Consider the following 144,179-nt stretch of genomic DNA (forward strand, 5'->3'; position numbering starts at 1 on the left):
TGAATTATATATATCTCTCTCTGTCTCTCCATATCTTTCAAATAAATAAACCTTAAAAAAATTAAGAAGTGCAAATTCTCAAGCCATAGCCAAGGAATTTTCTAAGGGTGAAGCTGTAATGTGTATATTTTTGTTATTGTATGGATATGCATGTCTTTGTATATGCTTGTGTACGTGTCTGTGCATGTGTGTATGTTTGTGCATGTGTGTATATGTTTATTACATATCCACATATAATTATTGCAATAAAATTTACTTACTGCATAAATAAAATAGAAGAAAAGGGAGGTAATTCTGAATACAGCTTTTCATCCTTCAGAGCCATCACTCAGAGCTGTGTCCCATGTCCACAGGACAGAGCCATCACACACACATGTCCTGTACCAACATGACAGATCCGTCCCCCAGGCCTTTGTCCTGTGCCCACACGACAGAGCCATCACCCAGGGCTGCGTCCTGTGCCCACATGACAGAATCCTCACCAAGGCCTGTGTCCTGTGCGTATGTGACAGAGCCACCTCCCAAGCCTGCGTCCTGTGCCGATGTGACAGAGCCAAAACCCAAGTCAGTCATGTGTGCATGTGACAGAGCCACCACACAGGCCTGCATCCTATCCCCACTTGACAGAGCCATCACACAGGCCTGTGTCCTGTACCCACATGACAGAGCCACCACCCAGGCCTGTGTCATTTGCCCGTGTGACACAGCCATCTCCCAGGCCTGCCATCCCACGTCCACATGATGGAGCTGTCATCCAGGCCTGTGTCCTGTGACTATGTGAAAGAGCCCCCACCCAGGAATGCATCCTATACCCACGTGACAGAGCCAGCACCCAGGCCTGCCATCCTGTACCCATGTGATACAGACATTACCCAGGCCTTCGCCCTGTGTCCACGTGACAGAGCCATCACCCAGGTCTGCATCCAGTACATATGGGACAGAGCCGTCACCCAGGCCTGTGTCCTTTGCCCACGTGACAGTGCCACCACCCAGGCCTTCATCCTGTACCCATGTGACAGAGCCTTCACCCAGGCCTGTGTCCTGTGCCCACATGACAGAGCCGTCACCCAGGCTTGCTGTCCTGTGCACATGTGAAAGAGCCATAGCCCAGGACTGGGTACTGTGACTATGTGACAGAGTCACCACCCAGACCTGCACTCAAAGCCCACATTACAGAGCCGTCACCCAGGCATGCATTCTTTGCCCACATGACAGAGCTACCACCCAGGCCGGCGTCCTGTTCCCTCTGACTGTGCCACCAACCAGGCCTGTGCCCCATGCCCAGGAAACAGAGCCATTACACAGGCATGTGTCTTGTGCCCACATACTGAGCCATCACCCAGGTCTGTGTCCTCTGTCCACAGGACAGATCCTTCACACAGGTCTGAGACCCTGTGCCCATGTGACTGATCCATCACCCTGGCCTTTGGCCTGTCCTATGTGACAGAGTCACCACCTAGGCCTGCGTCCTTTGCCCATGACAGAGCCAACACCCAGGAATATGTCCTGTGTCCACGGCACAGATCCATCACCCAGGCCTGTGTCCTGTGCCCAAATGACAGAGACATCACCCAGGCCTGTGTTCTGTGCCTAAGTGATAGAGCCATCATGAAGGTCTGCATCCTGTACCCACGTGACAGAGCCTTCAGCCAGACTTGCATCCTGTGCCCACGTAACTGAGCCGTCACCCTGGCCTGTGTCCTGTGCCTATGTGACAGAGCCATCACCCAGGCCTGCATCCTGTGCCCATGTGACAGATTCATCACTCAGGCCTGTGTCCTGTGCCCAAATGACAGAACTGTCACCAGGCCTGTGAACAGTGACTATGTGACAGAGCCACCACCAGGAATGAGACTTGTGTGGATGTGACAGAGCCACCACCCTGGCCTGTGTCCTGCGGTCATGTGACAAAACCATCACCCAGGCCGGCGTCCTCTGTCCACGTGACAGTCATCACCCAGGCTTGCGTCCGGTGCCCAGGTGACAAAAGCATCAACCATGCCTGCATCCAGGGCCCACATGATACAACCATCACCCAGGCTTGCTGTCTGTGCCCACGTGACAGAGTATCTCCCAGGCCTGGGTCCTGTGACTATGTGACAGAGCCACCACCCAGAGATGCGTCCAGGTCCATGTGACAGTGTCACCACCCAGGCCTGTGTTCTGTGACCACATGACAGAGCCGTCAGCCATTCCTGTATCTTAGACAAATGTGACAGGGCCACCACCCAAGTCTGCATCCTGTACCCATGTGACAGAATCATCACCCAGGCCTGTGTCCTTTGCCCACATGATAGTGCCACCACCTAGGCCTTCGTCCCGTACCCACATGACTAAGCATTCACCCAGGATTGTGTTCTGTGCACACATGACAGAGCAACCACCCAGGCCTGCATCCTGGGCCCATGACAGTTCCACAACCCAGGTATGTGTCTTGTACCTGTGTAACAGAGCCATTACACAGGCCTGTGTCTTGTGTCCACGTGACAGTGAAATCACCCTGGCCTGAGTCCTGTAACCACATGACAGAACCTTCACCCAGGCCTGTGTTCTGTGCACACATGACAGAGACACCTCCCAGGCCGGCGTCCTGTTCCCCTCTGACTGCGCCACCAACCAGGCCTGTGTCCTGTCCCAGGAGCCGTCACACAGGCATGTGTCTTGTGCCCACATGACAGAGCCGTCATCCAGGGCTGCATCCCATGCCCACATGACAGAGCCATCACCCAGGCCTTTGACATCTGCATATGTGACAGAGCCACCACCCAGGCCAGATGGTGCCCACATAACATCACACAGGACTGTGTCTTGTGCACACATGACAGAACTGTCACTCAGGCTTCTGTATTGTGCCCACATTACAGAGCCATGATCCAGGCCTGCTAGCCTGTGTCCACGTGACAGAGTCATCACGCAGTCCTGGGTCCTGTGACTATGTGACAAAAGCACCACCCAGGTTTGCATCCTGTACCGATGTGACAGAGCCGTAACCCAGGCCTGCATCTTTTCCCATGATTTCTGCCAGCACCAAGGCCTGTGTCCTGTACCCAGTTAACAGAGCTGTCACCCAGGCCTGCGTCCTGTGCCCATGTGACAGAGCCAACATCCAGGTCAGTCCTGTGTGCATGTGACAGAGCCACCTCCAAGGCCTGTGTCCTGTGCCCACATGACAAAACCGTCAACCAGAAATATGCCCCCTGTCCACGTGACAGTACCGTCACCTAGGCTTGCCTTCCTGTGCCCACATGAAAGAGCATTGCCCAGGTCTGGGTCCTGTGACTATGTGACAGAGCCACCACCCAGACCTGTGTCCAAGGCCCATGTTATAGATCTGTCACCCAAGCCTGCGTCTTGTGCCCACGTGACAGAGCCATCAGCCAGACTTACATCCTGGGCCTAAATGACAGAGCTGTCACCCAGTGCTATGTCCTATACCCACATGACAGAGCCACCAGCCAGGGCTGCGTCCTGTGGCAACATGACAGAGCCATCACCAAGGCCTGTGTCCTGTGACTATCTGACAGAGCCACCACCCAGGCCTGCATCCTGTGCCCATGTGACAGAACCACCACCCAGGCCTGAGTCTATTGACCCCCTGACAGATCCATCACCCAGGCCTGCGTCCTGTGCCCACATGACAGAGCTGTTACCCAGGCCTGTGTCCTGTGCCCACACAATAGAGTCATTACCCAAGCCTGCATCCTGTGCCTATGTGACAGAACACCACCCAGGTTAGTCCGGTGTTCACATAACAGAGCCTTCACCCAGGCCTGTGTCCTGTGCCCTCATGATTGATCCATCACCTAGGCATGTGTCCTCTACCCACATGAAAGAGCTGTCACCCAGGACTGTGTCTCGTGCCAACGTGATATAGCTGTCACACAGGCCTGTGTCCAGTGCCCACATGATACAGTTGTCATTCAAGCCTATGTATGGTGCCCATGTGATACAGTCGTCACCCAGGCCTGTGTCCTGTGAGTAGGTGACAGAGCCACCACCCAGCCTGCCATTCTGTGTACACGTGACAGAGCCGTCAACCAGGCCTGTTTCCTGTGACTATGTGAAAGAGCCCCCACCCAGGAATGTGTCCTGTGCCCACATGACAGAGCCAGCACCCAGGCCGGCGTCCTGTGCCCCTCTAACTGTGCCACCACCCACGCCTTTGTCCTGTACCCACAGGACAGATCCGATACACAGCACTGCATCTTTTGCCCACATGACAGATCCATCACACAGGCCTGTGTTCTATGCTCACATGACTGAGCCATCACCCAGGGTTGCATCCCGTGTTCACATGACAGAGCCGTCACCCAGGCCTGTGTCCTGTGCACTCAGAACAGATCTGTCACCCAGGCCTGTGTCCTGTGCCCACATGACAGAGCTGTCACCCAGGCTTTTGTCTTGTGCATTTGTGACAGAGCCACCATCGAGGGCTGCGTCCTGTGCCCATGTGACAAAACCACCACCCAGTTCAATCTGGTGCCCACGTAACAAAGCCATCATGCAGGCCTGTGTCCTGTGCACACATGACAGAGCTGTCACTCAGGCCTGCGTCCTGTACCCCTGTGACAAAGCCGTGACCCAGGCCTGCCATCCTGATTCCATGTGACAGAGCTGTCACCCAGCCCTGGGTCCTGTGACTATGTGACAGAACTACCACCCTGGTCTACATCCTGCATCGATGTGACAGAGAAATTACCCCGGCCTGCATCCTTTGCCCATGTGACTGAGCCACAACCAAGGCCTGCATCCTGTACCCACATGACAGAGCTGTCACCCAGGCCTGTGTTCTGTGCACACATGACAGAGCCGTCACCCAGGCCTGTGTCCTGTGCCCATGTGACAGAGCCACCACCCAGGTCAGTCCTGTGCCCATATGACAGAGCTGCCACCCAGGTCAGTCTGATGCCCACGTAATAGAGCCGTCACTGAGGCCAGTGTCCTGTGCCCTAATGACAGAGCCAACACCCAGCCCTGGGTCCTGTGACTATGTGACAGAAGAACAACTCAGGCCTGCGTCCTGTGCCTATGTGACAGAGCCATCACCCAAGCCTGCTGTCCTGTGACCACATAAGAGAGCCGACACCCAGCACTGGGTCCTGTGCTCATGTGACAAAGCCGCCACCCAGGTCAGTCATGTACAAATGAGACAGAGCCACCACAGAGGCCTGCGTCCTGTGCCCACATGACAGAGACATTACACAGGACTGTGTCGTGTGCTCACATGACAGATCCATCACACATGCCTGAACCTGTGCCTATGTGAAAGAGTCACCACCCAGTTTAGTCCAGTGCCCACGTAACAGAGCCGTCACACAGGACTGTGTCCTGTGCCCACATGACAGAGCTGTCACTCAGGCCTGCGTCCTGTGACCATGTGACTGATCCTTCACCCAGGCCTGTGTCCTGTGCCCACATGACAAAGGTGTCACCCAGGACTCTGTCCTGTGCTCACATGACAGAGCCGTCACCCAGGCCTGAGTTCTGTGCAACATGACAGAGCCACTACCCAAGAATGCATCCTGTGCCCATGTGACGAAGCCACCACCAGGTCAGACCTGTGCCCATGTAACAGAGCCATCACCCAGGCCTGTGTCCTGTGCCCACATGACAGAGTTGTCACCCTGGCCTGCATCCCGTGCCAACACAACAGAGCCATCACACAGGCCTGTGTCCTGTGCCCACATGATATAGCTGTCATTCAGGCCTGGATCCTGTGCCCACATGACAGTGCCACCACCCAGGCCTGCTTTTTGCCCACATGACAGATCCATCACCAGGCTTGCATCCTGTGCCAATGACAGAGCTTCACTCACCTGAGTCCTGTGCCCACGTGCTAGTGCCACCACCCGGCCTGTGTCTTTTGCCCACATGACAGATCCGTCACCAAGGTCTGCGTACTGTGCCCAAATGACACGTCCGTCACCCAGGCCTGTGTCCTGTGCCTATGTGACAGAACCACCAACCAGGTTAGTCCGGTGCCCAAGTAACAGAGCTGTCACCCAGGCCTGTATCCTGTGCCCACATGACACAGCCATAACAAGGCACTCTCCTGTGACCACATGACAGAGCTGTCACTCAGGCCTGCATCCTGTGCCCACATGACTGATCCATCACCCAGGCCTATGTCTATACCCACATGACTAGCCGTCACCCAGGCGTGTGTCCTCATGACAGAGCCACTACCCAGGCCTGTGTCTTTTGCCCACATGACAGATCCATCACCCAGGCCTGCATTCTGTGTCTATGACAGAGCTGTCAATTAGACCTACATCCCAGTCCCACGTTACAGAACCATCACCCAGGGCTGTGACCTGTACCCACATGACAGAGCCACCACCCAGGAATGTGTCATTTGCCCACATGACTAATCCATCACCCAGGCCTCCATCCGGTGACTATGTGACAGAGACACCACCCAGGAGTGCGTCCTGTGACTACTGAAAGAGCCACAGCCAGGAATGCATCCTGTGCCCACGTGACAGAACCAAAACCCAGGCCTGTGTCCTGTGCCCATGTGACCAAGCCAACACTCAGGCCTGTGTCCGGTACCCATGTAACAGAGCTGTCACACAGGCCAGTGTCTTGTGCCCACATGAGAGAGCTGTCACTCACGCATGTGTCCTGTGCCAACATGAAAGATCCGTCATCCACGCCTGTGTCCTGTGCCGACATGACAGAGCCGTCACTCAGGCCTGTGTCATGTGTCAACAAGACAGAGCTGTCAATCAAACCTGGGTTCTATGTCCACATGACTAATCCATCACCCAGGCCTGTGTCCAGTATCCATGTGACAGAGCCATCACCCAGGCCCGTGTCCTGTGCCCACGTGACAGAGCCACTACCCGGGCCTGCGTATTTTGCCTACGTGACAGTTATATCACCTAGGCCTGCATTCTGTGCCCATGACAGAGCTGTCAGACCTACATCCACAGCCCATATTACAGATACATAATCAAGGCCTGCATCCTGTGTCCACATGACAGAGCAGTGACCCAGGTCTGCATCCTGTACCCACATGACAGAGCCATCACCCAGCCCTGGGTCCTGTGATTATGTGATAGAACTACTACCCAGGCCTACGTCCTGTACCCACATGATACAGCCATTACCCAGGCTTGCATCATGTGCCTATATCACAGAGCCACCTGCCAGGCCTGCGCCCTGGGCCTATGTGACAGAGCCACCACCCAGGCCTGTGTCCTGTGCCCACATGACTGATCCATCACCGTGGCCTACTTTCTGTAGCATGACTGAGCCGTCACCCAGGCCTGTGTCCTGTGCCTATGTGACAGAGCCACCACCCAGGCCTGAGTCTTTTGCCCAAGTGACAAGTCCGTCACCCAGGCCTGCGTCCAGTGCCCAAATGATAGAGCCATCACCCAGGCCTGTGTCCTGTGACTATGTGTCAGAGACACCACCCAGGAGTGCGTCCTGTGCCCACGTGACAGAGCCATCACCCAGGCCTGTGTCCTATGACTATGTGACAAAACCATCAACCAGGCCTGCATCCTCTGTCCATGTGACAGAGCCATCACCCAGGCCTGTGTCCTGAGCCCAAATGACATAGGTGTCACCCAAGCTTGTGTCCTATACCCACGTGACAGAGCAACCACGCAGGCCTGTGTCATTTGCCCACATGACAGCTCAATCACCCAGGCCTGTCATCCTGTGTCCATGTGAAAGAGCTGACACCCAGCCCTGGGTCCTGTGACTATGTGAGAGAACTACCACCCAGGCCTGCGACCTGTATCTACATGATAGAGCTATTACCCAGGCCTGCGTCCTGTGCCTAAGTGATAGAGCCACCACCCAGGTCTGCATCCAGCACCCAAGCACAGAGCCGTCAGAAAGACTTGCGTTCTGTGCCCATGTGACAGAGCCTCCACCCAGGTCAGTCCAGTGCCCACGTAACAGAGCTGTCACCCAGGATTCTGTCCTGTGCCCACATACAGAGTCATCACCCTAGGCCTGTGTCCTGTGACTATGTGACAGAGCTGTCATCCAGGCCTGTGTCCTGTGCCCACATGACAGAGCTGTCACTCAGGCCTGTGTCCTGTGTCTATGTGACAAAACCGTCACCCAGGCCTGCCATCCTGTGTCCACGTGACAGAGCTGTCATCCAGGCCTGCATCCTGTGCCTAAGTGATAGAGCCGCCACCCAGGTCTGCATCATGTACCCACGACACAGAGCCGTCAGATAGACTTGCATCCTAAGGACACATGACAGAGCCACCACCCATACCTGCGTCCTGTGCCTATGTGACAGATCCACCACCCAGGCCTGTGTCCTGTGCCCATGAAAAGCTGTCACTGAGACCTGCATCCAAGGCACAAGTTACAGATTTGTAACCTAGGCCTGCAATCTATGCCCACATGGCAGAGCCACTTCCCAGGTCTACATCTTGTACCCACAACACAGAGCTGTCAGACAGACTTGCGTCCAGTGCCCACATAACAGAGCCATCACCCAGGCCTGTGTCCTGTGACTATGTAACAGAGCCACCACCCAGGCCTGCATCCTGTGCCCATGTGACAGAACCACCACCCAGGCCTGCGTCTATTGGCCATGTGACAGATCAATCACCCAGGCCTGTGTCCTGTGCCCAAATGACAGATACATCAGCCAGACCTGCGTCCTGGCCTAGGTGACAGAGCTACCACCCAGACCTGCATCCTGTGTACCTCTGACTGAGCCAACACCCAGGTCTGTGTCCTGTACCAACATAAAAGAGCCGTCACACAGGTCTGTGTATTAAGCTGATGTGACAGAGCCACCACCCAGGCCTCTGTCGCAGGCCCACATGACAGATCTGTCACCCAGTCCTGCGTCCTGTGCCCATGTAACAGAGCCGTCACCCAGCCCTGTGTCTTGTGCCTATGTGACAGAGCCACCACACAGGCCTGTGTCCTGGGCCCACGTGACAGAGCCATCATCCAGGCCTGTGTCCTGTTCCCACATGAAAGAGCTGTCACCCAGGGTGGCATTCTGTGCCCACATGACAGATCTGTCATCCAGGCCTGAGTCCCGTGCCCACATGAGAGAGCCGTCACACAGGCCCGTGTCCTGTGCCCACATGACAGAGCTGTTACTCAGGCCTGTGTCCTGTGCCCACGTGACAGAGAGTCACCCTGGCTTGCCGTCCTATGCCCACATGAGAGGGCCATTACCTAGTACTTCGTCCTGTGCCTACATGACAGAACCACCACCCAGGCCTGCGTCCCGTGCCTATGTGATAGAGCCACCCAGGCCTGTGTCCATTGCCGACATGACAGAGCCATCACCCAGGATTGCCGTCCTGTGCCCACATGAGAGAGCCAATCCCAGGCCTGGGTCCTGTCTCTATGTGACACAGCCACCACCCAGAGCATGTCCAAGGCCCATGTTACAGAGCCACCAACCAGGCCTGTGTTCTGTGCCCATGTGACAGAGCTGTCAGCCAGACCTGCATTCTGAGCCCATATGACTGAGCCAACACCCAGGCCTGTGTCCTGTACCAACGTAACAGAGCCATACAACAGACCTGTGTTCTCTGCCCTCATGACAGGGCTGTCACCCAGGCTTGTGTCCTGGGCCCGTGTGACAGAGCCACCGCCCAGGTCAGTCCAGTGCCCAAGTAACAGAGCCGTTACCCAAGCCTGTGTCCTGTGCTCACAAGACAGAGCCGTCTCCCAGACCTGTGTCCTGTGCCCACAAGACAGAGCTGTCAATCAAACCTGTCATCTATGCCCACGTGACTGATCCATCACCCAATCCTGCATCCTGCACCCACATGAACGAGCTGTCACTGAGGCATGCATCCTGTGCCCACATGACAGAGCCGTCACACAGGCCTGCGTCTTTTGCCCATGTGACAGATCCATCACCCAGGCCTGCGTTCTGTACCCAAGACAGAGCTGTCACTCAGACCTGTATCCACGGCCCATATTACAGATATGTAACCAAGGCCTTTGTCGTGTGTCCATGTGACAGAGCCGTGGCCCAAGTCTGCATCCTGTGTCCATGTGACAGAGCTGTCACCCAGCCCTGGGTCCTGTGACTATGGGTGACAGAACCACCACCTGAACCTGTGTCCTGTACCCACACGATACAGCCACCACCCAGGCCTGTGTCCTGGCTCACATGACAGATACATCACCCAGGCCTGCATCCTGTACCCTCATGACTGAGCCATCACCCAGGCCTGTGCCCTGTGACTATGTGACAGAGCTGTCACTCAGGCCTACGTCCTGTGCCCACAAAAGAGCTGTCACTCATCCTGCATCCATGGTCCACTTTACAAATTCGTAAGACAGGCCTGCATCCTGTACCCACGACACAGAGCCATTAGATAGACTTGCGTCCTGTGCCCATGTAACAGCCGTCACCCAGGCCTGTGTCCTGTGATTATGTAACAGAGCGAACACCCAGGCCTGCGTCTTGTGCCCATGTGAAAGAGCTACCACCCAGGCCTATGTCCTGTGCCCACAAGACAGAGCTGTCACTCAAACCTGCATCCTGTGCCCACGTGACGGAGCCACCACCCAGGCTTGCGTCTTTTGGCCACGTGATAGATCCATCACCCAGGTCTGCATTCTGGGCCCATGACAAAGCTGTCACTCAGACCTGCATCCAAGGACCACATTAAAGATACGTAACCAAGGCCTGCATCCTGTGCCCATGTGACAGAACCACCACCCAGGTCAGTCTGATGCCAACGGAACAGAGCCTTCACCCAGGCCTGTGTCCTGTGCCCACATGACAGAGTCGATATATACAGGCCTCAGTCTTTTTCCCACATGACAGATCCATCACCCAGGCCTGCTTCCTGTGCCTATGTGACAGAGCCACCATCCAGGCCTGTGTCCTGTGCTCACATGACTGATCCATCACCCAGGCCTGCATCCTGTACCCACGTAACCGAGCCATCACCTAGGCTTGTGTCCTGTGACTATGTGACATAGCCATCACCCAGGCCTGCCATCCTGTGTCCACATGACAGAGCCGAAACCCAGCCCTGTGTCCTGTACCCACGTGACTTATCCATCACCCAGGCTTGCGTCCTGTACCCACATGACAGAGCCACCACCCAGGCCTACGTCTTTTGACCACGTGACAGATCCATCACACAGGCCTGCGTTCTGGGCCCACGACAGCGCTGTCACTAAGACCTGAATCAAAGGCCCACATTAAAGATACGTAACCAAGGACTGCGTCCTGTGCCCATGTAACAAGCCACTACCCAGGTCAGTCCGGTGCCAATGGAACAGAACACACCCAGGCCTGTGTCCTGTGCCCACAAGACAGAGCTATCACTCAAACCTGCGTCTTGTGCCCATGTGGCAGAGCTGTCACTCAGGCCTGTGTCCTGTGCCTATGTGATTGATCCATCACCCAGGCCTGCATCCTGTACCCAAATGACAGAGCTGTCACCCAGGCATGCATCCTGTGCCCATGTGACAGAGCCACCACCCAGGCCTGCGTCTTTTGCCTATATGACAGATCCATCACACAGGCCTGTGTTCTATGCCTACATGACTGAGCCATTACCCAAGGTTGCATCCCGTGTTACCAGGATAGAGCCATCACCCAGGCCTGTATCCTGTGCATTCAGGACAGATTTGTCACACAGAGCTGCGTCCCGTGCCCACATGACAGAGCTGTCACCCAGGCCTTTGTCTTGTGCATTTGTGACAGAGTCACCCTCGAGGCCTGAGTCCTGTGCCCATGTGACAGAGCCGTGCCCAGACCTGCCGTTCTGAGTCCATTTGACAGAGCTGTCACCTAACCCAGGGTCCTCTGACTACGTCACATAACTACCACCCAGGTATGCATCCTGTACTGATATGACAGAGCCGTCAGCCAGGCCTGCGTCCTTGGTCCATTTGACTGAGCCACCACCAAGGCCTGTGTCTGGTACCCACATGACAGAGCCATCACCCAGGACTGCATCCCATGCCAACATGACAGAGCTGTCACCCCGACCTGTGTCCTGTGCCCACAAGACAGAGCTGTTAATCAAACCTGCCATCTATGCCCATGTGACTGATCCATCACCCAATCCTGTGTCCTTTGCCCACAGGAAAGTGCCATTGCCCAGCCGTGGGTACTGTGCCCCTGTGACAGAGCGCCACCCAGGTCAGTGATGACCGCATGTGACAGAGCCACCACACATGCTTGAGTCCTGTGCCCACATGACAGAGCCATCACCCAGCCCTGATCCTGTAACTATGTGACAGAACCCGCACCTAGGCCAGCATCCTGTACCCACGCGATAGAGCCACCACTCATGCCTGCGTCCTTTGCCCATTTCAAAGCCACCATCCAGACCAGTGTCCAGTACCTAAGAAACAGAGCTGTCACCCTTGCCTGTGTCCTGTGCCTTTGTGACAGAGGCACCCATGACTGTGTCCTGTGCCAACATTACAGATCCATCACCAAGGCCTGTGTCCTGTATCCACGTAACAGTGCCATTACCCAGGCCTATGTCCTGTGCTTATGTGACAGAGCCACCACTCAGGCCTGTGTTTGCCCACATGACGGATCCATCACCCTGGCCTGTGTGCTGTGCCCAAATGACAGAGCCATAACCCAGGCCTGTGTCCTGTGCCCACATGACAGAGCCGTCACCCACGGATGTGTCCTGTGCCTATATGACAGAGCCACCAAATAGGCCAGAGTCCTGTGCCTATGTGACAGAGGCACCACCCAGGCCTGCGTCTTTTGCCCACGTGACAGATCCATCACCCAGGCCTGTATCCTATGCCCACATGATACAGCTGTCATTCAGGCCTGCATCCCATTTCCATGTGACAGAGCCATCACCCAGGTCTCCTGTTCTGTGCCCATGTGACAGAACCACAACCCAGGCCTGCATCCTGTACCCCCGTGAACGAGCCATCACCCAGGCCTGCGTCCTGTGTCCACATGACAAAGCCACCAACCAGGCCTGCTTCTTTTGCCCACGTGACAGATCAATCACCAGGCCTGCATCCTGTGCCTATGTGACAGAGCCACCACTCAGGCCTGCGTCATTTGCGCACATGACAGATCTGTCACCCAGGCCTGTGTCCTGTGCCTATGTGACAGAGGCACCACCCAGGTTAGTCTGGTGTCCACATAACAGAGCCGTCAACCAGGCCTGTGTCCTGTTCCCACATGACAGAGCCATTACACAGGCCACTGTCCAGTGACCGAATGACGGAATTGTCACTCAGGTCTGCGTCCTTTGCCCACTTGACTGTTCCATCACCCAGGCCTGTGTCCTATCCCCATGTGACTAGCTGTCACCAGGTATGTGTCCTGTGCTCACGTGACAGAGTCACCACCCAGGCCTGTGTCATGTAACCATGTGACAGAGCCATCACCAAGGCCTGCGTCCTGTATCTCCATGACAGAGCCATAACCCAGGCCTGCGTCCTGTGCCCACGTGACAGTGCCACCACCCAGGCTGGCGTGTTTTGCCCATGTGACAGATCCACCAAGAGGTAAGTCCCATGCCCATATAACAGAGCCATCACCCAAGAGTGTATCCTATGACAATATGACAGATCTGTCACCCAGGCCTGTGTCTGTGTCCACATGACAGAGCCATCACCAAGGCCTGTGCCCTGTGCATATGTGATAGAGCCACCAACCAGGCCTGCATCCTGTGCCAATGTGACAGAGCCACCACCCAGGTCAGTCATGTGCACACGTGACAGAGCCACCACACAGGACTGCATACTGTGCCCCCTAGACAGAGCCGTCACACAGGCCTGTGACCTATGCCCACATGACAGAGCCACCACCCAGGCCTCTGTCCTGTGCCCACATGACAGAGCCAACACCCAGGCATGAGTCATTTGCCCATGTGGCAGATTCATCAGCCAGGCCTGTGTCCTGTGACTATGTGACAGAGCCAACACCCAGGTCAGTCTGGTGCCCTCGTAACAGAGACGTCACCCAGGCCCCTGTCCCATGCACACAGGACAGAGCCATCAACCAGGCCTGTAGCTAGCTGGATGGTGGTTGCTGGCACTCAAGCCAGCACTCCAATATCAGATGTGAGCATCCCAAGCTGCAGCTTAACCTGCTGAGATGAATTATTTTCCACAAGTTACATATCCCTCACAACAAGGAGGTAGGTGCCATTATCATCCAACTTTATCAGAAGTTGTAATGTTTAAACGCATGGCTACATGTCCAGGTTTACACACACATAAATGAGTCCAATCCAGGCATCTAACTCCAGAGCGTACAGACTTAACCATGGCAAAACCCCACACTTTATGAAACGCTGGTAGCACACAAATATGTAGCCAATGAGGAATACTACACAATTCACCCCTAACCTGCTAATTTGTAATTGTCCTAACCATGTTGACTTCCCACAAGAAAGCACGCTTTATGAGCCAAGCAGGCCTGATAGTACTGGAGTGAGGGGTACACTGTACTGTATGTTGTCCAGCTGCTTGGCTTCTTTTGGCCTCAGTTTCCCTACAGATAAAATAAAACCAGTGTCCAACTCACACAGTAGCAGAGAGGATGAAAACCAAATGTGTACAGGATGCTTGGCTCACAGGAAGCACAATAAATTGCTGCTGCTATCAGTATTCTTAAACACAGCACTGCTCCCACAGCTTGTAACCAAAGCTGGGTATACAGTAAGTCACTGAAAAAAATATAGGCTTTTGGGTTTTCTCATATCTTTCAGGTTCCTTGGGTACTACTTCTCAGTCAACAACCATTTGAGCAGTTTCTAGCCCATGTCAGGCTGTTCAAAGAGGAGAACCAAACAGAAATTTGTCTTCAACTCACTACATACTGCTATTGCTGTCAGCCCCAACTTATTTTCCTTCTACTACAAAATTAGAAGGCACACACCCTCTCCAGGCAAATTCACCAACATATTAAACACCTCACCCTAGTGCCACTGGAATTATTTTATCACATTCATGCAAATCCATGCAGTGTGAAGATGACAGAAACACCATAGAAACAGCTGTAGGAAGAGGTCAGTGCCCTGGAAGAGACCCTGCAGCCACATATTTAGAAATCTCGGGGAACCAGGTCCCTGTGGGGAAGGGAGGAGGAACCCACAGCGCCTGCCCCGCATGAACCGCAGAACCGCACACACACACACACAGCGCCCGCATTCTCCCTAGTGACCACCCCAGCCCCACTGCACAACCGGGGAGACGCGGAGCTACCGCCACACAGCTGCCCGCGATGGCTCCGGGGCCGAGAAGTCTCTGCGGGCAGAGAAGGAGCAGGACCTCGGGGGTCCTGGGTGCCGGCAGAGCCCCCAACCCACGGGTCTGGGGGGCCGAGGGAAGCCCTGTGCCAGCGCCAACATGGAGTCTAGGGTGCCAGGCCCGCGTCCTCCCGGCCTGCGGCTCCGTGCTCCCCTCTCAGGACCCCAGGCCCATACACTCACCTTGTCGCGGTGTCCGGCTCCCTAGGTGCCCAGCGTCCCCGAGGAGCGAAGGTGGACAGAGGCAGAGCCCGACTTCACCTGGGAGCCTCACGGCGGCCGAACTGTCTCCCAGACCTCACTCCGCCAGAACGCTAGGACGACTGTGACGTCAAGGCCCGCGTGCTGACGCAGCGTGGAGGGCGCCGTGCCTGATTGGACAGTGTGCCGGCCTGGCATGCACCAACGTCACAGAGGACGGAGCCAATCAGCATCCCCCACAGCAGGCCCCCTGACGTCAGGTGTCCTGGGCGGGAACAGGAGGACAGGCCTGGGCTCAGCTCTGCAGTGGCCGCCCCAGGGTGCGCACCTCTGAGCTCCTGCCGCCCGTGGCCTCACCCTGGTCCCGTCCTTCTCCCTGCGGATCCTGCCTGGCGCTGGCCGGCCCTGCCTCAGTTATTCCAGGTCTGTGTATCCACTTCCAGAGCCTTCGTTTCCTCGTGTTTCTGCTCGTTTTCCTGTTGGGCCATTGGTATTACTATGTAATACTGACTGGAATAATGCTGAAAGAAATCACAATCGTTTTGCTTGTTTGTTTGTTTGTTTATCTTTTCTCCTGTCAATATTCGTTGTCCACTCTGCCTGTTGGCTTCTAATACTGTCTGTCTCTTTCTTTCTGGTACTTGGTAATCTCATGGATTTTATTTTTAACTTTTATTTAGTAAATATAAATTTCCAAAGTACAACTTGGGGATTATAGCCGCTCTTTCCCCCCATAACCTCCCTCCCACCCGCGACCATCCCATCTCCCACTCCTCCTCCCATCGCATTCACATCAAGATTCATTTTCAATTATCTTATATAGAGAAGATCCCACAACCTCATTAAATTCATTTATCAGTTGTATTTGTTTCTAGTTATTATGGATTCTCTATAAAGAATTATCTCGAATATAATGACAATTATTTGTTTAGAAATTGGTTAGAAGTTGGTCTTTACACCCAATTTTTCTTTTTGCTCTCCCGCCCCCACCCCCACCCCACACACTACTCTCCCAGTAAGGAGTTGGAGGTAGTGAGACTTCCTGGTCTAGGCTTACTTCCGAAAAAGCTGTCAATTCTGTATTAGATGTGTGGTTCCTTTCAGGAGCCTTTTAAACAATCTTGATCAGAGTAAGAAAGCCACTGCTTTTTACTATACTGCCAGCAGGTTTTTAATTACCTGTATATTTTTAAATGTTTTTCAACATTAAATTGTCATGTGATTTTCTCCTTGAATTTTTCACCTACCTGGAGAATTTGCATGGCTTGTTTAGAAATGTTAACCACTTCCTGTATTTTTTATTATATGTCACTGGTTATCCATAATATTTTCATATGTGGTTTAATTTACTATAAAAATACTAAGGATTTATACATCTGTATAGAAAAGAGAGGCTCATACTTAATTCATATTTCAAGTTCTGGTCACCTTCATCATAATCAATGTAATGCTGGCTTTCTAAAAGAAATGTGAAAATATTCTACGCTTATTTATATTTGGTACATCTGAGAAATATAGATATGTTTTTTTATTTCTTAAATGTTTGGAATATTTTGTGTTTCAGTAACTGAAGTTTTGACTCTGTAACTGTTTGATTGGGTGGAGGTCTTCAAATTGGGATTCAACTTGCTTGGTTTAATTTGGAGTTTTCCTACTTTACATTCCTTATATTGGATTTTAGGAATTTACATTTGTGTTTGTGAATTTGATTTTCAAAGTATAGTGGGTTTTTATCTCTAGTCTAATTTTTACCCCTAAGAGTTTTACATTTTTTCTAGATCTTGACAAGGCCATCTGCTCTGTAAACATTGTTTTTGTTTTTTTGTTTTTGTTTTTTGGTGTTTTTTTTTTTTTTTTGACAGGCAGGTGTAGGGAACCAGACCGGAGGAACCGTGCCCCTAAGATGGCGCCGACTCCCTGCTTCCGGGTTCTTCCTCATCTCAGGGAGTTCCCGCTCTTGCTCGCTCCTTCCCGCCTTAGATTTCCCGCTCTAGCTCGCTCCTTCCCGCCTTGCCACGAGATTGTCCTATCCCCGCGCTTCTAGCCTATCACCTGATTTGTGACGTGTATTGTGCATATAAACCCTTGCTACGCGGGTGTAAGGGAAGTTCCTGCCCAGAAGAGATCGAAGCTGGATCTCCTGCTTGCCGAGCAATAAAGGAACCCCGTGCAAAGTGTTCGGTCTCTGTCTCTTGCTGGACGAGGACGGCGCCGAGCAGCTGGTGGCCCGTACGGGGAACTTCCTCTACGTTGCCCGGTAAGTAGAAGGTAAGCGAGGTCAGTCTTACCGTCTGGGCCCCGCGAGTGAGGTATATCTCGTGGTTGGAGGGTGGACGCACCCTAAGATAGCGGACGTGTTTCCCCGCTTTAAACTGAAAGAATAGCAGACTTGTTCCCCCGCTTTAAACTGAAAATAAGATAGCGGACGTGTCTTCCCGCTTTAAACTGAAAATGGGAAATTCATCTAGCCATTCAATGTTGCTTAATCCGTTAAAAGCATTATTGCGTAGCAAAGGGATTAAGGTTTCTAAGACCACACTTGTCAGGTTCCTTGGAAGTGTTGATTTCTTTGCGCCGTGGCTCACCCACGAGGGCCAAATAACTCTTGAGTCTTGGGAGAAATTAGGAAAGGATCTCCGGCGCACAGTTAACGATCCCCAGGAACCCGATATTGACCCCGTTGTTCTCCCCTTATGGGAACTACTGCGGGCGTGCCTCCAAGAGGAGAGGTCGGTGGGAGCGGACCGCCCGACTCTTACGGCGGTTCGCGAGGCTCTCGAGGAAGTTCGTTCTCAGAGCTCGGACGGCGCCCGGGACCTCATACAATTTAAGGACACGGGATGCCAGACTTCCTCACTGGCCTCAGGCTCCGAATGTGGCTCCGCCTCCTCTGAGTCTGAGGGGGAAGGGGACGGCGATCCTAAATCCCCGCCTCCTACGTATGCGCAGCTGCGGCAAAAGTTAAAAGATGCCTGTTTACGCCCTCTAGTGCCTACGGCTCCTCCCATCGATGTCGTGCCCGCCCATCAGATTAAAGACGCAGCGCCTCCTACTGGCGGTCATGTAGGCGTGCCTCAGCCCCATCTAACACCCGTGCCGCCATGGCCATTAAACGTCCCAAATGTGCCACCTTTTTCAGGCAGACAGTTTCATCAACAAGCCTGGAAACAGTTGCAAACTGGCGCTCCCGCTGCCCCCGCTCAGGCTTACCCTGTTTTGGCTTTGGGCACGCGAGAGGCCCGGCACGAACCATTGGACATGACAGTATTAAAACAACTTAAGGCTGCGGTCCATGACTATGGACCCACAGCCCCATTCACATTGTCACTCCTTGAATCAGTCGGCCAGTCCATTTTAACACCTAGCGACTGGACCCAATTGGCTCGGGCCTGTTTAAGTCCAGGCGGCTTTCTTTTGTGGCAATCTATGAATACAGAGTGCTGTCATGACCAGGCAGATGAAAATGCTGAGGACGGCCACCCTACGTGGAATGCTGATATGCTTTTAGGGCGTGGACCTTATCAGGCTGACCAGACCCAATTCCCTAGACAAATATACAGGCAAATTTCCAACTGTGCCCAACGTGCGTGGAGGCAGGCGTCCAATCCAAGTGACTCAGCTAGCCACCTCACCAAGATCGTTCAGGGCACGGCCGAACCCTTCGCTGATTTTGTCGCTCGCATACTTGAGGCTGCGTCGCGTATTTTCCCTTCCGAGGTTGACGTTCAGCCACTGGTCAAACAAATTATTTTTGAGCAGGCTAATAAAGAGTGCAAAAACATTCTTCGACAATATAGACATAAATCTCTGGACTCCTGGTTAAAATACTGCAGAGATACCGGTGGGCCACTTACTAATGCGGGCCTAGCTGCGATGCTGGCAAAAGTCAAAGAAAACAGTCCAAAATCTAAATCGACCCGACCCCCCATATCTTCAGGACTTTGCTTCCAATGTCATCAACCGGGTCACAGAAAACGCGATTGCCCCAATCTCAGCCATGGGTATTCCACGGCACAGCCTTCAGGCATAGAGCCTTGTCGCCGTTGCCGCAAGGGCCCTCATAGGGCAGAGGTATGCCGTTCTGCTTTCGATATCGATGGCAACCCACTTACAGGTAGCGCCCAGGGGCCAAAAAACGGCCAGAGGGGGCTCCCCAACCCAGCGAGGAGCCCCCAAAATCAAATCTACTCTCAGGTTCCACCTCCCGTGTCTGCGCTACACCCAGTGCACCCTCAGCCCGTGCCACTCACGGGTCCGCAGGCCTGGACCTCCGCGCCACCTCCCCTCTCCTCTTAACTCCGGAGATGGGGGTACAATTAGTGGAGAGCGACTGCTCCGGTCCTCTGCCCCCGGATTCGGTTGGATTAGTGTTGGGTCGGTCCTCCGCCGCCCTCCGAGGGCTAGCTGTGATCCCCGGGGTAGTTGACTCTGATTTCACTGGTAAAGTAAAGATCATGGTTCAGGCCCCTCAGGGACCTTTAGTAATCAATCCTGGAGACCGTATCGCACAAATGTTATTACTGCCCAGTCTTCACTCTTTAATCCCAGCTAAAAACCACGTTCGCGGCACTGGTAACTTTGGGTCCTCTGGCATTAATTTTACCGGCTTACATATGCTTTTAAATGAACGTCCCACTTTAGTGTTGCAGATTAATGGCAAGGACATTAAGGGACTTTTAGACACAGGAGCCGACAAATCCATTATAGCAACAAAGGACTGGCCTAGTACATGGCCTACAAATGTGGCGGAACAAACCTTGCAAGGACTTGGTTTTGCTCATTTCCCAAAAATCAGTGCAGCCTTGTTGTCATGGCAGGATAGCGAGGGTCATAGAGGACAGTTTTCTCCATTCATTTTACCTCTACCCATTTCCCTTTGGGGGAGAGACGTCCTGGCCGAAATGGATGTTGCTTTGGTCACCACTTCCCCTGCAGTACGATCTATGCTACAAAATATGGGTTACGTCCCAGGCAAGGGACTCGGTGTCCAGCTCCAGGGCCACCCTTCCCCCATTGAACCAAAACAAAGACCAAGTAAAGTTGGCCTGGGTTTTTCCTAGGGGTCACTGTTTCGCCTCCTAAACCAGTGGAGCCTTTACCCATCTCGTGGCTAACGGACGTACCCGTCTGGGTTCCACAGTGGCCCCTATCTCAGGAGAAACTGGAGGCAGTCAACACTCTGGTCTTGGAGCAGGTCAACGCTGGTCATTTGATCCCATCCACCTCTCCATGGAATACGCCTATTTTTGCCATCCGCAAAAAATTAGGTCAATGGAGACTCTTACATGATCTTAGGGCAGTCAACGCACAGATGCAGCCTATGGGCCCTGTGCAACGTGGTCTTCCTCTGCTTTCGGCACTTCCCAACCAATGGCCTGTTATTGTAATAGATCTTAAGGATTGTTTCTTTTCCATTCCATTGGACAAAAAGGATACCCCACGTTTTGCTTTTACTGTCCCCACCCAGAACCAGGAACAACCGGACAAGCGTTGGGAGTGGACAGTCTTGCCTCAGGGTATGACTAATAGCCCCACCATGTGTCAAGTCTATGTAGCCCAAGTACTAAAACCTCTTAGAGACCGATATTCCGACTGCAGGTGCCTACATTATATGGACGACCTACTGTGTGCAGCCCCCACAGCAGAGAGGCTCCTGGCCTTATACAGTACACTCCAACAAGTGCTGGAAGGGGCAGGGCTGCATATTGCACCTAATAAGGTGCAATTGTCGTCTGTAGTTTCTTATCTTGGGGCTATAGTCGCCCCTACTCAAATTAGACCTCAAAAAATTCAAATAAAAATCAATGCTATCTCCACTCTAAATGACTTACAAAAACTTTTAGGGGATATCAATTGGATTAGGCCCTACCTTAACATTCCTAATGCTGCATTGCAGCCCCTCTTTAATATACTTAAAGGAGACCCGGATCTTGCTTCCCCCCGAACCTTCACCTCTGAGGCCAAACAAGCACTGTCAATTGTCAACGATGCCCTTAGTAAAGCTGCCCTAAAACGTTGGGACCCTGCGGGAGACCTTACTCTTTGGGTCCTCGACACCCTTAAACAGCCCACCGCGGTCCTATGGCAGGATGGGCCTCTCCTCTGGATCCATCCCTCAATGTCATCTACTAGATCTATTAGTTACTATCCCGTGGCAGTGGCGGAGATAACTCTCCTAGCCATTCAGAGGGCTATCCAACATTTTGGACGCGAACCATCCACCATTGTTGTCCCCTATTCCATGGAACAGGTACGTGTGCTAATCGCTTGTACTGATGCTTGGGCGGTTTTAGTCTGCTCCACTTCCGCAACTATTACAAACAGAACACCCTCTGATCCTTTGCTAACCTTTGTTCAGTCTCACCCAGTTATTTTTCCAAAGTCCACATCCCAAAAGCCCTTACAGGGAGCCCCAGTAGTGTATACCGACGGTTCTAAAACAGGAGTCGGTGCATATGTTGTTTCAGGATCTGTGCCAAAAACATTCCAATTCGCTACTAACTCCCCCCAGGTAACTGAACTTCTTATAGTTAACCAAGTCTTCTCTGATTTCCCCGGACCTGTCAATATTGTGTCTGATTCACGCTATGTGGTTAATTCTGTGTCTATCCTTGAGGCCGCAGGACTAGTCAATTCTTCATCCTCCGTAGCGACAGTTTTCCTCACCCTGCAAAAATCTATTTGGAATCGGTCTGCTCCTTTCTTTATTACTCATATTAGAGCTCATTCTTCCTTACCTGGACCCATGACCACAGGCAATGCTATAGCTGATCAAGCCACACGCCCCATTTGGATACTCCAATTTTCTTCCCCAGAAGAGCAGGCTATCCAGTTTCATTCAGAGTTCCATGTAAACGCAAAAACCCTTGCCGCCAAATTCGGTCTTTCTCGTGCTGCCGCTCGCGATATTGTTCGCCATTGTGCCGCATGCCCTACTTTAACCCCTGTGCCTTCGGTGGGGGTTAATCCCCGAGGATTACTACCAGGACATATCTGGCAGATGGATGTCACCCACATATCCGAGTTTGGGACCTTAAAGTATGTTCATGTGTCAGTTGACACCTGTTCCCAAGTAATTTTTGCTTCTCTGGAGACGGGTGAGCGTACCACCCATGTCATTAATCACTGCCTTGCTGCATGGGCAGCCTGGGGCAAACCAAAAACTTTAAAAACAGATAATGGTCCTGCATACACAAGTAAATCATTCCAAGATTTCTGCACCCGTATGCAGGTACAACATAAAACTGGAATCCCTTATAACCCTCAGGGACAGGCCATAATTGAAAGGGCTCATCGAACCCTCAAGGCTTTTCTCTTAAAACAAAAGGAGGGAATTGCCACGGGCAAAACCCCTCGAATGCGCCTCTCCCTTGCACTGTTTACTATAAACTTTTTGAATTTGACAGATCATTCTATGTCCCCCGCTGAGAGACACATGTTAAAGGAGCCATCTTCACGAGGCTATGTCCGTTGGAAAGATGTCCTCACGGGAAAGTGGTACGGCCCGGATCCGGTATTATGCTGGAACCGAGGCGCGGTCTGTGTCTTCCCACAGGAATCTGGAAGAGAACCTCTCTGGATACCGGAAAGATTGGTCAGAAAAACAGCCCCGCCGCCACAAGATACACCTCTATCACCTACGGACGACATCTCCCCCGAGATAACCGAGATTACCACGCTCTCACAGGACGACAAATTGCAACAAAACAACGAGACGTGAGATGCACCCCTTCCGCTTCTTCATACTGGCAGCGGCTTTGCTCCCTGGCTCTTATGCGGGCTTTAACTCCAACCCCACTGCTTTACTGCAGAACGTAGGCAACCCTTGCGACTGCAAGGGGGGGACCAGCAACACCGTACTGCAGCGTACTCACATCGCCACAGCTGATTGTGGGGACAAAACTGCATATCTGCCCCTCCAGGGGATCCCCGGCCTACCACGCGGCTACATATGTGTGCCCAAACCCCGCGTTTCTGATCCCCATAGCAAAAACCACTCCTGTCCTTGCTTGACCTTTCAAGAATCCATGCACAGCTCTTGCGATTCCTCATACTTCCAATGCACTTCTGGCGGTCAGTCGTACTATGCCACCCAGTTACAAAGTACTCGCAGGTCCTCTAGTCCTGACCATTTGCCACAGGTAGTCCATTCATCCCCCTACCTCTCAGCCCCCTGTGTTGGTACGCCTGGACAGTGGGCGTGCTGGCGCACTACGGCACCCGTGCATATCTCTGATGGCGGAGGCCCACAGGACCAGCTCCGCCACCAACAGCTAACAAAGCGATTAAAACCCTCGTCCCCCCATCCCTACTCACGCCTCACATATGGACAATGCCTCCATCAGGCACACACCTTCCTCGAGTTGTCTTGTTCCCCCTCTCATTCATTGGGCTGTATCACCCATCCCTGACGGGGAGCGAAAACTGGGTATGCGAGACCAAAGGTACTGCAGCAGGAGTCCACCCGGGGGTTCCGGGGGTCCTGGGAGAGCATATGCATATGCATGCAGGTTCAATTCCCAGCCTGCCCCAGCAAAAGGGAATAAAAACTGATCCCTAACGGAGACATCAGGGGTTGTGGCCAGGCCCTTGAAGTTCCGTAACTAACGGATCACAAGCACGCTGGGTATGCACCTCTACTCTCTGCCTAGTAAATATTCTCCCGGCCCTCATGAGCCAGGGCCGTCGGGGATGTGATTTGTGCAAAAACAAAAGGAGGGAGATGTAGGGAACCAGACCGGAGGAACCGTGCCCCTAAGATGGCGCCGACTCCCTGCTTCCGGGTTCTTCCTCATCTCAGGGAGTTCCCGCTCTTGCTCGCTCCTTCCCGCCTTAGATTTCCCGCTCTAGCTCGCTCCTTCCCGCCTTGCCACGAGATTGTCCTATCCCCGCGCTTCTAGCCTATCACCTGATTTGTGACGTGTATTGTGCATATAAACCCTTGCTACGCGGGTGTAAGGGAAGTTCCTGCCCAGAAGAGATCGAAGCTGGATCTCCTGCTTGCCGAGCAATAAAGGAACCCCGTGCAAAGTGTTCGGTCTCTGTCTCTTGCTGGACGAGGACGGCGCCGAGCAGGCAGGGTAGACAGTGAGAGAGAGCGAGAGAGAAAGATCTTCCTTTGCCGTTGGTTCACCCTCCAATGGCCACTGTGGCCAGTGCGCTGCAGCCGGTGCACTGTGCTGATCTGATGGCAGGAGCCAGGTGCTTCTCCTGGTCTCCCATGGGGTACAGGGCCCAAGCACTTGGGCCAACCTCCACTGCACTCTAGGGCCACAGTAGAGAGCTGGACTGGAAGAGGAGCAACCGGGACTAGAACCCAGGGTGCCGGCGCCGCTAGGTGGAGGATTAGCCTATTGAGCCGCGGTGCTGGCAAACAATTGTTTTAATAACTAAAAATGGACACTAGTATTACTTTTCCCAATGTTTCCTCAGTTACTTTTACTCATACTTTATTAATTTTGTTAACATTAAAAAGTATATCCTGGTGTTGGTGCTATGGCATAGCATGTAAAGCCCCTGTCTGCAGTGCCAGCATGCCATATGGGCAGCAGTTGTTGAACTTGTACCAGGTGGTTTGATCCTAACTTTCCTGTAGGATGTTTTGACAAATGGTATTGTGCTGACACTAGCTTTGATTTCCTTCTGTACAATTGCTGTAGCTATTCAGGGTCTCTGGTCTTCCATATGAATGTTACTGTTTTTATATTTCTAAGAAGAATGTCATTGGTGATTTGATTTGGATTGCTTTGAATATGTAAATTGCTCTGGATAATATGAGCATTTTGACTAAATTAAGTCTTCCGAACCATGAATGTGGAAGATTATTTCATGTTTTTGTGTCTTCTTTGATTTAATATGTTGTCTTATTTACTTTAATACGTTGTAATTTATTGCAGAGATTTATTTTTATATATGTTTTATATTTATTCCAAGTTATTTAAATATTTTGTACCTATTGTGAATGGTACTGATCTTACAAGTCCTTTCTCAGCCATGTCATTTTTTGTGAATACAAAGGAACTAATTTTTGCATGATTATTTTATATCCTGCTACTTTACCAAAATCTGTTAGGACTCTCAATAGTCTCTTACTGGTGTATTTTCGTTTTCCTCTCTATAGGATCATGTCATCTGCAAACAGGGATAACTTGACTTTCTCCCTTCCAGTTTGTATCCCATTGATTTCTTTTGCTTGCCTAGATGCCCTAAAACATGTAGAACTCTATTGAATAGCATTGTGAGATTGGGCATCCTTGTCTGGTTCTAGAACTTAATGGAAATGCTTCTAGCTTTTCCTGATTTAACATAGTGCTGGCTGTATTTTAGTCATATATAGCCTTATTGTGTTAAGGAATGTTTCTTCTATATCTATCTTGGTTAAGGGTTTTATCATGCAAGTATCTTGTATGATATCAAATGCTTTCTCTGCATCTACTTGAGATAATCAAATGATTTTTATTGTTCAATTTGTTAATGTGATTTATCACATTTATTTTTGTGTGTATGTTGAGCCATCCATGCATACCAGGGATAAATTCCACTTGGTCTGGGTGAGTGATCTTTTTGATGTGCTGTTGGATTCAATTAGCAGGTATTTTGTTGAGGGTTTTTGCATCTATGTTCATCAGTGATACTGTTTTATCATCCTATTTCTTTGTTGTATCTTTTCTGGTTTTGGAATTAACACGATGCTGCCTCACAGTAGGAGTTTGGGAGGATTCTGCCCATTTCAGTTGATTTGAATGGTTTGAGAAAGATTGGAATAAATTCTTTTTTAAAAAATCTGGTAGAATTCAGTAGTGAAGTGTTCTGGCTTTAGACTGTTCTTTGTTGGGAAGGTCTGCGTTTCTAATTAAATCTTTGTCTTGGCTATTGGCCCATTCAGGTTTTCTATGTCTTCATGAGTCAATTTTGGTAAATTGAATGTGTCCAGAAATCTATCCATTTCTTTAATATTTTCCAACTTGTTGTCATATCTCTCTTTGTAGCAATTTTTTTTTAATTTTTTGGACAGGCAGAGTGTACAGTGAGAGAGAGAGAGACAGAGAGAAAGGTCTTCCTTTACCATTGGTTCACCCCCCAATGGCCACTGTGGCTTGTGCGCTACTGTTGACGCACCACACTGATCCAAAGCCAGGAACCAGGTGCTTCTCCTGGTCTCCCATGCAGGTGCAGGGCCCAAGCACTTGGGCCATCCTCCACTGCCCTCCTGGGCCATAGCAGAGAGCTGTCCTGGAAGAGGGGCAACCAGGACAGAATCCGGCAACCCAACTGGGACTAGAACCTGGTGTGCTGGCACCACAGGCGGTGGATTAGCCTATTGAGCTACAGCAGCGCCAGCCTCTTTGTAGCAATTTTTAATGATTCTTTTTATATCTGTGGAATTCATTGTAACATCTCCTTTTTCCTCTCTGATTTTTAATGAGTATTCTCCTTTTTTTGGTTAGTTGGGCCAATGGTGTATTTTTTTTTTCTAAAAAGCAGTCTTTCATGGAATTTTTGTATCTTTTTTTTGCCTTTATTTTATTTCTTCTCTAATTTTATTTTTTTTCTTTGTTCCGAGTTTGGGATTGGTCGGTTCCTGTTTTTCTAGTTCCTTGAGATATATTTTTATATAATTTATGTGATATGTTTCAAGTTTCTTGATGTAGGCACTGGTTGCTCTAGACTTCCCTCTTGATGTTCAATTCCTGGGTCTGCAATCTACTATGACTGAGAAAAATAATAATAATAATAAATTTTGTAATCTGAGGCCTTTGAACTTGGTGTTAGAAGACAGCTCCTTGGCCTTATATGGTGAGAAGAAGAAACAGCAACAGTGAATGTCAGGGTGGAAAGAGCCTGAATAGGCAGGAGGGTGATTGTTCTCAAAATTGGAGCTGCTTTTGTCTTCCAGGAAGGCAGCTCACTCTGCATTCTTTGTGTCTTCCCAGTCTCTTGCTTTGATGTGTGGGTGCTGCTCAGCTAACTGAGAGGTCTCAATGACTACAAGTTTCCACAGTCTCCTGACATGATCGGTGATTTCTCCTTGTTCTGCCAGATGCCCCAATTCTCCCTGCACTGCCCTGGAGTGAGGCTGCTTCGACCCAACTGATCCACATGCTGAATTCCAGTGGTATTCCTAATGCTTGCAGGTAAAAATGCATGAATAGAATTCAGCAGTTGTTTGGACTCTAGATTGGTACACCTTGCTATTCAGTACCAATGAATCTTTCCCAGAATGCCATCAATATCTTTATTTTGGTGAATCACATTCTGACATGACAGCTCTCTGCTGTGACCCGAGAGGGCAGTGGAGGATGGCCCAGGTCCTTGGGCCCTTGCACCCACATGGGAGACCAGGAAGAGGCATCTGGTTCCTGGCTTCAGATCAGTGCAGTGCCGGCCATAGCGGCCATTTGGAGAGTAAACCAAGGGAAGGAAGACCTTAAAAAAAAAAGACTATCACTCTATCACTCCTGTCCAATTCTCTGTGCACCTTTGTGAGAAATCAGTTGACATACTCATGGATGTCCACTTCTGCACTCTGCATCGTTTTCTGTTGATTTATACGTCAGTTTTCTTTTTTTTATTCATCAATCCCAATGCATTTCATTACTGTAGCTTTATAGGAAGTCCTGAATCAATAGTGTCTGTATACTGGAGATTTTTCTTTCGTAAAAAATATTTATTTATTTATATTTATGTCGGGCCTGCAACACAGAAACGTTAAAGAAAAGAGCAACAGATTAAAAAGAGAGTCCAGTGTTGAAGCTCCCACAATGCCTGGGATGGGCCAGAACTGAAACCAGCAACTAGCAGCTCAGTCCAGATCATCCATGTGGGTGGCAGAAATCCAATTATTTGAACTATTACCAGAAGGCTCCACATGAACAAGAACCTGGAGTCAGGAGCAGATCTGAGAATTCAACACAGGTACTCTTAGGGGCTTCTGAACTATTATCTTAACCACTAGACTAAATGCCTACCTCTGTTATTTTTTCCTTGCATTTTCAAACATAGCTTTATTGTATTTGTTATCTTTGAATTGACATGTAGTAAGTGTACATTTTAAGGAATACAGTGCAATATTTAAATACGTAAGCATAACACAAACCAGTCATAATAGCAAATAGCCTTTTCATTTTCTGACTTTTTCTTTGTTTGGAATCTACAGGTTCATTTCTTCCAAGTGAATTATAGTCACTGCTCTGTGCTTCAAAGACCAGAATCTCTTACCTTCACTTAAGTGTCTTGAGATACCCATTTTTCACTCTTTTTAAAAAGATTTATTTATTTATTTGAAAGTCAGAGTTACAGAGAGAGGAGAAGCAGAGAAAGAGGTCTTCCATTCCCTGGTTCACTTCCCAATTGGCCACAATGGCTGGAGCTGCTGCCGATCTGAAGCCAGGAGCCAGGAGCTTCCTCCAGTTCTCGCATCACGGGTGCAGGGGCCCAATGACTTGGGGCATCTTCTGCTTCCCCAGGCCATAGAAGAGAGCTGGATTGGAAGTAGAGCAGCCAGCACTCAAACCAGCATCCATATGGGATTCTGGCACTGCAGGTGGTGGCTTTACCTGCTACCCCATAGCACCCACCCCAAGATACCCATTTTTCAAAACTTTCCCTTTTCCCTGATTTCCAAAGCCCTACTAATTACTATTTAACATTCCAATCAATTATAGATGAACTTCCTTATATGAGAAGTATCTGGCTGATTTGCTTATCACAGCAATCTCCAATCTCCAAGTCACCTATGTTTTCTGCAAATGTCAAGATTTCTCTTTCCAAGGCTGAATAACACTACACTGTTTATGCATACCATATTTCTTTATCCATTCATTCATTCACTGATGAACACTAGATTCATACTGTATCTTGGCTCTTGTGAGTGGAGCTACAATGAACCTGCTAGTACAGGTTTATGTTATTGGGCTGATTTCAGTTTCTTCAAATATATCCCCAGAGGTGTGATAACTAGGACCTATGGCAAATCTAGTTTTTCATTTTTTAGGGACCACCAGAGTGTTCTCCATAAAGTCTATATGCAAATTTGTATGCCAGCCAACAATGTGTTGGGATTCCCTTTTCTCCATATCATCACCAGCACTGGTTACTTTTTGTATTTTTACTTATTTATTTTTTATTTGATAGGCAGAGTTAGGCAGTGAGAGAGAGAGACAGAGAAAAAGGTCTTCCTTCTGTTGCTTCACCCTTGATATGGCTGCTACAGCTGGAGCTATGCCGATCCGAAGCCAGGAGCCAGGTGTTTCCTCCTGGTCTCCAATGCAGGTGCAGGGGCCCAAGGACCTGGGCCATCCTCCACTGCCCTCCTGGGCCACAGCAGAGAGCTGCACTGGAAGAGGAGCAGCCGGGACTGGAACCCAGCGCCCATATAGGATGCCAGTGTCGCAGATGTGGCCACTTTTTGTATTTTTGATAAAGGGTATTCTGATTGGAGTGGGATGGGACCTCCTTATGGCTTAAATTTGTATTTCCCTGATGTATAGTACTATTGGGCAATTTTTCATGTATTTGTTGGTCATTTGTACTTCTTCTTTTGAGACATAGCTATTGAGATATTTTGCCTATTTGTAATTGGGTTATTTGTTTTGGTTGTTGAGTTTTTAAAGCTCCTTACATGTTCCAGATATTAATCTATTCAGAACAATGATTTGCCAATATTGTGCCCCATGCTGTTGGTTGGCTTTTCATTGTTGATTGTTCCCTTTGCTATATATAACCTGCTCAGTTTCACATAGTCTCATGTGTCTACTTTTGCTTTTAATCTCTATGCTTTAGGGGTCTTAGTGAAAAAATTGTTGTAATGCCAGTGTCTTTGTGTGTTTCTCCTTACTTTTCACATCCCTAATTAACAGAAATCCAAGGAGTTTTATTCTTTTTACAGCTATTGTGAGTGGGATTGCCTTTATAAGTTCTATTTTAGAGACTTTGTTATTGCATAAAAATAGTATTGTTTTTGTCTGCTGTTTTGTATCCTGCAACTTTACTGAGCTGGTCTATCAATTCTGATGGCACTTTTGTGGAATCTTTAGGCTGCTGTCTCCATGGAATCATGCCAACTGCGAACAGATAATTTAATGTTATTGTTTTATATCTGCATGCCTTACATTGCCTTCCCTTGCCTAATTGCTCCAGCTAAAACTTCTAGTAGTATATTGAAAAACAATAGTGAGTTTGCCCTTGGTCCTCTTTTGTCATCCTTGTCTGGTTAAAGATGTTGGAGTAAATGCTTTTGAATTTGCCCTATTTCATATGGTACAAGTTGTGGGTTTGTCATGTTATTATGTTGAGCATGCTCTTTGTATGCAGTCCTTCAGCTAACACCACTAGAGTGAGAGACCAGAGTGTCAGGAGTGGCACTCTTTCTGCAAGCTGGCCTGGCTGTCTGTGTGGGTGGCCAGGTATACAGCTCACCACACATCACCCACATCGAGCACAAGGACTGCCAGAGTAGCACTGGTGCTGGGAGCTGGAAGCAGGCCACACTGGCCCTGGAACAGGCTGGTTATTTGGCCCCAAGCCATTGCATGAGCACCCAGAGTCCCAGGAGCAGCACTGATGCCCATAGGATGGGGCATGCACCCCTAGTCACCACCTGATAGTGGGGCTGGAGCTGCTGTAGTGGATCTAATTTTGATGGAGTATGGTGTTCCAGGTAGCATCTCAATGCTTGTGCTAAATGTTACCCTTGCCGTGACCCTGTTCCCTGTGTTTTTAATCACCCACTGCATTTCCAGTTAACAGTGAGTGGCCAGAATATGGTGCTGAATTCTTGTTGTGACAAAACACATCAGATAAAGCCACTGGATTCGCAAATGGTTTTCGGCAGAAATGAGTTATCAGTAAGTGATACATCTATGTGGAAAGTCTTATGTCAACTCAATTGGAAAATGTGGTAGGGGTTGACGGTAGAGGGGTCTGTACCTGATATCTGGCTCCAGCAGTCACAGCAAGGAGATCCTGGGCAAGTTACAGACTCCTGGAAAGATAGGAGCCTGTAGATCCTGTTGCTCAGTAGCAAAGCATGGGAATGCAATACTTTCTTCACAAGCTGAGTGTGTGAAATAAACATCCCATAAAGTTCTATGTCAGTAATATCAGTGGGTTCCAAACTGATAACTCCTTTGTTAATATAGGTAACAAGTATTATTTTTATACTTATTTAGTCTTTGTAGAAATCAAAATAGTCCTTTTTTAAAAGACTTATTTTATTTATTTGAAAAACAGTTACAGAGAGATTATGCGAGTGAGAGAGAGAGAGAGAGAGAGAGAGAGAGAGAGAGAAACAGAGAGAGAATCTTTCATCTTCTGGTTCATATCCAAAATGACCACAATGGCCAGAGCTGAGCTGAGCTGAAGCCAGGAGCCAGGAGCTAGGAGCTCAGAGACAGGAGCTTCTTCCAGGTCTCCCACAGAGGTGTAGGGGCCCAAGAACTTTGGCCATCTTCAACTGTCTTCCCAAGGCATAGAAGAGAGCTGGAGCAGAACTGGAGGAGCCAGGACTCAAACTGGTACCCATATGGGATGCTAGCTGTGAAGGCCAGGACTTTAACCCACTGTGCCACAGTGCTGGCACCCAAATCAGAATAATTCTAAGTCTAGGGAAGAAAACCAAAGCCACCACTTCCATTTCATCTTTCTAAGAGTAAAATATTCCCCATTATGCATTTATTGTGGTTCTAAAATGGCCAATGTCTTCATGAGAAGCCTAATATTAAATAGAGGATTCAATTACAGCCAGTCAAATGAAGACTCAAATATGGTGCTTCTCTTGATATCCCCAAAGACCTGTGAATGCCTAGGTCATAGGGTTCATTTCACATAATGTGAAAGAATGCTTGCAGGTGTCTGTGCACTTTGGTCCTGCTGGTCCAAGCAGGCACTCATCTGTCCTTGAAAGTGATGCTGTATTGTGTATTTCTTTGATTCACTAATCACTTTGCAAGAACCAATGGAACATAAAAATGCAAATATGGCTAAATAAGTTACTCACTGTTCCTATTCTTTAGGTTTCATTCCTTCTACGTAATACTGTTATCTCAAGGATTTGGTGAAAATAAAATGCCATAATGTATATAGCACTTAGCCAAGTGTATGGTGTAATCCACTCAAGTAGTGGTCACTCTTATTATGGTTTTTATTAACACTGCCCAAACTCATCCCCATGTGAGATAATTTTAGACATGTAAAACTTTGTGCTGTTTAAGTTTGTAATTTTTACAGTGAAGGATTTGACAATTCTTTTTTCCACTGAATGTCAAGTCCACGAACAACAGAAAAAATTTAGAAAAATCATTCAACTCACAAACTGACACAAACCATCAAGCAGTATCTTTGGAAGATGGTGTGGAGTGGGCTGAGGTAGAGAATCATTCCAAAATGGCTGACCCATTAAACTTCTTTTACTTTGAGAGGAATATCCATGGTCCCATGGTCACAACCCTTGCCTCCTCAACTTAGCCAAGTCCAACAACAGAAGTGTTTTGGAGTCTAGGAGAGTCCCCAAAGTCTCAGGTTCACAAAAACTAAGTGAAGATGGAAGCTAAGAAAGTGAGGAGGTGGCTGCTCTTGCTTCAGTATCGGCTTGTACTGGACATATGCACTGTGGATCACCAGGCACCATACAGTCATTATCTCGGTCTTGATCATGTTAGTGGAATTCAACCATCACTCAATGGGATTTGGCCACAAAATAAATCCATCAGGCAATATTCCATAAGAACTGCCAGTTCTCCCTATTCTGTTCACCATGTGGATGTACAGAAGGAAAACATTAAAAAGGAACATAGGTTTCTAAGTCTTCCAGAAATAGATGGCCACTCCATATATGCAGGGGATTATACATAAAGTATTTCAATCCCGTGATATCTCAAAAAAGAGCTCTTGTGGAGGTAGTACAAAAACTGTGACAAGCATGAAATGTCCTGTTTAGTAAAGTTAAAAGCAAAACAAAACCACTCAAGTCAAGGACTTACGATACAGGGAGGGATGTCTAAGTGGGTTTTGGTGGAATGAAACTGCAACACGCAGCCTGTGTGAGGGAAAGGAAATCAATACAGCACTTGAGTACAGCCAAAGGTATTTTGAGACATGACACAAAATAGTTTGAAAATTTATTTTTCATTCACTTAGTGTTATATTCTGTTTTTTTTTAGTCCTATGCTATTTAACTGATACAGAAAAGTGTAAAGAAACCAGAGAAGAAACTCATGGCAGATTATAATGTGACCTCTCTCCCTGGAGGAAAACCTGGAGATCCATTTGAACCTGACAGCCCTTGAGAAACTAAAACTTGTTTAGAAACTAATTCTGCCTGAATGTTTTCAACCACAGAGAGGGACAGACAGGGGAAATGTGCTTAGATTGTTTTAGGGGAAAAGGCAGGTCATTGGGATCAGCACAAGGGTACACTACTCTTGAGTCTCTCATGACTCAAGGATGAGTGGGGAGTCCCTTCAGTGGTACCTTTAAGAAGATCCAGGTGGTTTGTGTATCTGCCAGGCTTAGGCAAATGGAAGGCAGGAGCTCCTAACATTCCATGACACCCCCCACCTTCTAAGGCTGTTATTGTTACTCCTAGCGGTTATTTGGCAGGCAGGGCCCTTAGTTGCCTTACTTGTGTCAGTGACCAAGTTATGAGAAGTCACTTAAAAGCTGAGTTCTGACTACCTAATGTTGATAGGATTGTGATTGAAGACTTTCGAGTTCTGTGGGGTGTTTCCCAATATTAAGTTTAGAAGTAGAGTTCTTGTCATTGAATTTTATTTCTTGTAACTCATTCTGTGCTTGGGTTTCTTCACCTTAGTCTCTGGATCTACCTCTTCTGCCAGAAACATCAGGATGACAGCACCACTTATTCCTCCATCCTACCCAACCAATGCAGATAACATGGTTGTGAACAACTTCGCATTGCACTACCAACTGGACAGAAATGACGAGAATTGCAAGACCTCAAAGACATTCTGCAGCATCTCTATCTAGTCATCCAACAAGAGAAACATGGTGAGTTCAATAGGTCCTCTCACTAGAACGATGAGTGATTTTCTTTTGTTCCTCTGAGAAATGAAATGCTTTCTGGATTTGATTCTTCTCTTCATTAAAAGAAATGTTATCACGACCATACTCTGAGAAAGGTAGACATTAGTATGTTTTGTTCACTTGCTGAACGTGTAATAACTGAGGCACAAATTCAGCAACTTTTCCAAGTTTTCATTGAACTGTAGGATTGGTTGTCAGTGATTAGCTGCCTCTGTTCCAGTACCAGATGGTGTGGTTTTCATGACTGGGATTAATGAACTTTGACTCAATTGAGGCTACTTTGGGGTTTCCATCGGCAAATCTTTCTGCTGGTCACATATGAAAATATGGTGAAGAGTACACAGAATCTGCCTTCTAGGTGCTACAGGGGTCCACTCTGCACTGAAACTGTGGTGTCTGTGAGTGACGCTGTCAAGACCAGAGACTGCCCTGGTGAGGTTGAAGATCTCTCATGGAGCACAAGCTCTTTCAGGGAGCAAGAAAGCTCTTGAGTGGCATAGAGCAGAGTGTAGAGCAGGGACTTTGGGCCCCTCCCCAGGGCTCTGCTCCAGGTTGCCTTAACTTCCTCATCTGGTCCCCAGTGCTGTTGTAATTCCTATCTCTGTAAATTGTTGCTATGAAATAAAAGACATATTTCTTGTAAAATGCCTAGGATGGTTCCTGGCATGGAGCAGATTCATCATCTTTTGTTAGGTCGCATTTAACAGGAACTTCATTAGTATAAGTGTGTATGTCTTTCAAGGTCTTTGGGTGTTAAGCATTCTGTTTTACACAATTCTCTCTAGCTGGGAATTTTTGTCTTTGGAAACCCCCCAAACATGAAAGCTTGGAATTCTCAGCACAAGGGAACTGTTAGTTCCTAGTACTAGGGTACTTTGCCAACCATACAGGGAATCTCTGCTTCTTACCCCAACTCAGTGTTTGGCTTAACAAGCTGCACAGTGGGTAATGACCTTGCCTCGTGACTCAGTCATAGCTCCGGGGAAGGGAATTGTGGTTCTGTCGGATACCAGTTGAATCACCTGGTCAGGTCACTCTGTCCTTTGGCACTCTGCTCATCTCTAACCTGGGAATTATCAGACATCCCTTTGATGGGAAGTAGAGAAATGAAGATGAGGAAATCCTAAATTAGAGCTGGGTTGTGGAGTTCCTCCTCCTGGAGACAGTGGCCTCAGCAGTATGTCCAGCTGTCCACTAAGGCAGGCATGTCTGTCTTTGTCTCAGGTTGGGTGGAGTACCTAAATATGATTGCATCCATGCTGAGGGAGAAGCCTTGAGATGCTGGTGCCTACTGACTTCAAGTAAGTGAAGCTCCATGCAGGGTAAGTGGGTGAGAAGGCATGTGTGTCTGGGAACTGAGGAAGCTCAGCTGGAAAAACTGAGACTTGGGTCAGGAGTAGGGCAGGAATTGACATGTTGGGAATTCATCTTGTAAGTATTTGTAAAACATGCAGATATCAATGAAAATACTGAATGATGGGCTGTGGTGGTTATTCAGAGCCTCTCTACGTCCTTCAAAAAAGGAATTTCTTGAGTTCAAATTCATGTAAAAACCTGAACAAGGGATAGCGAGTAACGTGGTATACACATGGTGTGTCATCACCATTTCACTCACTTTTCTCACCATCACCTCCCAATTGAGTATGTTGTCTTTGATCAACCCTGCCAACCTTTTGTCCTTTCCTCTTTCTCATGAACCTGAGTCACACATGGCATCTGTGTGTGCCTTTGTGTTCTGTCAGTGCACAGCATGCTCTGTGATTTTACATGGAAATGCCTTGTGGTTGAAGTGGGCAACTGAAGGAGCAGCTCTCTGACCGGGATGAAGGAAGAGTCCTGGTACAGTGGAGAGAACACAAGATGAGGGGATGTCAAGGAATGGTACAGAGTCCCTCTCTCTGATACAGAGGAGGCTCTTGCTTTATCTTCACCACAGGCAGTTGCACCTGTCAGTGCTGCTGTTTGCAGGGATCGGTGAGAACATCCTCAGTGAAACCTCTGTTGAAACACAGAGATGGTAACATGACTCCCTTTCTTTTTTTTAAGATTATTTATTTATTTATTTATTTGACAGGTAGAGTTACAGACAGTGAGACAGAGGGAGAGAGGGAGGGAGGGAGGGAGGGAGAGAGAGAGAGAGAAGGAGAGAGAGAGAGAGAGGGAGAGAGAGAGAGAGAGAGAGAGAGAGAGAGAGAGAGAGAGAGAAAGGTCTTCCTTCCATTGGTTCACTCCCCAAATGGCTGCTACAACCAGCGCTGTGCTGATCCAAAGCCAGGAGCCAGATGCTTCTTCCTGGTATCCCATATGGGTGCAGGGCCCAAGCACTTGGGCCATTCTCCTCTGCCTTCCCAGGCCACAGCAGAGAGCTGGACTGGAAAAGAAGCAACCGGGACAGAACCTGGTGCCCATGTAGGATGTCAGCCCCATAGGTGGAGGATTAACCTACTGTGCCAATGTGCCAGCCCCCATGACTCCCTTTCTACCCTGACATTTTTTTCTCCTATCCCACCTAGGAAATGTCATGTTATACATGAAGCACATATATGGGAACTGAGCCAGTTAGATCAGGAATCAAAAGAAGCCATTCAAATTTGTCCCTTACTCGACCAACATCCCCAAGATCTCCACCCTCAGTTTGAGCCTGACAACTGCTACAGACAGGGCTGCCTAGAGCCACTGATGGTGAGGGAAGAGCATGCCTAGCGCAGGTAAGGGGCCACACTTTTTTAGAAAGTCTCACAGTGACAGGAGAATCCACTTCCCTGCAGGCAACATTTTTCCAGCAGTGCTTTTTCCCAGCCATGACATGATCAGGATTGCCTGGATAGGAGCAAATAGGAAGAAACACAAAGGTTTGAACATCCCAGTACACTACAGACTACTGCTAGACTGAACTGGTAGCCCATAAGGACATCATCCTGGGAGTGTCCTGGGCCTGTGGCTGGGTCCCAGATGCGGGCTTCAAGAGGCTCTTATATTGGGTAAAGGAGGTTGAGGGTGACTTCCACATGGGAAGCTACTGCCAGCTCTCCCTGGCCTCGAGCATTCAGTTAAAAATGCTGCTGTACATGGCACCTTAGCAGCCTTTTAATTGGGTGTATGGGGCTCTCCCAAGGGAGGCCAACAGTGCACTATTTGAGGCCTAGACAGATCAGGGTTCTCTGAGCTGCCCCTCCTGGTAGCCATTGATCACATTTGCCCCAGTGTGCCCAGACACCCTGGTTCTCAGAGTGGTGGCACCCATGTGGCACCAACACCAGTGTCCAAGGCCAAAATAAAATGTGCTTGTCACATGGTGCCAGATGTCCACTGGTAGGATGCATGGGGCAGATGGTGACCAGCTTCAGCCTCCCTCAGGTGACCCCCAGTTGGAACTGTGCTGTGACACTTCTCACCTGTGTTGGGGAGGGAGTCTGCTTGAGTCCTCCTGCCCAACATGTTGGTGGCCATCTTAGACAGAATCCTCCATAGCATGGATTCTATGCAAGATCCATGTGGCTCCTTGATCACCTGTAATAGTTTTTTTTTTTCAAAATTTACTTTATTTATTTGAAAGACAGAGTTACAGAGAGAAACAGAGATAGAGAGAGAGGTCTTCCATCAGCTGGTTCACTCCCCAGATGGCTGCAATGGCCAGAGCTGTGCTGATCTAAAGCCAGGAACCAGGAGCTTCTTTTGGGTTTCCCACATGGGTGCAGGGGCCCAAGGACTTGGGTCATCTTCTACTGCTTTCCAGGCCATAGCAGAGAGCTGGATTGGAAGAAGAGCAGCCAGGACTCAAATTGGTGCCCATATGGGATGCTGGTGCTTCAGGCCATGGCTTTAACCTGTTATGCCACAGCACCAGCCCCAGATCACCCATAATCTTCCTGCATCACTTGAGCCTGTTGTGGAGCCTGCTGGCCGGGCCCAGCACTTATGGCTGTGAGACATCCTAGGGTACAGCAAATGGCTGCAATCATGGCAGTGTTGGAGGGTTTGCCTTTGTTTCCCATGGACTGATGCTCGACCCAGGAACCACTGACAGGCTGGGAAGTGGATTAGTAAACCAGAAGCACGCTCTGTTCCATCTCTGTAATCCTGTTGGGTTGATGTGGCTCTGGCTTATCCATAGCTCTATGATGGTACTTGGGCCTTGTCCAAGCACTGGTAGCTGGCAGTTGTGTCACCTCCCTGCCCCCGACCTTGGCAGGAAACCCTGGGTAGCCAGTGGATGGAGGAGGCCTTGCAGCTTGGGAAAGCTCACCTATTTCTACCCAGCTGGGCCTTGGGTGGTGGGCCCATGGGCTGAAAATTCACCTCCTGCTTGCTTGCACAAGCTTAAGATATCTGGTTTGCTGGGATCTACAATAGGGAGAAAGGGCTCCACTGGTTGGTGAGTCAGACAGCTGGCCAGACAGCAGAGCTTGCTTAGCAAGACATGACTGTCTATCAGCCTTCTTGGGAAAACAATCATAATGGCCTTTCCTCCCAGTTTTATCAATCTATAACAAAATTAACAAAATGCATTCATTAAGTATTAAGCAAAATGAAAATATTAAGTGAAATGAAAACCATTAAATTTTGCCAAAAGAAACATTAAAAAGTATGATTGGCTGGTGCCACAGCTCAATAGGTTAATCTTCTGCCTTGCGGTGCCAGTACACCGGGTTCTAGTCCTGGTCGGGGTGCCGGATTCTGTCTTGGTTGCCTATCTTCCAGGCCAGCTCTCTGCTGTGGCCTGGGAGTGTGGTGGAGGATGGCCCAAGTGCTTGGGCCCTGCACCCCATGGGAGACCAGGAGAAGCACCTGGCTCCTGGCTTCGGATCAGCGTGATGTGCCAGCTACAGTGCAGCGGCCGTGGCAGCCATTGGAGGGTGAACCAACGGCAAAGGAAGACCTTTCTCTCTGTCTCTCTCTCTCTCACTGTCCACTCTGCCTGTCAAAAGAAAAAAAATATGAGGATGGGGCCTGTGCTGTGGCACAGTAGGTTAATCCTCTGCCTGTGGCACTGGCATCCCGTATAGGCGCTGGTTCTAGTCATGACTGCTACTCTTGCAATCCAGCTCTCTGCTGTGGCCTGGGAAAGCAGTAGAAAGTGTCCCAAGTACTTGGACCCCTGTACCCCTGTGGGAGACCTGGAAGAAGCTCCTGACTCCTTGCTTCAGATCAGCACAGCTCTTTCCATTGCAGCCATTTGGGGAGTGCACCATCAGATGGAAGACCTTTCACTCCGTCTCTCCCTCTCACTGTCTATAACTCTAACTCTCAAATAAAATAAATAAAATATTTTTTAAAAAAAGTAAGAGGAGTTGTTAGATGAGCGTGATGTAGGTCCCAAATTTTACACTGTGAATCTGAACCAACTTTCCAAAACAAAAGTTGTCGACATATAATTTCTGTGAATGTTTCCTGCATTAGAAAGATCCAGGCCGGCGCCGCGGCTCACTAGGCTAATCCTCCGCCTTGCGGTGCCGGCACACCGGGTTCTAGTCCCGGTCGGGGCACCGATCCTGTCCCGGTTGCCCCTCTTCCAGGCCAGCTCTCTGCTGTGGCTAGGGAGTGCAGTGGAGGATGGCCCAAGTGTTTGGGTCCTGCACCCCATGGGAGACCAGGATAAACACCTGGCTCCTGCCATCGGATCAGCGCGGTGCGCCGACCGCAGTGCGCTACCGCGGTGGCCATTGGAGGGTGAACCAACGGCAAAAGGAAGACCTTTCTCTCTGTCTCTCTCTCACTATCCACTCTGCCTGTCAAAAAAAAAATCTATTAATTAAAATTAAAAAAAAGAAAGATCCAAAGCAAATATAGTAAGCTCAGCCCTCCCTTGTCACGGGTAAATATTCAGATAAACTGGAAGTCCTATTTACTAAAGTGCATCTGCTGTCCATGCCTGCTATAGCCCTGCAACTTGGAGCTGTCCAGGAAAGTGGCAGTCACATGTGCTTATTTCACTCATTCACTCACTCACTGTCTTGCTAAGAGTCACACACAATTCTGGAGCTCTTAAACCAAATACCTTATAGAGAGAGCTATAGAAAAAACAATGCATAATAAACCTTGAAAATCTTTAGTCTCAAGATGACTTCATTAACTTTACATACAGAAAATGTAAATGGCCCATGCAAGCTAAGAGTTATATTAAGTGCATACTTTCTAGTATTCACTTGCTGTGCTCTTCAAAATCTCTATGCTAGAAGCAGATATCCCCACCCACCCCTACCCAGGTCTTTTGGCATCAGTCTCAAAAGCAAAAGTTGCAGGGCTGTAAAATTTCATGAAACTTGTGCTTTTTTAAAGCTAAATTAGTTGATACATTGCATTATTAGTACACACATATATTGCTTGGAATATATCTACAGCAACTCAGAAATAGTGATTGCAGCAAAAGTAAGGCAAATCGGTCTACAAAGTATTTGATTTCCTCAAATCAAATAACTGCAATTCAAATCGGATCTATATGCTTAACAATGATTTAAACCTTACATAAAAGTACATCTAAGCTTCACTATGATAAATCTGTAAGGAGTCAAAAAGGATTTATAGGTCACAAGACCTTAACTATGGTTTCATTTCACTTTCAAATCAGTCTGAAATAAAATGGCATTTCCCAATATTTAAAAAATAGATTTTATAAATGAGATTCTTTTTTATTTATTTATTTTTTAACTTTTATATAATGAACATAAATTTCCAAAGTACAGCTTATGGATTACAACGGCTTCCCCCTCCCATAAATTCCCTCCCATCCACAACCCTCCTCTCCCACTCCTTCTCTACTTCCATTCACATCAAGATTCATTTTCAACTCTCTTTATATACAGAAGATCAATTTCGTATATATTAAGTAAAGCTTTCAACAATTTGCAGCCACATAGAAACACAAAGTGAAACATACTGTTGGAGTATTAGTTATAGCATTAAATCCCAATTTACAGCACATTAAGGACAGAGATCCCACATGAGGAGCAAGTGCACAGTGACTGCACAGTGACTCCTGTTGTTGACCCAACAAATTGACACTCTAGTTTATGGCTCCAGTAACCACCCTAGGCTCTCGTCATGAGTTACCAAGGCTATGGAAGCCTTCCAAGTTTGCCGACTCTGCTCATATTTAGACAAGGTCATAAAAGACAGGGTGAAGATAGTAACCAATAATCCTAAGAGTGGCATTAACCAGGTTTGAACAATTATACAGCATTAAGTGGGGAAGAGGACCATCAGTACACACAGGTTGGGAGTAGAGCCATTGGTGGTAGAGGTTATGATTACAAAGGAAAGAGGCCCAAGTGCGCTAGACAAGGTCTAGAACAAAGGACAGAGTCATTATTAGAGGAGCTAAGAAAGGTGCTGTCTAAGCTACAATTAAGTTTTCTGATTGAGAGGCAAATAGAACCTGATAGAAGGGGCTTGATAATAATCTGTTGGGCTTTAGGCCTTGTAAGTTAAGAGGCCCAGACCTATCTATCTCTTCACATGGGGTATATCCTAAGGGAGGTGTGAACCTCCTAGGGGAAGGCACTCTGTTGACTTTCATTACTTGGCTGGCCTGGGAGGAGAGCTGGCCAGGTAAAGGCAGGGGGCATCTCTAACAAGAAATTTACAGTTCTGCCTGCAATGTTGCTGACCCTACTTGGCCATACCCTCAGCTGCAGTGGTCACTTTGGAAGTTGGGCTGAGTGAAGGGCTTTTCAGCTTAGAGCCAATAAGATCTGTGGCTCTGACCTGGGCATCCTTCGACTCCAGGGCAGGTCCATTTCCAGTGATCCAACTCTTGGCAGAGCTGCCAGGGCTCTTCACAAGCTGACTTCTGCTGAAGAACAGGCTTACCACATTGAAAGCCACTGCAGTGGACTGGCCTGTTGGGTCTCCTTGAGGGCAGATCCCTGTACAGAACAGCCATTAAAAGGCCTGCCACCCATTGCCTCTGATGCCTAGCTTTCTTTTCCTCCTAGTTTTTGTTAAAACAGACCAGAGGATGCAAGTCAAGGGAGTGCCCAAGTCCCATCTCTAATCTTCGGTGGCCTGAACTACAAGTCTATAGTCACAGGCATGTTCTGTAGTAGTTTTTCTAAGGTAGACAATGCCCATGAGGAAAATTCTATTCTCACTTAAAAACTTTCTTTCCCTTTGGTCTGAAAGGGAGGTTTTTTCTACTTACCGTTTACTTGGCTGATGGCAAAGTAAATCTAGCTATGAGAATATAATTTAGGCTCTTATTTTGGCTATGCTATTACAGAAAAATGTTAGCCATCTCTTTTATATGGTCTAAAGATTAAATAGTGCGTCCTACAGATGCCTTCATAATAGAATTAGTTTCCTAACTTGAAGAGAATAATGAAAGAACAAGTTGGGCTTAGAATAGAGAAATGAGGGAGCAAGTCCTAGATTGCTTGCTGACAATAGCAATAATACATGAATACTAGCAAACAGTTTCAACCATTAGATAACAACTTTAGAAAACATTTATCAGAGGTCCAATGCCTTCTATAAATTTTAAGAATCATGTATTTGAAAATAACTCTTAAATATCTAACATGGCATAGTTTGTTTAAGCAGTAAACTTAAGCACAACCATATAAAATGTGTTTAGTTTCTTTCTATCAACAAGTTTAAAACATATGATACAGAGATTCAGGTCACATGAATTAAAAAGTGTCTTTGATTAATTTTGCTGTGAGTCTAATTGGAGACCCCATAAGAGTAATCTGATGTTTCTCTCTTGCAAATTTTAGGATCTTTTCTTATGTTTCACTGTGGTGAGTTTGATTACAACATGTCGTGGTGAGGATCTCTTTTGGTCATGTTTACTAGAGGTTCTATAAGCTTCCTGTACTAAGATGCCTCTGTCCTTCTCCAAACCTGGGAAATTTTCTGCTAGTATCTCACTGAAAATGCCTTCTAATCCTTTCTCCCTCTCCATGCCTTCAGGAACTCCTAGAACCTGAATGTTAGGTTTTTTAATAGTATCCTGTAGATTCCCGACAATATTTTTTAGATTTCCAATTTCCTCTTTTCTTTGGTCTGCCTGTTTCCTTTCCTGTTCTCTGTTTTCTAAATCTGATATTCTCTCTTCTGCTTTGCCCATTCTGTTTTTAAGGCTCTCTAATGTGTTTGTCATTTGATCTATTGAATTCTTCATTTCATTATGATTTCTCATCACTATCACAGTTTCTTGTTCTACTGGTTGTTTCATTTCGTTTTGATTCCTCCTTAGTATTTCATTTTCGTGAGAGAGATTTTCTATCTTATCCATTAAGGATTTCTGTAGTTCAAGAATTTGTTTTTGAGAACTTCTTAATGTTCTCATCAATTTTTGGAGATCCACTTCTTGCATTTCTTCTATCTCATCATCTTCACAATCTTGAATTGGGGTGTCTTTTTCATTTGGGGGCGTCATAGTGTCTTCCTTGTTCTTGTTACCTCGGTTTTTGCGTTTGTTTTTTGGCATGTTGGAGATATTTGGTTTCTTCACTGTGGTGTTTTTTCTTGTTACACTATGGCTCTATATTAAGGCTTTCAATGGAGCCTTAGAGGCTTGAGATGAGTGTGGCCTGAGAGCTCTGTTTGGTTCCTCAGGGTTGAGGGTGTGTCAAAGGTGACACTCCCAGGTTAGGCATGGTAAATCTTTCTTTCTTTTTGATTCAAAAGGGAAGTAATTCCACACAGCTGAACGTAATTGGAGATAGTTAGCAGGCGAATGATATACCCACAGGAGCCAGAGATCGGAAGCTCTTTCCCAAGGACCACACAGGGAATCTCTGCTGCCCTCGGTGTGGGCTCCAATTCTCCTGCAGTCTTCCACTGGGTTGCCAAGTTAGATGCTAATCTCCTGTTATTTCACCCCCCAGAGTCAGGTTTTTCTGCTAGGCTCAGGGCCAGTGCAGACCTGAGGTCGCCCTGCTTATGACATATGTCCTATATGGCGCCTGCTCTTTGTCTTGCTTGCCTTTGAGAGGTGATCAGAGAGAGAGAAACTCATGTCCGTATCGGTCACTTTTTTTTTCCTCTCTCTCTTCTAGTTAGCCTGGTGAACTTTTCACCAAGGAGTTTCAAGCCTCGTTCCCTCTAGTCTCCTCTTTCCACTTCCCTGCTGGTGTCTCGGGCTATTGAGGTTCGGCTCACGTTGTGTTCCAGCGCTGGTGTATTGAGTCTTCCACTGGTGTCCCGAACTTGGGCTCCCACGCTCTCCATGCAGGTCCACTGTGAATCACTAGTTCTGGAAGAGTTTCCTCTGCTGTTTCTTCCCCTACTCTTCCTTGACCCTGCAGTATCTCCACTTTTATTAAACAGTCTCTTCCTGGACCGTCAGTGTGCTCCCTTCCTATTCTGCCATCTTGCCGCTCTCCCCGGAGAAAGAAATTCTAAGTTCAATGCCTTTCACAATAGCTACAAATATAGTCAAATACCTTGGAATAAATTTAACCAAGGATGTCAAAGATCTCTATGATGAGAATTACAAAACATTGTATAGATTTTGTATAGAATGTAAATTTTGTATAGAATATACAAAAAAAAAAAAAAACAGGAGTCACTGTGTAGTTATTCCTCATGTGGGATCTGTCCTTAATGTGTTGTCCAATGTGAAGTAATTCTATAACTAGTATTGAAACAGTATTTTACACTTTGTGTTTCTGTGTGAGTGCAAACTGATGAAATCTTTACTTAATATATACTAAATCGATCTTCTGTGTATAAAGATAATTGAAAATGAATCTTGATGTGAATGGAATGGGAGAGGGAGTGGGAGATTGCAGGGGTGCGAGTGGGAGAGAAGTTATGGGGGGAAGCCATTGTAATCCATAAACTGTACTTTGGAAATTTATATTTACTAAATGAAAGTTAAAAAAAATAAATAATAAGTAGGGTATGGTGGGAAGAATCACTATGTTCCTAAATCTGCATATATGAAATGCATGAAATTTGTATACCTTTTATAAATTTTTTAAGGTTCATGAAAATTCAAATTATAAAAATTATGCATGGATTTCAAAATTTTTGCACCAAACTAAAAAAAAAAATCAAATCCAGTCATTCGTAACAAGATGATCAATCTAGAAATAATCACACTTAATGAAATAAGCCAGTCCCAAAAGGACAAATACCATATGTTCTCCCTGGTGTGTGAGACTGAATAGAGTACCTGAAATGAAATCTGTAGAGGTGAAATTGACACTTCGAGAAGTAGTGACTTGAGCTTCCCTTGTCTTGACTGTCAAGGAACAGTGTTTTTTGTTTTTTGTTTTTTTGTCTTTCTTCATGCTATTTGTTGAACTCTATACTTAACACAGATTTGATCATGTGTGTGTGGAGTCTATTGAGAATGCAGCTCAATAAAGAGTGAGGGTGGGAATAAGAGGGAGGAGGAAGTTTGTAACTCTAAAGCTGTATAGTTCTGCATACATTCCTCAGACTTACTTTTAAGGGTACAGTTAAAAACTTGTCATGGGATTCCAAATCCCATTAAGCTTGGTGGTAAAAATACCATCTTAATTGTTAAAGGGATCATATTAACCTTTTTTTTTAAAAAAGATTTATTTTATTTGAAAGAGAGTTACAGAGAGAGGTAGAGACAGAGAGGTTCACTCCCCAGATGGCCACAACAGCCGGAGCTGCACCAATCTGAAGCCAGGAGCCAGGGGCTTCTTCCCAGTCTCCCACATGGGTAGAGGGGCCAAAGGACTTGGGCCATCCTCTACTGCTTTCCCAGGCCCTAGCAGAGAGCTGGATCACAAGAGCAGCAGCTGGGACTAGAACCGGCACCCATATGGGATGCCAGCACTTCAGGCCAGGGCTTTAACCTGCTGCATCATAGCGCTGGCCCCCATATTAATTGTTAAAGTGATGATATAAATAGGATCAACTGCCTGTTGACTGCAGAAGAAAAATCATATGATTATCTCAATAGACGCAGAGAAAGCATTTGATAAAATACAACACCCTTTCATGATGAAAACTCTAAGCAAACTGGGTATGGAAGGAACATTCCTCAATACAATCAAAGCAATATATGAAAAACCCATGGCCAGTATCCTATTGAATGGGGAAAAGTCGGAAGCATTTCCACTGAGATCTGGTACAAGACAGGGATGCCCACTCTCAACACTGCTATTCAATATAGTTCTGGAAGTTTTAGCCAAAGCTATTAGGCAAGAAAAAGAAATTAAAGGGATTCAAATTGGGAAGGAAGAACTCAAACTATCCCTCTGTGCAGATGATATGATTCTTTATTTAGGGGACCCAAAGAACTCTACTAAGAGACTATTGGAACTCATAGAAGAGTTTGGCAAATAGCAGGATATAAAATCAATGCACAAAAATCAAGAGCCTCTGTATACACAGGCAATGCCATGGCTGAGAAAGAACTTCTAAGGTCATTCCCATTCACAATAACTACAAAAACAATCAAATACCTTGGAATAAACTTAACCAAGGACATTAAAGATCTCTACGATGAAAATTAAAAAATCTTAAGGAAAGAAATAGAAGAGGATACCAAAAAATGGAAAAATCATCCACGCTCATGGGTTGAAAGAATCAATATCATCAAAATGTCCATTCTACCAAAAACAATTTATAGATTCAATGTGATACCAAACAAAATACCAGACATTCTTCTCAGATCTAGAAAAAATGATGCTGAAATTCATATGGAGACACAGGAGACCTTGAATAGCTAAAGCAATCTTGTACAACAAAAAGCCAAAGGCATCACAATACCAGGTTTCAGGACATACTACAGGGCAGTAGTTATCAAAACAACATGATACTGGTACAGAAATAGATGGAAAGACAAATGGAACAGAATAGAAACACCAGAAATCAATCCAAACATCTACAGCCAACTTATATTTGATCAAGGATCCAATCCCTGGAGTAAGGACAGTCTATTCAATATATGGTGTTGGGAAAATTGCATTTCCAGCCGGTGCCGCGGTTCACTAGGCTAATCCTCCGCCTTGCGGCGCCAGCACACCAGGTTCTAGTCCCGGTCGGGGCACCGATCCTGTCCTGGTTGCCCCTCTTCCAAGCCAGCTCTCTGCTGTGGCCAGAGAGTGCAGTGGAGGATGGCCCAAGTGCTTGGGCCCTGCACCCCATGGGAGATCAGGAGAAGCACCTGGCTCCTGCCATTGGATCAGCACGGTGCGCCGGCCACAGCGTGCTACTGCGGCGGCTATTGGAGGGTGAACCAACGGCAAAAGGAAGACCTTTCACTCTGTCTCTCACTGTCCACTCTGCCTGTCAAAAATTTAAAAAAAAAAGAAAATTGCATTTCCATGTGCAGAAGCATGAAGCCAGACCCCTACCATTCACCTTACACAAAATTCCACTCAACATGGATTAAAGACTTAAATCTATGACCTGAAACCATCTAATTATTAGAGGACATTGGAGAAACCCTGGAAGATATAGGTACTGGCAAAGACTTCTTGGAAAAGACTCCAGAAGCACAGGCAGTCAAAGCCAAAATTAACATTTGGGATTGCATCAAATTGAGAAGTTTCTGTACTGCAAAAGAGACAGTCAGGAAAGTGAAGAGGCAACCGACAGAATGGGAAAAAAATATTTGCAACCTATGCAACAGATAATGGGTTAATAACCAGAATCTACAAAGAAATCAAGAAACTCCACAACATCAAAACAAACAACCCACTTAAGAGATGGGCCAAGTACATCAATAGACATTTTTCGAAAGAGGAAATCCAAATGGCCAACAGACACATGAAAAAATGTTCAGGATCACTAGCAATCAGGGAAATGCAATTCAAAACCACAATGAGGTTTCACCTCACCCCGGTGAGAATGGCTCACATTCAGAAATCTACCAACAACAGATGCAAAAAAGGACACTAACCCACTGTTGGTGGGAATGCAAACTGGTTAAGCCACTATGGAAGTCAGTCTGGAGATTCCTCAGAAACCTGAACATAACCCTACCATACAACCCAGCCATCCCACTCCTTGGAATTTACCCAAAGGAAATTAAATTGGCAAACAAAATGCGGTCTGCACTTTAATGTTTACTGCAGCTCAATTCACATTAGCTAAGACCTGGAATCAACCCAAGTGTCCATCAAGAGTAGACTGGATAAAGAAATTATGGGACATGTACTCTATAGAATACTATACAGCAGTCAAAAACAATGAAATCCGGTCATTTGCAACAAAGTGGCAGAATCTGGAACACATCAGGCTGAGTGAAATAAGCTGGTCCCAAAGGGACAAATATCATATGTTCTCCCTGATCAGTGACAAATAACCAAGCACCAAAAAGGAAACCTATTGAAGTGAAATGGACACTATGAGAAACAGTGACTTGATCAGCCCTTGTCATGACTGTTGATGTACAATTGAATACTTTATCCTTTTTAGTATTTTTTTTTGTTCTAGTTAATACTACTGGTTGAACTCTGTGATTAACACACAATTATTTTTAGGTGTTTAAATTTAACTGAAAAGTGATACCAGTTAACATAAGAGTGGGAATAAGAGAGGGAGGAGATGTACAATTTGGGACATGCTCAATCTGACTTGCCCCAAATGGTGGAGTTAGAAATGTGCCAGGGGATTCCAATACAATCCCATCAAGGTTGCACATACCAATGACATCTCACTTGTCCAAGTGATCAATTTCAGTTCTTAACTGATCATAATGCTAGGTCTAAGAGTCAAAGGGACCACATAAACAAGACTAGTGTCTGATAATACTAACTGATAGAATTAAAAAGGAGAGAACAATCCAACATGGGAAGTGGGATACATAGCAGACTCATAGAATGGCAGACGTCCTAAACAGCACTGTGGCCTCAGAATCAGCCCTTAAGGCATTCGGATCTGGCTCAAGAGCCTATGAGAGCATTTTAGGCATGGAAAGCCAAGATACCATGGGAAAAAAAAAACAACACCTAAATGAAAGATCTCTGTGAGTGAGATCCCAGTGGAAAGAACAGGCCATCAAAGAAGGAGGTACCTTTCTCTGAAGGGAGGAGAGAACTTCCACTTTGACTATGACTTTGTCTAAATAACATCAAAGTTGGCAAACTCAAAAGGCTTCCATGGCCTTGGCAGCTCATGACAAGAGCCTAGGAAGATTACTGATGCCATAGACAAGAGTGACAATTGTTAAGTCAACAACAGGAGTCACTGTGTACTTACTCCTCATGTGGGATCTCTGTCCTTAATGTGTTGTCCAATGTGAATTAATGCTATAACTAGTACTCAAACAGTATTTTACACTTTATGTTCTGTGTGGGTGCAAACTGATGAAATCTTTACTTAATATATACTAAATTGATTTCCTTCTGTGTATAAAGATAATTGAAAATGAATATTGATGGGAATAGAATGGGAGAGGGAGCAGGAGATGTGAGGGGTGTGGGTTGGAGGGTAGTTATGGGGGTGAAAAAGCCATTGTAATCCATAAGCTGTACTTTGGAAATTTATATTTACTAAATAAATGTTTTTTTTAAATTTTTATTTATTTATTTATTTTGACAGGCATAGTGGATAGTGAGAGAGAGAGACAGAGAGAAAGGTCTTCCTTTTTGCCATTTGTTCACCCTCCAATGGCCACTGTAGCTGGCACATCACACTGATCCGAAGCCAGGAGCCAGGTGCTTCCCCTGGTCTCCCATGTGGGTGCAGGGCCCAAGCACTTGGGCCATCCTCCACTGCCTTCCCGGGCCATAGCAGAGAGCTGGCCTGGAAGAGGGGCAACCAGGATAGTATCCGGCACCCCAACCGGGCCTAGAACCCGGTGTGCCAGCGCCGCAAGGCGGAGGATTAGTCTGTTAAGCCATGGTGCCAGCCATAAATAAATGTTTTAAAAAAGTCTTTCTTGGTATAATGGATAAAAAAAACCTACACCATGGCACATCAATGTGAAAATTCAGAACACTAGAGACACAAAAAATATCTTAAAAGCTCTTAGAGGAACCATTCAGGAATGTGACCATCAGAGTAGCATAGGCACAGCAGTGGCAACACTGGAGTTTAGAAGGCAATTTCCTATCTGGAAATCCAGATGCAGTGAAACCATTAACCAGGGGCGAGAGTTAGAACAAGCATGTTTTAAGACAGGCAAGATCTTGAAGTATTTCCTCTGCACCTTTTCTCAACAAAGTAGAGAAGAATGTGCTGTAGCAACATAAAGGGGTTGGCACAGGTTCTTGAAACAGAGGGTATGCTGGAGGCAAAGGCAGAGGAAGCCCTGTCTTCATCACAAATGGATTCTAGATTGCAGACCCACACTGGGCAGAGTGGGCAACCAGTCCAGGTCAGAGCAAGAGGCAGAGGGCTCCAAGGAGACAAACTTAATAGAATATTATGGTCAAGTAAAGATTTAGTTAAAGGAGATTTACACTCTGGAAGAATTTCAAGATGAATTACTGGTCCATTTATAGGAGATTAGGAAAAGGATTAAAAAATAAAACCAAGACAAGGAACCATGGCAGGGAAAATGAAAACTTGAATCAATTTATTAAAAAAAAAGAAACATGGTTCAGTGCTGTTACTGTATTATCAGAATAAGGACAATTCAAAAAGTATGTGGAAAATGAAATTAAAATATAAATTTATTTCAGTGCAAAAACAAATCATGGAAACCCTGGTTTTTCAGCTCAAGTTGTATTGTAATATAACTACACAGAGAAGATAGATGAAAGGGAAGAAGTATATGTGTATATCCTCATCTTCTTTTTAGTAACTTAATACCTAAAACTGGAAAATCAAGAAATGGCATTAATATGATGCTAATATGTATGGAAGGAATCACAAGATAAAGGAAGACTTGAAAAACGATTACCTTTGGCAAGTGGGAGCTGGTGCAGGGCTCGGCACTGTTGTTTCTCATGAGACTAATTTATGAGACTTTTACTTTTGAAACTATGTACATGTATAACTTGGGGAAACATAAACTCTAAGAATGAAAGAAGTAGATAACAGCAATCATATTTTTATTAAGCTCCAAATCTGATTTTTTTTTTTAGGTCAGAAATCTCCCTTTGACCTGGAAGTCGTAACCAAGCAGTTTTATAGCACAGTGATTATTTATTTATTTATTTATTTATTTATTTTTATTTGACAGAGTTAGACAGTGAGAGAGAGAGAGAGAGAGAAAGGTCTTCCTTCCATTGGTTTACCCCCCAAATGGCCGCTACGGCAGAAGCTATGCCAACCCAAAGCCAGGAGCCAGGCGCCACCGCCTGGTCTCCCATGCGGATGGCAGGGGCCCAAGAATCCGGACCATCTTCCACTGTCCTCCCGGGCCACAGCAGAGAGCTGGACTAGAAGAGGAGCAACTGGGACTAGAACCCGACACCCATATGGGATGCCACCACAGCAGGTGGAGGATTAACCAAATGAGCCTTGGCACCGGCCCACAGCACAGTGATTTTAAAAAGTAACAATAAATGGTTCGAATGATACACCTTTACTACCCTATTTTAAACTAGTATTTCTTAGACTGCAGTAAGTGCCTCCAGAAGAGATGAGAAAGTTACTAGCTTGTTAGAGACAGAAAGAATCGCAGACAAGATTCTGCTTCACCCCGTGTGACGACTGTGCGTCTAAACACCCACCTGAACAGAAGAGCGTCGTCGGTCAGGAATTTTGGCAAGTTGGAGTCTCGTAAAGCTCTTATCAACACCACATCTTCACTTAGGTCTGGATTCTCTCTTTTTAAAGACCTAAATTCAAAGGGATCTTTCAGATGCTATCACAAGAACATAAGAACTTCCTAGTAGCCCTAGCCCTGGCATAGCAACTCCGCAAAGAGGAGGCACACTGAATCGGGGGGTAAATCCAATAAAATGGGGTAGAGTGGGCAGAGGCTGGGGCCTGTGCTGAGCCCAGGGATACCGGGGTCAGGCAGAATGGGCCTGGATGTGCTGAACTGGAGCCACAGGGGCTTTTCCTGAGGGGGAGGACTGGAGAGATTCTAGATAGGGCCATTCCAAGAAGTGACAAACAGCAGGGTTGGGACCTGAGTAAGAGGACAGGAGTGAAAGCAGCTCAGACTCAGGACAGAGGCGAAGTTTGTGAGATGAGCATGAACTGAAAACCAGACGGCAGAGTCTCTTAAACCTTGAGGCTTTGTCAGGCCACATGGATTATTCATCTCATCATATACATAGCAGCCTGTGCTGGAGTCCACTCATCCTGTGTTCTGTGTTCCGGCAGGGAAGAATGTCCGTACTCAAACTCGGGCGCATGTGACCGATTCAGGGGAAATGAAATGAGTTCAGAGCTAATTGGATTTGGGTTTAATCCAAGGCCAACTCTGTTGACCTTCACAGGGAAGAGCTGTTGTGGGATGGGGAGAGCTGGCCCATTTCACTGCAACACGCAGGGTGAGGGGAAGAATGCTGACAACAGCAGCTGCGGACACTGATGAATCACTAAGCACCAGCCGTTGTTCTAAGAGCCTATTGTGAATCACCCACTTACTGCATTTGATTACATGGCCCGGGATGCCACTCTTGACCACTTTGGTTTCTTACCTGGCCATGACCAGCACAGACTTCACAGCTCTCATGCCAAAGTCGTAGTGATCCTGCTGAGACAGCTGTTCACTACAAAGCTTATACATCTGAGTCATTTTTCTTGCTAATATTTTACTGGATTCAAATCTTTCAGAATATAAAATGACCTAGAATAGAAAAATTGATTGTGATGGCTTTTGTTTTGCATGAATAACATTGTATTAGTATAACACCAAAGTAGTCAAAATCTACTTTAGACATTATCCCTTTTCATGTTGTTACTTCGTTTAATAAACGTAAGAGGTTTTCTGCATCACAGCAGTGTGGAAGCTTGTGTGGGGAGACCAGGGTACTGATTCTGCTTCTTGTCTGTAGGTGAAAATGTGGCCTGGGTAACATCTGGTTGATGGCGCAGCAACGCCTAATGTTTAAATGTCATCATGGAGATTGACTGGTGTTATAAGACCTGAGTACAAAAGCAGATTGAGCTTCTCCCAGCCGACAAGAAGCCCACCTTGGTGAACAGTCTCAGTGATCACCACCTGCTACCTTTGCATTCCCTGGGAGCAAAGGGACTTATGCAAAGATATGTAGCTTCTCTCCTGCCCTGGAGGCTGTCTTGTTCCTGACAGGTGTTTGCACCCTTGGTTAAATTAATCAGCTGACACCTGCTGTCTCTGACAGTGGACGTGGGAGTGGATCCTTCCTTCTAGCCATAATCTTCCCCCGAACACTGCACTCGACCTCACTAGCAGGATTTGAAATGATGCAGAGTTCTTCCTGGTGTCTACTTGGGATACTTCTCTATTATGATTGATTAATACAATATCCTGCACACAGTGGATGATTTAAAATATTTACTGGTGACTGGGTCCTTACTCATTCAATCTGTAATAGGAAAAGATCTTAGAATATTAGATTTTTAAATCTGTCTAATTTATTGCTGAGCAATATAACAATAAGACAAATGATGAAATGTGAACAAAATGTTAGGCTGGGATCTAAACTCTGTTTTCTCCCTGCCATTTATTGTCCCTGTTCACAGAGATGGTCAGAAGTGAAGACTCCTGAGATTCTTATGCAAACATTATTCACAAAAGAGGGGAAGGGAAGATGCCTTCATTAAGGAACCAACAGGCAGGCCCATCCAGCACAGAACAGGCTTGCTCCTCAGGGGATAAGCTCCTCATCACTACCATGTGGGCCAGGCCACCTGATGACCCCAGGACCTGCAGCTGGGTGGCCTCACTCTTAAGGTTCCTCCAGTTCCCTGATGGCTGCCTAGGAGGTGGTATGCCTGTGTAGCTTTGAGGCATTCAACCAGGCTGTACAGCAGCATGAGGAAAGAGAATTTTCATTTTATTTGTGGGTCCTATAGATGGGGAAGGGAACAGCTGGTGTCCCCACTGCATGCAGGCTGAATCGATCATTCGAGAGGGGCTGAAGCATGCTAGGAAAGGATGTGTGTTCATTTACTGCCAAGTAGGAGACCTTACTGGAGAGATCCAAATAATGACTTCAGGGAAAAACTGAACATAGCTTCAGTGCCCACACTGCTTAAATATGAACACCTGAAAAACTGGTAGACTCCGGGTGTTTCCAGACAAACCACGGGCAGATGCTCTTCTTTGAAAATTAATATTTGATAATGGTAATTCTATCTTGATTCCCTGATTTGCTCTGGTATCAAATAAACTATCTTGAATTCATGTTAGCAATAAATACGAGTAATTGTGTTAAAAAACAGCGAAGACACCACCTGTCTTAAGTGCTCCCCATCTCCCCATGGATTCACAGGTAGAATGAAGTAACAAAACCCAGTTAATATACAAAGACACCCTGAGAGCTGCAGAGAGAATAGACACAAACGTGAATAATTAATTTATTACTATTTTTTTGGCTCAGCTGTTACAGACTCCGACCTCCATCACAGTGTTTAATACAGCATCTATGCAACATCCCCTGATATAAATAAAAATAATTTTCTATATTTTCTAAGAGAAGTGAGAATAATGTAGTATTTTTAGAAATAATCCATATGTTTTAATTCTTAGAGATAATCCAATAAATCCCAATGAACTGGTTAATTAAACTCAGATTTATTTCAGCTTTAGGGGCCAACTATATCCAAAATATCATTCAGAGCCTTATGGATATAGCAGTAAAAAACCAAATAAACATGCAGGATGAATAATCATATCTACACTTAAAAGCAAATCAACAAAGTACAACCATTACTAGTGTGGATTAACAAAGGAAACTTTCAACCTTGATATAAAGTTTCTTATTTGCATGGTAAATAAGAGAAACAAGCTTATCATTTTGCAGCTTATATAATGTGAAGCTCACCTCTGCAATCAAAGCATAGTTTGGAACCATCATAGTGAATGGTCTGAACAGGGCTTTCAGGTTGTCTGGCAGTTCAGTCCTCCCTGCATATTCAGGGTTCATTGTGATGAAGGCTGCACAGGTCATTACCAATTTTATTTCCCACCACTCAAACATGAATCTAGAGAGCTGTTTAAAGAGAAAGTATAAATTAACACTTCTCGAGGCATTTGCAAGTTCTTTCACATAATTATTTCCCCACTACAAGACTATAATAAAGAAGCATTCAGGCAAAGACTACAAAACCCTGGCAAGAGGGAACATTGCTCTCCTGATTCTGTCCTGCTCAATTCCACTCTCTTCTGGGATCAGTGTTTTCTAGGCTCTGTCTCTCTTCCCCTGTCTTACTCAAATTGTCACATCCTTCCTGGGTTATCTTGAAATCTAGGACTCAACACTGCTAAACCTCTTCCATTCAATTTAGGTTTATCGGCAACAAGATCTTCTCCACTTCCACTTTCTAGTATTCCTGAAATATATTCCAGTCTAGTCTTAGTCTTCAGGTGCTGCGGGGTCCATTATCACCATCTTTGGTACCACCCTTCATTTTATTCCACGGTCAAAACTCATTAGTACTTGTTGTATGTGGGACCCAGGATTAGGCACAGATGCACTGAACTGATGGAGACTCATTCTCAATGTCCCAAGAAACTTCCAGGCTTGCTGTGTGCACACAGATGCAGAAACTGTGACCACTCAGAGAGACGGATGCTATGGGGGAGGCGTGTGCAAATCCTAAAGAGGGAGCAGGGGCCTACTTGCGACCTGAGGAATGAAGGGCATCTCAGGGAGACAAGCAGGGGCAACCATTCCTGCCAAATGAGCAGGAGCAAGAAAGAGCACTGGATGTCTAGGGAAAGACCCGAGGTTTACTTTGCTGAAGTTCTAGGTGGGGGGTACAGCTAGACAGGAGCCTGAGCATCGAGAGTTTTGCACACTGAGCCAAGAAATTTAGGTTTCGTCCATTCCTGGGGCAGAGAAGACTTATGCAGAGTGACAGGGTGAAGGATGGCAGTGGAGACATTGGACAAACCATGGACAGGGAGGTCAGTAAGGAATTATCATTGAGGAGATGATGAGAGCTGGAATTTGAGAAATGGAGATGACAGGTATATGGCAGATAAAATTAATAGAATTCAGAATGGTTTGGATTTGGGGGTTGATAGTTACAGGACAGCTCCAAGGTGGATTCCATGTTTCTCGCCAAGCTCCTGGACAGAGGTGCTATAACACACATGGAGACTACAGGGGAAGACCAGGATGCAGTTTTGAGGCTGTGAGTCACAGCCTGCAGGAGAGACTACCAGGAAGGGCAAATGGAGGCCAGCCCTGCTGCCACTAAATGGCTATCCAGACCACTCTATTCCTGTGTGTTCATTTCTGCATCTACCCCAGGGATGTGTCTTTATCTCCTCTAGCCGCTGGCAAAGTGAGGATGAGGTGGGTTAACTTCAGATATCCTCCGACCATCCTTTCATTTCTCCTGGCTATCCTGCAGTTGGCAATGCTTCCCTCCCACCTCTGTTCTCTCTGGTCCCTTCTACCCACTCCCCTTGCTTTGTTTTCATCGGCTTACCCAGCAAGATGATAATGACCCGTAAGTTATGTTCTGCCTGGAGGTCCTGTCCTTGCATTTAACACAGGCCTTTCCAGGGTCTGTGGGAAGCAGGAGGGAGTGTAGTTGAAGGAGATCAGACTTTATGTCACACTGATTTATGTGTGTGTGTTTGGCTCTGTGGTGTCTACAGAATATTTATTTTTTAACTTCTTTGAATCCTTTTACCTTGGGGAAAGTGCCATACACTTTACATAGGTTTGGTGCAAAGACAATGTCACCCGAAATGATTCGTATAATTTAGCAGCTCATTGGAGTTTAATTACTGACTTTATTTTTATTTGTTCTGCAGTTTGATTTTTTGTAGAAGTGATAATGAAAATATTGAATGATTCTTTGGCAGGGCACCTTCCTAGGAAAATGGCCCCTGTGTGTAGAACTCTAGATGAGTGCAAAGGTCCCTTTGTTGTGCCAGGATGAATCCTCACTGATGGACACTGAAAAGGTCTGGGGCTCCCCAAAAACGAGCCAAAGGGGGAGTGGGAGACCCTCATGAGGCTTGGGGCATTGGCAGACCTAGTTTGTTCAGTCTGAACACTAGAGTCTTCTTTTAGTGAATACATCTCAGAAGGTCAGTACAAGTGATAAGGGACTTGGTCCCAATCTTCACGCCCATTAGCTTTCGAATAGAAAAACCTCTATGCCAGCAGCAGGTTCCTAAGGGACTCCAACAGATGTTAAACAAGAGGATCGCTTCAGCACCTTCATCTGACTCCTCCTACCCCTCAACACTCCTTGAATTTGTTCCTCTGGGAACTTTTCCCCACCAGCTCTGAGCTGAGCCCGGAAGCCAGGAGGAAAGCAGTAGGGCCCAGAAAAGGAAGAAACCTAGTAGAAGTAAATGTCAAAGCAAGAACAAGCAAGGAGAGGAGAGCAGGAGGAGGAGGACAGAGAGACATCATGTATGGGTGTGTTTTGGGGTGTGCAGGTGTGGTCTGGGTGGCAAGAAGAGTTGCTTGGGGGCAGGGGCTGAGCCTCAGAGTGTCTGTGTCCTCAGCGGCCAGCACAGTACAATGTCTGTCTCTCTGTCTTGTGTGGATGAGGAATTGAATCACCCAAACATGCCCTGTTGCTGTGATACGCACAGTGACATGGGAAATGTGGACCAGAGAGGCTAAAATTAGCAATAACTTTCCTCCCATGCAACATATTCTGAGTTCACTGCAAGCTTAAGGAATGCTACCCTTGGGGCTGGCATAGTGAGCTAAGCCTCCTCCTGCAGCGCTGGCATCCCATATAACCACCGGTTCATGTCCCAGCTGCTCCTCTTCTGATACAGCTCTCTGCTATCGCCTGGGAAAGCAGTGGAAGAAGGCCTAAGTGCTTGGGCCCTTGTGCCCACGTGGGAGAACCAGAAGAAGCTCCTGGCTCCTGGCTTTGCATTGGTCTAGTTCTGGCCATTGCAGCCATTTAAGGAATGAACCAGCAGATGGAAGACCTTTCTCTCTGTCTCTCTGTCTCTCTCTCTCTGTCTTGGTCTGTACCTCTACCTCTCAGATAAATAAATAAATCTTTAAAAAAATGCTACCCCAATGCCTTACGTTTGCAGTTTTGGCATTCCTGATGGTGATGAGCTGCTGTGCAATGACTGACAGAACTTCTATGTCAATTCGGTTAAATTCATCAAAGTAGCACCAGGTGCCCGACTGTGCCAAGCCACTGAAGAAGCACCCCATCATCTGAAATAAAATAAGCCACTCAACTTTGCATTGCAGAGTTCAGGCCTACAATAGTTAAATTAACAAGTACAAAGTCACTTCCAGAGAAGAATAATTTCTGGTGTGCTGTTACTCGGAAGAGTGATTATAGTTAGCGATGTTGTATAGTATAATCCAAGATAGCTGGAAGAGACACATGTTTGAGATGATGGGTAACCTAAATATCCTGCGTTGATTATTACACAAGGTATACATGTTCCCCTAAAGAAGCATAATTATTATCTGTCAATTAAAAAGTGGTATCAATTAAAAAGAGATGGTATGTGCAAATAAGCAATAGTTTTATATGACTTCTGGGCTATGTCAGAAGCAAGCACTTTTCCATAAGCAATATATTTTTTGCTTCTCTCTTACTGATTTTAATTTAAGCAAAATACATTCTAATCAATTTTTCTTTTTTTCATTAACCTCCACTTGCCTCTACAAATAGTTAAGATTCCCACGGAAGAGACAAATTGAAGAATTTATTTTTTTTCTAAAATGTTGCTAACAGAAGCACTCATTTGCTTTAGAGACACAGAAGAACTACTGAGCAGAAGGCTACTGTGGGGCCCAGTGCCGTGGTGTAGCCAGGAGAGCCACCACCTGTGGTACCAACATCCCATATGGGTGCTGGTTCAGGTCCCAGCTATACCACTTCCAATCCAGCTCACTGTTAATGCACCTGGGAGAGCAGCTGCATTAAAGTACTTGGGCCCCTGCACCCACATGGGAGACCTAGAAGAAGTTCCTGGCTCCTGGTTTTGGATTTGCCTAGGTCCGGTTGTTGTGGCCATTTGGGGAGTGAAACAGCAGATGCAAGATCTTGCTCTTTGTCTCTGTCTCTCTGTTTCTGTCTCTGTAATTCTGCCTTTCAAATAGATAAATCAATCTTAAAATAAAAAAAGAAGGCAGTGACACACAGGTTAAGATAGTAATTTTTCATTTTCTCTACAGCAGAATCCTAGTGGTGGAAGAAAATGAGTATGGATATTGTGACTTGAGTTTTTGGTTAAGTATTTGCTACGGTTTGAATATTTGTCCCCAAAATTTTTAGCTTAATCCCTAAAGTGTTATGTTAATAGTTCCAAGAGAGTGAAAACTCAATCTGATTATGGTGTTAGAGGTGAGGCTCTGGGGAAGTGATTAAATGTATTGGGCTGTTGGGTGGGGGAAATGCCTGTGATTGAATCTTAGTGGCTTTACCAGGGACCACATAGATACAGACCAATATGCGTGTTCCCTCTCTCCTACAATGTGCTCTATAATGCCTCTGCACTTTGCCCTCTGCCTCCTCACCAGATGCTTAAATTAATGGGGCCACTAGATCTTGGACTTGAGTCTCCAAGACTGTGAGCTAAGTAATCCTTTTCTCTCTATAAAATTATTTGCCTAATGGATTTTGCTGTAGTTATGAAATCTGACTAATACAGCATTTATATAACTGTTGCATTACACTGCATATGTATATCTTTAAAAACAGAATAGTTTTTCTGTTTCAGGTTGGTCAGTTGAGCATATACTGCTACCTCTCCTTTCTCCAATTCCCATGAACCATGGAAGAGCAGATAGATTTGTGTGTCTCTCCCTCTCTGTGGCTACAATTATGTCTGTGCCTGCTTAATAAAAACAGAATTGAGGAGAAACCAGCGGCAAGAAGAAAGCTTTAGCAAAAGTGGAAGATGCAGTCCAGGGAACAGAGTGCACAGCTGTGAAGGGAAAATTGCAGCCCCCCAGCAGAGGGATAAAGAACTCTCCCTCAGTGGGGCCTCTAAGAAACTCCAAACCTGAGAGAAGCAGACACAGGCCTCAAGGAGACTACTGCAACCATCCCGGGATCAGTACTTGGCAGGATCAATCAGCAGGTCCCTTCTCCAAGCCAAGAAGTCTAAACAGGGAGATTTTAGTAACTACTTCCCCCACCAGGCTAACATCCAATGAATACCTTGTAGAGAAAGGAGATCTGCTGTGGGGAGATCTTAGGAGATACTGGGAGAAGACATTAAGCTTGGGAGGTAAGTAAGCACACAGAGAGAAAGATGATTACAGACCTTCAGTTCCGTCATGGAGATTCAAAAATGGTAAGAAAAGACTGCTCCATTCAGGAGAGAACCCTGCTGAAAGGTACTGCTTTAGAGGGAAAACTTTTATTATCCAGTGTTTAATGGGGTCTTTCTGACTTCCTGACGTCTCCCTGTGGGAAAGCCTGCTGTGTACACGTCTCCACTCACTCCCACAGAGCTCACAATAGTTCTTTCATTTAAGAAAGGAGCATTTTGGGAAAACAAGCTGACCACACTAATCCCCTTAGTCCTCTGTTCATACTTTTGGACCCAGAAGATCAACAGATATTTGGGAAAAATCAACATTAAGAAAGAGAAGGAATTAGAAGAATGAAATTAATGAACAACCCTGGAGAAAATGGGGATAATTTAGGGAGCAGAAGAGGATTAAAGAAAAAAAATCAAATAGAATCCTCAGATATTGGACAGGAAATTGCATTCCTCTAACAAACAAGAGGTTCTAAAAAAGGAATTAGTCAGAGATGAGAAACAGTCCTTGGAAATTAATAATAATATAGCCAAGACTTAAAAAATGAAATGGATGCACTGAACAATAGAATGGGTGGGATTAAAGACTAAACTGGTATTCCGGATACAAAGCTTAGGAACTCCTCCATACCATAGAACAATGGTATGTGTATTTAGGGTATGCACCCCCTCCCCTAGGGTGTATGAAGACCTACCAAGGCATACTTGTGAATGGACACTTTTAAAGGCATAAACATAAAACTACAGAAATTTATCTTGGATACAGGTCTTTCTCTAGAATTCACTTCCTTGGGAGTGTGCATGTGCTCATGCCGGTTCCTTCCCTTTCGCCCTTCACAAATGACACCGTCTCTCCCACTTTGGATGGTGCAGCCTGTGCATGGCTAGGAAGGGAAGTGGTATTTAAAATTTTTTCCTCACGTGACTGTGTTTGCCAGGTCATATGCCACATGCACAAAGGTCCCACAGATGCTACTACAAGCAGCCGTGCTCTCAATTAAAAAAAAAATCCTCCTATGGTGCTTTGCCCAGGATGCAGAAACCCTGAGGGTATCAGCAAAGGAATGTCCTGAGAGTCCCCAGTGGCACCTGGATTCTAGCGCTAGTGGCCAGTGACTAACAGGAAAGAAAGGGGAGGGTCATGTGGGTGCTTACAGTGTGCCTTTTCCCAGGATGCCTCTTTCACCTGGTGGATGGCATAATGGCTAGTTGTCCCACCCGTGACTGAGGTTGGGGAAGGGGGTGCATCCTTCACATCAGAAACTGGTTTATGCTTGCAAATGTCCCTGTGGTTTGCGCCTGATCCACGTGCAGTTTTGTGCCTGACTGACCACTGCTTTGGTGCTCGGAGCTTACGCTTTTGTTTTTCCCAGTCTCCCGAGGAATTTCGGCCTGGGGTAGCTGCTGAGTTTTCACATGGAAGGTGCAATTTAATGCATTATGAAAACAGAAAATGAGTTTAAGATTGCTACTCTAAAGATCCTGGGCAGAGAGGGGGCATTGAGTTTGGAGGGCAGTCTTCCATCCCTGGGTCATATGAGGCAGACATGAAGAGTCAGGCAAAGAGAATGAAAGAGCAGAATTTATAAGGGTATGGGGTACGGGTCACTCTAAGTTGCTGGGCAAACACCTGAATGGTCCACTTAAAGGAAGTGTTGGGAAAGTGGGGAGCCCCACCTGCTGGGTGGAAAGATGCCTCCAAGTTCTTATCTCTGACCAGCAGCCTGAACATTTGGGTGTGCTGTAGAACTAAAACATTTGTCCAGGGTGACTAAGCCCTGCTCTGGACATGAGCAAGTCAAAGTGGCATTCAACATGGAGGCTAAAGCAACGTAAAATTATAAGAATCCTCTACAAGGAGCAATTCCAAATATTGATCTTGAAGAAAGGAATGCTTCTATAATGACTGACTGGGTAACAAACACTTTTACAAGTCAGGTAGTTTCCAAAATTTGCTTTCAACAAAAGTGAAGGAGAGGTCAATGCCTACGAGCCTGAGATAACCAGGACCACACCGGTAGTCAAACACAATTGGGTTTAGTGTTTGTTCCAGGAAGGGAGACCACACACTATGGGGAATGATCTAGGGAACCACGGCTTGTCTTAGGGACAGGGCATTGGGAAGGCTGTTGCAGGGAAGCTTCACTGAAGGAGACTTTTGCTCTGTTTGCTAGTTTTCCAGGGCTGCTCTCAGAAACTGCCATAAACTGATGACTCAAAGCCACAGATTTATTCTCTCACAGCTTTTAGGCTGGAAGTCTCAACTCAAGGTGTTGGCCAAGCCATGCTCACTCTAAAGGCCCTGGGGGTATTTTTCCTTGTCTCTCTGCAGCTCCTGGTGGTTGCATTTCAGCAGCCCTTGGCACTCCTTTACTGGATGGCATCACTCCAACCTCTATCTCCTGTGTATCCCCACATGGCCTTCTCTCTGTGGGTCTGTATCCACACTTCCCTTTCTTCCAGGACATCAGTCATGGGATCAGTGCCCATCCAACACCAGTATGACCTCATCTGAACTACATTACATCTGTCAAGACTGCAAGACTCTACTTCCAAATCAGGGAACATTCACAGGCATCAGGTGTTAGGACTGGAACTTTCTAGGGGACACAGTTCAACCCCTAGCACTCTGAATCAGCTGCTGGTAGTCAGCGAGGGGGATTCTATGATGGCCATCATAAACAGTGTCTATCCAGCAGACCGCAGGCCGTGTAGCCAAAGTTGCCATTTGTAGACAAGAAGTGACTCTGGTGATGCAGGAGAGGGGGATATTTTGTTGTTTTTGTGATTTGGACAGAGTTCTTGTTTGTGTCTATTCTCATTATGCTGTGGTTTCTGTTGTTTTTTATGGTCTTACTCCATAATAAATGCCTAGTGAGCTGGTCTGATGTTGGTGGTTTGTGAAATTGTATTTAACCGGAGAAATAAATACCCTGTTTGAGCCAGGTCCATTCTCAGCTGAGGCCATTTGGACTATTTTGTTTGTTTTTCAGAAACTTTGTAGCAATTGTCCATTAGAAATGATTTTTGGAGTTATTTCTACCAATTTATTTTGTGATGATTCCTAATTTCAAAAAATTATTTTATTTTATTTTATTTTATTTTATTTTATTTTATTTTATTTTATTTTATTTATTTGAAAGACAGAGTTACAGAGAGAGGTAGGGACAGAAAGAGAGGTCTTCCATCTGCTGGTCAATCCCCAGATGGCTACAATGGCCGGAGCTGCACCAATCTGAAGCTAGGAGCCAGGGGCTTCTTCCAGGTCTCCCACATGGGTGCAGGGGCCCAAGGACTTGGGTCATAGCAGAGAGCTGGATTTGAAGAGGAGCAGCTGGGACTATAACTGGCACCCATTTGGGATGCCAGCACCTCAGGCCAGGGCTTTTAACCCACTGTGCCACAGTGCCAGCCCCCTCAAAAATTTTTTATTTTGGAATATTTCAAACATACAATAGAGGTGAGAGGAAGTATATGTCATCCATTTAACAATTATGACCAATATTTTGCTGTTTTAATGAAAATTGTTGAGGAGTATTTTAAAGCAAACCCTAGACATGGTATTATTTCACCATCAATTCTTCATAACCTAAGAACCTAAAAATTGCCAAAACTAAAACCACCTAACACACTCAAACAAAGACTCAGTAATTCCTTCATGTCATCTCAGACCAGTCCATGTTTGACTTTTCCCCCATGGTGCCCAAACTGTCCTTTTACACTCAATTTGTTTGGAAGGGATGCAAACATGAGGTCCAAACATTGCATTTGGTTACTGTGTCTCTTAAAGCTTTTTAAATTTTTAACAGTTCCCTGCATCGTCCCTCTATTATGAATGTATATTTTGAAGGTCTATAGATAATCTTCCATATTGTCTTTCTCTTATTTCATATTTAACTTTATTAAAATGTTCCTGTATCTCATGTTCTTTATAAAATGGTATTTAAATGCATGACTTAATGAGGTTCATTAGGTTAAGGTATACATTATTTTGAACAGGAATAATTCATAAATTGTGTATCGCAATAGGAGATACAAATTTCCTGGTTGTCCCACTTTAAGAGAACTTATGAGTGATTAGTGGATTACTGGCCTGATTCGTACATTATGAAAGTTGCCAGTTAATTTATTATCTAGTGATTTTAGCAATGAAAGTCATTGATAGATTTATTATTTTCGAGAGGTTACAAACTAGTAATTTCTAATGTTATCATACCTTCATTTATTAATTATAATTCTTCTATAAAGAGGAATTTTCCTCAATTCTTTTGTTGTCCCCAGAAAACAATATACAGGAAAGACAGGACAAATGGCTAATTCATTTTTCTTTTTTTACACAAAATTAATAGCTTTTTAATATATTGAGAAAAGTTAGGAAAATAATGAAAATATCTTATTCACAATTACAACATAAAGAAAAGCAAGTCTAAATAAAGGAGTGAAGACATCTGTTAAAAGCTAGTGAGCTAGTGAGCAGCTTAAAAGAAGACTTGAGTTGACATGCTTTTTATGAATAGTTCAGCTTATTATTATAAAGCTGTTAATGTTTCTAATAAACATGTAAACTCAATGCATTTCCAGCTTCAACCCCAATATGTCTTTTTGGGACCCATATAAATGACTCTAAAGTTTTCTGGAAACCTAATCATGGACTATCAGCCAATTGAGTTATAAAAATAGAGCAATTAATATAGCTAAATTATTGAGCATCACTCAACTAGCAATTGAATTATGTTTTAAGGCTACAGTTGAAATGCTATAGTATTACTGGTATAGGAACAGAAAGATAGGAAATGGAACAGAATATAAAATCAGAAAAATTTCTACACTTATTTGAGATCTTAGTATAAAACAAAGGAAGCATTTAAATTTGTGGAGAAAAGAGGTAATGTTCAATAAACAGTGTTTGGCCAAATTTGGAAATAGTTAAATTTGCCTCATTTCTTATAGAGAAACAAATTCCAGATGGAGTTAAGATGCTTTAATTGTATAATTTAATTACTTTTTAAAATGGGTGATAATAAAAACACTAAGTCTCTAAATGGGAATACAGTGGAAATACTTTCGTCACTTCATGCCACAGCTTAAGTGCCTATCCCAGGGGCAGAAGTTGCTGTTGACATTTTTGTTGTCTCTACTCTGTACTCCCTCTTTTTTATAAATTTTAAAAATTTTTATTGACATAAAGAAACCGATTTCATAGGCACAGTTCTAAGAATAAAAATTACAACCATACTTCCCTCCCTTCAACTCTCCCTCAACCAACCCCCTCCCTCCTTCCTTCCATTTTTTTAAAAACTTTTGCAAAGACATAATTTCAATCTACTCCATAACCGCAGGCTCAATTCTCAACTAACCATAATATTCAACAACTAAAAAGGAAGATCAGAGTTCCACATGAGACTAAACAAGGGCTAGAAATAACAATTATATCACAAGATATGTATTTCACTCATACACTGTTTTTTAATCTATACTAATTGTCACATATTAGAGAAAACATAGGATATTTGTCTTTTTGGAACATGTTTATTTCACTAGGCATAATGATTTCCAGTTGCATCCATTTTATTGCAAAAGACATAATTTTATCTTTTTTTATGGCTGAGTAGTTTTCGGTATGTGTGTATACTACATTTTCTTTATCCGACCATCAGTTGATGGGCATCTGCATTGATTCCATATCTTATGGGTTGAGAATTGACCTGCAAACAACAAGGGGGCACAGATAACTCTTTAATATGCAGATTTCATTTTCTTTGGGTAAATTCTCAGGAGTGGGATGGCTGGGTCATATGGAAGATCTAGTTTCAGCTTTCTGAGTACTCTCCATACTGTTTTCCACAATAGTTATAATAGTTTGCATTCCCACCAACAGTGGATTAAGGTACCTGTTTTCCCACATCATCAGCAGCATTTATTGTTTGTTTATTTTTAGATGATAGCTATTCTAATTGGAGTGGGGGTGAAAACTTACTGTGGTTTTTATTTGGCTAGTGATCTTGAGCATTTCTTCATTTGTCTCTCGGCCACTGGAATCCTTTGAAAAATGCCTGTTTGAGTCCTTTGTCCATTTCTTAACTGGATTGTTTGTTTTGTTGTTGTTGAGTTTCTTGAGCTCAATATAGATTCTGGATGGCAATCCTTTTCAGTTGCATGGTTTCCAAATATTTTCTCCTATTCTGTCAGCTGCCTCTTCACTTTGTTGAACTGTTTCCTTTACAGTGCAAGGAGCTTTTTAGCTATTTTTTCTTTGATTGCCTGTGCTTCTGGCATCTTTCTCAAGAAGTCTTGGCCTATGCCAATGTCTTGCAGAGTTTCCCCAATGTTTTCCTCTGGTAATTTGATAGGATCAGGTCATAGACTTAGATCTTTGATCTATTTTGAATAGATTTTTGTATATGGTGTAAGGTGGTGGTCTTGTTTCATATCTCTGCATGTTTAGATCCAATTCTCTCAGCACAATTTGTTGAAGAGATTGTCCTTTCTCCAGAGATTGATTTTAGCTTCATACAAATTTTGGCATTGTTTTTTCTAGATCTGAGAAGAATGTCACTGGTATTTTCATTGGGATCACATTTAATCTGAAAATTGTTTTTGGTAATATTGACACTTTGCTGATGTTAATTCACCCAATCAAAGGGCATGGAAGATTTTTCCACTTTTTTGTGTCTTCTTCTTTCTTTCTTTAAGTTTTATAATTTTTCATCATAGAGATCTTTCACCTCATTGGTTAAATTTATTCCAAAATATTTAAGTTTTTTATGGCCATTGTGAATGGGACTGATCGCATCAGTTGTTTCTCAACATGACATTGTCTATATATATGAGGGTTAATAATTTCTGTTTGTTAATTTTATTTCTTGCAACTTTGCCAAACTATCTTTTTTTTATTATTTTTGACAGGCAGAGTGGACAGTGAGAGAGAGAGACAGAGAGAAAGGTCTTCCCTTTGCCGTTGGTTCACCCTCCAATGGCCGCCGCGGTAGCGCGCTGAGGCCGGCGCACCGCGCTGTTCCGATGGCAGGAGCCAGGTGCTTCTCCTGGTCTCCCATGGGGTGCAGAGCCCAAACACTTGGGCTATCCTCCACTGCACTCCCTGGCCACAGCAGAGAGCTGGCCTGGAAGAGGGGCAACCGGGACAGGATCGGTGCCCCGACCGGGACTAGAACCCGGTGTGCCGGCGCCGCAAGGCGGAGGATTAGCCTGTTGAGCCACGGCGCCGGCCGGCCAAACTATCTTATGAGTACCAATTGTCTCTTGGTGGAGTCTTTTGGCTTCCATATATGTAAAATCATTTTATCTGCAAACAGGTAACATGATTTCCTCCTTTCTAATTTTTATCATTTTGATTTTTTTTCTTGCTTAATAGCTCTTACTGTATACTTCGCTGATGGCGAAGTGAATCTAGCTATCAGATTACTATTTAAGTTCTTATTTTGGCTATGCTATTACAGAAAAATGTTAGCCATCTCTTTTATAAGGTCTAAAGATTAAATTGTGCATCCTACAGATTCCTTCATAATAGAATTAGTTTCCTACCTTGAAGAGAATAGAGAAATGAAAGAACAAGTTGGGCTTAGAATAGAGAAATGAGGGAGCAAGTCCTAGATAGCTTGCTGACAATAGCAATATCACATGAATACTTAGCAAACAGTTTCAACCATTAGATAACAACTTAAGAAAACATTTACCAGAAGATCCAATGCCTTCTATAAATTTTGAGAATCATGTATTTGAAAATACCTCTTAAATATCTAACATGGTGTAGTTTGTTTAACCAGTAAACTTAAGCACAACCATATAAAATGTTTTTAGTTTCTTTCTACCAACAAGTTTAAAACATATGATACACAGATTCAGGTCACACGAATTAAATGTATCTTTGATTGATTTTAGCAGCTTAAATTTATGGACAATCTTATCTATAAGCCATTTAAAATAAAACTCTTAATAAAATTTTATTAAAAACAGCTCTTGATTTCACTGATCTTTTGTATTTTTTTGTTTCATTCTTGTTTATTCTCTAATTTTAATTATTCCCTTCCTTCTACTAATTTGGAGTTTGGTTTGTTGTTATTATAGGTCTGCAAGATGCATTGATAGTTCACATATTTGATGCCTTTCCAACTTCTTGATGCAGGCAGTAACTGCTATAAACTTCCCTCTTAACACTGCTTTTGCTGTATCCAATAAGTTTTGATACGTTGTATTAGCATCTTCATTCATTTACAGGAATTTTTTATTTCTCTTTTGATTTCTTCCATGACCCACTGTTCATTCAGGAGTGTGTTGTTTAATCTCCACGTGTTTGCATATGTTCTAGAGATTCTTGGTTGTTAATTTATAGTTTCATTCCATTGTTGTTAGATAAGATACATGATATGATTCCAATTTTGTTGAGTTTACTGACAGTAGCTTCATAACCTCGCATGTGATGTATCCTAGTACGTGTTCCATGTACTGATGAAAAGAATGTGTATTCTGCAACTGTGGGATAAAAGGTTATGTAGATATCAGGTTCATTTGGTCCATAGTGTAAATTAGTTATGTTTCTTCTTTGTTGATTTTTTTTTACAGAAGATCAGTTTAGTATATATTAAGTAAAGATTTCAATAGTTTGCACCCACAGAGCAACATTAAGTGAAAAATACTGTTGGAATACTAGTTATAGCATTAAATCACAATGTACAGCACATTAAGGACAGAGATCCTACATGATATTTTTAAAAAATTGATTAATTTTCTATGCAATTTCCAATCTAAAACCAAGTTTTTTTTCAAGATTCTTTGTTGATTTTCTGTCTAGGTGATCTGTTCATTGATGAAAACAGGGTTTTTGATGTTGAAGTTGTGGATGGTGTCTCCACTTGCTGATGTGTGTCTGCACTTTCCACACTGCTCCACGATGTTCCTCTTTTTTCTGTAGAATTTCTACTGAAAATTTCTTTCCAATTCTCCCATGGGAATGCACTTCCTCTGCTTTTTTCTGCTATCTTCCCCTGGTCAGAATCAACACATCTTTTCTCTTTCCAACCATCTTGGAATCTCCTTCTATTTCTTTATTTAATGTTTTAAAATTTTCATTGCAAAAGTCTTTCACATCATTGGTAAAATTTATTCCAAAGCATTTATTTTTTTTTAATGTCATTGTGAGTGGAACTGATCTTATGTGTTCTTTCTCAGCCATTGCATTGTATATAAAAAGGCTACTGATTGTGTGTTGATTTTATATCCTGCAACTTTACCAAACTCTTCTTACGAGTTCCAATTGTCTGTTAGTGGAGTCTTTTGGCTCCTCTCTATATTGGATCATGTCATCTTCAAAAAGGAATAATTTGACTTCCTCCTTTCTAATTTGTATCTATTTGATTTCTTTTCTTTTTTGCCTAATGGCTCTGGCTAAAACTTCCAGAACTATATTGAATAGCAATGGTGAAAGTGAGCATCCTTGTCTGCTTGTATATCTTAGTGGAAACTTTTTCCCTATTCAGTATGATGTTAGCTGGGGTTTTGTCATATATATAATCAATATATACATTGATTATATTGAGGGATGTTCCTTGCATACCCAATTTGTTAATTCTTTTTCTTTGTCAACTTTTAGAATAATTTGTGTTCTACAAACCTCCAAGGTGATCAGTGAGTTTTTTGTTATAATTTTTGGGTGAAAAATATAATTTTTCCATATACTAATGGCTTTAAAAGACTTGATATGTTTGTTGGTATTGTTCTCATGTTAATTTTTGTTCAATTGATGCACCTTTCAGTAATGCTATGGTTATTATTTATATAAAAATAGCAATTTATGTGCATTTTGTTGTTGTTTCAGCCAGAAGTAGATGTTTCAAGTTCATATTATGTATTATCAGCTCCAGGTCTAGAGTCAGTCCTGGTTACTTATGGTAGGAAATGGTACTTAAAACCACAGTTTGAGTAATAGAGATGTTTACTGTCACTAGTCTATCAATGTCCCTTTTCTGAGGACAGAATAATTAGATAATATTTGAAAGAATATTAGTATTAATAACATATTAAGAAACACTACAAATCCTTGGGAAGAGCCAAAAAAGCTATGAGAAAATAGGCAAAATACATGAATAGGTATTTCACAGAAGAGGAAATCCTAGTGATTATAAACACTTGAAAAGATGTTCAACATAGTAAAGTTGTTCCCTAGTCACCTGGGGAATGCAATGAGAGACCCTTCCATACCCTTCACATGGGCAACTATTGATGAGCCTTACAGCATGGGTAAGGATGTGGAACATGGGCAATCAACCATTCCACAGTTTCAGGGGAATATAAATTATCAAAATTACTCTGGAGAAGCTTTGTCCTTATTGAGTCAACAGAAGGATGGACACACTCTGCAGCCCATGCCCATATCCCAAGGTAGAGTAACCATCCATGCATGCATATACTGGGAGTGGGGGTAATATAATTCATACATATATACTCATTTATATATATATATATATGTGTGTGTGTGTGTGTGTGTGTGTGTAGTTATCTCTCTATATATAGTCATATATATTTACTATACATGTAAATATTATATACATATATATTTAAAGGATAGAGAACATTTGACTTGGATCAAAAGACATGTCAGAATTTTGTAGCTATCATTAACTAGTGGTGACCACCGGTATGTTACTTAATTGCTCCAAATCTTCCCCCCATCTATGCAATGGCAATATATTCTCAGAGGGCGTAACTGCAATGACATGCCCAGCGCTGGGTCTACAAAGTCACCACTCAGTGTTTGAATGTTTTGTTTGCAAACAAAGAGTTCTGCAAATAAAGAGGCAAGGAGAGTTCTGAAGGGGAACAATTCTCCAGGGAAACCTCAGGACAAGAGAGAGCCTAGACAATAGGCAAGGCCATCCATCTGAGTAGGGATCTTCAGTTCAACATCCTCCTGCCCAAAGCTCTCCTCTTTCTCATGAAGTTCTCAGGAATCAGCAGGAAAAGATAAGAGAAAATAGGACAAGGAACCTCATTGGGACCCTGGGGGACACCAACACTTAAAGGGGCATTTATGGCTGAAAAGAATAGCCTTTGCTAGATAATCTCTTTGCCTTGTAAATCTTATCTTTCAGAAACTCTTAGAGGATGCCACCATCCTTACTTTGGAAACTGCTTACCATGTCTGCCTTTTAATAGCCACACATGCCCACATGACTCTGACTTTACCCCTTCTTATGGATATAGCCCACAGACCTAGGGGTGGTCATGGGAACCCAACTTTCCAGCTAGAATCCTGGGTCCCAAATGTGAACCTGCTTTTCTCTTGTCAAGGTTCTAGAAAGAAGGCCCTAATGCTTCTGAAGCCAAGGAGGTCCCCAGGGTGCCCTTGTTCTAACTCTGCCTCAGTCATGTTGTTCAACTGTCCTTTGGAATCCACACAATGTCCCATTCTCCCAGTACCTTTTTTAATGAGTTTTTAAATTGTTGCTTAAAATGTAAGAATTTTGTATGTTTAAAAATATGAATATCAAATTACTTTAACGACAGACAAAATAAAATAGGAGAGTATTTAAATGGGGAACAGTTGTAGGAAGTCCAGGTACAAAGAGTAGAAACACAAAGATCCTGCGAATCCTGTGTAAAGGGTGTATGTTTTTGTATTCAATTGCTAGACAAAACAAAGAAGACATAATCCTAGTTTAGAATAACATGTAGATTTCACAGAACAGAAAGTTGGGAGGTTGTGTCTAATAAAATTTTTATCTATTTAATGAGTTAGCAGATAGTATCCAAAGTTGATACATACAAATATAGAAAGAAATGCTTGTGTTTGTAGCTTTAATAGCTACACCAGAATGACTCCACACAATCAAGGATCCCAGATCCTTTGAATCTAAGAGTTTCTTTCTAGGGGCCCATGAGGTCAAAGTAGTTTCATAATATTTTAAAGTGTTATTTATCTCTTTCATTCTCAATCTCTCATGGGTTGTAGAGTATGAAAAGGTTATGAAAATGTTTTCAGTTTTTAACATCACAAATGACCTTTACAAAACTAGCACTTATCAAGTTTTGGCTTCAAAGAACAATATTGACAATTAGCCCAAAAAGTTCTTAAAATATTTCCATTTAGAGTACAATACTTACATGAGGCTAAATTTTCTTTAAACACTAGAGTCAAAAATATATCTTAACAGATGGAATGTAGGACCAAATATGAGAACTGGTTGTTTCTATTATGCCAAACATTAGAGACTCAGAAATATAAAATAATGCCACTAAAATAAAATATATAAATATATAGAAATAAATACATAAAAATAAGCCAAGGAGTTAACCTCTAGGAATAAAAGCTCTTTGGAGGTCTCAATAATTTGTAAGAGTATCAAAGGGTCCCACAATCAACAAGTTTGAGAACTGCTGCACTGAATAAATCTTACCATTAGTTTTCACTTATTACACATTTCATTTTCACCATTCAGTTAAAGTTGCACACTTCCCCTGTATTGCTGTTCCTACTTTATTTATAGCTCATCCCAACTCTTTGCACTTGTTGATTGTACAGATTTTCCTCCCTACCACTGCTTGGCAAATCCTCTTGCTGAGTTTGTACCTGCACTGTCCAGACCACTGCGTTTTCACTCTTCCATGTTTCTCTATTCCATTTTAAGCATTCTTTGCCCCGTTCTTTTGGGCTTTCCACCACCCCATTTTCTCCTCATTACGTTATGCCACAGTACAAGTCAAGAAAGACACAACAAACACTTGATGCTAGTATTCAGAAGCCGGCACTCTACCTTGTAGTCCAAACCATCGGAACAGTTGAAGACTACACACTGGATGGCAAAAGTTTTGGCTAGGTCTTTGGTCGTCTCTGTTTTCCCAGTGCCAGCAGAACCAGCAGGGGCGCCCCCCAGGTCAAGCTGCAATGCTCCCATGAGACAAAGTAGCAGCGATCCTGAAGAAACCAACGAATTGTCATTAATGAAGGGAACTGACCCTAACCACGACTTCATGAGTCCTTCCCCTTTTATGGGACCAGGGCCACTATTTTTCAGAAAAGGTTTTAGAGCATTTGAAATACACCCAAAGATTCATGCATATATGTAAATAATGCAAATGTTTGCTTTACAAAGATGTATTCATAGCAAATCCTTTCAAGAATTAATGTTAAGTGAAACTTTTCAATACTACATTGACAAAAAAAGCAATCATACCAATATAATCGGGGTGATCAGCTACTTACTGTAAGGGGAGTAATAACCAATCTTGGGCATGCACCCAAATATTCATAGCCATAAGTGTACTGAGAAAGTGCCATTCTAGCCACACAGTTATCCACATCTACATCCCAATAATAGCGCAGTTGTCTCTGCCAGTCAAAGGATTCAACTGTGTCTACCTACACAAGAGATATAAATGATACACATATTAGGTACCCTTTTTTTTTCAGAAAGAAGTACATGATTTTATTTAAATAAAACATTTACCTTGGCTTGAACAAGTTCACTGACTATATCTCTTGCATGTACATCAATAGTAATCAGTGCATTTATGATGTTTCTGTGTAATTTAGGAAGACTGCCTTGAAATATTGCAGCCAGGGCATTTAATCTCTACAAATTAAAAGCAAAATTCATAGTGAATTATCAAAATCAGTTTGCATATTTATATTTTTATTGTTATATTTAGAGTAGACATTTGCTAACATCAACTCATTTTAAAAATTTATAATTCTGTGACCAATTAGGATGATACTGCGTGGGAAATATCATTCCCATAAAATTTCTTTGAAGTATGTGCTATTATTATCTTCATTTTACACCTGAGGAAATTGAAGGCCAGAGAGGGTAAGATGCTGGCAGCCACACAATTATGAAGTGGTGAAAATGAGGTAGACATTAGCTTTGAGGAAAGTCCACGCTCTTAACCACTAAGTCATGGTATCTGTAGAGAAGATTGTTTCCTTTCAAAATTAAATGTGGTTAAAGGTGATACTTCTCATTTTCAGACTTAGTTTTCTCACTGATAATCAGAAAACCTGAGTGTTCTAAACAAGCCAATGACATTAAATGAAAACACTCTGCGGAAAGATTTAGCTTGTGGTTTTCTTCTAAGTGGCTAAATTCCGGGCTGGTGTTGTGGTGTGGCAGGTTAAACTGCCACCTGCAATACCAGCATCACATATCAGAGCACCAGTTTGAGTCCCAGCTGCTCCACTTCTGATCTATCTCCTGCTAATGGACCTGGGAAGGCAGCAGAAGATGGTCCAAGTGCTTAGGCTTCTGCAACCGTGTGAGAAAACAGGATGGAGTTCTGGGTTCCTGGATTCAGCCTGGTCCAGCTATAGCCATTGTGGCCTCTATGCCCTTTGGGGAGTGAATGCACAAACAGAAGATCTCTCTCTCTCTCTCTCTCTCTCTCTCTCTCTCTCAATCTCTGCCTTGCTCTCTGTTACTCTGCTTTTCAATAAATAAAATAAATCTTTTAAAAAGTAGGTTCATGGAACTTTCTTTGGAGGAGTTTTTCTCTTTCCTGGCTCTCTGGAGACAAAATTCCACAGAGGACCCTTTTTTTAAAATTATATTTTATGACAAGTCCTTTAAAATGCAATAGTACTTGTAAATAGAATTAAATTTGAATTTGAAGATTAGACCTATATCTTTAGAAGATATATAATTTGAAAGTATTGCCCCCATTCCATAAGTCTCTTTTCTACTCTATTGATTCATTGTTTCCTTTATGGTGCAGATTTTTTTAGCTTGATGCAATCCCACTTTGTTTTTTTGCTTATGCTTTTGGTGTTATGTCCAAGAATCAATGCCAAGGCCAATGTCATGAAGCCTTCCCTCTATGCTGTCTAACAGGATTTTTATAATTTTTGAGCTTACATTTAAATCTTTAATCTAGTTTGAGTTGTTATTTCTGCATAATTTAAGATAATGGTCTAATTTTTCTTACAACTCAATAGCAAAACCCCAAATAACCCAATTAAAAAATAGGCAAAGGACTTGGATAGACATTTCTCCAAAGAGATGGCCAATGACCAATAGTTACATGAAAAGGTACTCAGCATCACTAATCGTAAGGGAAATGCAAATCAAAACATAATGTGATGTAACCTCACACCTGTTAGGATGGCTATTATAAAAAATAAAAATAATAACAAGCATTGGTGTGGATGTGGAGAAAAGGAAACTCTTACATTATGGTGATGGGAATGTAAAATAGTGTAGCCACTGTGGAAAAAGTATGATGGATCATCAAAATATTAATGATGGAACTACTATACAGGTATGATCTAGCAATTCCACTTCTGGGCTCATACACAAGAACTGTCACCCAGATCTCGAGAGGCTATATGTCCATTCCTATTTTCACTGCAGCATTCTTCATAATAGCCAAGTTGTAGAAATGCCGTAAATGTCCATCAATAGATGAATGGATAAACAAAATGTGACATATAGGATATTATTCACCCTTAAAAAGAGGAGACTCTATCATATGTGACAGTACAGATGAACCTGGAAGGCATTAAGGTAACTAAAATAAGCTAGTCACACAAGGACAATGCTGCATGATTCCACTTACATGAGGTGCCTAAAATAGCCAAACACATAGAAACAGAGAAGAAAGGTGGTTATTGGTGGCTGGGGACAAGGTAAAACAGGGTGGTGTTGTTCAATGGGCATAAAGTTTAAGTTATACAAGATGAATAGGTTCTAGAGATCTGTCACACAGCATTGTACACTTAAAAATTTTTTTTGACAGGCAGAGTTAGACAGTGTGAGAGAGAAAGAGTCAGAGAGAAAGGTCTTCCTTCCGTTGGTTCACCCCCAAAATGGGTGCTGCGGCTGGCACGCTGCACCGATCTGAAGCCAGGAGCCAGGTGCTTCTCCTGGTATCCCATGCGGGTGCAGGGCCCAAGCACTTGGGCCATCCTCCACTGCCTTCCCAGGCCACAGCAGAGCACTGGACTGGAAGAGGAGCAACCGGGACAGAACTGGCACCCTAACTGGGACTAGAACCCAAGGTACCAGTGCCACAGGCGGAGGATTAGCCAAGTGAGCCATGGTGCCAGCCTGTGCACTTAAAATTTTAATAGGGTAATTGTGCTTCCTTTAAAACAGCATTTCCCAACTATGACTATGAGTTTATTTTTAAATATTTATTTATTCATTTGAAAGTCAGTGTTATACACACAGAGAGGAGAGACACACAGAGAGAGAGAGAGGGAGGGAGGAAGAAGGAGAGGGAGAGGGAGAGAGGGAGAGAGGGAGAGAAGGAGAGAGGAAGAGAGGGAGAAAGAGAGAGAGGGAGGAAGGGAGAGAGAGAGAGATTGGCTGCAATGGCTGGAGTTGTACCAGTCTGAAGCCAGGAGACGGGCTTCTTCCAGGTCTCCCACATATGTACAGGGGCCCAAGCACTTGGGCCATCTTCTGCTGCTTTCCCAGGCCAGAGCAGGGAGCTGGATCAGAAGTGGAGCAGCCAGGACTTGGACCACTGCCCATATAGGATGCTGGCACTGAAGGTGGCTGCTTTACCCGATATGCCACAGTGCTGACTCCAAGAGTTTTTTGTATTTAAAGAAAATTATTTAGAGGGGCCGGTGCCATGGCTCATTAGGCTAATCCTCTGCCTGTGGTGCTGGCGCCCCAGGTTCTAATCCCAGTTGGGACACTGGATTCTGTCCTGGTTGCTCCTCGTCCAGTCCAGCTCTCTGCTGTGGCCTGGGAGTGCAGTGGAGGATGGCCCAAGTGCTTGGGCCCTGCACCTGCATGGGAGACCAGGAGGAAGCACTTGGCTCTTGGCATCAGATCGGCGCAGCACACCAGCTGTAGTGGCCATTTGGGGGGTGAACCAATGGAAAGAAGACGTATCTCTCTCTCTCTCTCTCTCTTACTGTCTAACTCTGTCATATAAATAAAAAAGAAAAATATTTATATTCACTCAATTCTTTATTATTTCATTGATAATTGACTAATGTTTCTATAATCTTGAAGAAAACATCAGTGCCTAGAAATGCTACAAATACTGAGATTTCTTTACATTAATTAAACTTTTATGAGAAGCTATTAAATTCCATTTCTCCATAAAAGTTGCAAACCATTATAATCCTGGTGTTTGAATTTTCCCCCAGTTTGTACTGTGTGTGTGTATACATGTATATCTATACACAAACACACACACAAACACACACATATATCTCACAAACATCAGGGTGATGTCGCTAGGAAATGGAACAGGGATCATTCTAGTGCTACTCTCAAAGCTCTGTAAATCAATTCTGAGCATGAGCATTTCTGAAATAAAGTGAATTTGTGTTACACATGGTAATAAAAACCACTGAGACAACACATTAAGGACAGAGATCCCACATGGGATGTAAGTACACAGTGACTCCTGTTGCTGACTTAACAATTTGACACTCTTGTTTATGGCGTCAGTAATCTCCCCAGGCTCTAGTCATGAGTTGCCAGGGCTATGGAAGCCTTTAGAGTTCGCTGACTTTGATCTTATTCCGATAGGGTCATAGTCAAAGTGGAAGTTCTCTCCTCCCTTCAGAGAAAGGTACCTCCTTCTTTGATGGCCCCATTCTTTCCACTGGGATCTCACTCACAGAGATCTTTCATTTAGGTCTTCTTTTTTTTTCTTTTCCATGGGATCTTGGCTTTCCATGCCTACAATACTCTCATGGGCTCTTCAGCCAGATCCGAATGCCTTAAGGGCTGATTCTGAGGCCAGAGTGCTATTTAGGACATCTGCCATTCTATGAGTCTGCTGTGTATCCCGCTTCCCATGTTGGATCCTTCTCTCCCTTTTTGTGTTGTCTAATGTATTGTCTAATGTGCAGTGATGCTATAACTAATACTGAAACAGTATTTTTACACTTTGTGTTTCTGTGTGGGTACAAACTGATGAAATCTTTACTAATTATATACGGAATCAATCTTCTGTATATAAAGATAATTGGAAATAAAAAAAAAACCTGGTGTTAAATTGGAAATGGCATAGAAAATTAATTAATTTTTTAAAAAAATATTATGTAGGATCTCTGTCTTTAATGTGCTGTACACTGTTATTTAATGCTATAACTAGTACTCCAACAGTATTTTTTTCACTTTGTGTTGCTATATGGGGGCAAACTGTTGAAATCTTTACCTAATATATACTAAACTGATCTTCTGTATATAAAGAGAATTGAAAATGTATCGATGTGAATGGAAGGAGAGAGGGAGCGGGAAAGGGGAGGGTTGAAGGTTGGAGGGAGGTTATGGGAAGGGGGAAGCCATTGTGGCCCATAAGCTGTACTTTGGAAATTTATATTCATTAAATAAAAGTTTAATAAATGGAAAAAAAACCACTGAGATCATTCTGCATGGCAGTACAAGGGTACTTCAAAAATCTTCGGAAAGATGTAATTAATTTGGTGCAGAATATTTTTGAAATCCACACATAGCTTTCTTCAGAATATGAATTTCCCTTGAACTTTCTAGAGACCTCCTCAGAGGTTCAGTGTTAGCCTGCTGACAATCTCACCTCAAAATTTACTTTTTCAAAAGCTTCCAGGGCCTCTACATGACTAGTGCTTTCTGTTTCCAGACACTCAGTCAAATCCCGACACGACATGATCTGAGAGACAGTTAGGATGACCTGCAAGAAAATGTCTTCTTTAAGAGTGGGGTGGCATCTCAGCAGAGAAGGATTCAGGAATGGAAAGTTAACAAGTGTGAGTTACTTGAGAGGGATGGCCAGCAATCACCCACTCTGTCCTTGGTTTGCCCTGATAGTCAGCAATGGCAGCTTTGCACAAGCGGCGCAGAGACGTGAACATGGCTTCTTCCACTTTACCAAGCCATTCCTCCACATTGCCTCGGGCTTTGAGGCCTTTCCCTAAACCTACCTAGAAGGTAATCAGAACAATGATAAATTGGCTCATGTGAGATTTTGAGCTGTGTAGTCCCTGAGCTTGTAAATACTGAAGTTTTATCACAAGTACCAGAATGTTCTATGGATATTCTACTTTACAACTTTATTGCTTAATTTTAATGCTTCCTCACGGAACTAACTCCTTGAAAGAATAGTTCATAAACACCACATACATTTCTTCACCTGGTTTTGTTTTCCTACTCCCTGACATCTAATTTTTTGCCCTAATACTTCACAAAACCTGTTAAGGATACCCACGTCTCTCTTCAGAAAAGCTAATGGACACTTTTCAGTTCTTTTCTTATTTATTTCTCAGACTTCCAGCCACTTGTGTGTCCGATTTGTCTTTCAGCAGTTCTTCTACTCCACTTTAAAATTTTATGTTTTCCCAAGATTCTATTCTTGGTCATCCCCTTCTCTTCTGCAACCAATAATGACCAAATTCTTTAGTAAGAAGATCAATTTAGGACGAAGAAAATGTTTATGGGTTCCTGCTACTCCTATAAATACACTAGTGTGCTATAATTGGACTAACACCTTGGCATTGTCCTGCATACTCCTTCTGTCTGGAATGCTTATCCTCTAATGCCCATCTTCTTTGACTCCTGTGTGTGTGTGTTTGTGTGTGTGTATGTGAATGTGTGTATGTTTGCGTGAGTGTGTGTGAGACTTTCAACTCTGGAGTTACTTGGCTTCTTACCATCTGCTATTGCATTCACTTTGGTGTTCACCATGAGTGATTAGCTGTGCAGATGCTGCTGCCACTAATTTGCACTTACATAGTACCCACTGCTGGCAGTAATTTACAGGGTAACACCTGTCATCATCTCTTTCATCAAGAACTTTTACTAGTTTCCATTTCACTGACGAGTTTATAGGGTGGGACTTGAGTCTAGGTAGCCTGCAGCAGAACTGGTGCTCTTCACTAGTCTACTATTGTGCCTCTTGTGGGGAGTTGAATAAGATATAGCTCTAGTTTTCTTCACTTTGTTTCCAGAAAACAGAGCTTGTATATCTGTTACTGCATTTACTATGGTGGTTTTAATTGTCTAAGTCCACATAAGACTTTGAGCTCTTTGAAGGCAAGACTTTTATTTTGGTTATCCAGAATATCTCAACCAATGAGCTAACAGAGTGAAAATGAGTAGTCCTCCACCCCCAACTCTAGAAGAGTTCCAAAACTTATTTATAAAGAATTATCAACAAAAAGCACCTCACCCTTTCTCCCTCTGGTGACAGCATGGCTAAAATATCATTAGTATAAATCTTTTCTGGTTCTCCTTCCATGCCAGGAATCTTTCCTTCAGCAGGAGGCATGACAGGAAATTCAAGTTTGGAAATGGAGTCGAAGCATTTCCGTAAGTGCCACTGCACGGCTTGTGGATTTCGTGTCTGGGCCAAAATCTCCAGAAGCTCATCATTTGATAAGAAGTAAAACCTGGAGGAAAGAAAATTCTGAAAATATAACTTGAAACTGAAGGTTAACCTTAGACAGACATAAAAGAGGCTATTTAGCAGCTTCTCTTCCCTATCCAATTTCTTGGCCTCTGATTATATTGGTCCTGGATTCCTTGGGGAGGCAACATATCTCTAAATAGCATTGTTCTAAGGATTAGTGATGATGCATTTCAAAATCTAAATTAGTGCTTAACAATAAAAGATAGGTATTTTTTCATAAAATTATAAATTGCTAGCTCTTGTGATAATACTGACTCAGCTGTGTGTTTGTCTTACTTGGCTTTGAGCACATGTGGTCATGTGCTACATAACAGCATTTCTATCAACAATGCAGCACATTCACAACAGTGCTCCCACAAGATCCTACCTAATGACACTGTGTAAATACACTCTCCGGTTACATAATGATGAAAATTGCTCAATAATGCACTTCTTAGAGAATATCCATATTGTTAAGTCATGTGTGACTTATCTATCTCCCATAGAACCTAGACTCTTACTCTCACATACCTACTATTCAATGCATTATGTGCTGAACAGATAATAGATGCAACAGTAGGTGCAGGAAACTTAATTTGGTTCTGTGAATGTGCACAGGGCCATTCTCCCAACTAAAGATACATGCTATTCCCTGCATCATGTGATACTGTGAAAAGTGGCAGAATATATGATTTTACCAATACCCCATTTCAAACTACATGGAGCTATATCCATGTAGAAATAAAAACAATATATATATATATATATTTTGGTACTATTATCAGCAAGACAAGTAAAGGAAATTGTGTAGATAATAGTTTGCTATAGATCAGGAACCAGCCAGTTACAGCCTACAACCCACAAACCTGGCCTGCCACCTGTTTAGGTAAGTGAAGGTTTACTGTCACATAGCTAAGCAGACATACTTATTGACAGAGTCTCCTTCTGTGCTACAATAGCAGAGTTGAGTAACTGCCAACAGATAATTACTTGAATTGCCTGCAAAGGCTTAAATATTTACTTTGTGGCCTTTTATTAAAAATGCTATTCTAGATAACCAAAAATATTCTTCTAAATGCCAGTTGTCATTTAATATAGTTTCTGCCATATGTTTATTCTCTTTGAATCACACCAAAGGAATTTGATTCATTATCCTAACTATCCTATAACAGGTAACAAACATTTTTTTTTCTAATCAGCAAGGTTCCATTTTAAGAGCTGCATACCTACCCCTAACTGTGTCATGTCTGAAGAATTAAGTGGTCAAACCAGCATTTGGTAACTGCCCTAGATGGTCACTGCTAATTTCACAATGCCCTTGCATTGGAGGGCGTGGAGATGACATCTGTCAGCCAAGCTCAAGATGCGATTCTGCCCACAGATGCTCTTCTATGACACCTTCCAGGGGAAGGGGGAAGCAAAGCAGATGCCAGGACTGAAGGGGGTGGGGTTTCGCCCTTTGTTTTCAGGTGTCCGGATAACCACTCATTTTTTTAAGTGCAAGGAGCTGAGTCTTTGAAGGCACTTTCTGGCGATCCCTGTCTATACTTTCAGATTTCCTCAAAGTGGGCCTCCATTCTTCCCTGTGCCTCTAGTGCCTATGAACAACTCTAATTCCCTGGATATGGAAGTTTTGCTTTAAACACTTAGAGTGGCTTCCGTGTTCCAGACCAGATGTGAAAATGGTCTGCTGCAGTCTCAGCTATGCCTGGAGCTCTAGAATCAGAGCTGCCAATCCATCATATGTTTAAAAATAAGATGGCAAGTCACCTGGGAGACAGGTGCAAAACTCCTTACTCACATGAGGGTATAAAGTGTTAAGGTTGGAGAGGCTGGAGAGAAGCATGTTAGGGGTCCCCTGCACCCCCAGGTGGAAGTCACTCTCCTCAAGTCTGGGCATCTTGGAGAGCATATTATGTCCCCACCAATAAGCCTAGAGAAAATCCCTCCGGTCTCTCTCACTTTCCACATGCACTTCTGTGGACACACGCATACATGAGCACACACACATGTACCTGGCCACTAGGAAACAGCAAAACCATTCTGCAATCAATTTACCCACTTAAATCTTTACCAAATATTGTGGCTTTAACCTTGGAACTTACACTCCCCAACAAGATACCAGCTGGATTTTCATTACTGAAAATCTCTCTTGTTTTCTTCTTTAGTTCTCTGGTGTTTTGAGGTTATAACTGTAACCTCAAGTTGATCGATAGTCTCAACTGCTGAAACATATCTTCGGTTGCTTTATAAACTTACCGTGGGAAGATCACCCTTTTTGATTCTAAATATGCCTCCAGACACTTCTGAATTTGATCAAGTAAAGCATTATTGTTTTGAAAAGTCTCCAAAAGACCTGTTGATTGAAAAACAAAAAAGCACTGGTAAAACCATGCTAAAATACACAATATAATTATTAAATGCTCATTTCCTTTTTTATAATTATTTATTTATTTGAAAGTAAGAGTTACAAGGGAGTATGGGGGTGGGGAGACAGAGAGGGAGATCTTCTGTCTTGTCTGCTGGTTCACTCCATAGGTAGCTGCAATGATAGGTCCTGGGCCAGGCTGAAATCAGGGGCCAGGAGCTTCACTGAGGCCTCCCACATGGGTGTTAGAGGCCCAAGTACTTGAACCATCCTTTGTTGCTTTTCCCAGGCCTTTATCAAGGAACTGGATCAGAAGTGGAGCAGCCAGGACTGTAAATGGTGCCTATTTGGGATGCTGTCATTGCAGGTGGTGGCTTTATCTACTATGCCATAGTCCTGGCCTTGACAATATAATTTTTAATGGAAATAAAATATATTAACTTTTTAAAAAACTTTTGTTTCATCTGATAAAAGATTGGTATAATAAATTAAAATATGGAGGAATTGTGTAAAAATTTTAAATATTACTTTAAATAATAATATTAATGTTAATATTTACCATGTATGAAAAGAATATTTAATTTTTAAAAATATTTTTATTTATTTACTTGAGGGGGTGGAATTACAGAGAGTAAGAGGGAGAGACAGAGAGAAAGGTCTTCCTTCCGCTGATTCACTCCCCAAATGGCCGCAATGTTCAGAGCTGCGCCAATCCGAAGCCAGGATCTAGGAGCTTCTTCTTGGTTTGCCACATGGATGTAGGGGCCCAAGCACTTGAGCCATCTGTTACTGCTTTCCCAGACCATAACAGAGAGCAGGATTGGAAGAGGAGCAGCCTGGACTAGAACCGGCATCCATATGGGATACCAGTACTGCAGGTGTAGGGTTAAGCTACTGCGCCACAGCACCAGCCCCAGGGATTTAATTCTAAGCATTGTTAGCTGGCAGCTTCCAGTTTTGGGGGCTAGGGATACACAAACCAAAGCCAAGCAGTTGCCTTCTCCTTGACCCAACAAAGCTAGTCTCTGTAAGGTTCTTACTCATCCTCTGTCATTTTCTCACTTGGGTCTTTGTCCTGTCCTCTTTCATCTTTAAATGCTGAAATTGTGCCAGCCGGGTACTCTGTCTTCATTACCTAACTACAGCTCCTTAAAGAGCAACATTGATTATCTCTGTGGTGTTGATACCTTCCACAACGGCAGGCTTCCCACCCTCCCTAGAAACAAATCCAAAGAGTTTACTTTGTTTTCACATTGTTTCCTAGGCTGCATGTAATCAATGATCCAATCTAGTGCCCACTTTTCACCCAAACCCAGTCATTTCTCCAGCCACATCTCCTAAGCCTTTCTCCTTGGGAACTGCACTGCAAACCACATGGACTTCCTGGTTCACAGTGTGCATGCTGAGCATGCTCCTTTGGCTTTTGCTCTTCTTTCTGCCTTTAACAATTCCCCCTTAGATTTACATGCACGCCTCACTCCCTTCTTTCCTGCAGATTTCTGCCCAGAAGTCACCTTATCTTCTAACCCAGACAGATTTTCTCTCCCTCTCTTTCACCAATCCCAGCCATAATCTAGCCCTTATATCCTACTTTATTTTTCTTCATAGCTTGATCATCACTTGAAATGACACACATAGAACTATACTTCTTTACTGAAACCCTGAAGAACTGATGTCTCTTGGGATCATGTTTTAAAATAGCTCTAAAGTTTATTTTGTAGCAAATCTAGTAGGGCCTAAGATAACACTCTAATCAAACATAATATCATTTCAGCAAAAGGTTTAAATATGATCATTAGTGGATGGGGCAACAGAATAATGGCCCCTCCTGGACATTTATGTCCTAATCCCCTAAACTTGTGAATATGGAAACCAGAACTTTGCAAATATAATGAAGTTAAGACTCTTAGGAGGGGAAGAACCCCCTAGATCATGTGGTAGACCCAACATAAGCACAGGGCCCTTGTAAAAGGGGTGCTATGAAGACAGAGCCAGGGCTGGCATGACAGGTTTGCTGGCTGTAAGAGGGCCAAGAGCCAAGTATGGTGCGAAACTTCTAGGAGTCCTAAAGAGTTCTAATTCCATCATTTGTTGCACTTTTTCCTTTCTGTTTCTGTCTTATGTTAAGAGTTTTTGAGAAAAACAAAGCATAACTCAGAAATCTACTCCTTCTGGGGCAGGGAACATCAGCTGGAGAGGCCTCGCGCTGCCATTTACTGAGCAGCCAGCAAGCTCGCCCAGACTCTGACACCAGATCTAAGTTTCAATAGCCATGTGTGTGTGCACAGAAAGACTTTCATTCTACCTTCGCAGAACCAGAACTTGCTAAGCCACATCTTAACCTTGAGGATAGAAATGCAGTAAGAGGTAACATTTTAACTGGTTTTAATGAATCAATTAATAGGCAGGTGTGGAGATTTTTGTGGTTCTAGAGCTATGGCAGAGTTTAAATAGCATGGGGCAATTGAACGCAAACATGTCTTCTGAAAATTGTGACACAGGCACATCACCGATACCCTGGGGTAATATCCCCAAATTATAAAAACAGTGAAAAGAAGCAGGCTCTTCTGTGCCAAAACTACAAACCAAGCTCAGAGAGAATCATTATGAGAAAAGTACAGCGTTCAATTGGCATTGCTTCCAAGAGTGCCAAAGGCAAATGTTCTGGGTCACCAGTGCTGACGAGAATCAAGGGACAATGTGCTGCAGGTTAGATTCTTAGAGGTGACAACCATCTTGTATGATTGTAAAGTCTTCCTGCTTTAAAAATTTTGATTTATGCCTGGTTGAGTAGCGGCTCGGAGAGTGTTAGGCAGCTGGTTCACCTTCCGCATAATTTCTTTCCATGACTTATCCACCTGAAGGAACATCTTGGCCTCCACAGGCAATTGCCTCTGAATATCTGGAGCATTGAAAATACTTTCAAGGTAGAGCCAGTTTCTCTGGCAGGTCAGCCACTCTTCCTAGTAGAAAAATATGGACATCACCAAGTGCTAACTTTCAAATTGCAAATGTACCTGTGGTTACACTAAAAATCATTGTGCAGGGGATTGTGTAGCTTTTTACTTGGGGGCTGCTTTATGGTTCCTTATACAGGTCCTTTGAAGCGAAGCTTCCTTAAGGGGTCCAAGACTCACCTTAACCTAAGTCCACTCCACTCTCTACTGAGTGGAATTACAATGATTCTCCTGCGGACCCAGAAAAACATGATCCCCGCATCCAGAGGAGACACCTGATGGGGAGGCAAGGTGCTTACTGAAAGAAATCTGAAGGGCTGGGGAGGTGCTAAATGTAGTGATTATTTCTAAATATATACAGAGTTATCATGGTCAAAGTTTGCTATTCTTTTGTTTCAATTAGGTCTGTGCTCTTTCCTTGCCTGTTTTTAAATAAAGAAAAGTCAAAGAGGTAAAGCCTGCTCATGACAAAGCATATAGGAAATTCAAAGACTGGGAGGAAGAAACAAATCATACATTGCTACTCCTTCTAGGGACAATCACTGTTCTGGAAGATATCCTGGGGCAAGTTTAGCCTAGTGGCTAAACTGCAGCTTGGGATGCCCAGGTCCAGTATCAGAGTGCCTGGCTTTGAGTCCCTGCTTGTTCCCAGCTCCAGCTTCCTGCTAACCCTGGGAGACAGCAGCGGTGGCTCAAATAGTTGGGTCTCTGCTGCCCATTTAGAAGATGTGGATTGACCTCTTGGCTCCTGCCTTGGAGTTGTTGGAAGTATTTGAGGAGTGAGTCAGTGAATAGGAGCTCTATCTGTCTTTCCACATCTCAAATTGAATTAAAAATAAACTAAAATAAAATAGAGTAGTCCTTAAAAAACAAGGAATCAGAAACGCTCAATGAAGAAATTTTTGTAGACCTCTGTGCTCCTGCCATTTCACATGTGGGTCTAAAATCCATGAGAGAGCTTCTCACTTCTCACTCTACTTTGAGTAGTTACGCCTAAGCCCTGGTGTCACAGCACTTCCTGGCTTATCACGTCTTGCACCTTCTAGTCAGATAATTTGGACAGTCCCTACAATTCAGCACAGGATTCTTTTAAGGACCCTCCATGAAAACACAGACTTTAACTATGATCTGTTGAACTTGATCTTCATTCCTAGAGCTCAGCTGTTTGTCCAAGGGACTGGACAGCCATCAGATAACATGTTCATTTAAGAGGATAGATTTGTAAGATAGTACTCTTTGAAACATTAGGGAACAAATGATCTTTTCCTATTCACTGCCTTTGTTAGTTCACAGGTAAATTTTTAGATTAAAATTTATAGAAACTAAATAAAATTAAATCAAGCTAAAAACCTGAAGTATAAGAGAGAGACTGAGTGGGAACATGAGTCATAAGTTGATCCTCTGTGTTACTGTGGGGTAATGTGAGGTACAATGAAATAAAAAGAGGGTGTGTACCACAAGCACGTGTCTCAAGGAGACTTCAAGCAATGGTGAGTATTCTTCCAGTAAGTAGAAGGCTGTGTGGCTTGACGCTCAAGGTGGCCCCAAAATGTATTGATGCCCTTGTGGGGTCCTCTCCCTTGGGTATGGGTATCACCTGTGACTTGCTTATGGCAAAGGTAACAGGACATACAGCATTATGTTTTTGTTATGTAAGACACAATATAGGTTTTTTTTTTCCACCAAGATATTTTCTCTTCCTTGCTAGATTGCTGAAACAAATAGTCATGTTATGGAAGTCCACCCAAAAAAAATCCATGGTCAACATCCAGCCATGGGAGATGACCTCCTGTTGAGAGCCAGCAAAAAATTGAAGCCTTTGGTCCTAAAGTCACAGGTTTTTCTGCCAAAAACCTGAATGAGTTTGAAAATGGGTCTTTATTGAAAATGAATCTTGATGTGAATGGGAGGGGAAAGGGAGTGGGAGAGGGGAGGGTTGCGGGTGGGAGGGGAGTTATGGGGGGGAGCCATTGTAACCCATAAGCTGTACTTTGGAAATTTATATTCATTAAATAAAAGTTTAAAAAAAGAAAAGAAATTGGGTCTTTCTCCAGTTGAAACTCTGATGAGATCCCTGAGTGACTTCTTGATTGAGACCTTATAAGACATTAAGCAGAGGACACAGTTAAATTATGTCTGAACTCCCGACCCACAGAAACTGTGAGATCATAAATGTATCATACTTTAGTCCACTAAAAAACATATATTGTTGGTGATATCTTGTTACATAACAAGGATGATGGTAATAGCATTTAGCTATATAATTATGTAAAGAAGAGCTCAATACATGTGCATTTACCTATATTCAGAACATAATAAAATGTCAACATTAAATCTTGTATTTGTTTTTAAAAAGATTTATTTATTTTATTTGAAAGGCAGAGTTAGAGAGAGAGAGAGAGAGAGAGAGAGAGAGAGAGAGAGAGAGAGAAAGACAGATGTCTTTCATCCACTGGTTCATTCTCCAAATGGCCACACTACCCAGGGCTGGGCCAGTCTGAAGCCAGGAGCCAGGAGCTTCATCTGGGTCTCCCACATGGGTGCCAGTGACTCAAGTACTTGGACTACTTCCCACTGCTTTCCCAGGCACATTAACAGGGGGCTGGATTGGAAGTGGAGCAGCTGGGACATGAACCAGCACCCATATGGGATGCTGGCAGTGCAGGAAGCAGCTTTACCCTCTACACCACAATGTTGGCCCCTTAGATTTCATATTTCTAAACTGTATAAGTACAATATTTAAATGATGGAACAAATTATTTCTAAGGTTCCTACGGTCCTCCATTTTATGAATCCCTGAATTGAAATGATCCTTACTCACCAGGGTTTGATTGAATAACGCAAGCTGTTTTTGCGACTCATCCACTCACAGTTTCAGTGGCCAACATACCGGGATGAGGCAATGGTTGCAATGTTGATAGTGCTGTCATTGAGAAGGACCTTTAAAGAACAAGGAAGTAGACATATGCAGCACCACGTGTCTGTGCTGTCAGTGATATTTCAGATTTTTAATCCCAAGCATACATGTAAACACCAACGTTTTGAACACATAGCTTAGCCCCACCTTCTGTTTCCTACCCCTCCATTCCCATTCCTATTCTCAGCATTGTGTCTTTTTTTTCTGGACAGGCAGAGTGGACAGTGAGAGAGAGACAGAGAGAAAGGTCTTCCTTTTCCATTAGTTCACCCCCAAAATGGCCACTGCGGCTGGTGCGGTGTGCTGATCCAAAGCCAGGAGCCAGGTGCTCCTCCTGGTCTCCCATGCAGGTGCAGGGCCCAAGGACTTGGGCCATTCTCCACTGCACTCCCAGGCCACAGCAGAGAGCTGGACTGGAAGAGGAGCAATCAGGACAGAATCCGGCACCCTGACCGGAACTAGGACCTGGTGTGCCGGCGCCACAGGCAGAGGTTTAGCAAATTGAGCTGCGGCGCTGGCCAGCATTGTGTCTTACAAACCACTCTGATAAATCTTTGCTGTTACATTTGACTGTTAATGGTACAAGCTTCGGTTTGGTTTGACACTCTTCTCTTTTCTCTTCCTGTCATTAGATGGCTGGTAACTTCTTTACCAACTTGGCCACCTAAGCAGGCCTTACTTTTTTCAAAATATCCCACACTTGGAAGATTAGCTGTCTTCTGTCCAACAAATTATCACTTTTCCTTTGTCGTTTCAAGGAAGAGGAAATTGAACTCAGTCATATCGAGCTCTGAATGGTTATAAACAGTTTTCCTTCACTTCCCTCCCTACTGCTCCTCCTTATACAATGGCATCCCTCAGAAAACATGTGAATTCAAAGAAATAATGACTGTCAGTCTGAAGAATTTGTCCGTTTCAGCTGTAAGATACCTGTGAGCAGGAATCTCATCCTCTCACATCATTTGGCTTCCTACTGACTGATCTTCACTTCCAGTCTGCTCTCCTGTCCATTACCCAGAGTGATATCTACTGCTTCTGTTCCAATCTACACCTGGCAAAGCCCGTTTATCTCCAACTTAGGCCTGGTTACACTATAGCAGGCCAAAACTTTGTCTTTTAAATAGGGTTTTAACCCAGAAATATGCCTTTAGATTTCAAGTGTGTAAGAAAATGCCGGAGGTAACGGCAAGATGGCGGAATAGGAAGAGAGCACACTGATAGTCTGAGAAGACACAGTTTAATAAAAGTGGAGATACTGCAGGGTCAAGGAAGAGTAGGGGAAGAAACAGCAGAGGAAGCTCTTCCAGAACTAGTGATTCACAGTGGACCTGCATGGAGAGCGTGGGAGCCCAAGTTCGGAACACCAGTGGCAGAATCAACACACCAGCGCTGGAACATGAGGTGAATCGAACCTCAATAACCCAAGACACCAGCGGGCAAGTGGAAAAAGGAGACTAGAGGGAACGAGGCTTGAAACTCCACGGGAAAATTTCACCAGGCTAACTAGAAGAGAGAGAGGAAAAAAGAAAAAAAGTGACCGATGCGGACACGAGTTTCTCTCTCTCCGCTCACCTCTCAAAGGCAAGCAAGACAAAGAGCAGGTGCCATTTTCGACATACGTCATAAGCAGGGCGACCTCAGGGCTGTACCGGCCCTGAGCCTAGCAGAAAAACCTGACTCTGGGGGGAGGGGTGAAATAACAGGAGAATAGGATCTAACTTGGCAACCCACTAGGAGACTGCAGGAGAATTTGAGCCCACACTGAGGGCAGCACAGATTCCCTGTGTGGTCCATGGGAAAGAGCTTCTGATCTCTGGCTCCTGTGGGTATATCATTCGCCTGCTAACTATCTCCAATTACGTTCAGCTGTGTGGAATTACTTCACTTTTGAATCAAAAAAAAAAGGAAAGAAAGAAAGAAAGAAAGAAAGAAAGAAAGAAAGAAAGAAAGAAAGAAAGAAAGAAAGAAAGAAATTGATTTAGCATGCCTAACCTGGGAGTGTCATCTTTGAAACACCCTCAACCCTGAGGAACCAAACAGAGCTCTCAGGCCACACTCATCTCAAGCCTCTAAGGCTCCACCAAAAGCAGACAGTCCACTTAATATAGAGCCATAGTGTAACAAGAAAAAACAACACAGTGAAGAAACCAAATATCTCCAACATGCCAAACAACAAACGCAAAAACCAAGGTAACAAGAACAAGGAAGACACTATGACGCCCCCAAATGAAAAAGACACCCCAAGATTATGAGGATGATGAGAGAGAAGAAATGCAAGAAGCGGATCTCCAAAAATTGATGAGAACATTAAGAAGTTCTCAAAAACAAATTCTTGAACTACAGAAATCCTTATGGACAAGATAGAAAATTTCTCTCATGAAAATGAAATATTAAGGAGGAATCAAAATGAAATGAAACAACTAGTAGAACAAGAAACGGTGATAGTGATGAGAAATCATAATGAAATGAAGAATTCAATAGATCAAATGACAAACACATTAGAGAGCCTTAAAAACAGAATGGGCGAAGCAGAAGAGAGAATATCAGATTTAGAAAACAGAGAACAGGAAAGGAAACAGGCAGACCAAAGAAAAGAAGAAGAAATTAGAAATCTAAAAAATATTGTCGGGAATCTACAGGATACCACTAAAAAACCTAACATTTGGGTTCTAGGAGTTCCTGAAGGCATGGAGAGGGAGAAAGGATTAGAAGGCATTTTCAGTGAGATACTAGCAGAAAATTTGGAGAAGGACAGGTTTGGAGAAGGACAAAGACATGTTAGTACAGGAAGCTTATAGAACCCCTAATAAACATGACCAAAGAGATCCTCACCACGACACGTCGTAATCAAACTCACCACAATGAAACATAAAGAAAAGATCCTAAAATGTGCAAGAGAGTAACGTCAGATTACTCTCAGAGGATCTCCAATTAGACTCACAGCAGACTTCTCATCAGAAACCTTACAAGCTAGAAGAGAATGGCGAGACATAGCCCAGGTACTAAGAGAGAAAAACTGCCAGCCCAGAATATTATATCCTGCAAAGCTCTCATTTGTGAATGAAGGTGAAATTAAGACTTTTCATTTCAAACAGAAATTGAAAGAATTTGTTGCCACTCGTGCTACCCTGAAAAAGATGCTTAAAGATGTGTTACACACAGAGACACAGAAACATGGTCACCAATAAGAAAGAAGGTAAAGGAAGGAAACCTCACAGCAAAAGATCACAGGAAGCTCTATTTCTCTTTGACATAGAATTAAACTCTGATGCTCTGTTAAAGCAATGTGTTAAAGTAATCTATAATGTTCTCTTGATGTCTGTTGAATTCTAATTGTTCAAAAACAGCTGAATTTTTATTAAGAGCTATGGGTTATTTAAATATGTGCTTATTTTCAAAGATTTGAATAATCACCTTGTAACAATGATCAAATTTGGTCTATGTTATGTCATGATTTTAAGGAATCTTATTTCAACGAGATATTTTGGATTTTGAGCCTTGTTGGCATTCTTGACAGGCATTCAAAAAATCAAAGTTTCAAACAATCTGGACTCTAAAATTTCCCGTAAATCCTGGACTTTGGTTTTTCCAGTTTGGGCCCAAATGAAAAAATCGAAGGACCTATGTCTCTCATCTTATAGAGACACCAACTAATCAGGCTATTTGGATTATATTAGAAGTACTGTCAAGATGTGATGTGGTACCAAACTTTAAGTTTCTATAATGGAAAATGCTATTAATACAAATGTTTGAGAATTAAAAAGTCTAATGATCTTGTGTTACTAGACATGATAGTCATCTTAATGTTAAAGCCCCAGAGGCCTAAAGGGTTAAATACTTGTAAAATCCTACAGGTGCTTTCAAAAATACTGTGAAGTAAGCAAGTGCCTCTTGTTGGTTGATGAGTTTATAGTTTTAAACATGGCAACTTAAAGTCTTTTGTCATCCACAGTTATATATGATTTGCTGGTCATAAAACTAAAGCCTTGTTGGTTCTGTGTTTAGCTCTCCTCCTGTAGGTTCCTGTGTACTTTTTCCAGCCACTTCTATTGTATTCAGTACTTTGGGATGGCTCTGTAAACAGATGAAGCCAATAATGTATTACCAGTACCAACTGAGAGAAAGTATGGTTAACTGAGGTTACTAAAAACAAAAAACAATTCAAATCAATTGGCAATCTACAAAAAGAGTTAAAGATTTTAAAAGCTGGCCGGCGCCGTGGCTCAACAGGCTAATCCTCCGCCTTGCAGCGCCAGCACACCAGGTTCTAGTCCCGGTCGGGGCACCGATCCTGTCCCGGTTGCCCCTCTTCCAGGCCAGCTCTCTGCTGTGGCCAGGGAGTGCAGTGGAGGATGGCCCAAGTGTTTGGGCTCTGCACCCCATGGGAGACCAGGATAAGCACCTGGCTCCTGCCATCGGAACAGCGCAGTGCGCCGGCCGCAGCGCGCTACCGCGGCGGCCATTAGAGGGTGAACCAACGGCAAAGGAAGACCTTTCTCTCTGTCTCTCTCTCTCTCACTGTCCACTCTGCCTGTCAAAAATAAAAAAAAATAAAAAAAAAGATTTTAAAAGCTATTATTAAAATTGCTATATTGGTCTATTATGTTATGTTATATGTGTGTACATATTGTATGCCCACATGGGAAAATTTTATTAAGAGTTTTATTTTAATTGGCTTATAGAGAAGATTGTCCATAAATTTCAGCTGCTAAAATTAATCAAAGATACATTTAATTCGTGTGACCTGAATCTCTGCATCATATGTTTTATACTTGTTGGTAGAAAGAAACTAAAAACATTTTATATGGTTGTGCTTAAATTTACTGGTTAAACAAACTACACCATGTTAGATATTTAAGAGGTATTTCCAAATACATGATTCTTAAAATTTATAGAAGGCATTGGACCTTCTGGTAAATGTTTTCTTAAGTTGTTATCTAATGGTTGAAACGGTTTGCTAAGTATTCATGTGATATTGCTATTGTCAGCAAGCGATCTAGGACTTGCTCCCTCATTTCTCTATTCTAAGCCCAACTTGTTCTTTCATTTCTCTATTCTCCACAAGGTAGGAAACTAATTCTATTATGAAGGAATCTGTAGGATGCACAATTTAATCTTTAGACCTTATAAAAGAGATGGCTAACATTTTTTCTGTGATAGCATAGCCAAAATAAGAACTTAAATAATAATCTCATAGCTAGATTCACTTCGCCATCAGCGAAGTATACAGTAAGTAGGAAAAAACCTCCCTTTCAGACCAAAGGGAAAGAAAGTCTTAAAGTGAGAATATAATTTTCCTCATGGGCATTGTCTACCTTAGAAAAACTACTACAGAACATGCCTGTGACTATAGACTTGTAGTTCAGGCCACCGAAGATTAGAGATGGGACATGGGCACTCCCTTGACTTGCATCCTCTGGTCTGCTTTAACAAAAACCAGGAGGAAAAGAAAGCTAGGCATCAGAAGCAATGGGTGGTAGGCCTATTAATGGCTGTTCTGTACAGGGATCTGCCCTCAAGGAGACCCAACAGGCCAGTCCACTGCAGTGGCTTTCAATGTGGTAAGCCTGGGCTTCAGCAGAAGTCAGCTTGTGAAGAGCCCTGGCAGCTCTGCCAAGAGTTGGATCACTGGAAATGGACCTGCCCTGGAGTCAAAGGATGCCCAGGTCAGAGCCACAGATCTTATTGGCTCTAAGCTGAAAAGCCCTTCACTCAGCCCAACTTCCAAAGTGACCATGGCAGCTGAGGGGACGGCCAAGTAGGGTCAGCAACATTGCAGGCAGAACTGTAAATTTCTTGTTAGAGATGTCACCTGCCTTTACCTGGCCAGCTCTCCTCCCAGGCCAGCCAAATAATGAGAGTCAACAGAGTGCCTTCCCCTAGGAGGTTCACACCTCCCTTAGGATATACCCCATGTGAAGAGATAGATAGGTCTGGGCCTCTTAACTTACAAGGCCTAAAGCCCAACAGATTATTATCAAGCCTCTTCTATCAGGTTCTATTTGCCTCTCAATCAGAAAACTTAATTGTAGCTTAGACAGCACCTTTCTTAGCTCCTCTAATAATGACTCTGTCCTTTGTTCTAGACCTTGTCTAGCGCACTTGGGCCTCTTTCCTTTGTAATCATAACCTCTACCACCAATGGCTCTACTCCCAACCTGTGTGTACTGATGGTCTTCTTCCCCACTTAACGCTGTATAATTGTTCAAACCTGGTAAATACCACTCTTAGGATTATTGGTTACTATCCTCACTCTGTCTTTTATGACATTGTCTAAATTTGATCAGAGTTGGCAAACTTGGAAGGCTTCCATAGCCTTGGCAACTCATGACGAGAGCCTATGGTGGTTACTGGTGTCATAAACTAGAGTGTCAATTTGTTGGGTCAACAACAGGAGTCACTGTGCACTTGCTCCTCATGTGGGATCTATGTCTTTAATGTGCTGTACATTTTTATTTAATGCTATAACTAGTACTCACACAGTATGTTTCACTTTGTGTTTCTATCTGGGTGCAAAGTGTTGAAATCTTTATACTAAATTGATCTTCTGTATATAAAGAGAATTGAAAATGAATCTTGATGTGAATGAAAGGGGAGAGGGAGCGGGAGAGGGGAGGGTTGCGGGTGGGAGGGAAGTTATGGGAGTGGGAAGCCATTGTAATCCATAAGCTGTACACTGGAAATTTATATTCATTAAATAAAAGTTAAAAAAATGAAAAAAAAAAGAAAATGCCAAACATTATAGATAGTGTATGGCATGGGCCAGCCATTCCTAATATCTAAAAATTCAAATGAAGTCAGCTTCTTAATGTGACAAAAACACAAAATACTCCGTTATATTTCTTTTGCCTTGTTTAAATGGTTTGGAATGCTCTTGACTCTATTCTGTCTATCAAGTCCCATCTAGTCTTTAAGGTCTGAATTGTCTTTGTGTAAAAGAATTCTATGATCACTTCATCATAACTGATCCTTCTTTGCTCTTCTGTTTCCCAACAATTATCAGTTATGGGATTAATCTATTACACATTGTATTGCATGTGTAAGCATTCATATCAATTATTCGTATTCTTATCCTGCTTTCCCAATGAGATTTTTTTCTTATTTAGTGATTCTCATATTTAATTTTCTCAAACTAATCTGTCCCAGGACAGCTGTGGTCATGACCTTTGCCATGAGCTCTTAATAATCTAGTTACCCAACTGTATGTCATCTGTCCCTCCCAGGATAAATATATCTTTGGTGTCACGGTGAGGGAGAATCACAAATTCAGTTGTTTTCTAAGAATCCTCCACCTTAGAAATAATCCAAGACTTAGGACCTTTAAATCCATTTATGTTTAACAATCAATGCATACATGTGGAATGAAATAATTCTCCCATTTCCTTCTTACTGCCATTAAAATCTCTAAAACCCTCTTCTTGGTTAGATGACATGGATTTACCTAATTATACCTGATTAATGTTAATATATTTGACTAACATGTGGTACTCAGTGTGTTCTTCCTTTCCTTTTAGGCTTTAACTAAGAGAAAAAAAATCATTTCATGCAGGTGATTTGTTACAGACTTCTCTTGTAGTTTGTAAAATAACACATTTTGGTTTCAAAAGAAAATTTTCCTTGGCATGTGGTTCCTTATGTAAGCACACAGATTTCAATTCTTTTGGTCATCATATTTCTGTTGGGCTATAGGCTAAACACCAGGAATGGATTTACTGAGTGATAATAATAACAATTAATAATAAATATAAGGAAGTGACAGAGGGGTGACTGATAATGAGAGAGTAAAAGCTGTAATTTTGAAAAATCCACCTTGTTAACCAAAAGTTGGTGATCTTCATGTTGAATCTGAAACCCTTTCCATGTTCTGATTTTCAGAATACATGTATATTTTCCCAGATTTACCTTTTTAAGAATTATTTCTAAGGCAGCTTCTCCAGAGGCCTGACCAGAGATGTCCTGGATATCTTGGCCAAATTAAAAAATGCGCAAGTCAGAGTGCCTGTCCAAGGTCAATGGAACTTCTGAGTCCAGCAGAGTGGCATCAACTGCTTGTTCAATGGCTGCCCAATGTCTAAGCTTCAAAGTCAGGTTCCTCAAGTCCATGATAACTGGAAGCTGGAAAACAAACCCTCTGATAGGTACCATACATTTTTATCTTGAAAAACCAGCCCGTAGCTTCTTTTTGCAATTTGCGTGTACAGAGAAGTGGAAAGAGAACTTACTTACTCTCTTACAGCAAAGAAAAATCCAGACAAATTGAAAATTAATAATTATTGAACTCATTGGAAAACTAGTTTATAGGACAGCCAAGTAACCCAAAATTTAGAGAAAGACTAGTAACCACAAGTTTCTTCTTAGGAAGAAAAAAAAAACTGAGAATTTGCCTACCTAAGGCAGATATCTTGAGATCATAAATAAGCTAGCAAGATGGTTGAACTACAATTTTAAAATAAATTCTTAAAGACTAAGTGTGAAGTAGCATGGCAATGTTAAGTTTCCAGGTCTACAATTATATGGATGTTGACAGGGAAAATTGGGAAGAATCCAAAGAAAGCTTCCCTTAAGGTGCTGACTGGGTAAGGGAAACATTAGGCACTATTTCTAGGGTAACATATTGTTTGAACTCTAATCCTAGCTCATCCACTTAACAAAATACTTGATGTCCAGGGAAGAGAGCAACAAACATTGTTATAAGGCATTGGTGATAAGTCACTGGATATATCTGCACTTAACTGGAGAGATGGAGCATGTAAAGAAAGGTCTATCCCTAGAGGAGGGTCAGAAATACATGCTCAGCTCAGTACTATGGCTACAGGGGCGGGGGGTATGAGCACCTCTGAAGATCAGAGTACTGAGAACAAGCAACACCGTGCCTTGCTAAGACAGAGGCTGAACTAGAATGTGAGCGAATATTCTTCCTCAACTCTTCCACCAGATTAACATGCATTCTGTGAAAACAGTGGAATGCAGTGTAAAAAGCTGCAAGACAGATTCTCAGTAGGACACAACACAAAGGGAAGACTGAAGGTGAGGGGAAACAGAAATTTCAAAAAATAATTCTTGGCAAGCCAGTCTAAACTCTAAATGTGATGTATCACTAGGGAACTGCAAAGCCTGTGCATGTGTGTGCATTGAGGATAGCAATAATATAAACCTCACACCTAACTCAATTACTAACTAGATTTAACATAACATGCACACAAAAAGTTAAGTAGAAGGAAAGCCAGGTTAATCTCCAAACATAACATTTATTTATTAGAGTATCTACTATATGGTACCTGATTTAAAAAAAAAAACACGTAAGAGGGATATGCAAAGGCAAGAAAAATACACATTTGAGCGATGAATCAATAATAAGAACCAGACTCAGAAATGACACACATTAGAAAAAGATAATTTAAAAAAAAACATGATTAACAGTTTAAAAATCTAATGGAAAAGGTTGAATACACGCAAGATCAACACATCAACATAGATATGGAAGGTAAATAAAAACTCAAATAAAAATTCTAGAAATGTGGGTGGATATTATCTTAGTGGTTAGGATGCTAATCAAGATGCCTGGGTCCCATATTGAAGTACCTGGATTCAATATGCAGCTCAGGCTCCTGACTCCAGCTTCTTGTTAATATGGACCCTGGAAGGCAGCAGTGATGGTCCAACCACCCAGGTCCATGCCATCCCATGTGGAAAATACCTGAATTGAATTTTTGGCTCCTGGCCCAGCCCCAGCAATTGCAGGCATTTTGTGAATGAACCAGGTATGGGAGTATCTCTTTGTGTGTGTCTCTCTCTGCCTCTCACACTAAAAAAAATTTAGAAATAAAAAAAGACAGTATGAGAGATGATGTATTCATTTAATGGGCTTGATATGGTATAAATGAGTGCAAATTCAAGCAAATGACACAAACAGAATGAAAAGAAAAAAAACATTCCTTTTATTGATCTGGAAAGAGAATATGCTCATTGCTACTGGGGTGGCACTGCTTCCAGGAAGTGAAACAAGCTTTTCTCCCTTTAAGAGTAGCCATGTATAATAACTTCCTTTCATGGAGCACAGCATGGGAAGAGTGCAGAAAAGAAAAATGCCGCTCCAGCCATGGAATCAAGGTTAACACTGTTACTGAAAGTCGTTTTGATAGCCCCTTTTGTATGAAATTATGAGAATGATACTTTACTTCCATAGTCTTCCTTATAGAAATCCATAACCTTAATCTAATCATGGGAGAAACTTCATGTAAACCCAGGTACAAACTACCTGACCAGTACTACTCAAGACTATTGAGATCAGAACCCAAGGAATATCAAACCTGAGAAATTGTCACAGTCTAGAAAAGTCTAAGCAGGCATGACAACTGAATGTAATGTCTTGTCCTGGTTGAGATCTTAGGACAGAAAAAGGACATTAGATAAAAACTAAGAAAACCCAGATAAAGTATGGAATTTAGTTAAAAACAATGTATTGACATTGAGTCACTGGTTAGGATAAATGTATCATACTAATGTAATATGTTAATAATGGGGAAAACTGGATGATGGATGCTTAAGAACCTTCTATATTATTATTGCAGCTTTTCTATAAATCTAAAATTAAAAGTGAGGTAAAAACTTATAGAAGTGAATGGAGAATTAGGAAAACCCACAATTATAACTAGAGACTTCAATACTCTTTTTGAGTCCATAACAGAAGAAGTAGACAGAAAGTCAGCAAGGATATAGGTGACCTAAATGACATCAACAACTAAACCTCCATAATTAACATTTATAGGATGATTCCTGAACAATAGTAGAATGCTTTGCTTTCAAGTAAATATGGTAGATTCACTAAAAAGTACCATACCCTGGGTCATAAAACCAAACCATAATAATTGAAAAGAACAGAAATCATAAAAATATATATTTTGGATCACAATAGAATTTACTTCTATTCAATAAATCAATAACACAAAGACTCTGTAAAATCCCCAAACGTTTCAATAATAAACAATATGCTTTTAAGTTGGCCATGTGTCAAAGAGGAAGTTTCAGGGATTTTAAAATGTGTTTTTAAAATTTTTATTTGAGAGAGAGAGAGATTTTCTAGCTGCTTTTTTATTCCTCAAATGACCTCAATAGCCACATCTGGGCCCAAACTAGGAATCTAGAACTCAGTTCAGGGCCCCCATATGGGTGGCAGGGACCCAAGTACTTGAGTCACTACTTGCTGCTCCCCAGGGTGGGACATGGAGCCAGGACTTGAACCAAGGCACTCTGATACTTGTGTGTCACAAGTAGTGTGTAAATCATTGTGCCAAAAACACAGGTCTAAAATTTGTTTTGAACTCAAGAAAACAGAAATACAATACACCAAAATGTGTAGGTTTCAGTACCAACTAAATATGAATTCATAGCATTAGATGCCTGGAGTATAAAAAAAGAAAAATCTGAAATCATCAACCTAAGATTCCACATTAGGAAACTTTAAAGAAATAAAAACTTAAGCCTAAAAATACAGAAGAAAGGAAGCTAAGGCTAATTAATATTATACATTAAAAAAGAATGAATGTTTTCCCCTTAATTTCAGCAAGAGGGCAAACATGTCCTCCATCATGACTGTTACCAACATTGTACAGAAAAAAGGCAAAATAAATAGATAAATAAATACAAGGCTTACAGATGGTTAAAGAATAAAACAGTCTCTCTTCATAGATGACATAATTATCTATAAAAGTCTCCTAAAATTCAAAAATCAGTTTAGTAAGGCCAAGGATATAAGATTCATAGAACAAAGATGAATGGTATTCCCAATGGAATTTGAAATTTTAAAAATATCACTTAAGGTAAAGTAAAAAATAAATTACTTATTTATAAATCTAACAAAATATTCACAGGGTTGACAGTGCTGTGGTGCAGCAGGTAAAGCTGTTGCCTGCAGTGTTAGCATCCCATATGGGCACTGGTTCAAGTCCTAGCTGCTCCACTTCCGATCCAGCTCTCTGCTCTGGCCTGGGAAATCAGTAGAAGATGGCCCAAGTCCTTAGGCCCTGCACCCACATGGGAGACCCCAAAGAAGCTTCTGGCTCCTGGCTCCTGGCTTTGGATCAGCCCATCTCCTGCCATTGCAGCCGTTTGGGGAGTGAACCAGCAGATGGAAGAACTCTCTCTCTCTGCCTTTGCCTCTCTGTCACTCTCTGCCTTTCGAATAAATAACTGAGTTTTTTTTTTAATTACAGGGCCTGTATGTTGAAAACTCCAAAACTCTGATGAAAAAAATCAGTGAATAATTAATTAAATGGAGATATACACTAGAAATAGATTGGAAAACCCAATCTTGTTAAGATGTCATTCTCCCATATTGGTCTACAGATTGAATGCAATCCCAGTAAAAATCCTGGTAAGTATTTTATAGATATTTTCCAGCTAAATATGAAGCATATATGGAAAGGCAAAAGACATAGAATAGACAAAATAATTGTGAGATGGTTTAATAGGGAAACCCGTGCTGATTTTGACAAGTGGAGGGTAGAAGTGGAGGAAGTCTATTTCCCAGGAGAGAGGTGGGGAGAAGCTTGCAGTAGAAATTCTGCAGAAGGAAGGGGGATGCCTTGGAGCAGCGTGGGAAGAGCAGAAGGAAGAAGCGAGGGGGGAACCACACATGAATCCTGCAGCTGAGTGCTGGAGGAGATGCCAACTTCTGAGAACAAGGTGGAGAGAAGACTGTGGCAGCCTGTGCCACTGGTGGCACAGCCTGGGGGAGAACCCTGTGGACAATTCTGACTTGAGTCTGGCCTAAAGCCATAGTGAGGGGCAGGGTGCCCAATAATCCAGTGATGGAAAAGCATATTTCTTCCTCCTCAGTGCCTAACAAGGCCACCGAGCAACTGGCAAGGAAAAGGATCCCTCCAGACACCAGTAGAGGCTGTGGGGACTCTAGCACATGTGCGGCATGGGAGTTCTCCCAGAGGGAAAAAATCCGCATTTCCCACTGACTCTGAGTTTGGCTTGGAGGGTTAGCAGGGGCTGGATTCCGCTTAAAGCTCAGATGCCCATCAACTGATGATTGGATAAAGAAAGTTTATACTGTGGAATATTACTCAGCCTTAAAAAAGAATGAAATCCTGTGTTCCACACAAAGTGGATTCAACTGGAAACTATTATACTTGTTGAAATAAGGCAGTCCCCAAAAGACAAATGCCATATTTTTCCCTGATGTGTTGTAACTAATAGAGCAAAATTGAAGTTAAAAATTGAAAGTGCTTTTTCATTCTTACTAATTGTTGAATTCTTTACTTAGTGGAGGGTTAATCTTCTTATTATAATAAAATAAACTGAAAGTATATCATTGTAAACCTTAAATGAAAGAATGAGAAAGGAAAGAGGGAGGGTAGGAGTGTGGGCAGAAGGGAAGGTAGGGTGGGAAGTATCACTATGCTCCTAAATCTGTATATATGAAATACATGAGATTCATTCACCTTATATAAATAAAAAATAAAGTAGAAAAGAAGAATTGTAAAAAGGAAGAAGAAAATTGGAGGACTTAACACTTCTTGACTTCTAGACTGCCACCTATGGAATTTAATACAGTGTGATACTGACAGAAGAATGGATTTAAAGAACAATGAAACACAATGGAGTGTAGTAATAGACTAAAAAGTGCAGTCTGCGACTTTCCCCAAAGGTGCAAAGGTGATTCAGTGCAGGAAGGGTAGTCTTTTCAAACAATGGTTCTCGATCAATTGGATATCCAAATGTAAGAAAGTAAACCTTGAAAAGCACTAACTCAAAATAGATCATATTCTCAAACAGAAAATAAAACCAGAAAACTTTTACGAAAAACAGAAAACATCTACGTGGCATTATGTCTGGCAAAAAAAAAAAAAAGAATGTTTGGATGCTCCCTAACAGTTTGATCCACAAAAGAAAACAATGACAAACTGGACTTTGTCCAAAGTAAAACCTTCTGCCCTGTTAAAGTCACTGTTCAAAGAGCTAAAATGACAAGCTGCTGCTGACTTGGAGAAAATATTTTCAAGTTGTATATTTTAGAAAGGGCTTATATCTTGAATATATTAATCACTTTTAAAACTAAAAGTGAACAAAAGGTTTAAATGGACATGCCAATGAAAAGCATCAATAGATGGCAAATAGAATATGAAAGATATTTAACATCACTAATCATTAGAAAAATATAAATCATGACCATTATCATATAATACTGCACATATATTAGAATTGCCAAAATTAAAACAAAATTAAAAGCTGCCACATAATAACTAGTGCTGATGAGGGTGAGGAGATATTGGAACTTTCATGCATTGCAGGTGGGAAACCTCAGTGGCAGCTTCATTTAAAGTTAAACAAACACTTACCATACAAGCTAGGAGTCCCACTTCTCACCATTTAGTCAAATGAATCAGAACTCACTTCCACTCAAAAGGTTGTGATGAATGTTTGCAGCAGTTTTATTAATAATCATTAAAAAACTGAAAGTAACTCAGATGACTTTCAACAGGTGAATGGTTAAAGAAACTATGGTGCACCTAGATACCAGAATACTACCCAGCAATAGAGATAGAAACTGATTCATGGGACAGTAAGGAGGAATCTTTTCTTAAAAATTCTAATGGTCATTTTTCCATTCAATTATTGTTTGCAGCATTGTCTATATTCCCACTATACTAAGGTCGTTTTGCTTGTTTCTTCTTAAACATATTATTTGGCCAAATGTCAAGCCTTTTCACTGTATTATAAATTTTAAAATATATTATTTCAAGAACTAAAAAGAAAAAGAAAGGGAGGAGGAATGAATGTGGTAGAAAGAGAAGGGAAGGGATAGAGAGAAAGAGGATGGGGATAACATTATGTTCTTTTTTTTTAATTTTTGACAGGCAGAGTGGACAGTGAGAGAGAGACAGAGAGAAAGGTCTTCCTTTTGCTGTTGGTTCACCCTCCAATGGCCGCCGCGGTAGCGCGCTGCATTCGGCGCACTGCGCTGATCCGATGGCAGGAGCCAGGTGCTTCTCCTGGTCTCCCATGGGGTGCAGGGCCCAAGCACTTGGGCCATCCTCCACTGCACTCCCTGGCCACAGCACCTGGAAGAGGGGCAACTGGGGCAGGATCGGTGCTCCGACCGGGACTAGAACCCGGTGTGCCAGCACTGCAAGGTGGAGGATTAGCCTAGTGAGCTGCGGCGCCAGCCACATTATGTTCTTTTTTAAAAAATTTTACTTAATGAATACATTTTTACATAGATACAACTTTAGGAATATAGTGGTTCTTTCCCCCATACCCCCCCTCCACCAGCTCCCATCCCACCTCTCATTCCTCTTCCCGTCTCCTTCTTCATTATGGATCACTTTTGCTATGACTTTATATACAGAGGACCAACTCTATACTAATCATAGACTTCAACAATTTTCTCCCACACCCACACACAACATGTAGAGTACAGTTTGGAGAGAACTCACAGTCGATTCTCATATTACAATTCGATCGGGACATTATGTTTTTAGAAATGTATTTGCTATGTACATTGAGCCTGTTAAAAACTAATTAAAAATAAAATAAAAAAACCACTTTAACATTTTCATTCATTATAGTTATAAAAGATTATAATTTAAAGAATTATGAAACTATCATCTCTATCTAATTTTAGAATATTTTTATCACCCCAAAAAGAAGGTCTATATCCATTAGAACTCTTGGCTGTCATTTGCATCTCTCGCTCCTCACAGTGCCTGGCAACCATAAATCTACTTTATGGATTTCTCCATTCTGGATCCCTCATATAAATGACATAATATACCACGTAGTATTGTTGTGACTGATTTCTTTTACCTAGCAAGTTTTCTTTCTTTCTTTCTTTCTTTCTTTCTTTCTTTCTTTCTTTCTTTCTTTCTTTCTTTCTTTCTTTCTTTTCTTTTTTTTTTTGACAGGCAGAGTGGATAGTGAGAGAGAGAGAGACAGAGAGAAAGGTCTTCCTTTTTGCCATTGGTTCACCCTCCAATGGCCACTGCAGCCGGCGCATCTCGCTGATCCAAAGCCAGGAGCCAGGTGCTTCTCCTGGTCTCCCATGCGGGTGCAGGGCCCAAGGACTTGGGCCATCCTCCACTGCCTTCCCGGGCCATAGCAGAGAGCTGGCCTGGAAGAGGGGCAACCGGGATAGAATCCGGTGCCCCAACTGGGACTAGAACCTGGTGTGCCGGCGCCGCAAGGAGGAGGATTAGCCTATTAAGCCACAGTGCCAGGCTACCTAGCATGTTTTCAAGATGCACCTTTGCTTTAACACACATCTGTATTTTATTCATTTTTTAACTGCTGAATAATATTCTATTGTACAGATATACCACATTTTGTTTCTTAATTAATTAGCTGATAGACATTTGGGTTTTTCCACTTTGGGATATTATAAATAATTCAGCTATGAACACTTGTGTAGAAGTTTTTGTGTGGTGTGAATATATGTTTAAATTCTCTTATGTATGTATCCAGGAGTAGAATTACTTGGTAATATGGTAACTCTGTGTTTGATATTTTAAGAAACTGCCAAACTGTTTCCAAAAATGGCGCCACCATATTACAATCCCCCTAACAACATACGAGGGTTTCAGTTTCTCTATATATCTGCCAACGCTTATTTTACAATCTGTCTTTTTGATCTTTTGCATCCTGGTGGGTATGAAGTAGCATCTAATGGCAGTTTTGCTTTGCATTTCCTTAATAACTAATAATGTGTAGCTTCTTTTCATAAGTTTTCTTTGAAGGAATGTCTATTTAAGCTCTTTTTGTATTTTTTAAGGAGTAATTCTTTTTAAAAATATTTATTTATGTGACAGAATTACAGACAGTGAGAGAAAGGTCTTCCTTCTGCTGGCTCCCTCTGCAAATGGCTGCAAATGCTGGAGCTGGGCCTCTCCAAACCCAGGAGCCAGGAGATTATTCCAGGTCTCCCATGCAGGTGCAGGGGCCCAAGCACTTGAGCGATCCTCCACTGCCCTCTCAGGCCACAGCAGAGAGCCAGATTGGAAGAGGAGAAGCCGGGACACATGAACCAGCGCCCATATGGGATGCAGGCACCATAGGCAGAGGATTAACCTACTGCGCCACAGAGCCAGCCCCCTTTGTGCATTTAAAGAGCTACTTATCTCCTTTATTTTGAGTTATAAGAGTATGTTATAGATTCTGGATACAGTTACATGGAGTGATCTTAAACACATTTTGCTAACTGTATGAAGCTATAACCAAAAGGTTGCATATTATATTATAACATTTTTATAATATTATTACAGGCAAAATAGTAGGGACCAAAATTAAATCACTGATTATCTGAGGTACTTTTGGAGGGAAGATCTGTCTACAAAGGAACAACACTAGAGAATTTGGAGGTTGATTAAATTTTTCCAGATATACAGTTATGTTGGCTACATAGCACAAGCGATTTGTAAAAATCCACAGAACTGTATATCACAAGCAATGGCTTTTACTAAGTGCAGATTTTAAGAAAATAACATAGGATTTTGAAGGAACCCAAAATGGAATGAATGCAGATTGTGACAAATGAATTTCTTTTTACAGTTGTCTGACATAATCACATGACAGGCAATGGGGAGGAAAGAGGTTGACTATGTAACTTTGGGAAAGTGTTTCATCTAGATATTATAAACTAAATGGGGAAAACCATGCAAAAAGACTCTTCTCAAGGTGAAAAATTACCTAGTTTACTCTTCCTTCCTATGTCTTCTTTTAATCCTTCATCTCATCTTTTTTTAAATCAAACTGTTTTAAAGGATAAAATAATTTCCCTTTTCATATCCATTTTAAGCACTGGCTTGGAGGTGGTGGTTTCAAAGGGATGGCCCAGTTTCCCAAACTTCTTCACATCACAGCACAACTGGAAAATGTCATAGCTGTATGGTTCCACAAATGGACAAGTCTGCCCCTGGCCTCATCTGGCTGTCTAGAACTGAGTGGATCAGTGTCTTGGCACAAATGTAACCTATTCCTGTACTATTTCCCTCATCACCTGAGAAACTTATTCTGAATATGTCTCTAACCAAGGCATTCATTTCCTGATTTGGCCAGTTGAAAACTGCAAGGTAGTTTGTATGCTTTGAGAAAAATAAACTTGACTGTTCTTTCTCCTCTCTACAAAGCTAAATAACTTAATCAGGGAATAATTCCTGACTATGGTCTCAATACCAACAACCAATAACCAACTGACTTGGAGTTTGTGAAATAATTTCTACCAAACTTACCTTTTCTTTCACTTTTTCCACCTTATTTTTGAGCAGAGGCACTACTTTGTTGGGTGGCAAGCCTTTCTCCAGCTGAGTCACAAATTTGGCATATTTAGATACCTGACTATTTAGCATTTCTGGATCCAGGCAGTCAAATCTGGACTATAAAAATTAAAAAAAAACATTAAAAAAGAGGAAATGAAAATATATAATAAAAGGCAAGCTTGACAAAGTAAATAAATATTTTACTTTACTTGAATTTTCTTAGTAGTTAAATTGTTAATCTAAATCAACTCAAAACTTTTGGAAATGGCTTTATTTATTAAAATGGCTAATAATACACCAGACATTCCTTTCGTGTTTTATATTCCATATATTATCAAGTTCAATATTGTAATCTATGTAATTTATTTCTGAGGACCAATACTTTCAAAGTCTTCTAGGGAGGAAAATAGTTAATTTTTACCATTGCTAACCAGACATTTCTTACCTGGTAGTCTCCCATTATTTGATTGTGTATTCATTTGACATGTCCAGTTGGTCTTATGGAGAGTAATAAAAAATTGTTAAATCTTCATTTTTCTATATTTCTCCAGATTAAACATTTTTGTTCTGCCCTCTAATGAATTTTCTTGTATTTCTTTGGTTGAATATAACCTACTTTGGAAGTTACTTCTCTAATCTGTGATGGCAGTTAGAAAATTCTCTGAGTGTCTTTCTTCTCAAGAGTATTTTTATAATAAATAAATAATAGGAAAACGTGTAAAATTCGGTCTGATATTATAGCATATATTGTTTGTTTTCTGTTTCCTCCACAAAAAGCTAAGTTCTGTGAGTTTGGACTTTGTCCTGCTTATTCTTTATTGATTCCTTCAGCACTTATTACATACCTGGGAAACATTTCCTGCACCATTGTTTTTTTTCTAAGACATGTGACTTCTAATCACAGGCATCAGCAAAGGTAGTATGAATGAAAAGTGTGAAGGGGTACTTATGAAATCAATGGTGCTTCCAATATGTCCATATCACACTTGTCAGTATAGGTTGCCATCTATTTTGCCAACTAGATGGCTGATCCTAGTTAAGGTATGCATGTAATGGTACCCTAGAAACAAAACTTTGGGTACTCGAGTTGGTACTTGACTTGATATACAATACTTGATATTGGTATTTGACTCCTTAACTACTGTTGAGCTCTGAAAGGAAGATATTAGATCTTATCACTTTAATCCTGTTCTATCACAATGAACAAAATGGTTTCCTTTTCTGAAGGACAAGAAGAACATAAAGCTAATATAAGAGAAAAATTAAAGTATGTAGATCATAAATTTCTGCAGTTCTCAAGAATACTGTGCACCGTGACTGTATTTAGAAACCATATGGTAGTTAAATGTCATATAGTGAAGTCCTTTGATACTTCTGTCATTCAACCTTCTTAAATGGAGCACTTACAAGAGTATTTTCTGCTCTATAGTATATAATGACAGAAGGACTTTTGTGCATTTTACTGGAAGTTGTTAAAAATCCCCATACAACTGTCACTGTATACTTTATTGACATTAAAAATACCCTGATTTGTTTAAAATAGTATTTCACATTATTAGTATTTTAAATTTAATTCAAAAACCTTAAGAATGAGAGCTTCTTTTCTACCTTCAACCAGTCTTGCTGGAGTTTGTCCCATTCAGAGAAAGAATCCCAGAGCAATTGTTTGAGCATCAGTTCAGCGCTAACTTCTTCCAAAGCATCAAATTTGGATACTTGTACCTTTAAAAATATAGTAAACAAAATGCACTACTTAGTTTTCAGATTAAAAGATCTTATGTTATCCTCTTACTAAGAGTTTCTGATACACTACTTGGCAGAAAGTGGCTCTTAAAAGGCAAAAGAAGAAGAGAGAAACAAATGAAAAAACCCATGATACCCCACGTATATTACAATTTCCACTTGAGAACAAAAATAAAACTCCTTATATTTTTTAGAGCTCAAATCTCCAAGAATATGAATAATATAGGAATACCATGGGAATTCTTCATTGAATTGGACCACATACACACTTAACATGCCTGACTTTTGGGAAAACAAATGATTCTGGAGATACTTTAGGGCTTCTCTACTTATTGATGAGAAGTTGGTACTTAGATGTACTTAAATGACAGAAGAGGTCTCTGGTGAGAGAGAATGCAAGGTTTAAGATGGAAAGGATATCCTGGATTCTTGCTTCTTTATGACATCAAGGACTGTACCATCAACCCTATGAAGAGGAAGGGTACAAGGAAATCTAAAGAATTTGTTTTCATAAGAAAAGCTCTGAGATTGTTTAGGCTTGGAGGTGGGGAAACCTCTAGTGAGCTAGTGAGTTAGTATTGGGCCACTTGATAAACTAGGGCTTTGACACTGGGATTTAACCTTGCCTTCCATCAAGAGCTGGAAATGATTTCCTGCAATCTAAATCAGCAGACTTTCACTTCTAGTCCCCAAATGATTGAGAGCTAACAAAGAAGGGTAGATCACAGGCAGCTGATCAGTATAAACATGGAGAGTTGAAGGATGGAGATAGTCTTCCATTGTAGGCTCTGGTTTGTTTGAAAATTATTTTTAAATTTATGCCTTCCCTTTAACTTATATCATTATAAAAGCATATAAAGCATGATATTTTTCTTTTTAACTATAAACTATAGCATTGTTTTCATTCATTAAATATTTATCTTTATTTTATTTGAAAAGCAGAGAGATGGAAAGACAGGCCCACTGGTTCACTCCCTAAGTGCCTATAACATCCAGGGTTGGGACAGGTTGAGGCCAGCAGCCAGGAACTGCATCTCCATCTTCCACATGGGTAACAGGGACCCAAGTACTTGAGCTACCATCTGTTGCCCTCCTAGGGTATGCATTTGCAGGAAGCTGGATTCAGAAGCAGAACTGGAACTAGAACCAGGCACACTGATATGAGAGGCCCAAGTGGGGTCTTAACTGCTGTGCCAAATGCCTGCACCTACAGTATTGTTAACTATAACAATGTTGATAATTATATTAGATCTCCTAATTTTTCATTTTTTTATTACTGAAATTTTGTATCCATTGAACAGCATACTCAATCCTCTTTCCCCTGCCCTCTGGTAGCCACTATTCTACTTTCTGATCCTATGAATTTGACTACTTGAGATATGTAAGTTGGATCATGTAGTATTTATCCCCATGACTGTCTTATTTCACTCAGCATAATGTGCTCCAGTTTCAACCATTTTGTAGTATGACATGATTTCCTTCTTTTTAAAGGTTGAATAATACTCTAATACCCCATTGTATGTATATACTATATTTTCTTTATCCATTTACTGGTTGATGGAGAATGTTGTTTCCAGATCTTGGCTATTGTGATTAATGCTGAAATGAACATAAGAGTGCAAGTATCTCTTCCAAATCCTGATTTCAATTCTTTTGGATATATGATCAGAAACCAGACTGCAGATTCATATGGTAGTACTATTTTTAAATTTTTGAGGAAACACCCTACTGTTTTCCCTAGCAATGGCACCATTTCACACCCCCACCAACAGTATAAAGGTTCCAATTTAGCCACATCCTTGCCAACATTTGTTATTTACTTTGTTTCTTTGATAATTATTATCCTAACAGGTATGATTTGATACTTTACTGTGGTTTTGATTTTTATTTTCCTTATGATTAATCATGTTGAGAATCTTTGCATGTACCTATGGCCATTTGTGCCTTTTCTTTGTAGAAATGTCTATTTAAGTGTTTTGCCCATTTTAAAATTGGGCCATTTGATATTTTGTTATTGTGGTGTAGGAGTACCTTATATATTTTTGATAATAACTTCTTATCAAATATGTAATTTCCAAACATTTTCTACCATTATATACACTGCCTTTTTAAGTCATGTATGGAAAGGGGCTCTGGCAGTGAGTTTGTGTCAGTTAAACCACTGCCCTTTTTCTTAGTATCTTCTAGGCATCTAGAGTATATTGGGTCTTGTCAGGACTCTGAGACAGGCAATATAGAAGCTGGTCCCAAGAGCAGCTCGCCTCCTAGAAAACTGAACGGAAGCTCCAGCTCTCTCCCTGTCCACAGAGAAGCTGGGGTTTGGGAGTTTTAGTCACTTCTGTGCTGAGGCATGGGGTGGAGCTATAGCCAGTGGGTTTGTGCTAATCCAAACTCAAAGTGGCTCTCCATCTGGGATACTTTCCTGCCCATGCTGTGATTCAGGCAAGACAAAAACCAGTTTCTCTGAAAAGTCAGAACACTGTCTTCCCCTAACAGTAAAAGTCTGTGGTTCCTCAGAATTGTGTGTTCCTGTGCTAGGGCTAGGGACTACAGTGAATGGGTAGCATGGGTTATCCTAGTGGCTTTACTGCAGGTGGCTTCACATTTGCCCTGGAAACAGGAGACTCTCAACTGGCCTCTCTGTATGTCTCACAAGGGAAACTGGTTCATGTGTTGTTGAATCAGTGTGACTGGGGGTGAAGAGGAAGTGGGGTTTCACAATCTGCCATCTTGCTGACAACACCAATGTTATTCTTCCTCACTCAAAGAGTATCTACCTGTTAGTTAGAGCTTCTCATCAGTGTTTCCCCCACAATCCTCTCCCCTTCCTACTATTTATATCTTGTAGTACTACATACCTATCATGTAGATCAGTTAACCCAGAAAAGCTTTTAACTCTAGTTCTCTCATGCCCAAACCTCCTGTCACAAGTTATACACCAGCTTCTTTGGTACCGAACTCATTATTTTTCAGATTGCTCTACCGATTGCCCTGGCCTCTGGAGTGGATAGCACATTAGATAATGTTCTGGCCACTCACATGCAGATCTTGAAGAGACAGGCGCATTCCCATGTGAGGTAGAGACACACCCCTCCAGGACTTTTGAGAGGTGGGCAGCACCTTTTTGATTGCTGGTGGCCCTCTGCTTTTGACCACAGCAATATTTTCTTACTGGTAACTGGAAAAGCAGTTCAAAGCACTTGCATCCCTTTTCTCTCCTTTGATAAACATCTTTTAGCTTTTCAAACCTATCCTGTTAGACCTATTTGATTCCTGCTGAGCTGAGGATTTATCGTTTCATCATATTGTAACATTAAATCTGGGCAAATCATGCCATGTTCATGGAAGCATAACATACATATTAGATGTGAAAAAAGCTTGAATCTTACTCAAGGAAAGATAGAAAGATTTTAGTTGGCCACATTAAAAAGCACATATACATTTTACTATAGAAACTATAGTTTCTGGTCTGAGAGTTTTTTCATAATTCACAATTACTTTTTTTTCCACAGCTACAAAAGTCACATTTATTATTTTTTCCAATGCTGTTTCTAATTAAAGTTAAGGAATTAATAAATGAATATGTTAATGGGGCCATAGAAGGTTTTACAGTTTCATAAAACTATCACATCCATCCTATCACTTGAAAATCACCACACAGTGAGTCAGGAAAAAATAGTTATCATCTTGATCTACAGATGAGAAAAACTCAAGACCAAGAAAGTAATAATACAGAGTTGTGATGGGTAGGGTAGGCTCTGAAGGCTATCAATGATATCTTTTGTTCAAAACATTTTAAAAATTTTGTTTCAGGAATACAACTTCACGAATTTAATAAATACAAATTTGGGAATGTGATGATTCTTCCCCCTCCTTTTCTCCCTCCCAGCCATACTCCTGCCCCTCCTCCCTCTTCCTTTCCCATTGTTATTTTTTTACAAAGATTAGTGTTTTTTTTTAATTTTTTTTTTGACAGGCAGAGTGGACAGTGAGAGAGAGAGACAGAGAGAAAGGTCTTCCTTTGCCGTTGGTTCACCCTCCAACGGCCGCCCCAGCCAGCGTGCTGTGGCCTCCACTGCACTCCAGGGCCATAGCAGAGAGCTGGCCTGGAAGAGGGGCAGCCGGGGCAGAATCCAGCGCCCCGACCTGGACTAGAACCCGGTGTGCCGGCGCCGCAAGGTGGAGAATTAGCCTAGTGAGCCACGGTGCCGGCCAGTTTTCAATTAATTTTTATACTCATGAGATTAACCCTACACTAAGTAGTGAGTTCGCTGATCGGTATGAAGCCAAACAAACAAAAACAAACAAACAAAAAACAAAAACAAAAAAAAAAACAAGAAGAAAAGAACAAAAGCAATCAAATAAAAACATTGTTCCTCAACAGTCAAGGCAAGGGCTATTCAAAATCATGGCATCAAAGTGTCAGTTTTGCTCCTATCGATTACATATTAAGTACTCTTTTAGTTAACACAGATCAGAGAAACCATATGGTACTTCTTAGTATGAAAGATATTTTGTCTCTCCTGTGTACTAATCTTTTAAGCATTTGAATGCAGGGAGCACATTTTGGTATTTGAGACTATGTACAGCACACTGACTAGTACATAGTTGCCCAAACACTGAAAGTTTATGATCACATTGAAAATTCATGAGCTTAAATCCACATTTTAAAAACAGACAGGCAGAACTGACATTACCTTAAAATTCTTCTGATAGGATTTATATTGAAATGCGTGTTTTTGAAGATCATCTAGAATGACCTGGAGCTCATTCAGTGTCACCTTTATGTTGTCTTGGTCAGCATTAATATCCAAAATCTGTGGATCCTATAAAATTAAGAAGTTTCTGATTAGTCATTCCTATTTTATGATGAAGACCAATTATATTAAATGAATTATAAACATTTTCAAAACAGATTTTTGTCTAATTCTCTTTTTTTCTCTGATTATTGGGAACTATGTTAAAAAATGTTGCTGTTCCAAATTTTAAATCGATACATATACATTGTAAAAAAGTACAGAAGTATATAAAGAATTTCCATGAGGATAACAGTTTTTAAATAGTAGCTAACGTATTCTCCTTCATCTGCTTACATTTTCTACATTTCTTCAACCAAAATGATTTTGGGAAAGGAGAGGTGAATGTAACAAGAACGAGATCAAAGAGGATATAAGGAAAAAATTCCATTTTATAATAAAGGAATAGAAAGTCCTCTGATTTTATCACCTGATACTTTATTTTTTTGATGTTGATATGATTTTAATATGAAGATAACTGATCAATATCATTCATAGATATAATTCTAAAATAAATGATATTCTCTTCCTCTCACCCCCCTCCTCCCTGCCTCCTTCCCTCCCTTCCTTCCTCTCCCTTCTCCCTCTCTCTCAGTTTTTGATTTACACATTTTTAATTTACAATACAGTCAAGGGCTTAATGCTTCACCAAATGAAGAATTCAACAAGTACAAAGTTAAAAGGCTCTAGTTTAGCAGGAATATAGGCAAGGACTATAAACAATAATCAAATGGAAATATGACCATTTCAGCCATATGTAATAACATTTTTTAAAAAAATTACAGCTCATTAAAACTAGTTGTATAACATTCTTAACCACCGGTTTGAAAAAACTAAGTTTGACAAAACTGTTTGCAGCAATATGAAACACACAGGCATTTCTTTCTCTTTCTGTTTTTGTTTTTTGATTTCGTTCTTTTATCATTGTTAAATTATTATTTATTTCTTGATTTTAGCTACCACATATAAGGGAGAACATGTATGAAGTATTTATCTTTCTGTGATCAGCTTATTTCACTCAACATGATGTTCGCCACTTGTGTCCATTTTTTTTTGCAACTGGTAGAATTTCATTATTTTTATAGCTGAGTAATATTCCATTGTAAGTGCATATATGTACATATGCACATACATACAATTTTTTTCATGTGATGATGGATACCTTTGTTGATTCACAGCTTGGCTGCTGTGAACAAAAATGAAGACTAATGTCCTGTTAGGGTTTAAACCCCAGTTAATAGAAATGGAATAGTTCAGGAGCAGAGTAGAAATAGCTAAGAAGGTTAGGCAGGATCTGAGGAAATTGGAAGAATTCTTAGAATTAGTATAGCCACAGCTTGGGTAGGTCAGTTGTTCCATATCTTGTTCAGCATGGCCCTGCATTCAAAATGAGAAAATGCTCTGAATTAGAAAAAGCTAAGGGAAGCGTCTATGTGGAAGGGCTTGTGTTGACATTCTGGTGCTTCATGGATTGATGGCAATGTAGGTGACACTGAAGTTCTCACAGGTCTTGAATCTGGTAACAGAAACTGTTGCAAGAAATCGTGAACCAGAATGGATGTGAAGTCAGGAAAGAAATCCAGATTACTTGAGACTGTAGGCTATGGCAGAAATGATGGAGTGTAGCTTAGGGGTTAGCATGGTACTAAAGAACCCAGGAAGGAGCCTTAGCTACCACTGCCTGGAATAACCACGTCCATCAAACCAAACTGCACTGTAAGTTCCTGCCATCTGAAAGATAACGTGAAGACCAGATACCCTTCCTCTCCTCCCACTATGAGGAAAATAAGTTTCTCCTTATAGGGGAAGAGGTGGGATAGGATGGTGGCAAGGCTGAAGAAGTGTCCTCTAGGGAATCTAGATTTGGAATTGAAACAGACATTTCAAGTTAAAACAAATTGAGTTATCATCAATTGCCACATTTAGGTTTTCACCACAATTCTCCACATCAGCAGGAGATCTTGACAACAACCTTCATGTATATAATGAGGTTATAGTTCTCTGCCCATGAGTGACAGTGAATTGATTTCAAATGCTCTATGGAAGAAGCATTCATTGAAGACAACCAATACTATCGTTCTCTCTGTGTGTGTGCATCATGCTGGATAAAGTACATCATTATGCAAAAAGCATATGCTGGCACTTCTCTCTCTAATGCACTTCTATGCACACCATGAGTAACTACTCATACTTCCTAATAGTCTGCTATGTGCAGAACACAGCACCTAGAAGAGATGTGGTATTTGGCCTAGCAGTTAACACTCTCATGTTCCATACAGGAGTTCCTGGGCTGGATGTATGGCTCCAATCCTGACTCCAGCTTCCTGCTATGCAGACACTGGGAGGCAGTGGCAATGGCTAAATTGAATGGGTTTCTGCTACCCACATGGGAGACCTTGATTGAGTTCCTGCTCAGAGTTTTGGCTTCAGCTCAATTCTGGCATCTGCAGGCATTTTGGGAGTGAAACAACAGATGAGAACTCTGTCTTATCTGCTTCTTGAATAAATAACTAAAAAAAGCATGCAGTACAGCAGTTAATAGAAGGTTACTAACTATTAGAAACAGATTGCATATATTTCAATTCTGGTTCCTCCATTTATTATCTGCATGATCTGGGCAAGCTATTTAAACTCCCTGTACCTTAATTTCTTTCTCTGGAAAATGTAAATAATAAAACTCTCTGGATGTTTTAAGAATTAAATAAATTAAATTCAGCAAATGTAATAAGAATGGCTTTAGGATATTCTTTACTTTCAAAATTGTAAACAATTCCAAATGTTCATCAACCATGAAATTGATAATTAAATTGTGAAATCAATGAATCACATAAAGTTTCATTCATGTTGCTTTGTGTGTATCCACACAGAAACACAAACGAATCTCAGGGACATACCAAAATAAAGGGCATAGTTCTGTCAACGAAGTCAAAACTAATTCATGACATTAGAATTCAAGTTGCTACCTTTACAATGGCAGAAAAGATTAATAATTAGGAGGGGACAGTGAGTGTAACAGCAATGATGTAGTTCTTAACACGAGTAGTAAATACATGGATACTTTCATTTTCTAATAACTCCATGAGCTGCACAGCTATCACAGAATGGAAACTTTGGTCTAAACTTTGGTGAGAAAGTACAAAAGCACCTCAATTCAAAAGTAAAAACATTGTCAAGTCCTTTGAACTACGTCTGACAAATAGCACATAATGTTAGCTGTTTATGTGTCCATGTTAATTCTCAGATGTCTGTGTTGTGTTCCTTTGAGTGGATGTACTTTAAAATTCTTCTTTAATCCTATGCTGATGGGCCTTTTCCCAATTTTTTATTTGATTATAACTTCACATGGTTTTATACTTTTGTGATAAGCTTTAGCCAAAGTTAATCATGAAATAATGAAACATTACAAGATAATATTTTGGGTATGCCTTAGTGAATTATCACCCAGACATTGATGTCTGTTCTATATTCTTAAAAATAACTTGTATCTTTTTTATAGAAAAATTGGTGCAGGATAACCAAATATTCCTCTCTTCCATTTATCAGTTTAAATTCTGCCTCTTTCTCAAAAGGAATAATTTTAAAATAATAAACAAACTTTAAAATTGTGACAATAGCTATAAAATGTGCAAGGAAGTTGTAAAAACACACATATTAAAATAATAAATACAATATATTTTGCTTGTGATGGTCTGGAATTTATTCAATAACTAGAGAGAGAGAGGTTCAGAAACACTTTAATTTTAGATAGTAGCTCTAATACAATGTTGACTGGTTAGAATGAACCCATGAAAAATAAGGATTAAGTCAGTTTAAAATGAAATTAACTTGTAAATGGTTTAAATAGTATATCTTAAATATTCTCACCACAAGAAATAAGTATGTAAGGTGATGGCCAAATTAATTAGTTTAATTAATCATTTCACAATGCATACATAAATCAAAACAACATATTGGTCTTGACAATATATACTATTTTTATTTGTTAATTATATCTTAATGAAAATGCAATAAACAAACTTTACACACTTAAAAAAAAAACTTTTTTAGCTTACCTGTGCTTGCAGTTTTATTTCATTCACTTCATTGTTTAGGTCTTCAAGATCTCTACCTAGATGCAGGCAAAACTGCTTAATACTTGTTTCTCTGTCGCCTACTGATTTATCAATGGCATTCCAAACAGCAACAATGGATGGTTTCATGGTTGCAAAAACAGCAAAGTCTTCTGGAGGTGTGGGTACCTGATATTGTTCAATAAGCTTGTACATCTGAACCACTACATTCCCTTCATCTTCCAGGCTTTCAATCTAAATAGAAACGTTGACTGGTTAAATATAACAGAACTCTAATACACCCTTTAAGTTATTTCTAATGGAAGACAGCCACTGTGTATTATGAACATCAAGCTGTGAATAATGCACAACGGGAAGTGCATTCAATGTTACAATCAAACTGACTGAAGCCTGGTGAATGGCATATATTGTCATTGCTCCAGCACAGGTAAGCAGGCCTGTGAGGTCAGTTGGTCAGGGCTGAACACAATTAGAAGTGCACTTCCAAATTACTCTTCTTCATCTCATTCGTTCCCTAACAGCATTAAGCAGAGCCAGTGTGTGCTGTGAGGGGCTCTGTTGTAACATGTGATCGGCCATGCCTGTGGGCTGAGCACTGATTGTCCCAGTGCTGCCCCTGTCATCTGACTGGGTCGTTTTTACATTACACGCTGAGTGGGTTCACAACTTGGCTCTATGGTGACTTTTTCATCATCCTTTAAGACATTATTTTATTATATTCTAATGATAAAAACCATCTTCACTTTGACGTCTTATCAGCAGTGGACAGTGTATTTTTTTAACAGTATATTTCTTGTCTTTCCTAATTTTCTAGCACCTCCCCAACCGCCAAGTCTGCCACATGCTTCTAGAAGGAGGAGCCATATTCATACTACTCAACCCAACCTCCAGGCCACAAGCTGAACCACGCAGCAATGAACTGGGACCAAGACAGCCTGGATCATTCTGAACACAGGAAGAGCTAGACCACAGCTGTTGGCAGAGGTGTCATGCTTTCATGTGGAAGCAGAGCAGGTCCCTAACATGAGAAGACAGCTCAGACAGGTCCTCAGAGAACTAGCTGCCAACCTTAGCTTGCTGAGCCCTGAATCCATTTACCAGGCACATAGAATTGATACTGGAAGAGAGAGACAATCTCATTCACTCTTACTAAACCTGAGTAGTTGCTGGTGGCCAGACTTGCTTCAGAGCAAGGGAAGTGAAGCAGACAAGGGAGAGAGATGCAGAGAGAAGAGACGGAGTGACAGGAACATCTGTATTTCCTAAAGTTGTCCTGTTCCTGGTTTCACTCAGTTCCCGAGTGTAGTTACATTCTTGAAGGTTCTCACTGTGTAGTTCTTAATAAAAGGCCTATATTTCAAATTGGCTGTACTATTTTATGGCTCTACCTGCTATGACAAAAGTATCCATTTTTCTAATTTTTCTTGATGAATGATAATGTTATGCTTTTACATGGAAAGCACTCTAATATATTCATAGTAGAATCTCATGACTGTTTTAATTTGAAATTCCCAAGTAATTTAAGAACACTTTTTTCAGTGCTCATTTAACATCTGTGTATCTTCTTGGATAAGCGTCTATTCAAAATTTTGCTCATTTTAAAGTGAGTTGTTTCATTATTGAGTTTTGAGATATTTATTCTGAATGAACATTCTTTGAAAAACATGATTTGCAGATGTTTCTTTCAGTCTGTGATTTGTCATTTTGTTCTTCTAATATTATGTTTCAAAGATAAATTTTTAAGTACAATGAAGCCCGATCTTGTCCCTCTCTCTCCTCTCCCCTGGTTAATGTCAGATTTAAAAAGTTTTGCCTAACTCAAAATTAGAAAGTTTTTTTCTCATTCTTTTTCCATTAAGTGTAAATGTTAAGTTTAGGTAAATTATCTATTTAGTTTAATTTTTCATGTGGTACAAAGTATAGATCAAGATTGATGTCTTTGCAAATGAATATCCAGTTGGTCTAAAACCATTTGCAGAAATGACATCCCAATCACCATTAAACTGCCTTTGCATCTTGGGTAAAGTCAGTTGATTATGTCCATGGCAATCTTTTTTCAGACTTCCTGTCCTGTTTCATTCATATTTTTGTCTTTATGTTAATATCGCACTATCTTATTCTCTGCTGCTTTAAAATGGAATTTAAAATAAAGTTCTCATGCTTTTTATACTGTATACTCCAAATTAATCAAAGTAGAATTTATATATTTTTACCATATGCTATTTTACTAGAAAAATACTTCACAATGTTTCTAACTCCACCATTTGGGGAAAGTCCGATTGAGCATGTCCCCAATTGTACATCTCTTTCCTCTCTTACTCCCACTCTTATATTTAACAGAGATCACTTTTCAGATAAGATTCAACAATTACTAATAATTGTGTATTAATTACAGAGTTCAACCAATAGTATTAAGCAGGACAAAAAAAATACTAGGAGGGATAAAGTATTAAGTTGTTCATCAACAGTCAGGGCAAGGGCTGATCAAGTCACCGTTTCTCATAGTGTCCATTTCACTTCAACAGGTTTCCTTTTTGGCGCTCAGTTATTTGTCACCAATCAGGGAGAACATATATTTGTCCCTTTGGACTGGCTTATTTCACTCAGCATGATGTTTTCCAGATTTCTCCATTTTGTTGCAAATGACCAGATTTCATTTTTTGACTGCTGTGTAGTATTCTATAAAGTACATGTCCCATAATATCTTTATCCAGTCTACTGTTGATAGGCATTTAGGATGACTCCAGGTCTTAGCTATTGTGAATTGGGCTGCAGTAAACATTAATGTGCAGACAGCTTTTTTGTTTGCCAATTTAATTTCCTTTGGGTAAATTCCAAGGAGTGGGATGGCTGGGTTGCATGGTAGGGTTATATTCAGGTTTCTGAGGACTCTCCAGACTGACTTCCATAGTGGCTTTACCAGTCTGCATTCCCACCAACATGAGTTAGTGTCCCTTTTTCCCCACATCTTCTCCAGCATCTGTTGTTGATAGATTTCTGAATGTGAGCCATTCTAAACAGGGTGAGGTGAAACCTCATTGTGGTTTTGATTTGCATTTCCCTGATTGCTAGAGATCTTTCATGTGTCTGTTGGCCATTTGGATTTCCTCTTTTGAAAAATGTCTATTGAGGTCCTTGGTCCATCTCTTAAGTGGGTTGTTTGTTTTGTTGTTGTGGAGTTTCTTGATCTCTTTGTAGATTCTAGTTGTTAATCCTTTATCTGTTGCATAGTTTGCAAATTTTGTTTATTTATTTTTTTATTATTTAATAAATGTGAATTTATGAAGTGCAACTTTTGGCTTCCCCCCTCAACCTCCCTCCCTCCCATGGTCCTCCCCTCTCCCACTCCCTTTCCCACTCCCTCTGCCATCCCGCTCTTCATCGAGTTTCATTTTCAATTACCTTCATATACAGAAGATCAACTTGGTATATACTAAGCAAGTATTTCAACAGGCTGCCCTCACACAACCGCACAAGGTATAGGGTATTGTTTGACTAGTAGTGTTGTTTTTAAGTTTTATAGTAAAATCCATTAAGGACAGAGATCCTACATGTGGAGCCTGTACCCAGTGACTCTCATTGTAGATTTAACAATTGGCACTCTTATTTATGACATCAGCAATCACCCAAGGCTCTTGGCATGAGCTGTCTAGGCTATGGAAGCCCCTTGAGTTCACCAACTCTGAACTTGTTTAGTCAAGGCCGTATTACAGTGGAGGTTCCTTCCTCCCTTCAGAGAAAGGCGCCTCCCTCCTTGATGGCCTGTTCCTTTTGCTGGGGTCTTGTTCACCAGGATCTTTCATTTAGATTGTTTTTGCCACCGTGTTGTGGCTTTCCATGCCTGTGAGACTCTCATGGGCCTTTTAACCAGATACGAATGCCCCAAGGGTTGATTCTGAGGCCTGAGTAGTTTGCAAATATTTTTTCCCACTCACAGAATGCTCTTGATACTAAAACAGACATGTGGACCAAATAAATAAATAGTTCAGAAGTAGAACAAATGTATAGAGTCACTTTCTGTATACACAGATGACACTGCAGAGTACCTAGTGAAATAAGGGTGCTGTTTTTATTTAATTGTGGTGTGTATAAACAGAATTCAACTTGATTTTTGCATGGAAAAATCAATATTGACTCCTATATTATACCATATTTAAAAAGCAATTTCAAGTGATTTATTATCTAACTGCAAAAGTTAAAGCAAGCAAGCCTCCGTACCTACATTTCTTTTATCTACCTATTTGCTTACCTACCAGTAAACAAATGTGTCTATCTAAATTTAAACTTAAATTAATTAAAACTGTTTTTATTTAAAATAAAATCTCTCCATTTCATTAACCATATTTCAAGTGTTAAGTCATAGTTAAGAAAATTTCCAATGTCAGAAAATTCTACTGGATAGAAATGTTCTAGAAGATAACTTAGTACATCTTGCACAGAGGGCTACAACTTTGTATAAGGTTATAAAGAATACTACGTTAAAAAGTATTGATAAGCTGAATTTCATTAAATTAGGAGTTTCTGTTAATTCAAAGACTATTAGCTAGGAACATTTAAACTACTATGCAGTAATCTCTATATTTTTAAGTAAAACAAATTAAAATGGTTAACATTTTAATTCTTGCTTATGTGAACTTCTGTATTATTACATTGAATGAAAAATAAAGCAAATATGGAAACAAAATTGGACAGCAAGTACATACCACTATAATGATGAAAATATTATAAGTATTATAGGGATGAAGCAACTGGAACAATTAAGTGCTGCTGATAGGAGAGTAAATTGCTGAGACTGATTTGGGAAACTGTAGACAGCATTTGTTAAAGCTGAGCAACATACCTTGTGATTAAGCAATTCCTAAAATGCCAATATATGTGCACCAAAAAATAAGTGTTCATGGCTAGTACATTGTAATTCACCTGGAGTAGGTGTATTATAAGTCCCTTGCAAGCTCTACATCACAAGATCCATGCAGGAACATGAAACTGTTGAGTCCCCTACAGTCAGAAGAATCAGGCTTTGGAGGAGTCAGCTTCAGACTTGAGGCCTGGTGGCTCACTCCTCCAACCTGGCATAACTCCTAGTGACTGCCTCTCCCACTTTGCTAGGGTGGTTGCTGATTGGCTACAGCATTTGTGATGTCATACATGGCATTGGGTTTTTCAAACTGTCCAATCAGGTGCAAAGAGGTGGGGGGCACATTATGGAACCATGGGAGATCTCCATGTAGCAGTCGTATCCAGTCTCAGTTGTGCAGAGCAGTCTGGGGTGGCTCAGTGTTCCTCTGTCTGTGATGAGGAAGCTATGGACTGGTGAGTATGGAAGAATGAGTGTCCAGAGAGTGGGGAAGGTGGAGCTAGTGGAACCTGTCAAGTTCCTTTTGTAGCTTTTTCTTTTTTAAATTCTTATGAGAAAAAACTAATTCTGACAAATACATTTTGTGCTTTTTTTGAGGTAATCATGTGTTTTGTTCTTTATTATGCTAATCTTTAATTGATTTATATATGGTAAGTTACCCTTGCATTTCTGGAAATATGGCTAGAGCAAATTTTAATGTGCTATTGAATTTGGTTTGTTCAGACTTTGTCCAAAATGTTCCATCTGTGTCTGTCAGGGATGCTGGCCTGTAGCTTTCTTCTCTTATGAATGCCAGCACAGCAAGTGGGGGCTTAACTTGCTACACAACAACATCAGCCCTCTATCTTGTCTTTTGACTCAGAAAAGCTGGTCTTATAAATAAAATGAACTTGGAAGTATTTTCTCCTTTTCATCTCTCAGAAGACTTATAGAATGGTTACAATTTCTTATTTATGTATTTTGTAGAATTCAGTCGGTGAGTGTACAGGTTTTAGATTTACTTTAATTGGAGGCATATTTGTTTAATGTCTTTGCTGGTTAGTGTCTGTTCATGTTTTCTATTTCTTCCTAGCTCAGTTTTGTTAGATTGCATATTCCTAGGGATTCATCCATTTCTTCTGGATTATCAGATTTGTCAGTGCATGTTCATTCATAGCTTTCTCTTATGATCTTTTGCATTCTGTGGCATCTGTTGTAATGTCACCTTTCTCATTTATGAATTTTTTTCAGTCTTTACACTTCTTTTCTTTGTTACTCTGGATAAAGTTTCATTAATCATCTTTTTGAAAGAAAAACTCTGGAGCAGATATTTTGTTTAGCAATTAGGCTATATTCCAATAGGGTCATAGTCAAAGTGGAAGTTCTCTCCTCCCTTCAGAGAAAGGTACCTCCTTCTTTGATGGCCCCGTTCTTTCCACTGGGATCTCACTCACAGAGATCTTTCATTTAGGTTCTTCTTCTTTTTTTCTTTTCCATGGTGTCTTGGCTTTCCATGCCTACAATACTCTCATGGGCTCTACTATGGAAGTCAGTCTGGAGATTCCTCAGAAACCTGAACATAACCCTACCATACAACCCAACCATCCCACTCCTTGGAATTTACCCAAAGGAAATTAATTTGGCTAATAAAAAAGCCATCTGCACATTAATGTTTATTGCAGCTCAATTCACAATAGCTAAGACCTGGAACCAACCCAAATGCCCATCAACAGTAGACTGGATAAAGAAATTATGGGACATGTACTCCGTAGAATACTATACAGCAGTAAGGAACAATGAAACCCAGTCATTTTCACAAGATGGAGGAATCTGGAAAACATCATGCTGAGTGAATTAAGCCAGTCCCAAAGAGACAAATATCATTTGTTTTCCCTGATCAGTGATGACTGAGCACCAAAGGGGAAACCTATTGAAATGAAATGGACACTATAAGAAACAATGAACTGATCAGCTCTTGTCCTGACTCTAGATGTACAATGTAATACTTTATCCTTTTTAGTATTTGTTGTTGTTATTGTTGTTGTTCTAGTACTAGTGGTTGAACTCTGTAATTAACACACAATTATTCTTAGGTGTTTAAATTTTAACTGAAAAGTGATCCCTGTTAAATTTAAGAGTGGAAAAAGAGAGGGAGGAGATGTACAATTTGGGACATGCACAATCAGACTTGCCCCAAATGATGGAGTTAGAAATGTGCCAGGGGATTCCAATACAATCCCATCAAGGTGGCATGTACCAATGCCATCTCACTAGTCCAAGTGATCAATTTCAGTTCACATTCGATGGCTCTGATAGGTCTAAGAATCAAAGGGATCACACAAACAAGGCTAGTGTCTGCTAATACTAACTGATAGAATCAAAAAGGGGGAGAAAGATCCAACATGGGAAGCAGGATACACAGTAGACTCATAGAATGGCAGACATCCTAAACAACACTCTGGCCTCAGAATCAGCCCTTAAGGCATTCGGATATGGCTGAAGAGACCAGATAAATAAATCTTTTTAAAATAACTCATAAGTCCCTTTTTCTCCCTTCCAACCACAGGCCTTTGTACATGTGGCCCCTATAATAACTCACCATTCCCCTTTCTAAAATTCATCATCTCTTGCTAAGAACTAGCACAAAGCTATTTTCTCAGAGAAGTCTTCTTTGAATTATCTAATGTAACCAAGATATCCTGCCATGATATCTCTCTCTTAGTGTGGGGTTGGCTGATAGGGGTTCCAGAAGAAGGAAAACCCCTGAGTCAGGAGCAATTCAAAAGAGAAGTCCTCAGAATCTGTGTGAGAATTGCTACCTCACTGTGACAAGCTGGTCATACATGTGTTGTGATCTTGGGGGGCAGATGAAAGCCTGTTAAATACATTGGCCTTTGTGAGAACATTTTTGTAGTTTCTTTTTTATCTCCATAAGCTGACATAGATAGCTAGAAAAGGACTATTCCTTTACTCTTCCTCTGCCATGGATGACTCATACCTTTCTTATGTCCAGAAGAGCAGAAAATCTGCCAATACAAACCTGCTGCTCACTGGAGGCAAGAAGTCACCACCAATGAATGTTTAAGACATTGTAGTTATCCACGAGGCCCCTTGTACTCCAAGAACTGGTCATCAGGCTAGTACTGTTCCTAATATTTATGATCTAATTTATTTTAGAGGTAGAGTTACAGACAGTGGGAGAGAGAGACAGAAAAGTCTTTCATCCACTGGTTCACTCCCAAAATGTATGCAATGACTGGAGCTTGGTCAATCTGAAGCCAGGAGCCAGGAGCTTCTTCTAGGTCTCCTACGTGTGTGCTAAGGCGCAAGTGCTTGGGCCATTTTCTACTGCTTTCCCAGGCCATAGCAGAGAGCTGGATTGGAAGAGGAGCAGCCAGGACTACAACCAGTGCCCATATGGGATGCCAATACTTCAGGCAGAGGATTAATGTAGTGCACCATAGCGCTGATCCAACGTTTGCTTTTTTTCAATTGTAATGATTGGACTATTGTTGAATAAATTCCTTTATATCTGCTTTAAACCCTATTATGGCTCCTATATTATAATGCTGAATACTACTTGTAGTAAAATACTATAATTTATATCATAATGTGTGTTCCTTTTACTTTCTTTTCTTTTCTTTTCTTTCTTTTTTTTTTTTGACAGGCAGAGTGGATAGTGAGAGAGAGAGACAGAGAGGAAGGTCTTCCTTTTTGCTGTTGGTTCACCCTCCAATGGCCGCTGAGGCCGGCGCATCATGCTGATCCGAAGCCAGGTGCCAGGTGCTTCTCCTGGTCTCCCATGCGGGTGCAGGGCCCAAGGACTTGGGCCATGCTCCACTGCCTTCCGGGGCCATAGCAGAGAGCTGGCCTGGAAGAGGGGCAACCGGGATAGAATCCGGCTCCCCAACCGGGACTAGAACCTGGTGTGCCAGTGCCGCAAGGTGGAGGATTAGCCTGTTAAGCCATGGCACAAGCCACTTTATTTTCAATTACTAGTATCACCTTTATACATTATCATCAACCTGGTATAGGCCATTCTTAGTACTATGAGCATCACATTACCTTGATTGGCTTTTTCATTGGGACATAATCAACTTAATATAAAATTTTATGAACTCCTGGCAACTTTCCTCTTCATAGGTTCTCAGAACCCTCTTATGCCACATTCTCCATTTCCTTTCCAGATGAAATATTTTTACCATTTTTGGAGCTCCAGAAGATTTTAAAATTTTGTTTAATTTTGAATTTCAAAATATAACTCTAGATATAGTACATTTCCTTTATCATTATCCTGAGACTTGGCATGAAATTCCTTATGTTTATTTGTAAATTTTTTATCATTTGTAATTGAACTTGACTATTTGTCTCTAAAATCCATTACATATATAATATATAGTTCTATATATAATGTACGTATAGTCACTTTATTATGATTCTTATCAAATGACTGTTTTATTCACTGTAGTAAAAATCTAAGAATTTCACATCCCCCAAGACAACATTTTATCCTCTGTAAATTCCCAGAAGGTATATTATAAGTATATTGTAAGTATTTTTAATACAAAGTGAATATATCAAGGGTGAGCATTTGACCTGTAATTAAAATGTGTCCAAATTTGAAGAACCTGTGTTGAATTCCTGGTTCTGTTTCCTGACTCCAACTTCCTATCAATAAAGACCTGGGATATACTAGTTATGGCTCAAGTAATTGAGTTCCTGCCATCATGTGGGAAACCTTGATTGAGCTCCCAGTTATTTTTGTTGACTCTTTTTCTGCCCCCAAAATTTTGCAGGCATCTAGCATTTGGGGGAGTTTATCAGTGGATGAGTCTCTCTCTCTCTCTCTCTCTCTCTCTGTATGTGTGTGTCTACATCTCTGTCACTCTGTTTCAGGATTTTTTAAGAAATGTAAAGAGATAATACCTCAAAATATAGCATTCTTGATCCCACCTAACTGTTGATGGTCTAAGTGATTCCATTTATTGTATTGCAGAGATTTTTGCAGTCCTCTATTTTTCAAACATTTAATTTACATATAATTTTCTCAGTAAGCACTCTATAGCAATTTTAAAGAAAATTATAGTAATCGTTCATATGAAAAAATGCAACCTGGATTTTCAATATCCTTAAATAATATGAAAAATAAAATGAGAGAAATATATATGAATGCTTTTTATATAAACATGTATTCTTTTTCCCATTCAGTAATTCATGCAGTGTACATTGGATATTGAAAATCCACACTCTGGGATGGTGCCGAGGCTCACTAGGCTAATCCTCCACCTGTGGCACATGCATCCTGGGTTCTAGTCCTGGTTGGGGTACTAGATTCTGTCCTGGCTGCTCCTCTTCCAGTCCAGCTCTCTGTGGCCTGGGAGTACAGTGGAGGGTGGCCCAGGCCCTTGAGTCCTGCACCCACATGGGTGACCAGGAGAAAGCCCCTGGCTTCTGGCTTTGGATTGGCACAGAGCACCAGCCATAGCAGCCACTTGTGGGGTGAACCAATGGAAAAAGGAAGACCTTTCTCTCTCTCTCTCTTTCTCTCTCTAATTCTTCCTGTCAAAAAAAATCCACACTGTGTAATACATTATTATACTAGGCTCTGCAAATAAAAGAAACAAAATTCCTGTTCTTATTTAGATTAGAGTCTAGTGGAGAGGAAATTAAAATATATTACAACTCTGAAATTAGATTGCTTTATTAAGATAACAGTTTAATGATTACATAAAAAAATTCAATCTAAACTGGGTCTAGGGAACATTTTCCTGAAGATAACATGAGTAGACTGAGACATAAAGGATGAAAACATTGCAGTTAGGAAAATAATGAAGAATATTCCAACTGCTCTATAGCGTATGCTGAAACTCAGCTGAAATTTGCTTGTAGCCAAGATGAAGTAACAATTTTCTTTACCTCCCTACATGAAACAATCAAAAACAAACATAAAAAACCTCTGCATTTATCACATACTATATGCATCTATACAAATCATCCTGTGTTAGGAAATGTAGGGTTAGTTCAAGGGATCCGTGCCCACTTCCTCACTGGATCAGCCTCCCTGTAGGCTCACTATATTGGCCAACATGTAGTTCCATGGTTTTGGGACTGTGGTTCAGTTTGTTAAGCTGTTGTCTACAGCACAAGAATCCCACATGTGCACTGATTTGAATCCTGGTTGCTCTGCTTCCAATCCAGCTTCCTGCTAACATGCAAGGAAAAGCAGCAGAAGATGGCCCAAGTCCAGAAGAAGCATCTCACTTTGTTCTAACCCACCCTTGGCCACTCAGCCATTTGGGGAATGGACAAGTAGATGAAATCTCTCTCTCTCTCTCTCTCTCTCTCTCTCTCTCTCTCTCCCATTCAAATAAGACATTTTTTAAAAATTAAAAAAAAAGACAGACATTGGCTCAACCCCTGGACAGTTGTAGTAGGAGGGCAGCTCAGGGCCACATGTCCAGTCAGGGATTACTGGGAGAAACAGTCAGGGGGCTGCACTGGAGAGTCTTCTAGAAAGGGCTCCCACAAACTCCTGGAGCTGAGCGGAGTGAGAGGAATTGCCATTCACTTTACCTTCTGGTTTTCCTGCCGCTTCTTGGTGGTAAATTATTTTCTGCTGTGGAAAAACAAAATTGGAAGGAAGAAAAAAAAAAGAATTTAAGTGAGAAGGTGATTTTTTTGTACATTGTTCGTAAAGTTTGTCCTGCAGCCTTTTGGGGTCCTGAGGTTGTCAACTATTCTCATCTAGAAAGAGGAGCAATCACTGTAGAAGAGAAAGGGCTGAGCTTCCTAAATGTCTCCACACAGAGAGAGACCCCCAGAGGCCTCTGATCCTCCACATAGTGACCCCGATGGCAACTCCAATATTGGCTAGCTTTGCAGGTTTCATTTCTTCACATCTTCATGAACTTGACACCATCTCTCCAGAGGATGTGGGTCACCAGGGTGATTGCATGAGTCTAGCAGAGAACACTTGGCAGTTAGACTCTGCCAGTTTACCTTAAAGTAGAGACAGTGTGCCCAGGATCACAGGAGCATGTGGGCACCAAGCTAGATGAGAGGGTGCCTTCCAGAAATTAGACCATGTCAATAACAGTGCTAATAGCTCTGTGGTTAGGAGTCGATGTCTTCTCTCAAGACTTGGATGCAGCAACTGCCAGGCAAGGGAGCCTCACTCTCACCCCACATTGGGAAGGAACCCAGCTAAAGCCCCTCTCAGACCCCATTGGCTCTGGTCATTTTTAATTGACACTTCTCTTGGTTTCCTGGTCCCTGTATGAAATGTTAAAGTCTTGTGGCTTAACAACTGCCTTGAAAATAGGACAATGATCATATGATCATCCTTGGTTTATAATTACTTCCCCCACTTACAGATTCTAAGCCAAAGTTAGGGCAAAAGATTGGCCCTCACTTTAGATCTCTCCTCCTGCCAGCTTCCTTGACTGCTAACCTACAGTGAGTCATTACAGTGTGTTGATCATTATCTGGATTGATGGCTTTCAAAAGAATTTCATTATCTATACATGAGCTAGTAGCTTCACCAATACTCATTTCCATGTTAGTTTCAAGATATATAAGAGGTCTTCCCAACAAGAAAGTCTTCTATCTCTTATGCCCTGCCAATGGCTCCCTCCATCTCTGCAGAAATTAATGTTGTTGGTCTTCTAAAAAGTAACTGTGCTATGTTGGAGTTTTGCTTCATTGCCCTCAAAGATATATTCCTTAAACAAATACCAACCCGACTAAAGGGGCATGAATATATAGACTATCATCTATAAATGGTCCCACTCTGGATCTCAGAGAGTTGGCATGATCTTTCTGGCCTACTCTCTCAGTGAAGGGAGAAGGTCACCATATATCTGGGGACAAGGATGAGATGAAGCATGCTTCCTAGAAAAGCCACCTACCTGTGTGTGAAGCTTTTTTCATGATTTTGGGATATTTCTGAAATTTTACAATTAGTAGCTCTCATATTCCATCAAGATTGTTTCAAGGTCAATGTTGTCACACATTTCAAAGCGTCATAACCCCAGTTTAGTTTCTTGCTCCAAAGCATTGGCTGCCTAAATGTAACTGCTGGTTTCACAGAAGAAAAGGAAGATTAACTCCAGATAAAAAAATAAAGGCCAACAAATATTACAAGTCCCAAAAGACTCAACTCAAAGAGTATGCCCATGTGAAAGTACATTAGATAAAAACTAGTATATTCAATGGTTGTCTACAGAATCAGGAACCTCATCAACGCTGACTATATCCAAATATTGCCTTTCAAAATAGTTGCCTCAGGCTGGCACTGTGGCATAGTGGGTAAAGCTGCTGCCTCTGATGCTGGCATCCCATATGGGAGCCAGTTCTAGATTTTTCTCTCTCCCTGTGTCTTCCTCTCTTTCTCTGTAATCTCTGCCTTTCAAATAAATAAAATGAATGCTTAAGACAAAAAAAATTAAAAAATTAGTTGTCTCTGAAAGCTACGTACTCATTCTAATGATGTCACCATCATTCAAAAACATTCTTGGCCTTGCTTTACAGTCAAATAAATAAATCAACTAAAAAAAAAAACTCATGATTTATTTTTACTAATTTTAGCCAAAAATGCTTATTTGTCTAATTTAATTACCTCTTTATTCACTAGTACTCATTTTGGATAACACTTGGCAATTAATGCAATGCAAATTCAACCCCAAAGAGCAAGAATGGCCATCACTGAGGCGATTCCAAAGAATGTTTAATGAGCTCAGAAGGAAATTCCAAAGCCTTGTTGAGGGGCAAGCATTTGAAACAACTGAGAAGACACCACTTGGTGCTGGTTTGAGACTGGCTATTCCTGTTTCCTGCTAATTCACCTGGGAAAGCAGCAGATGGCTCAAATCCTTCAGCCCCTTCACCTGCATGGGAGATCCAGAAGAAGCTCCTGGCTCCTGGCTTTTGATTGGTGCAGCTCTGGCCATTGCGGCCATCTGGGGAGTGAACCAGCAGGTGGAAGACCTCTCTCTCTGTCTCTACCACTTTCTGTAACTCTGAATTTCAAATAAATAAAATAAATCTTTTAAAAAAAGACATCACTTGGGATGCCCGTGTCTCTGACAGGGGTGGCTGGGTGGGAGTCCTGGCCCTCTCCCTGTGCATCCAAGCAGACAGCAGCTGATGGATCACAGAGTTGAGTCCCTGCCACCCACACTTGGGAGACCTGAATAGAGTTCCTGGCTCCTGACTGCCAGATCCCAGCTCTTGCAGACATCTGGAGAGTAAACCAGTGGGTGGAAGATTTCTGTCTGTCACAGTCTCTATGCCTTTCAAAGAAATCATTTTTTTAAAAAATGACAAAACTGTGTTGCACAAAATCACTAAGGAAATTGAGTGTAAGAAGATAGTGCCCACTTAGCTGTAGTATTTTTTGGAAAGTTGTTATTCATACATTTTACTGCGAGGTTCTTGTGTTGGTAAGGGGCATCTTCACCATCAGTTCTTCACTGTTATTTATAATAGATTTTACCTTTATTGATTGAAAGGCAGAGTGACAGAGAGAAGAAGAGAGATCTTCCATCTGTTGGTTCTTCCCCAAATGGTCACAATAGCCAGAGCTGAGTCAGGCCAAAGCCAGGTGCCTGGAACTCCATCCAGATCTCCCATATGGGTGGCAGGGATGCAAGGATTTGGGCTGTCTTCAGCTGCTTTCCCAGGCACATTAGCAGGGAGCTGGACTAGAAGCAGAGCAGCAAGGACTGTGCTCATATGGGATGCTGGCAGCACAGGCAACAGATTAACCTGCTGTGCCACAATACCTGCTGTTTACTGTCATTTTGTCAGTAGTAAGCCTGCTCAGTTTAACTGGTTCTCATGCTGGAAATAAGGGCTTTGTCTCAAAATCTTCTGAAATTAGAGACTCTCTAGGTCTTAATTTTTAGTTGTTAGCTTCTTGTTAAAACCAATGGCTTTCTCCTAAAAAGTGTGCACATGTGCAAATATGCACAAATTAGCATACAATTGCTGGGGTTTGTCCAAGGACCTCACATTAAAGATTCTAATTTGACTCAAACCTTGGAAAGTAAAAGAAAAGCTTTCCTTTTTATTATGCCCTCTTTAATGCTTCAGATTCAGGCCAGTTGGAAAATTTGAACTTTCTTTAAAGAAGCTGTCATAAGGGGCTGACACTATGGCACAGCGAATAAAGCTGACACCTGGGACACCAGCATCCCATGTGGGCACCAGTTCCAGTCCTGCTGCTCCATTTCCCATCCAGCTCTCTGTTAATGCACCTGGGAAGGTGGTGGAAGATGGCCCAAATCCTTGGGCCCCTACACTCACTTGGGAGACCTGAAGGAAGCTCCTGGCTCCTGGCCCAGCTCCAGCTGTTGCAGTCATTTGGGGAGTGAACCAGCAGACAGAACATCCCTGTCTCTCACTCTCTCTGTAACTCTATCTTTTAAATAAATAAATAAACTTTAAAAAAAGGTCTCATAATTCTTTCCAGTGACCTTGAAAAGTATTTCTCTCTCCCCAGCTAGTTTTAAAGAATTTGCAAACCACACCCAGTTGACCAGAGTCAGTCCACTCCGAAGTTTACTAAAGTCTCACCAGGCTTCTATACTGTGTCTTAGTCTCCATTTTATAGATTAAAAAAAACTAAATCAGTTTTATGATAAATTACTTTTTGTTAGTGTGGTGTAACACATACTCATTTAAGAAGAAAAAAAAAACTAGAAAATGCAGATGAGAACTCTTTCCAGGATCCAGAAATTTGACTTAAAGATTAAAATAGGGGACTTCCAGTCCCTGTGTTGTCTAAACTAATGGATAAAGTGAACAAAGCAAATTCTATGTGTAGCTCTCACACTTTTAGAGCTTGAATGGGACCTGAACCAGATATGGTTGTCAGGACTAGCCACCACAGTGAGGCTGTTAACAAAGTCACAGAAGGGACTTTAGGAAGAATAGTGCACAGCAGTGGGCAAGAGTGAGCAGTAAAGAACAGGAAGCTATTAACAGCACTGAGGTCCCCCAAGATCATCCTGTGGGACTAGAAGGGCCGGCATCCAGGACCTTCCACTGTCTGCTCACCAGTTCTCTCTCAGACATTTGAATTCTGGTCTTGCTATTTATTTCCTAGTTCTGCCTATCATGCCCCTTCCTCTTCTGCATGTCTGGATGGAATGTTCCATACATCTCTCAAGCCCAGCTCACATCATCTTCTCTACAAAGCATTCTCTGCTTCTCATTCCAACCCACAAGAATGTATCCTCTTGGTTGAATTCTTCACACTTCATTAAAGGCAGGTCTCTTGTTTGATATATGACCTTTAAAATACCTATAGTGGGATAGGCATTGTGGAACAGTGGGTTAGGCCAAGTCCCACCTCCACTTTGATCCAGCTTACAGCTAAGGCACCTGGAAGGCAACAGAGGATCACTCAAGTATGTGGGTTCTTTCCACTCATGTGGGAAACCCAGTTGGTGTCCCTGGCTCCCGTCTTTGGCCTGGCCCAGTCCCTGCTGTTGCAGTCAATTAGGGAGTGAGCCACTGGATAGAAAACCTTTGTCTGTTTCTCAGTCACTCTGCCTTTCAAATAAATAAGTAAACTTTCAAAGAATAAAGTAGATATGGTTCACTATTCATCTGGATATTCCACTCATATCTGCCTTTCCCAGCAGGTCTCGGGAAAATAATCAACTGTAGTGGAATTTGCATTGATTCAAGATGCAAAGGGACATCTTGTGGCAGAAAGGGAAAATGCATGCTTCAAAAGTAGTAATACAGTAAACTCTTGGCCACAGAACAAGTGATTAACAAGGATTAACAATGATGCTTTTATTTGTTTCTCATTTTGTTATCCTTTCTGACACAATTTCTATAATAAAAATACACTACAATAAAAATCAGGAGCTTTTCCTTGCTTTCTGATCACCCTACCCATCTACATTCTAGTAAGTTCCTCAGTGGCTATTCAGATACCATTTGTTGGGTATCTATCTATAGCATGAACATAATTCTGAACCATTAGGTCAAGTAATCTATGAAGGCATCAGTCAAGAAGCATTCCATGGAAAACCAGTCAGAAAAAAAGGCATTCCTTGGCCAAATTAGCTTGCAAGACCCAGATACTGTGACTTTAGCACAGCTTCTCTCATTGCAGAAACAAATTAGTTGGTCTGAAATGTCCTGAAATAAGGTACCCTGCTTACCACAGTCTAGACTAATGTTTGCCACGCTTATATGACCACAAAACTCTTCAAGTAGCACCTGTTAACATTCTGCAAAATGTTTGTTCCAAAAACTCAGAAAACTGCCTGCATGTAGTTTAACACGATCACAAGATGAAGTAAAATGGGCCAGACTCACATTCCAGATCTTTATGTTCTTTGCTGAGTCAGGTTGGGTGGTATACAAATAAAACTAAATCTTATAAGCTTGCTTGATGTAAGGCACTATTCTTTAAAATCTTTATTTATTTGTATTTGAAAGGGAGTGAGAAACAATGAGAGACATAAAAACCTTCCTTCTATAGGTTCACTCCCAAAATGCTTGCAACATCCAGGGCTGTCCCAGTCAGGAGCCTGGAACACAATGCAGGTATTCCAGGTGGGTGTACCTTAGTAGGAAGTTGGAATCAGAAATGGAGCTGAGACTTGAACACAGGCATCCCAAGTGGCCCATTAATCACTGCTCCATCAGACACTATTCTAAGCAGGTCACATATATAATCCTCAGAATAATGATATATACTCAATACTTAGCTCTCCTCCATCAGCTCACTTTACAGATAAGGAAATGGAATCACAAAGAGAATAAGTAGCATGTCCAAGGTCACAGGTTAGCAAAGAGTAGAGTGGGTACTTAAAAGACAGCAGTCTGGCTTCCAAGTCTATCTGCTTATCTGGGGAAGCCCTTCTTCCTACAACAAACCTCGCAGCTCTGCCTAGGAGTAGACACTAAGCACCTGCTCGCATGCTGCCTGGGGGGTTCCCTGACTTAGTGGTTGGTGGATAGTGCAGAGTAACCCACTGCCCACAAGCAGACTGCCTGGCATGTCAATGCAAGGACGCCTTCCTATTGCAGGTGGGGAAGCAGAGCAGAGAGAGGACCAAAGTCAGCCCTGCTCCTCGCTGGTTCTTGCTTCTATTCCCACTGCTATGAGTGGGTACAGAGACTTAGTGATTGGGCATCAACTGATGGCCTGCCCACTAACCACATGAAGGGTGTCCCTCATTTCAGCTGGCGATGTGGGAAGAATGAATCATTCTCTCTATAAAATGGAAATCCCTCATCACCAAAAAGAGAGGCGTGCTATAAAATCATGTGTTTTGTAAGTGGAGTGGGGGAATGTTTTATGTTCATGTTGTTACCATGGGAAAAAAGTCATTCCCAAAATTCTGATATTAAGGTGATAGATATGAGAAGGGCCAATTTTAGAATTTTTTTTGAAAGGCACAGAGAGAGAGACAAGCAGACAGAAAAAGCTTCTATCCACTGGTTCCCTTCGAAATGCCTGCAGCAGCCAGTGCTGGGCAGGGCCAAAGCTGGGTTGAGGATTGCAATCTAAGGTATCTCACCTGGGTAGGAGGAGCCCAATTAGTGGAACAATCCTTTTTTTAAAAAAGATTTTATTTATTTGAAAGGCAGACTTACAGAGAGGCAGAGGCACAGAGAGAGAGAGAGAGAGGTCTTCCATCCACTGATTCACTCCCCAGCTGGCTGAAATGGCTGGATCTACACTGATCCAAAGCCAGGAGCCAGGAACTCCTTCCAGGTCTCCCACATGAGTGCAGGGGCCCAAGGACTTAGGTCACCTTCCAGCGCTTTCCCAGGCCGTTTGCAGAAAGATGGATTGGAAATGGATCAGCCAGGACTTGAACTGGTGCCCATATGGGATGCTGGCACTGCATTTGGTGACTTTACCTGCTACACCATAGCACTGGCCCTGAACCATCACTTCTAGCTCTAAGAGTCTGCACTGGTGGGTATATGAAGTCAGGACTAGAACTGGGAATAGTCAAACTTTCAGCCACAAAGCTCAGAATTAAGGCTACTAAAAATAGCCACAATGCTAGCACAGCATTTAAACTTAGCCATTTTTTCCCCAAGAGGAAATTCTCTAGATTCATTATTCAAACCTAGTCATACCTTTGCCTAGAAACAAACCCAGGCACTCCGATACGAGATGTGAGCATCTTAATAGGCTAAATTCCCTCTCAAGAAAGACCAACATTTTGAAGATATGAAAACTGAGAAGAGAACTATCTTTGTGTGACCAACAGTGGGTCTCTAGGAAATCTCATTTCCATGCTTTCTTCAAACCTGAAAGCACCAGGGAAAGTATTTTATGCACTGGGTAGGTCTGTTCAAGTTTTCCAGAGTAAGCTGTGCAAAACATCTAGGTAAATGAGGCAATAAGAGTATGTGTTTAAAGGACCAAAGAGTTTCCCACAGAGGGTTTTGGGGAGCATGCAGCTATACCGTGTGACACTACAATGGTGCACACACGTCATCATGCACCTGTTACACTCACAGAGCGGTGGCAGGCACACGGCCTGGTGGTTCAGACACTGACTGGGAATCTCACGTGTCACATCTGAGTGCCTGAGTCAATTCTGAGCTCTGGCTCCTGACTGCAGCTTCCCACTGATGGGGCCTCTGGGAGGCAGTGGTGCTGACTCCAGGTGGGAGACCCAGATTGGGTTCCTGGCTCCTAGTTTTGGCTTGGCACAGCCCCAGCCATTGCAGGTGGGAGCTCTCTCTGTTTCTCTCTCTCTGCCTCTTCTCAAGCCTGCTTCCTCCCCACCCCCCACCACAGTCTTTAAACAAAATTCACAGAATTGTACAAAAGAGTGAATCTAATGTCAACTACAGACTTTTGTTGATAATAATGCATAAATATTGGCTCATCAATTTTTTAAGATTTATTTATTTATTTGAAAGTCAGAGTTACACAGAAAGAAAGAGAAGCAGAGAGAGAGAGAGAGAGAGAGAGAGAGAGAGAGAGAGAGAGAGAGAGAAGTCTCCCACCCGCTGGTTCACTCCCCAGATGGCTGCAATGGCAGGAGCTGCACAGATCTGGAGCGAGGAGCCAGGAGATTCTTCCAGGTCTCTGACATGGGTACAGGGGCCCAAGGACTTGAGCCATCTTCTACTACTTTCCCGGGCCATAGAGCTGGATGAGAAGTGAAACAGCCGGGATTTGAACTAGTGCCTGTATGGGATGCAGGCACTCCAGGCAGTGGCTTTACTGGCTATGCCACAGCACCGGCCCAGTATTGGCTCATCAGTTATCACAAATGATAAGAATGCAAGATTTTAAGAATGGGGGGGGGCAGCACTGTGACATAGCAAGTAGAGCTGCCTCCTATAGCACTGATATTCCATATGGGTGCTGGTTCGAGTCCTAGCTGCTCCACTTCCAATCTCACTCTCTACTATTGCCTGGGAAAGCAATAGAAGATGTCCCAAGTCCTTAGGCCCCTGCACCTGTATGGGAGACCTGGAAGAAGCTCCTGGCTTCAGGTGGGCACAGGTACAGCCATCGTGGTCATCTGGGGAGTGAACCAGCAGATAGAAGACCTTTCTCTTTTTCTCTCCCTCTCTCTGCCTCTGCCTCTCTGTAACTCTGCCTTCCAGAAAATAAATAAATCTTAAAAAATTAGAATAGGGAAAACTGTACTAAATGGAAATTATCTACATTCTGCTCAATTTTTTGTAAATGTAAAACTGCTTCAAAAATTTTAAAATTTATTCATTGTTCTTGAAAAGATGTGTCTGGAAAAGTGGAGAGCGGAGAAAGAGGAATCACCTCTGCAAAGAACTGTAAGAGAACATACCCTTCTTGTGTTAAATAATGAAAAATCAAGATGAGAAGGTTTTCTCAGCGTGCTTCCATCCTAACCTTGCACTGTGAACAGAGAGAAAATTTTAATTGCCACAAGCAGGTACAGCACCGGACTTTTACAACAGTGAACTCTGGGCAGGCAGTTGAAAGTCTCTGAGGGTACATGAAGCTGTTTTCCATTGTTATTTTCTTCTTAAAGCTGCCTTCACCACTGTAAATTTAAGGGATAATGATTTGAATTGAGATCCTGCTTTATTATCGGACTTCTTACTGCCAAGTTCCTTGGGCTTTTCTTCTTTAGAAGTGTGAAGCAACAAGTATTCATACTGCAGTATCTGGACCAGGTTAAGGAGAGTGATTATAAGATAAACTCACGAGCCAGAGACCAGCTGTGGCCTCACAGGCACTTACCTGCTCCTCTCATTAATTCACGCTGAGTCCCATCCAGCCCCTGCACAAAATCAGAGATGAGCTCCAATAAACCACCCAGAGTCAGGCACTCGGAACAGCACTGAGGATAAAGAGGTCTTCAAAGGAAAATTTTGCCATAATAAATCCGTACTCAAACTGGATCAACTTGTACCTTTATTCACAGTGTTACTGTGCTACATTTAGTGATCTGGTATTTCAAATTCCCCTGAAATGGATGGGGCTGCTTCCAAAAGTTCTTGGAAAATGAAATTAAAAGGTAAGTCTATTTTGGTGCAAAAAATTGAAATCCATGTATAGTTTTTTTTAAAGATGTATTTATGTATTTGAAAGGCAGAGTTACATAGAGGCAAATGGAGAGAGAGGGGGAGGGAGGGAGGGATAGAGAGAGAGAGAGAGAGAGTGTGAGAGAGAGAGAGAGAGGTTTCCACCCACTGGTTCACTCCCCAGATGGCCGCAAAGGCCAGAACTGCACCTGTCTGAAGCCAGAAGCCAGGAGCTTCTCCCAGGTCACCCATGAGGGTGTTACCCTGCTACTGTGCTTCCAATCCAGCTTCCTGTTACTTCATTCTGAGAGGCAGTGAATGATGGTTCAAGTGCTTGGACCCCTGCCAACTACACAGGAGGCCAGCATGGACTTCTTGGCTGCTTCAGCTTGGCCCAGCTGTGATTGTTTGGGGAGTGAACCAGCAGATGAAAGCATTTCTCTCTCTCTCTCTTTCTCTCCCTCCCTCCCTTCCTCCCCCTCTGTCACACTGCCTTTCAAGCAGATGAAAATATAAATAAATAACCACCAGGTCAGAAAACATGTCATTATTTTTTAAAAAGTCCTTTTTGAGACTGAAAATAATATATGACTCTAACATTTTGAAAAAAAAAAAAAAACAAGTTACCTACTCCATTTCAGTACCCCACGCCTCAGTCTCACTCCCTAGAGGGCTAACCTCAATTATTGTACCTGTTTATTCAGATATTTCCTTTCAGGTTTCTAAATTACATATCACTGTTTCATGATGTATGAATGTTAAGCATTCACATCCACTCAGGTGGAGGAGAATTAAACTGACTTATACTCTTCTCTCCCTATCCTTCCTTTACCCTTTACAGTTAGATCAATATTCGGTGATTATATATTATTAGTCCCATGCAAATAGTCTCACTGCAGAAACAAAAACTCCAGTGGTTATTTTTCTACTCTGTACAATCTTATTTTTCTTGGATTGAATACTTAGTTCCTTTTTATCAGATTACTAGTTATCAGATTGCTAGTTATGACACTGATACATGTCAAATCACTTACCATACCATGAAGCACATCAGAGAAGTTGCTCATGACACCTTTGCGCTCCAGGGGTGGCCTTCCTGGAGCTGCCACCCTTCTGCTCCACAACGGACAGCTGATTCTAACACCTGTCAGATGTGTGGACACCTTTCTGCATCAGATCCCCTGGGAACTCCCTTGTTTTAATAACAAATGTTCTCTTGAGTAAAGATTCATGAGAAATAAGTGTTACTAAGAATTTACATGCCAAAGAATGTCTTTATTCTATTTTAAATTTGGTAATTTAAATGGGTATAATATCACCATTCCTATCCCTGATCCTTTGCTTCAGATGTTTTTTCTCCTGTTAAAAGACAAAATTATAGGAGCTGATGTTCTGGCGTAGGCAGTAAAGCCACTGTCTGTGATGATGGCATCTCATATGGGCACTGGTTGAAGTCCTGGCTGCTCTTCTTCCCATTCAGCTTCCTGCTAATGATATGGGAAAAGCAGCAGAAGATGGTCCAAGTGTTTGGGCCCTGCCACCCAAGTGGGAGACCCTGGTGAAGCTCCTGGCTCCTGGCTTTGGATCATCTCAGCTCCAGCCATTGCAGCCATTTGAGGAGTGAAACAGGGGATGGAAGATCCCCCTCTCTCTCTCCCTCCCTCTCTCTCTATCTCTATTACTCTCTGCCTCTGTAACTCTGCCTTTCAAATAAATAAATAAATACTTTAAAACAAAAAAAAGGTAGTTGCTGTTCTGAATTCAGTCTAAAATAAATAAAAGTCAGGGTTCTCAAAAGTACAAAAAAAAAAAGACAGATGGAAGGAATATTACAACCCTTGAATGTATAGCATAGATCACACAAACAGTAGTGACTCAGACTGGGGAAAAATTTTGCAGAAGTCAAATCTAATAAGAGTCTGCTATTCAAAATATTCAGAGCTCTTAAAATTTAACAATTTTTAAAAAAACAAGTTTAAAAAGGCAAATATAACATCAACTCACACTTCACAAAAGATGATATGCAAATCAAAAATAAGCAAATGAAATTAAGGAATGGCAAATTAAAACAGCAATGAAATACCACTACATACAAATTGGGATAGTGAAAATCCAAAACATGGACACTAAATTCTGGTTAAGATGTCAAGCAAGATAAATGTTCATTCACTGCTGGTGGGAATGCAAGCCAGTACACCACTTTGGAAAAGTGGTTTGGAAGTTTCTTACAACACTAAATATATTCTTACTTTTTGATGCAGTCATCACATTCCTTGGTATTTACCCAAATGAATTTATGTCCACAAAAACCAGCACTATGCATTTTATTAGTAATTTCCAAAGCTTGGAAGAAACAACATGTCTTTCAGTAGGTGAATGGACAAGTAAATGTGGTATCTGATTCTAACCATGGAATATTACTCAGCACTAAAAGAACCCAGCTAATAGGACATAAAAAGCACGAAGGAAATTTAGGCGCATTTTACCAAGTGACAAGACAATCAGAAAAGGCTACCCACAGTAGGATTCCAACTCAATGACAATCTGCAAAAGGCAAAACTATGGAGACAAGCAAAGAAGCAAGGGTTGCCTGGGGCTGTGGGGGAGTGAGGGAGGGATAAAAAACAGACTGCTATATTTTTGGGCAGTGAAAGTATTCTACATCATACTGTAATGACAAATATACATGCAATTATGCAATTTCACCGAGTATACAGCACCAAGAGTAACCCTATTGTAAATTGGTCTTAGAGTGATAATGCTGTGTCAGTGTAGCTTCATTGATTTAACCAATGTGCCGTTCTAGTCCAGGATGTTGACAGTGGGAGAAAGTGCACCTGCATCAGGGCAGAGGTGCACATGGAGTCTCTGTATTCTCCTGCTCAATTTGGTTGTAAGCATAAAAATTCTCTAAAGTCTAATTTTTAAAAGCAATGAATGACTCTTAAACAAATATGTCAGGTCTAATAGACTCCTTCCTTAGTATCCTTGGTGACCCCTCAGATACCAAAATTCACAGATGCCAAGTCCCGTATATACTAAATGGTGTAGTACCTGCATATAACCTACACAATCCTCCTGCTCACTGTAAACCATCTCTAGATTATGATAATACCTAATGCAGTGTAAATGCTACCATACAGAGCTGTTCTGGTTTATTTATGGAACAATGAAGGGAAAAATCTATACACACAGTCTAGATGAAGGTATATTCCTGCATATTTTTATTTGAAGATATAGGATTTTCTGCAGATGCAGAATCTATGGAAATGGAAGGCTTACTCTATATTTAAGTGGATGTTTACCCCTTCAAAGTAGTCCCCAGGCAGGTAATTTTTTTTGACATCCAGAGTTTGACAGTGAGAGAGAGAGAGAGAGAGACAGAGAGACAGAGAGACAGAGAGACAGAGAGAAAGGTCTTCCTTCCATTGGTTCACCCCCCAAATGGCTGATATGGTTAGTGCTCTGTGCCAATCTGAAGCCAGGAGCCAGGTGCTTCCTCCTGGTCTCCCTTGCGGGTGCAGGGCCCAAGCACTTGGGCCATCCTCCACTGCCTTCTCAGGCCACAGCACATAGCTGGACTAGAAGAGGAGCAATCGGGACAGAACCAGTGCCCCAACCAAGACTAGAACCCAGTGTGGCAGCACCGCAGACAGGGGATTAGCCTAGTGAGCCACGGCGCCAGACTGGTAATGTTCTTATTCCATTGCTCAAAACACTTCTCAAAGGCCTATTTTAAAATTGTTTGCAATGTAGATTAATGAACACAGTCTTCCCCCAGCCTACGTTTACAAAAATAATATGTTGCCTGTGTAAAAAATTGGGACAATGCATAAAGGCAAAAGAAAAAGGAAAACATTTTGATCACCCTCTTTAGATCTCCCCCCAAAGATTTAATGTAGAGTGGGTTGAAAACCTAGATCTTTCTTTCCTTCCTTCCTTCCTCCCTTCCTTCCTTCCTTCCTTCCTTCCTTCCTTCCTTCCTTCCTTCCTTCCTTCCTTCCTTCCATCCTTCCTTCCTTCCTGTCGGAGGCCACCCAACAAACCACACGGAGACACGCAGCACTCAGTCAATTCATCACCACGTTTATTGCCTCATCGCATTCCAGGCCAAAGTAGGGGGCCCGGCGAGAGGGACTGGAGGCAGTCTCCCTGAAGAAACTCTTCAGCCTCCAGCCCCGAGCACACAGAAAGACAAGGATATATACCCCAGACCCCATACAGATAACATTCATTGTGTGCAATCATGCATAGCACAGGAACAGAGCAAGTTTACAAAGTAGCAATGATCAGGGTACAAGCTCTGCAGATAGAGCAAAGAACATCATAGACCTTCATCAGAAGTCACATCCTGCCTGCAGGAATGTGGGATGAAAAATCTTGTGCCTTCGGCCATCAGGACAATAAGCGCAGGAAACAGGATTAGATAAGGGACAGCCTCAGCCTGCTGCATCTCATTTCGGGCCAGGGCCACTGGCCCCGACATCTCCCCCTTCTTGTTTGTACAAGAATGGCCTGGTGTTTATGGTAACCGGTGTCTACACTGTCCAGAGGACCGCAGGGGAGGATCCATCCCCCACAAGTCCCTCGCGTTAAATGCTGAATGGCGTGGACTAGTGCCTGTCTTAGGTGCCCCGCAACGCTTACCCTGCTTACCCGTCATCAAGGATACAGGAAGCATGTCCTGTCCTCTGTCTTAGGTCGCTAGAGAAG

The sequence above is a fragment of the Lepus europaeus genome, unplaced genomic scaffold (assembly GCF_033115175.1).
Source record: "Lepus europaeus isolate LE1 unplaced genomic scaffold, mLepTim1.pri SCAFFOLD_3_1, whole genome shotgun sequence".
In the NCBI taxonomy this organism is placed as follows: domain Eukaryota; kingdom Metazoa; phylum Chordata; class Mammalia; order Lagomorpha; family Leporidae; genus Lepus; species Lepus europaeus.